This window comes from Lutjanus erythropterus, chromosome 15, assembly GCF_056507025.1.
Source record: "Lutjanus erythropterus isolate fLutEry1 chromosome 15, fLutEry1.hap2, whole genome shotgun sequence".
Taxonomy (NCBI): Eukaryota; Metazoa; Chordata; class Actinopteri; order Lutjaniformes; family Lutjanidae; genus Lutjanus; species Lutjanus erythropterus.
The window spans coordinates 11,850,573-11,994,751 of NC_139331.1; the positions used below are offsets into that span (position 1 = coordinate 11,850,573).

The 144,179-nt window shown below is 39.5% G+C and overlaps 1 long non-coding RNA gene across 1 annotated transcript; it reads right to left on the reverse strand.

Moving 5' to 3' along the window:
- Nucleotides 1-10,309: 10,309 nt before the first annotated feature.
- Nucleotides 10,310-117,170, reverse strand: LOC146314105 (uncharacterized). The gene is made up of 3 exons (XR_014771936.1): nt 117,082-117,170; nt 16,157-16,248; nt 10,310-10,773 (listed from the first exon to the last, which is right to left on the reverse strand). It is a non-coding gene; the product is annotated as an uncharacterized LOC146314105 (long non-coding RNA).
- Between the last annotated feature and the right edge of the window lie 27,009 nt (nt 117,171-144,179).

The window sequence follows — 144,179 nt, forward strand, 5'->3', positions numbered from 1 at the left end:
CACATCAATGTGTTGTCCTGTCAAGACCTCAATACCTCAATACCCCCTTTTTTTTGTTGTTTTGCCAGAGTTTTAAGAGCATGGTGGAGCAAAGTAAAAACAAACTGTCAAGCAATATTGAGATTACATGCTGCCTAAAGGCATACTATACAGAATTTTCCTAATTCTCCCAGTGATCACTTAAAACCAGGCCCACATCTCTGCAGACTTTCTGCAGACTGTAAACAAATAGCAATGCTGCTTGAATTCAGATTTTCAATCTGGATCACTGCTGAAAACTAAAAAAGAATATACAGTTTCTGTTTGGGCCTGCTAATGACCTACTGGAAGACACACATACACACTAACTGCTGTGAAACAATCAGAAAATAACGTTATATTTCTCAGATTCACTTCGTTTTTGCCAAAACTGCTCCCTTTCTTCATTCACTCACTAGCTCACTCGATCACTGCTGCTCTCTTGAGCGAGGAAGGAGGGGCCAACTTTAAACCGAACAGCAAGCAACAAATGCTGCATATTTACTCATCTAAGTAATTGGCACCTTTAATCAGTTTAGAAAAGCCTTTACAGTGTCAATGGTGGCCGTTATTGTTTTTATTGCTCCTTTTTTGGTTCCAGTGCACAGCTTGACAACAACTTGACACCAGCGCTAGTCCCCTCGCAGCGCTCATTGGATCAATTGCTTCTCAAAAGAGAAACTGCTGTTTCATGTCACGATGCCAGACGAATCAGTCGGCTCAGTGGAGTGGGCGGACTCAAAGGTCTGCACCCAGGCAAATTGTTTTCATCATAAAAGCAGAATTGACCCTGAACTTAAGAATTCACTCCAGCTTGCACGCTCGCAGGAAATCACTGTGTTCAGACTGGAGTCAGACCTACAGTACGGACTGCTGATATTTCATCATCTCCACCACAGATTTCAGTAGCGTTGATAAAATGAAAGATGGATGTGGATATCCTGGTGACTCAGTCCATATGCTGCAAAGATCTTGCATTGTGCAAAGGTATCAGCTGTCTTGAATTCTTTCCACAACAATTGTTACTGTACTCCTTTTGTCTGCTCTCTCCTGTGCTGTCTCCAGTAATAGAGCTGAAGTGCCAGGAAAACAAACTTCAAAAAAACACAGAACAAAAACATAACCAAAATCAGAAATAAGGCTTATTATAGGAATGGAAGGCTGTGCTTATTTATTTACCTGATGACAGTAAATATTTGGTGCTCAGACCTCATCATAAACATGGTGTTATTATCCTATAGTGGGATCTTATGTTGAGCTGAGTATAGAATTTTTATAAAAGTGTTTTGAAAAGGTTACATGTGAACAAACATTCACATCTTGCTAAGGCCAAAGGTCGACTGTTCATTGAGTCATGTCAGGATGAGTGTACCCAAATTAAAACCCTTGATATCAAAGTGAAATATTGCTTTAAAGTGTAGTCGTCTGATGCCAGACGGGGAAAAGGTCTTGGCGAGACACCCCAGCCACCTGGGCGCCCGGACACCCTGACACCTGGCAGGGCTGACTGTGTGATACTTAAGTGTTTCAGACTCTGGCCAGATGGTTGCGTGGAGAGAGAACACACCGCGTACTCGCAGACACATACAGTTTGGCATACAGTTGCCTCGCACAAATAATTCATGTGGGCCAGATGCACTGCAGAACTACAGTCTTAAGCACATGCATACACATGGACAGTGCTCACGTTCCCTGCATGTGCTCCATTTATGGGAAGGTGAAAGGCATTTACACACGATTTCAGACATTATGTTGCATATTAATCTTTACATAACCTTGAAATTTAAAGGGATAGTCGGACTATTTTAGGTAGTGTTGTATGAGGTCGATAGTGTATTGTCTACAGTAGATGTCAATTGGCAAGGCCTCACTTAGGAGAAGCAAAGAGGAGTACCAGCATGGAAGCTAAGCAATGTCCTGCCACGGACAGGGTCAGCATCACAAGGTTATTTAGCCACTTAAAGGATCAGTATGTAACAACTGCGCCTCCTAAAAATGAGTACTACAGTCCAAATAGCAAGGTGGAGCCAAAGACAACATATTGCTCATGTCATAAACTACTACTTCTAAAAGCTTCTTAATGACTTCTTATGACTCATAAACAGATCCTAACTCATTCTATTAACATTTGGCATTTATTTAACCTATAAATTATAGTGAAATGCGCAAACAACAACAACAGACTTTGCTCACTGGAATAGAAATTTCAAAGAACACTGCAGCTGTAATGTTATTATCAGAAGAGCAAGTATTTCAACTTAGCTTTAATGCCTGATAACATGATACAGCCACAGTCATGATTTATTACAGTAAATATTTTACAGATTTCTCCTTTAAAAAGGTCCACTTAAAAAAGTCAGCGTATTTAGGGATGCACCGATACCAGCATCGGGTATCAGTCACATACTGTCCTCATGTACTCGTACTCATAAAACTACTCCAATACCCAACATCCGACACCAAGTCACAAGAAGAAGCCGCTCCATACAAGTAAACATCAAAAGAACCGCCATGATGTTTGCTGATGCTTACCTTCTTCCTATGGACGCGTCGTCATCACGAGCGAGAGACTCGTTGTCCTCAACATCATCCATTAATGACTGCAGAGACTCTGGAAACTGTCCGTAAACTTCCATGCAAGTCCATGTAAAACTGAAACAAATGCACAGCCGCTGTCCAGTAAGTCCTGGCAGAATTGATCCGAAGACGAATTAAAAAAAACACCGCCGCCACCAATCTGTAACCGTCTTTTCTTCATAATAAGCTGCTACAACTTCTCTTTGTGTACTTGTTCTTCACCAAAACGGCATGACAGCACAGGACACGCAACTTCACTCTTTAGAGTTCACAGCAGGGTCAACAAAACTGTTGCACACATGGCCCCACACTTATATCTGTCCCCCCTAAACAATGACAGGTAGGAACCAATTAGCTCTTAGACAAGAGGGACATGAAGAAGAAACTTAAATACTACGCATGTAAACGTGTCATTAAAATACTAGTTAAAATGCTGTAAATGATAGTGAAATAATTATCATATACAACACCATTTATAATAGTAAACTTAATTCTACAAGTCCATAATAATGTGAAATTATTATACTGAAATATATCACATACACAGTAAACTGCACAGGAACACAAAATCAGTAAAGTAACTTACTACAAATTACCTAAAAATGTAATGTGTATAGTTAACTATGGTTACACTTGTTGCACAAAACAGCAACAATGATTTGTTACATTTAGAAAGTGACCATCCACTGAAAGTAATTGTAAGAATTTTACCGGTACTTGGTATCAGCAAGTACCCAAATGTAAGTACTTGTACTCAGTCTGAAAAAAAGTGGTATCGGCGCATCCCTAGTCATTGTAAGTGTTTACTATATTTAAAATATTTTCACTTCTTTACTTTATTGTCAGACAGCCTTTTCTGACAGGAAACAGCTGTTATGTTACTCCCTCAAAACCAAACTGCAGAAGACGGGAGTTGCTGGTCTACCACTGCCTTCATATGTTAGTTTGTTTGTGTCATTGTGTAACTTTGGTGTTTTAAAAGGTAAGTCCTGATTCACTATAATCACACAATAATACAAACAAACCAACAGATCAGGTTAGTGGTAGACCAGCAGCTCCAGCGTTCTGAAAGATAAAATTTCTGATTTCACCTATGGAGTTTGGTTATTTTGGAGAGAGTACTGTTTGGCGCATATAGCAAGGGTTTCCAATTGGAAAAGACTTGCTGAGGGCAATGTTACATATTCTAGATATGGCTAAAATATGCTTTTCTGCTGTCCCCATCCACAGCAGTGCATTGCTTAGCCTCCTACACCAGTGTGCTGCTTCTTCAAACTGGGGGCGTGCCGATTGCCATCTTCTGCAGGCAATACACCGACTATGGATAAATACCTCATACAACCCCATATCCAAACTATCCCTTTGATGTATGAGGAAAGAACTATAAAGGTTTCATAGGAAATAGATTTTTCATATTACCTAGCTTTATGTCATTGTCAACAAAATATACTGGGCCTCTTAAATGACTGTACTATTTATATGATATATGTACCAGGCTGAGGTTCAAGCTCAGAAAAGGTTACAGCATATATGACCCATCCTGATATGACTCCCCCTCCCTCCACCCACCACCTCACACAGACATGAAGGAAGAAAGATGGTTCATCTTGGTTATTCAAACTTTTTGTGTGGGAACAGAGACAAAGGTCAGCCTCCAGATTTTGAATAAGGATAATGACAAAGAGAGAGAAAAAGCAGACACAGAAAGATACAATGAAGCCCTCTGCCCCTCAGAAACTACTTCAGAGGCAGTGGGTGAAACAAAAGCTGGCGCAAAGGGACAAACAAAGTAATGAAAGCTCGGAGAATTTTCGAGAAAGATGACACATTTCTTTCATTTGCGGAGAGAACGCCTGCTTTTCAAAGCGACGTACAACACAATGCTGAAGCACGAGTCATTTTTTCCCTTTTGTTCTTCCCTGCAATTGTACTGGAAATCATATGGCACATAAATCATGTGGACATTTCTTTATTTCTACCACGCACACACCAGTGCCATATGCTTTCAAGAGGGAGACCATTTGTTTTTCAAGGGGCCCTTGGAAAAGAGCTTTGATGCCATCCAAGAGATGGAGAAAAAAAGAGAACAGGCACATTTCATTGAAGTTGCCCCCCTTTGGAAGATAAAGCCAATGTGTATTAGAGAAGAGGGGACGCTGTCTTATATCAAAGCCCTGGAATGACTCTCAGGTTCGTTGGAGGTGTAGTGCATCATCGATGGGAGAAATCCCAGTGCTCCCAGTGCTTAAGCAAAGGTGTAGCTACCAGTAAAACCAGCACCATCCCCTCTCTGTCTCGCTAAGATCAGTTCATTCATATTCCCTGCCTTCCATCTTCAAGGCAATCGCTCATGTCTCAGTCGTAATAGAAGGTACAGCAGTCACTTCGACCTAGCGAGAAGGAGCTCCTATTATTCCCTCATTGCGTTGACGGATGATTCCTGGACGCGATAGCAAGAGAGGGAGACGTAATGCACAGAGAGAAAGAGATAGAATATAAGGGAGAAGGGTAATGCTCAGGCCGCTAATGTTTGCTTTCAGATTTGAAATAAAGCTGCTGCAGGGAGATAGGAGACAGATCAATCAATGCACAGAGAACGGGGTTAGCATTCTGGGTCTAAGCAGGTGATTTGTCTATGGGCTGAAATGGAATTGGACATTCATACAGGAATGGTTATGAATATGGAACCAGGCAGTGACTTTGAAAATGGAACAGTTCAGGATGAGGTGCTCCAGTAAGCCACAGAGACTGCGGTGGGAACAGGTGATGTAGTCTACCAGGCAGCCATTTTTCATCGCCCGTGTATAAATTCCCCAACGAGGGCTTGGGTTCACATCCTTTGGTATTTTATGTGCTGTGATCCTTCTTCCTCCGTAACACTCGCTGACTTCTCAGCATTTAAATGAAGAGGACACAAAGGAAGAAAGACACTAGAAAGGTGTTATTCATCCCATACCCTGGGAGAAAGAATGTGTTCATGTGGGTGTGTCTGCAGGCTTTCAGCTATCTCATTCTCGCTTATACTCAGATGCCCTATCTGTATTGAAAGAGTTATTGGTCACTGTTCATATTTACAGACCTTGCAGCAGGCCCTCCCCAAAAGTACAATTTGTCTTCTATGCAAAAATGCATAAAGTTCAGCTAAAGCTAACGTGAACTAGCCAAATTACACACGTATCCTTCATAGTTGCTGCCTGCCTCTTGTCATTATTATGATTTTGGGTTTCTGTCCAGTTATGTCCTGTTTCATCTTGTAAGCGCTTTTTCTCATGTAACTGTTAACTTCCTGTCTTAGTTTTTCCCCGCCTTTTTGATTACTTATTTGTTTCACCTGTCTGCACCCTGTGTATTTAGTTTTGAGTTTAGCATTTCAAGCCCTTGCCCAGTGTTTTATGCATTTTTTTTTGTGGATTCTGCTTGTTTTTCAGATTCTGCTTGTTTTGTTTTGGGACTTTGGATTATCTGCCTTTATTTCGTAACAGTCTTGTTTACTTTCTGTCTGCCTTTTTGATTGCTAAATTCATGTCACCTTTCCCAGATTTGTGCCCTATGTATTTAGTCTTTGTGGTTTTCCCCCTTTTGTTGCCAGGTCATCTTCATCTTCAGAGTCAAGCCTCTCCAGCCTTTACCCAGTACTTTCTTTATTTTTTGGATTCTGCTTGTCTTTGTTTTTGGACTTTGGATTACCTGCCAGCCTGTTTTTGTTTGCCTCTGGACTATTTTTTTTTTTTTTACCTCCATAAGCTTTCAGTATTTTGACTTTGCATTTTGATTAAATCATTTAAACGGCATCTGCTCTGCCTCCTCTCTGCATTTTAAGTCTAACCTCTTGTTTTTGCTACCCTGCTTGACAAATATGATAGTGGCTGCCCACATGCATAAGAACCAAAAGATTATCACGCCTGTGATGATGGTTCTAGGACTAAAAAGTCCATTGCAACCACTTCTATCGGCCTACAGGCCAACAAACTCCACAGCACCTGAATGACCTTTGGTTGGGGTGTTTAAGTAAGTCTTGGAAAAAACTTCAACATACTTAAACATTCCAGGCCAATAACAACAATTTTGAGCAGAGTCAGAATCTCTCTCTTCAATACAGCAGACAACAAAAGTTGCTTGGCTCTTCCTTCTGGTATTTTCCATAGTTGCTTTTGGAGCAAAATTCCCTCATGTTATGTCTCTGGACATTGTTGTTGAGTTGCAACAAAGGGATATTTCTCGCATGTAGGTTTGTTGCTTGGACACAGTACTGGCAATAAACCTACACACAATCACCACGGCAGGATGAACCCACTCAGTTTGGCCAAGTCAGATTGTGATCTTTAGAGTTTATGCACAGAATGAAAACTATAGACTTTCTTTTTATGGAGTCACTTTGTTATTTCACTGAGGAGCAATGATTGTAACTCTTTCAGTGTCAGTACAGTTCACATTAAATTACACCAGAATTACAAATACATATCTCCCCCTTCCCTGTAGTGCTATTTATCCATCTAGATTGTTTTGGTGTGAGTTGCAGAGTTTTGGTGAAGCAGAGATGTGTACAGCTGATATCTGTAAAACTTACAATGCACACCAAAACAATCAAGATGGTTAAATAGCACTACAGGCTGGAGCTAAAATATGTATTTTTAATTATGGGGTGAACTGTCCCTTTAAGATATACTCAAAAGGATCTGTATATCTCTCTCTGGAAAGTTCCATTATAGAGAGCCCGGGGGAGGTGAGATGGAGGGATGGTGCAGGTGTCACCTTGACGAGTGCACTAAATTAAGCAAGGAAGTGTTTTATTTCCTGTGAAGTCAGTGTTTTATTTAACAAAAGAGGATGTGTTACTGTTGTATTTCAAAAGTTACATTGTATTGCTGTAAATTTATTTGTAATGACTTGTGTTTAGAACGTACTCCCGGACTTATTTTTTACAATCCAAACATTTATGGCCTTAAACCTTCCCAGCATCCCATCTCCTCAAGTACAACATCATCCTATGTGAACTTGCGTGGTTGTCAGTGTGCACACGTGTGGGCCCATGTGCCATAAAATGTGTAAATGTAAATAACACTGAAGTTTGTAGCCATTAGTAAATGTCAAAAGTCATTCATGCCTCAGTATAAAACTAAGGTACAATTTAGTGCAGCCAGTTTGTGTTGAATCACACCTATCCAGCCCTAAATCAAGCCGTGCCCTATGAATCAGCTGTGCCCTTGTGATTCATTGCAGCTGATTTGGATCTGAAATGTCCTTCCCTCCCACTTACGCTATCTGATTGGCTTCCTGATGTAGCTTCCTCCCATCTCCTTCCATTTGTCTAATGAAGAGACTATTGATTACTCATGCAGACAGATGGACAGACAGATGGACAGAGAAATAGTGACAAAGAGAGGAATAAACATACAAACAAATACAGACGCGTTGCGCGACAAGGGGACAGGCTGGTGTGCCAACGACAGCCGTGAGTCAGTGTTTATGTATGAGAGATCACATTGAGATGGGATAATCAAAGGCGAATCAGTTTTACATATTTGACTCACACCATATTTCATGAGAAATACGGGGCCATTGAAAAACATGCATTTGAGGCAATGAGATTCCTTTTCAAGTACATAGTACAAAGCCACAGTGTTTTCACTGTGTTCGGGCTCACTGGGTATGTTTGCACTGCCATGATCAACATTTGGTGCTGAAGATGTAGCTGACAAATGGTGCAACTTCAAAGAAAATCTTCAAATAGGCAGAGCTCCTTTCTGTTTTATCTGATGGTACAATGAACATTTTTCAGCCACACTACTGGCATGGCTCTAGGGATGGTGTTAGTCTGTCAGTCGGTCCAGCACTTTGGGCCAGACTTAAATCTCAGCAAGTATTGGATGGATTGCCATGAAATCTACAACAGATATCCGTGGCACCCAGAGGGTGAATTGTAATGACTTTTGTGATCCCCTGAAGTTTTCTCTAAAGGCCAAAATGAAGTTAGTTTTAAGTAAAAACTCAAAATCTCAACAGCTATTAGGTTGATTCTCGTGGCATTTGATACATATACACATGTACATATACACTCCTCAGCTAATAACAAGGTAATCTCCTATTACGACTTTTCATCTAGCACCATAATCTGTCTAAACCTGCATGATAAATTACATTCCCATCAATCTCAGGTGTTTTCTATGTTTGGTGCTAGTTGACAAATGTTAGTGCCATGTCATGATCCAATATTCCAAATTTCCAGTAGTAGAAAAAAAATGTCCCATTATACCAGAAGCCCATTTATCTAACAGCCCATTATCCTGAACACATGCTCTGAACATGTGTAGTAACTTAACTGACATAACTAACATTATTTCTACCCAAACTGACATCTTTTCATGAAGCAAACCAAGTATTTTTGGTGACTAAGCCTAACTAAACTGCAACAATTTCACAATGTTAACCACATGTTATGTCTTATTGTCACCATGACAACAAAGGTCACCTGACTGTTGTTATCATGATGATGAAGGTCACCTGAATATAGAGGATATTTCAGAAGATATTTCAGTCCAAAGAGTAAGAGTGTGTATTTTCTGAGTGACGGGCCTTTGGAGCAAAGGGCAGTTCTTTCTGGGACTAAAAGTTGTCAGACAAATGGGCTTTTAGTCCAGCGGGACATTTTTTGGACTATTGGAGTTTCAGAATAATCTGAAGAACTGGTAGTACTGTTATTATCATGCTAACGCGCTAAACTCTGAGGTTGAACTTGGTAAACATTATACCTATTATTACTATAGGCCTACATAATGCTATGATATGTAACATTTCCACATGAAACTTCTAGACATACAGTATGTTACATATTTTGTTGACTTGTGTACTTACATTATCGCAAAAGTTTCCAGACATATGAGACATATGGAATATGTCAGATACACCAGAAAGTGAGGAACAAAGTTGACCAACATGACTAAATGCATGAATAAACGTGAATAAAACTTCAGTATTACCTCATCCATAAACATGATTTCTGCCTGACTCATGTCAGATCGATTTTCATCAGCTATGTTGTTGTTGTATGAAGTGAACAAAACAATCCCCATGACTATACACCAGACTATATCTTATGTTACTGTTTTAATGTGAGAGACCCCAAACAGAAGAATTTGCATATGTCGCTGTGAGCATGTTAGTATGCCACTGTTAGCATTTAGCTCAAGTACAGCCTCACAGAGCTTCCAGTGTGACTGTAGACTGTAGACATTCAGTGGTGCATATGATTACCAGAATGAGTAAGGTAAGTAACTTCAATAGATATAAGAGCCGCTCTGATATTTTAAACCTGCCCCACTGTCAATACAGCCTTGACTGTGAAGCCAAACTTTGCTTGCAGAGCTTTATTTTAAATTCTGGTGGAGACCTCAAAGTTTCAAAGATACCAAATATGTCAACCCGAATTTAGGAAAAACCTAGAGATCTAGAGTATTTCCATTTGATGGAACTGTAAAGAACAGAGAGTCTTGGGTTTGAATATTTCAGTCAGTAAACATCATATAGCTTCAGTGAAGAGGTGGAACAAGCGGATACAGAATATATACAGTATGTGATACAGTCAGGCAGTGTGGGATAATGAGATTTTTTCTACCTTAAAGCAACTTAAGCAAAGTGTTTGTTGATGGGTTTGAATCATTTCAGTCAAGATGAGGCTATTATATTTTATTTCAAAGAACTGCTTAGACATCCTGGCAGGCAGTGTACAACCAACATACACAATACAACCTCCTCCAGATTGGTTTTCTAATATAGAAATACAATCAGTCTTCAAACTAAATGTATTTTCATTACATTCATGTGATGTTCTCTGTGTTGCCCTCTGAGTTACTTCTATCAGATCAGTATCCCCCCCTCCTCCACTTCCTCAGTCTCCTTCCTCTGTAGTCAAACCCCTCTAAGACAGGGCTGTAAGGGAGCTGATCTCCTTTGATTCTCTTGGACTAGGAGGAGACAGACAGGGGGAGAGAGAAACTGTGAGAGAGGGAAACGGAGGATTCACTCAGAAACAGCCCCGGTCCTCTCATCCTGCCGCCGGAGCACACTTGTTTCCCTCAGAACTTCTGTATTCTTCCCAGGGCCAGAGTGATGCGGGGGAACGAGGGGGTGGAAAAGGAGGGAGGGAGAAAGGTGTAAGAAGAGGCAAGAACAGAACAGGCTCTGCATACAGACAAAGATTTAGTCGAGAAAGAGAAGGACTCACAGAGGAAATCGGGGAGAAAGAGAAAGGGTAGAAAAGTCAGGGATTAGACACAAAAAGAGATTTGAACAGTCTCTGCCATACTGTCTAAGTAGTAGTTGAATATGTTGCTTTTAATAGAATTAAACCTTTAGCTGTGAGTCACATGCGCACCATTTGAAAAGAGTTTCAGGAAAGAGGTTCCAATTATCCAGCTGTAATTATTCATAATTACAAGCCAATGACCATTCCTACTCTATATAATGCACTTAAGCACCTTTTGTTTTTGGCTGCACACACAGAGAAGGGGAAGTGAGAGGGAGGAAGAGATAGTGGGAGACTTGTGCTTCTTAGCCGCAGCTCCTAATTGATTTGGTTGCTTAATCCCTCTTGGATTGAGTTAAGGAGAGAGTGCGGCGTGATTGAGGCATCTGAATTCCCTCCGTGGGACGCGGCGGCAGCGCGGAGGTCATCTAAATTGAATGTGGATCAGTCACCGCTCATGTTTACTCTGAGGATTTGGCTCCCGCTGTCAGCCAGGACTCCCGGTCTGTTAGGACAGATCATGAGCGAGGGCCATCGACTCCAGTCTGTTTGTTTGTGCACGCTCTCTCCCTCGTCATCTGGGCTTTTTGTAGTGTGTGCTTGAGTAGACTGGACTGTGTGACCGTGGGAGCATTTCTTGAGCAGTCCAAGCCATAGACAATGTGTTAGTGGATGAGCCACAGTGACGTCACCTATTGGTTTGTGAGCTATTGTTCTGATGTCTGGCGGCCAGTCGTGTCACAACCTTTCGCATATTACAACTAAATAGTACACCAAAATATGGCTCTGAACACATTTTAAGCAAGAAATAGGAAATGTCGTAACAGAGTATTGATCCATATTTAATCAGCAGTGCCTAATATTACGGTTTGATCTCAGGTTTGAGAGACTTGGAAACAGGAAACATTTTAAACCAAACCATGATCCTTCCCTAACAGTAACCAAGTGTGTTTTGTCCCTAAACCTACCTATATTTTGACCACAGCATTGTTACACTATGAAATATAATTAGTTTGTATAACATGCACAATAAATGTATACATACATACAAATCTTTTAAGAGTTTTTCAAATGTTGTATTGCCTTTTAGACCTGACCAGGTCACATAGTGGCAGTCTTTCTTGTATTACAACTAAATAGTACACTGAAATTTCTTGCTTATAAAAAAAACATTTTAAGGAAGGATTAGGCAATGTAGTAACAGATTATTGATCCATATTTTATCACTCCTTTCTCGGTTTGATCCAAGTTCTTGAAGGCTGCACTGGAAACTGGAAACATAATGAACCCAAACCATGATCTTTCCCTGATTGTAACCAGGTATTTTTTTAATCCCTAAGCCTATTCATATCTTAACCAGATTGTTTTCACATTACAAATAATAGTACCTTTGTAAAATGTGCATAATTAAAAACACATCACATACAAATCTTGCAAGAGTTTCACAAATCTTGTGATCCCTTCAAGACATGACCCAGCTGCCCAGTTGTGATCTTTCTAAAAAATATATTTTAGCGAGAAATAGGCATGTAGTACTGGAATGTTGATCCATAATTGATCAATATCGTCGAGTTGGACACTTTGATCTGAGTTTTGTGTGCCGTGTGTTGCACTGCACAGGCTCACTGAGAATGACTTGCCTGACTGAATGACTTGATCTCACTGTAGCGCAGCCCAAAAGTGTACCCTGTTTCATAATCTATTTTATTCTAACTGGGATCATCATTTACAAGCTGAACATCATGCTGAATTGAAGAAGACTTGAAACTAGCATCTGAGCAAACTAGCAAACTATTTACTGAGGTCATACATCAAGTGAGAAATAAGCTAATTTTCCCATAAGACTCCATACAACTGGACCTTTTTCTGCAACCAGCAGAGTCGCTCCCTGCTGGTCATTAGAAAGAATGCAGGTTTGAGGCACTTCCGCATTGGCCTCACTTTTCAGACCCAGAGGCTACATTCACTTCTTCTTCTGCTCTCTATGGTCATAGCTCAAAATATCCATCAAATGTCCATTTTAACACTCACGTCCCCACTCGCCACATGCTACTCCCCTAACCCCGACTTTTCCACACAGCTTTAGATGAGTGGAGACGCTAACTTCTCTGGCAGTGGAAGAGAATATTCATGCCAGAAGTGACTATGGGTCTCTTGACATTATGAGGTTAAGCACAAAAGAAACACATATTAAGGCTTAGCTCTGGACTAATATTGGAATGTGACCATGAAAGACATTTCTAATCTGCTCAGCCAAAATCACATTAACTCCCCTCATGTATTTTCTCCACACTAACAGAGCTGGTTCTGGGAACATTTTTAATAGGAAACTTTCCCCTTTACACTGGGGCTGCTGAAGGAGGAGGGGGGCGGGGGGCAAAAGTACAAGAAAATTCTTCTTCTGTAACTAATCTATGCTGATTCTGGAAGCGGGGTGGAAATTTTTGTACACTTGAGCATGCATACATGGCTGGAAACAAAGCTCTGCAGTTTTTCTCCTAATAAACACAGCGCAGATCTATCAGAGTCACTTTCCGCAGCATGTCAGGGCAAAGAAAAACCACCAGTCCATTCCAAACATGAAACATCTCTCCGGGCAGGAATATAAGAAATGGCACCCCGCTGAAATGTGAAGCCAAGCAGGACGCCACTAGAAGACAGATGATTGGCTGTCAGGATCTCTCTAAGACTCGCTGATCACCACACGGAGCACGCAGACTCTCTATACCCTGGGTCCCCTGGGGGAACTGTGAGAGCTCGGTCTACAAAGCAAAGGGAAGGAGAGAGGAGCCGGAGTGAAGAGGAGGTCATTAGGAGCTGCTTCATTGAGGAGAGGAGTATGAAATTGAGGGCAGCACATATGACCAACCACGACACCCTGCTACAAGCCTATTCATAGCTTTCTTAATTACAATGCATGCACTTTCTACCCATATGTCACATTTCCATAAGTGGTGATCATTAGCTTTCACTGGGGTTTGATCAACATGCCCTTTTCTGTGTCTGAAACATGTGTTTATGCTGCCACGGTCACACAGTGGAGCACAATGATGAGATATTTCCAGCTCTACAGACCCACACTCGCTGCTGGAGAGAAGAAAGCTAACACCAGGGTACACATGCTTTTACTGTAGATTTTGCCCTTTACCTTGCTTCAGTCTGTGCTAAGGATGTAAACCAACACCAGGCTGTTCTAACTCAGCTTTTGTTTCAAACTATGACTCGTCATTTCAGGAGGCGCCCCTCTGTGCTGGTAAAAGGTTTTTTTGAGCAGAGTTTTTCCTTACTTTTTTGTGGGTCTTTAGGACAGGGGATGCCACATGTTGTAGAGATTGTGAAGCCCAGAGGCTAATTGTGATTTGTGATATTGGGCTTTTCAAATAAAATTTGACTTGACTTGACTTGCCTTGAAAGTTGGCGTAGGAGGTGGGCTGGATGGATGCAAGCACCAGATTTTCCCCCAAGAGACCAGGATGCGTGTCCCGTGTGAACCCAGGGGCACGTTCAATCAAACATGGGGCACTTAAGTCAAACATGTCCCTGAAACACATGAGGACCGTTTTGCTGCAGTTTTCGGGTTGAATGACATGTTTCCTCAAAATGCTATGCTACAGTCTGCAACCATGGATGCAATAAATACTGGATACAGTGTTTGAGGTGGGCCTATGAAAGCCTATGAAAGCTGCTCAGTGGTGGATGAAACCAACTTTCGGGTATAAAATTACCCACATCTTCTGCATCGTGCACTGGTGACTTCTGCCAGCAGAATCAACTAAATTCCAGTTTCACCCACTGATATATGACAAAAGATTTAGTTGTTTGGGTCAATGTGCATCATATGACATTTTCATTTAAACGTTTTGGCCACTATGTCAAATTAGCTTCAAAGGTCAGCGCACTTCCTGGGTATGTAAGGTATGTAAGTAACATAACTTGTAGGTGATGTGATGTAAAATAACTTACATAACGTGAAGTTACTTATTTTAACCCAAACCATGATCTTTTCCTAAACGTAGCCAAGTAGGTTAGTTTTGTTGCTTAAACCTAACCAAGTAGTTTTTGTGCCTTTAGTCCAAATGTGTGTTGCTTATTTGTCCTTGCAAACTTGAATGGACAGCCCTGCACGTGTGAAAGTGACCCTAGAGAGGCAACTATAGTGTCATAGTCATAGATTGAAAGAAAGGTGCTGTTGCTTGGCATTGCTTCCAATTTTTTTTTTTTACCAGTGGCCACTCTCAATATTACACTAAATAATTCTCCTGAGGCCCAAGAAGGATTTTCCCCATAAGCCACCATTATAACAGGACACCTTGAACTGCAAACAAGGTCAATTATGACTCCTTTGATTAAGAATTTTGGATTAATGGATTCATTTATATTTAAGACTTTTCTAGGGCAGAGAAAAGCAATTCAAAAAGCATCCAGATTTTTTGTCATAGACACTTGCTACTCAGTCACACTGCAGTTTTTAAAGAAAAAAAACATGCACTATGGAGCCATGAAATTCTAACTTTTATTTTTACACTGTGATGACCTTCTGTTCTATTTCCACTCCTCATTTCCACCTGGACTATCAACACTAACACAGCTTGCCTTTTCCTTTGCTTCTTTTTTGTTTTGGATGTGGGTGTGAAATACAACTCATTTCTGTTTGGAGCTTAAGTTATATGTAATGTATGAGGATCATACAGAAAACTGTAGCATGAGACAGTTTAACACAGACAATTAGACAATCTGTAGGTTAAAATTTCATCAATCAGAAGCCCAACCAACTTCTGATGTAAAGCCAGACACAGATATTTGTGTGACAGAAACAGATACAGATAGTACCTCTGTGTATGTGCCCTACTCTGGTCACCCCATTCAAAAGGGCTTACACACACCACTGGTGATAGGATTCTTGTAATATGATGACATCCATACCACAATATATTGTCATAATTACCTCAGTAACAATTAAAATGAAGCATCAGTTCATTCATCCATTTTCTATACTCTTATTCTGGTCAGGATTAAATGATTAAGTTCATAAAAAGCATGTAAAACTTCAGTAAAGGAGAACCATATTCAGTATATAAACAGATAACTAATATAAGATATGTCTTTATATAAGGTAGACATACTGTATGATGAAAACAAAAATAAATAAAATGATACTAAAACAAGCACAATTAAAATATGTCAGACAATATGGTTAAAATAAACACTATAAAATAGTTGAATTACATCAGAGAGAGTTATTTTGACCAATCAATCCGAATGACTGACTTCTCTTAAAGAGCATGTCTGCGTGGGTACGAACAGGATTCACCTCCTTACCAAAGTTTATTTCTGTCCCAGTATCCCACGTGTATGATGACAGTTGCGTGTCACTTCTTTTGTGTACGTACAGTTTGTCTTTTCTCACCAGCCTGCAGAGAAAGAAACAAGCGGTGAGTCATCTTTGCATCATGATGTAAAACACTGCTGCTGTGGGACCTACAGTCAATATTCTCCTGGTGGTGGCTTTAAATTAAAAAGAATATATATGCACTGGGCTGCACTGGAGGAATGTATTCACCAAAGATACTGATGTGGAAAATTGGATCGGTGAGGGATTTGTAGAATTGGTTTCAGCCTTAGTGTAGATTCACACTACTTGCTAAAATGCAATTCGGGTCACTTCTCCACCCATGAAAAGTGACAAATTGAAATGCAGACACCCTAAACAGCACAAGAGAAAGGGCTTTCTGTTAAGAGAGGAGCTGCAATGCACTTTTTAAAGACCTAACTTGAGTAAACTCAGCGTTTTGCGAAGTTACAGTGTGTAGTTTTAATTAACACGCCATGAAGCTGTTATCAAGCTCCCATTCTGGCACCACAAACCAGTTTTCAGGCAAAGTGCTGGAACATTGTGCAGCTCTAAAAGTTTAACAGTAGTTTTATACTGTAGGTAGTGATATCAGAGGTAGATATTGTGGCTGTGATAAAAGCCGGTGGAGCAGTGGCAGCGGGCCTCCAGATAGTCTGCATGAGCTATTCCAAAATAGAACAAAAGCAGATAAGACTCTAATCTCAGTAATGGCAGAAATGGCTTTTCTGTCCCCATGGAAACAGATGAGGGTCAGTAAGCCATGGTTGTCCTAGTGTGATCCCAAACAACAAAATGGCTGAGAGGCAGGAAATATGGCACTCCCCAGAGATTTTTTTTTTTCTCGGCGGTGGAAGAATTTGAAAGTATCTCCCAGTTTTTACCAGGGGGCTTGAATTGTGCAGCTGACAAGAGTGTTTTTCCATCTTTAAATCTGTTCTCTCACATCTATAGCTGGATTACACACACTCATTTTTCACCGTACGAGCCAAGACAAATGGAATTACCCAGGACAATGGGATAGATTGTGCCAAAGACGGTGTGTGCCGGACAGGTGTTTGTGCTGTTTTATCATGTACACAGAGGCAGCCTTCAGATAATTACAGATTACCTTGAATGTTAAAGGGATAGTTTGGATCATTTGATGAGGGGTTGATGAGTAATTTATCGATTACCTACAGCAGATCCCCAGTTTGGAGAAGCAGAGAGAGGCACCAAAATGAAAGCAGCTGGAACAGCTGTGAACAGGATCAGCACCAAAAGGTATTTTTACCACTTCAAAAAGGTCTACCTAAAAAATCAATATCAGTTTAAGTGTTATATTTAGAATACTTTCACCACTTTACTTTGCTGTTGGACACAACTGTTAACAGGCCAAATGTTGCTCTGTCCAAACCAAACTCCATAGGTGAAATTAATATTTTACGTTGCAAAAAACAGGAGTTGCTGGTCTGTCTGTTTGCGTTATTCTGTGACTTCAGTGAATCCAAACTATACGTTTAAAAAACTGAGGTTACACAATAAATCACAGAAACTAGCAGACTCAGGCAGTGGTAGACCAGCAACTCCTGTATACTGCGAGGTAAAATGACTGATTTTGCTGATGGAGTTTGGTTGGTTTGGAGAGAACTATTAGGCTGAGAACTGTAAGTGTATGTTGTATTTGGAATTTTTTCAATTTTTATTCATTTTAATTTGGCTTTTATAATGGCAGTTTCCTGTCAGAAAAGGCTGTCTGGTGGCAAAGTAAAGAGGTGAAAATATTCTTAATATAGCGTACACTTAAAATGATATTGATTTTAGGTGGACCTTTTTTAAGTGGTTAAAATACGTTTTGTTGCTGATTCCATTTATTGCAGTTCATTGCGTCTGTTGTGGTACTCCTCTCTGCTTCTCCTAACTTTGGGGATTAACTGTATCAAATACATTGACTATTGATAAGTACCTTATATAACCCCATTTCAAATAATCCAAACTATCTCTTTAAAATGTACTGCAAATGCATACAGGTAATGAAACTCCTTCGTATGCCAACAGCTGTGATATGATTTGAACATTGTAGGAATCAAAAAGTGCAGATATAAAAGCTTTTAGAGTCCAATGGAGGTAATGGGGAAATGCTGTGAGTCAGATGGGAGTGTTGTTACCATAAAGAATTCAAGGATCCAATTATGTCTTTCAGCCTCGGCTACCTCTACACTTCACTCATTCAGAGAACAGGGAGAGACTGGGAGAGAGGAGGAAGAAATAGAAAGACGAAGTTACAAGGACAGTATGTGAAAGAGACATGAAAAGAGATACAGAATGAAAGCACATTTTTTTGTGGCAAGCAGAGAGCATTGCTCATATTATTCTTTGACCTGGAATTAATCAACAAGAGATGCTATTAATCTGGATGGGCTGTAGTTCATTGTGTTGTTTCCATTGTTAGCCTGGGCCCACCACCACCTCAATTACTGCCTGCTTAATTCGGCAGTGCCCACTCCATCAGTCCCGAGCTTTATTATTCACAGGAACATTTGATTTAGCGCAGCATTCAATTTTAATAGGGTAAACACTGGGAGTCACAATTACAAACATACTGCCATTGTGAATCCTCTTTCGTTAAATTTGTTATAGCTTGCAGGGGTCAATCTCATTTTGCCACTCAAAGGACACAATATCTACATGCAGGACATAAATTGAGCAAAGATTCTCCTCTCTGGAAATTACCTTGATACATTGTATGCATGCACAAACGGATTTCAACAAATATGGAGTACAGTGTGCTCACTGCTGTCAGAGAGTGAGAGATGAAGACTATCTAATCTTCACAGTGAATGCAGATCAGAGTGGATGTTGTTGTGACCAAAAGGACTCTTTTGGTAGCTGTTTTTCCATTGAAAGGAGCACTGAAAAATGCACTGAATTAAAAAAGATTATTTTTTTTCCCATTGAAGTTTTAATTTGAAAAATGTTGTAACTTTATTTTATGTTTTTGTTAATTCCAGATAACTTTCAAGAAGTTTGCTGTAACAAGCTAAAATTTGGGACTGTTTGTAGTGAAAATAGAGGCACAGTTCAATTGATACACTTGTTAGTTATTTCCAACTACGTGTTAGCGTTATTAATGTAAATAAGAGAGTCTTTTTGTGTTTGGCAGGTCATGTAAACATTATGAATGATAGCTGCAAGGATTAATCGATTAATGGATTTTTAATCGCTTATTAAATTAATTGCTAACTATTTTGACAATTGATTAATTGAAATTATGAACAAGTTGAAGGGCCAGCTTTAGGAGCATCTGGTGGTGAGCTTGCAGACTGCAAACACCTCGTCTCACCCTCCCATTCTAGGTGTGAAGGAGAATCTACAAAGGCAGCGAAACACAGCAGTGTACATATAAAAGAGTCATTCTCAGGTAAGGTAAAGCACAACAACTCTTATTTTCAGGTGATTATACACTAATAAAACACGCATCTGTATATTTTACTGCATTTCTGCCATATTCTCCAAATTGACCCCCATGAATCGTCCACACCGGACCTTTAAGAAAAAAGCACATTGGGTAATCATCAAGTGACTAAGGAGGTCCATGTCTGCTAGGTGTAAATGCAAGATTGAGTCAGTCAATCACATCAATATCTAATTATTTACAATATTGATCATTTAAATAGTGGTGTAGCTAGTTAAATATTTATAATAAAAGGCATCTTAACTTGCCAATTGTATTTACATAAAATTGTCTTTTTCAGAGCATCTATTCGGTGTCTGTTGACACCTTATCTTCCTTAAATTGTTTTTGTCTACACACCTGATATCATGTTAGAATGAGCATATAGACTACACATACAGATTTTGAACACATAAAATATATTTTTTAAAATGTTTTATAATTTTTACTATCCTCAGTGTTCCTCAATAACAAAACACTAGAATCTCCTAGATGATCTACTGATGTTACAGGTTAATATGATGACCACCAGTTCAATCGCTTTTGAGAAATACTGTTTTTTGTCAGTTTGGTGTGGCAGACGGTTCTAAAACTACCATCAAAATGCTTCTTTGAAGCAATTGGGAACATTCATCGAAACTGAATGAGAAAGTGAACTGACTCAAATACATTTTCAGGTTCTATGAACCACAATCTTTAGCTCCTGTCTGCTGTTAGTGAGCTTTTATTACGACTTTTAAGTCATAATTGACTTCTCTCTTTTATGTCCACAGGCGTGTACCTCTGACTTTTTTATCAAAGAACCAGATATTCTCTAACACAGTTGCTCATCTTTTGTTCTGATGATTCAACCTGGAGAGTTTCATGCACATCCAAACCTTGGACGCGTTCCAACCTCCAGTCATCTGACTTTGTCAGTACAGAAAATGAATCAGTTGATACTGTACATGAACACCTTCTTCAAGGTTTCTGAAGGTTTCAACATGTTACTTAAAACAGTTTTTAGGACCATTATGGATGCAATTTAAGACGTATTTCAAGAAAGAAAAGAAAACTACCGTCAACAGAAGGAATTTTAACTTAAAGCTGCGACGTGGGACTTTCATAATTTGTTGATTACGGAGGCCCCTGAAGACAAAAGCAGTTCTGCTTCCACTGTAATAACCACAAAATATTATGTCAAGAACAAGATTATGGAAATAAAAATCTTCTCTCTGGCTAGAATCCTACTCACTGTAACTTTGCCTGGGAAAATGTAAACACAGGCTTGTTTCATCTCATTTCAAAGAGAATCCGACCCGATGGCAGCCATTAAGAATAACTATATAGCTGATTTTCTCACAGATGCTGTCGTTTGCTTGTAGGTCATATAGAGACATCAATAATATACTGAGAATTTTTCATAACCAGTTAAAAACTAGTAGCTTTAATACCTCTGGAAGAAGCTACTTTTTTGATAAAGAGATGAAACATTAGCCCACACATCACAATGCAACATGCTAGGTGGGTATGCTGGGATACATTATGGCCAGGCTGAAATAAATGTAACTCTATTAAAGTATCAATAATTTCATAATGCAATCAGACCCTATCAAAATTGTATAAAAGGCATTTTAAGACATTTTAAAGGTGAAAGGTTTTGTGTTTATTGTTTTGTCATTGTCTGTTGATTTATGTCATTTTTTTGTTAAATTAAAAAAGAGAGGTAAATATAAAAGGTAAAGGTGGAGAGCGTGGTCTCTGCGGGCACAGAGGTGGCCCCGTCACACACACAAGATTATCACTACATGAGTTTTTGTGTTGTGTAATAGGGAAAGTCCTGCATAGTTTGTCTTTAAGATGTGATGCTTCTACAGATCTCCCAGCAGCATCTTTTGACCATCTTCATCTTGAAACCATCTTCTTTTCATAGACATAGACATAGATGAGCCTCACACATATCATTAACAGGAAACAGGAGAATGTTGACCACGGTTAGACCAGATACCAAGCTTGCTCAACAGCACAGAGCAAAAAGGGGCGGGGCTTGGATAGGGTCAGTTGTAAAGTGCTTTTCCTGTTAAGGTAGAAAAACGCTTTATAAGTGCAGTAAATTTACCATTTTTGTCACTTGTGCCATTGTGCATCCCCCAAAATGAATGACTCCATATGCTCAAGCTGGGTGGAACATCTGAGGCAAAATGACTGCAGATGGGTGAAAGCAGAGGACAGTGGAGCCACAAAGGAGACATGAGTAATCAGAGTGGAGAAATGTCACTTTGGCTCCTGCCGCCTTTTGCATTGATTGGATGGAGACATAATTAAAAGCGACAGCTGTACAATCAATAACCATCCCCCTGCTCACCCATGGGCAGGACTGCAGACCACCCTCTCAGCACCGTCTGTGTCTGTCTGTCTGTCTGTCTCGCACACACACACCTCTCGGTGGTGGTGGACTGAGGAGTAGTGATTCGGAGCGTGACCAAACGTGTCATGCAGCAGCAGCAGACGTTATGTAAGAGAGTCATCCTCGCCTGGCTTCTCTTACTCTCTCCCTCTCCCTCTCAGTCATTGGCTCTCACCTCCAAACAGTGGGAGTGAAGACTCAGCAAAAACAGCCAGAAAACACCCATGAACGGCTAATGTTGGATCTAAAAGCCTCCCACGTGCTCTCATCTCCTCATGCTTTCATATGTCATCAAGGCTCATATCAACACCTTGGCCCATTGGTTGAATCATAGTGTGAAAACTGCGGGGTAGAGGCTGAGGGTGCCAGTAAGAAGGCACGACAACAGACGTGCTGTGCACATCTCATAATGATGAAACCATAAGGATGCCAAGCTATTGCTCTGAGTTTTTTTCGTCAGCGTGAGTCCTGTTTTTAGATTTGTATTTTTCTTATTTTGGACAGAAAGTGGTTCAGGAACCGAGTGAGACAGGAATGGATCAATGCTTCAAAATGTGACACATAAACAAAATTCTTCACAAATCTAAATCAAGTTGCAGTGAATACAGTGAATGCCCACATTCACAGTATAGCATCTGTGGGTGGATAATGCCCAGGGTGTAGAACTGAGAAGGGATGTAGGAACATGTCCCAACCAATATCCAGGGAACACTTAATTGTCCCTAGCAATTATTGAAAACAAAAACTTAAAATATAACCACTGTTGACCGACTGTCTTAGTTAAAGAGATTCAGCATTGTGACAATACAATAGCACACAATATTTTTTGAAAGACCCTCAAAAGCCTTGAAGTGGTTTGGTCCACCACCACTTTTTACTGCCAAAGTATTTAATATATGAATAAAGCAGCAATTATCCAGACCATCAGTGGAGAATTATATACTTATCCAGGGATAGCATGGTAACATTGAAATTTTAAAATGAATAATTACCTGCTTAAAAAGGTAGTCAGCAACCTAATCTAAGTATCACAATATTAAATGTAATGTAACTTGATTACTTTCTGTTACTTTTGAACTACTGCTGGTCTGTGTAGCAAACATTAGTGATTTTTCTTTCAATTAGATGTTGAGACAAGATAATGGAAAATTTTCTACCTGGTGAAAGTATTTTTTAAGATGTAATTAATTGCCAACTGCCAGATTAGCTGTTTTCACTTCGACTACATGGTAGTATGTTGTTCTTCATTTTAAAACATTTTAAAATTGTAATCCTGCAAAAAATCCCCATTTTTGCTAAATATAACTGCAATCTCATTACATTGTACTGGATTACAGTTACTTTTTCTGTGTCGTAATTATGTAATCCTGTTACATATAGTCAGTTGCTCTCTAATCCTGCACTTTTCTATTATTTTGTCATTTATTTCCACGCATGCTGTAATCTCAGTCAGTGCTCGTCTGGCAGCAGTGCCCAGTGTCTCTCCGTCTCCCCTTCTAACACACACCCCAGGCAGGAGACTGACAGCTTCTACTATGCCTTTGGGGACACTCTGTGTCTCTGTCACTCTGAAACTCTGCACAGAGGAACAGACAGACAACACAGGAGGAGATGAACAAGGTAGGGTGGTAGAGAACATAGCTGCAACAGACTTTGTAGTGTTGAGTAGTAACCTGCGTCATTTAATTCACTTGTCACAAATCACCTGACTCATGAACATAATGTTGTTTCCTATGAACGCCACTATAGGCCTAGTGGATAAAATTCGACTTGGTTGCTAAGGACAGTTTCAGTAATTAACATAATGAGCTGATTAATTGTCTTGCATTGGAAACAGCTTGATTATTCTTATTGTTAACATAGAAGGTTGATCTAAGAGTCTAGGGAACATGAATATTTGAACCAAATTCTATGGAAACTCATTTAATGCTCGATGAGGGACTGTAAGTCTGGATCAAAGTGGTTGACCCCATGATCAGTTTTTCCATCACTAGAGCCCCCTGACCAGACATCAGATGGTGTGATGGCTCACTGGTTAGCACATGCCTCCCAACTTGAAGGTTATAGTATTTAGTTTTGCTAAAATAACACCTCTAAGCTCTATTTGCATGGGACTAGTATTACCAAGGGACATAGTTGTTTGTCGTGTGTCACCCCCACGTCTGTGGTTTGTGTGGCACATTTGCAAGGGATAAGCAAAGTCTGTATTTTACTCATATTTGCTGACATTATCTACTGGATATGATGTCAAGGCTCTGCATATCATCAACGCTTCACAAGTGGAGCGTTTGTTCTTCAGCAGCCACATTTGTAATATAGTTTAGAGCCGTTTTAGCCACTTTCTGCATGTGTTACAAGCAAAAATACGCATTTACAGCTCACTTAGATTAAACAACAGCTGTTTTGTGGCTGAACTTGAATATGACAGCTTTTGTTGCTCCTGTCATTGTTGCTCATTTTAAATGTCAGTATAGTCGATGGCACAGTACAGCTGTTGACTGCTGTTCAAAATTATAAATTATCAAATATTATACTTGTTCAGCTGACAACAGAAAACAGATGCTAAAAAAATCCTAGAAATCTCAATTTGCACGGGACTGAAAATAGATCACAGCACCTCGTTGTTTGTAATTTTTATTTTACAATTTATTGACATGGCAGATTCACACAGGATTAAGATCACAGATGACCTCCACAATAATTTCAAATTACTAGAGGTCCTCTGATAATACTAGTCCCATGTGAGCCAGGTTTAAGTAATTTAGTCTCCTAGTATGGAGTCTTAATTGGTTATATGGTACTTGATTGGTTTGTGATTGAATTAACCACATTAAGCAAGATTTCTTTGATATGAACTGTTTTGATCTCATTTTCAGACATTTGACAGCTGGACATCCTGACTTATTCTTAGAAATCTTATCAAAATAAAATAAAATCAGTTATTGTAGTTAGGGCCTATTTGTAGTGTAGTTGTAAATTAGAATAATAGTAAAAGAAATTCATGCAAAACCACACATTTCAACCTCATGGTGGTACGAGAAGTTTGAAGATCACCAAAGTCATTAGCATTCATCCTTTTGGCACCATATATCTGCCAAATGTCATGACAGTCCATCTGATAGTTGCTGAGACATTTTCAGCCCGTTTTCATCAGAAATATTGCTGTGTAGGAAGCAGCAATCTGTTTAAATGGTTAAAACAAATACCTCATTGTACCAGAGGCAGTGTGATACAGCAGAACAACCTTGTGGGTGAAAAAGAAGATCCAGTAATCCATTATACTGAGAAACCCTATTGAAAAATGAGTAAGAATATCAAAATAATGATTTTATATCTCAATATAATGAGAAACTTTCTCAGGAATGACTTACATACTAAGTCATTACTTTGATAGGGGAGACTGGGGACAATTGTAACATTTTTATATTTTCGTTCAACAGTCATCTTTTAAAACAATATATGTGCACTAATTAAGAATACAATTTTTATATTTTCACCAATAAGGACATTATATTTTTTTTCCCAGTCCACCCCTGCGTCTAGGCATGAGGACGTGTTGGATATGTGAGTCTTTACCAAAGTGCTGGACTTACCAGCCAACCAACATACGCTGCTGTATTTCCTTGCACAAAGAGTGCTGTTTGATGGTGAAAGAGAATGACAAAATCCCTCTCTTTAGATTTAAACATTCATTGTGATCTTTTAGCCTCAGCCGGTCACCCTGTTAACATACTGGACGAGCAGAATTGGGATCAGTACTCCGTTGGTGCGCCCTGTGCTTACACAGGCTTATTGCATTACCACCATCCCAGCATGCAAAGTGGGACAGAATATTTATTTAGGGATCATCTGTCTACAAGTCCACAATGTATTAAATATCCAACACTGGGGAAAAGGCTGGATGTTAGAGGCACAGGGATTGTAACAGTTGGAATAACTTTACAACATCTCCATGAGATAATGCATTTACAGAGGATAAGCGGAACTTGTGTAGATTTCCCTTGGTACCCCTCGCTTGCCGTGTGCTGTTCTTGTCAGGGATGGGAAATAAGATCTTGATTTTTCTTTCCTACAAGTACTCTTATGCTCTTTGCTGCTTTTCTATATAGTAGATTTTTTCCTACGCATTGGGTATTTTTATTGTCAACTTGGAGATATCACAACGTAAAATTTCAAGAACAAATGACATCAGAGTGTGTGTGTGTCTGTGTGTGTGGAGTTTAATGTACATCTGGGGTAACCCCCTGGGGTAGACAGTGGCTTTGTAAGCTCCTTTAGCAGGAGATAACTCTGTGAGTAGATTAGTTGGAGGGGGGGTTGTGGCCGGTTACACCCTCTGTCCTGTCTGTGTGCCCAGTGGTCACTCACACTGTGGATCAAAACCACTAAATCCCTGCTAGAGCCAGGCTGCACTGTCAAAGAGTGACACTCAGACCCCTCACCCCACAAAAACACACACAAAAACACAACGAAATATACAGACACACCCTGATACTGTGTACAGCGTATACACACAACCACTTGATTATTAATTCAATTAGTTAGATATTCTGATTGAGAATGTGTCATTAATTACTGCAACAAGCAAGTAAAGATTTCTTTCAAACCAAATATTTAATGCAAACTACTTCACTCTGCACTTTCATAAAATAATTCTTTAATTTTATGAGCTATGAATATGCAGGGATTGTTAGTTTTTGTCAGTGCTGCATGTTTCCACAGCATTAAAACCCAGATTTAAAGAGAAAAGAAATTAAATTGGGCACACAGCCCTCCTGTACTCTCACTGGCTTTGGTGTTCTGTCAAGCCCAGGTCTAAATATAGAATGTATTGTAGTAGGATGTATTGGAATAATGTTTAATCTCTTCATCTGATGTATTTCTTTTGTGACTATCCTGTATGTTCAAATGGTTTCATAGTTAAAAGTGTTAAGTCTTTAATAGTGAAACCAATATTGAAGTTAGTGTTCATATTCAAAATACAATGATGAGTAACTGAAGGTTTGTTGTAGAGTAAAGAGGTTGGTGGGAGATGAAATTAGTCCAAGCAAAGAATTGCAGAAGTTTCAATTTGTTATACTCAAATTGAATGTTGAGTTAAAAAAAAATGGATTTTCTCTATAAAAGAAAAATGAGTCACAACTTGGAGGATACAAAGACTTGAAATTGAACAGCCTTATTATTCAATTGCCTATTAACCTCTGGATAACTTTTGAATTTCCCTTTTCAAATGACTATTAGCTAAATCCCCGAACACAGATTGTCCAATCATAACTTAGCGACTGTAACTAGGCATGACCACCATTCTCTCAAACTCTGGAGTTGTCCAAATAATGAAGTGGTGTCCATGGGGCTTACTCAACGTTTAAAAAGTGAGGAGGGTGGTGTCTGTCTGAAGCCCCTTCCAGAACCAAGAACACAAGAGCAGAGAGTGTAAGGAATGGATAAAACTGCACGTTTATCTGCTCTAAAGCGAGCTACTAATGTCAGCATTATGGATGTCAGTGGTTAACCATTAACCAGGTAAACACAAGGAGCTTTTGGACTGGTTACACATGTGTGTCTTTAGACTAAAACAACAATGTGTAACATTTCTGCATTAAAATGTCTAAAAACATATTTATTGTTGAGTTGTGTACATCACTGCATCCTGGTCTTTGTGCTGCCCAAGATGACTGTGATTATTTAAAAAAAAATACAAACCAGCCACAGGGGTTTTTCCCCTATAGCAGAATAATACTGTGTGAAGTCAGACCTCTCTGCAGTGCTGATATAGCATTGTGGAGATGGGTCTGGCTATGAGAGACTACTACTGCTGGACAGCTCTCAAAAATGAAGCAACATCACAGCTACCTTTCACTTCTGATCAAGAGATGCAATCTTATGTGTTCCTCTCTCAGAGCCTCTCTGTTCACTTGAGGCTGTCTGACATGTCTGGCACACGGCCGCCAATCTGTCCAAGAGGACAATTTGTGCTTTTTGTAGTATTTTTAATTAACTGGTTAGTTACAAGTCAATGGGTGTTGGTTAATTAAAAGCAAAATTAACCAAAAATGTCATGCAGACATGTGACTGGTTATGTTTTTCACTGAAACACCTTGAAATTACGTAGTATTTTATAATTCATTATTATCATCGTAACTCATGTAGCTCCGCTGGCTGAGGAGCAGGGGAGAGGAGAGAGGAGTGGGGGAGACAGATGGTGCGGTAGACAGAAGAGGAGAGGAAGCTCAGTCCGGCTGGGAACCCACCTGACCCGTATTGAAGTGCATCTTCAGAGCTTCTTCTCCTTCTTCTCCTCCTCCTATTCTCGTTCCTCCATAACACGACCGTGGGTGGAGGATACAGAATCAGGAAGTGTTTCTGAGGTTTGATAACCCTTGCATAAAATTACGCACAGGGGATACAGCCAGCATCAGGCTCTGAAAGAAGCACACACACCTTTTTCTCCCTGTGTCAGGCCGGTCTCATGGTCAGATATAATGTCTTGTTCATTTTGTATGTTATAGATCATAATTGTTTAATCCTTGTTTTTCTGGATCCCAATAAAAACACAGACACACACACTATAGCTGCTCCAGCTGTCATGTGACTTAATTTTTAGACCTCCTCACCAACACTCATGGCTGCACAGACCAGGTGTGATTTCATTTGCTTGTAGATTCACTTGCAGATGTGGCAAAAATGGCAACTGCGCCAGTGTAAGATAGCAAAGCCACCTGCGCCCCCAGCGCAACAACTTTGCGCCAGTGTCAGTTAGGCCTCATAGTGTTATTTCCAAGTCCAACAGTTCATTGCTACATTATTTTGTAGGGCTACATTTGTGTTACACTTCCCTTCAGGAGAGCTCATATTCTGTGTAGAAGCTCTTCTTGGATGCTATTATATCAGAGCATTAGCAGAGCATCTCTGTCCTGCTCTTGATTTGATTTGGGGAAGTGTATCTGAGGTTTCTTATCTTGCAAGCTTTTGCTTCTCTACCATCACAAATGGAACATAAATTTCACCTCTGTCTTGCTTGGGCTGTGCAAAATATTATTTAAGTTCTCTCCTATACACCACAAGTCAAAAACTTCTGTTTTCAAACCAGAAAGCTGGGGTCGAATGAAAGACTTTTTTGCTACACCCTACAACAACCATATTCCCCCCGGGCTTAAGAGTACAAATCACAAAAACCTCAGCATCATCTTGGACATAACCAGCTCCTCAGTCAGACTCCTTGCTCCTTTTCACCCCCATTTGCATTTTGCATTCACAAAGAAAATCCAGGGATTGAAGAACAGTAATGTGTGGCGTCCTGTCAGCTCAGAGCACGATCCGCCCCTCAGGTGCAACAGCCCGATCCAGGATGCTGTGGACCAGATCTCTCTGTGTGGACACAACAGTCTCTGATGTCTCGTAGTTTGGCCAGCTTGAGTCCTGTTACATCCGTTTCATTTTCCTGACTGGACATCATCCAGGAGCAGCTTTGAGTCACAGCTGTGGCATGACTCTTATCTGCTCTCCTCCTCGCCTCCTGAGGCGGTCACCCGTGGCGGTGCAACCAGCCGATCTGACCACAAGTTCAAATAAAACCAACTGCATTTGTTGATCATCCCAGAGTCCGCTGCTCTTTAATCCAAACCCCACATATTCATTTTCCAATGCATGCAAGTGTATTTCTATCGTAGGTGATGTGTGTTTTGGTGATAAAGACAAAAAATAGCAGATTAAAGGAGAAATGTAGCAAAGTTTGGAGGAGTTACCAGCCACTGGGGAGCCATTGCTCCAGCAAACAACCAATGAAAGGGATATTAAACACTGGTTTCAAACTCATACCTGAATCTCTTCCTTGTTCTGTTTAAAGCAGTCTTCGTTCCTCATTTATCCTAAAATCTTTCCCACCCATCTTTCCTCACACAAGTTTTCCACCACCCGTCCTTCAGTTACAGGATGTTCTAGCAGCCATGCTGGTATTTAATAAAGCAAATGATTTGGTGAAGCTCTCTGTTGTCAGTGAGGCTGCACTTCTAATAGTCTTAATAGCATACTGAGATGCAGTGTTGATTATCTATCATACAACACATTCCTGCATTGACAAAAGGAAGCATTAATTAAGTTTTCTCAACTCTTACTGCAAACTTACCATGTTTACCACCTTCCGCTCATCACTCATTAAAATCCAATAGTCTCATTATATGTCAAAGCTCTAGCTTTAAAGTCATTTTAATTTGTAATGTAAATTTTCCATTTGTAACTGAAACTTTGTTAAATCAAACAAGAGCAAAAGTTCTGACTTATGAGTCATCCTCACAAGTTAGAACTTCCGGAAAATGTTCGAGCTGATAAGAAAAGAGGTGGAATAGCAGCTTTATGTACTGTAATAGCATTTCTGAGAGCAAGCAAGTATCATTTAGAAATTTTCAGTCATATCCAATTGTTCTTCTCGAGTTGGACTATTAATTATCAACCACTAAAAAGAAATTCAGCTTACTTGAACTGGGAACATTTAATAAATGTAATTAATGTTTGCAGTGTGTATGTTCTTTACCCCAAATGTTAGTGGTGTCATGCCATTATTCTTATGGCCTATTGTTCTGAAGCCCTAATAGTTCTCAAAATGTCCCATTTGACCCTGAGCCTATTTGTCTGTTCTTTTGAAAACAAATTCCCACTGTTCTGAAAATACACACTCTCACTCACAATCTAATCTTAACCCTAACCCAAAGGCCAGAAAGATGGCCTATGAAGTGCAAAAAACCCCAACAAATTCAGTACCATGGACAGAGCATGGTGGTATCTTTCCCCTGGAATTTATGCTAATTCTATTATATTCTATATATATATATATATATGGCAACATTAACATGGCAACATTATGTCTTTTACTTTAGGATTCATCTCTTCACCACTGTAAGTACAGTGTCACAGAGTGAGCATAGCTGTAGACTCTTACTCTTGTTAAATTCAGGTTTAATGGAATTAGGTTCTGTGTAAAAGTCCACTTCTCATGTATACAGAGGCCAGATGCTTTGATGTGTTGGACCAATTCCATTGATAAACCTCAAAAACATGAGAAAAGGCTCTTAATCCTCTCTGCAAATGAAAAGATATATTTTTGGATTTCCTTAGTTTTATAATTTATATACAAATCCACAAAATTCTAAATTTAAAGTTAAAATCCACAAAAGAAAGATCTGGCACAGTATGCAAGCTTGATGGTTTACACAAGAAGTGAAGAAAATATCTGACTAGGAGCTATTTTCAATACACCACAACGCTCCCTTGCAACTTGTGTTAAGCACAGTGTCCTTTCCAGTAAATTGGAGCGCGGCGTGAGAGCAAGGGGAGAGTCGGTGGGCCGGGGCTGGTAGCCTGTCGTGATTGGGTAATGGGCCTAATGTCCCATGCAGTGCTTATCCTGCCTCCCAGATGGATGATGATGAGGTGATGGGGGGGCTGAGACGAGAACGTTCCCCTGGGGACTGGAGAGAGGAAGAAAACACTCTGATACTGACTTCGTCCTGAGGCAAGGAAAGAGGGATATTAGGAGATGGAGGGCAGAGATGGATGCAGATAGATATCATGTTTGGTGTACAAATGGAGAGGCACTGACCATATGTTTTACTGTAACTAAATCAAAAACTAGCACTTTATCTGAAGGGGTGCATGTAAGACATAAGTCATTATACATATTTTGGAACACGTTGCAGGCATCAAATTCAGAATGAGCGTATATGTACAAAAAACAATGATAATACAATCAGTTTGAACATTAAATAGCTTGTCTTTGTACTGTTTTTAAATGCATACAGGTTAAAAACTTTTTTGCAAATCATTGCATTCTATTTTTATTTATATTTTACACAAGGTCCCAACTTTTTTGGAATTGGAATTGCATATGACACTCTATTTGGCTCTCTAATTTTAGGCTTTTAGAAAGACTTACTCATATTTCCAAATATTGATTGGACTGACATACCACAATAATACTCAGAAAGTCCCATTTAACAGTGAGAATTATTCTCCAGTCAGGCCAACCATAAATAGATTCGTACTGAGCCCCTGAGAAAGTGGATTTGTATGATTGGCCGTGTACGCAGCCAAAACATTCAACAAGTCCTCACAGGCACAGAATTAACACCACTGGAGAATTGTCTTGAAATTTGTTCCAGAGAGTTAGGTGCCAAAAACTTGTGCCTCTCTCAGGCGTACTGTAAGTCCATCTTCTGCTGTCGATTTGCTCCCTCACCCAGAAGTGTACTACAAGAGCGGTGATGGGAGAATTGAGGTAAGGGAGAGAAAAACAAAGATGTGCCAACGCGTCTACTGTAAAAAGGGCTTGAAGAATCGTCTCGGACAAGTGTGTTAGCGCTTGGAGAATTCTGCAGACGCGAGAATGTTCAGTTAAAAGGAGGGAGGGTGAGTGAGCACAGGGAGAGACAGAGATTGAGTGAGAGTCAGAGGGAAGATGAAAGGGGTTTTCTTCTATCCCTCCATCGACCCTGGGGCTGGATTGATAGCTGTCACCTGCTGAGATAGGACTCCTCCTCAAGGGCTGCGGTTAAAGGTGTGACTGCTGAAAAGTGTGTGTGAATATAATCAAAGAAAAGTGGATGAGTCGACTGGTGAAATCAGGCTACTGTAACCTGGGGACATTTTTTGTCAGCGTCATCATCAGATTAATTGCACAGAATTATAATCATGTGATTATGCGTGGATACAGCCAAGCAAATGTTCCAGATACTAACATGGCACTGAACGCAAAGCTCCACTTTACTGGAGACACGACTGAGAGCCTCTCAGGAGCTCATACACTCTTAAAAATAACTAGAACCACATAAAGTTTTTTGGTTTGTCCACAGAGGAGAATCCTCTTTGGTTCCTGGTAGAACATGTATAAAGGTTCCATTTGGAACCCTTTCAGATCAACAAAAAGGGTTACACCTACAACAATCTGTGAAAGATTCCATCTAGAATCCCCTCCGACTATGATTTATGATTCCACCAGAAGCCTCTCTGGGGGTTCTATCCAGAACCTTTCCTCCTTCTAGAGGTGGTAGCGAGAACAAGGTTCTACTAAGAGCTATTTTACATTCCAAGGATTCCATCTAGAACCTACACAGGTTTTGATGTAGAACCAGCCCAGGGGTTTCCACCACGAACCCTTTTATATTCTAAGAGATTCTAAGTTTCATCAAGAACCCACCCTAGGGGTTCTGCCAAGAACCTCTTTATATTTCAAGGGTTTCATCTACAGCCCATGTGGGAGTTCTACCTAGAACCCTTCTATATTCAAAGGGTTCCATTGAGAGCTCACCCATGGGGCTTTACCAAGAACCCTTTAGTATTCAAAGGGTTTCATGTAGAACCCACCCAGGGGATTCTGCCAAGAGCCTCTTTACATTCCAAGGGTTTCATTTAGAACCTACTCAAGTGGCTCCTCTAAGAGCCCTTTTACATTCCATGAATTTCATGGAGAACCCACCCAGGGGATTCCACCAAAAACCCTTTTATATTCCAAGTACTTTGAAGAACCTGTACTCTGTATTCTCCAAATGAGGCAAAAAAATATATTGTGGTCATCCTTTTTTAAAACAATCTTCGTTATAATCACCAATATATAAATCGAGGAAACATTCAAACAAGTTTTAATGAGTATAAACTTTATTAAAAATCTTGGAACTCTGGAGGTTTTACAAGGAACACTTGACAAACCCCTTCTAAGAGTGTAATGATTGTACCTACTACCTTGAATGGAAAAACTGCACTTAAGCTTGTGTGTGTGCGTCTGCGTAAGTGTGTATGTGCAGAAAAGAGCATTAAGCCACAGAATTAACGGTGCATCGATGTACCTGCAGGCTGTAAGCTGCTACTTTCACAGCTGGGCAGAGGACAGCAGCGAGTCCTTATGTGTCTAATGAAAATAGAAAACCAGTGAACACATAACACCTCTTCACCACATACACACAAAGTCTGAGAGTGTCTGTTCTACTATCTGGAGTGTTTTGCCAGAAAAACATTCACATGGTGAAAGTTAATTAGGTTGCTTTATTCACTGAATTGTCTCTGCTTCTTTGCAGTTAATTGCTGATTTTGTTAGATAACTGCGTCCAAAGCCTTTGATGGAATAAGTTCTGCAAGTACCATCTTTCAGCCCACTCCGCCACTGAAATGTTGGGATTTAGTGTGAAAAACTTAAATGTGTTAAAATCTGAGTTCTTGTAGGCATTTTCTTTTCACTGTTTTCTATTTTTTGTGCAAATGTGTTAGAATCAAGCTAAATCTGGCTCTTCATCAGAGGTAAGAAATGCAGGCCCTCATCTTTCAGTTTTTTCTGAAACTTTCCATGGCTCAAGATGTGTTGGACTAATGTACTCTGGTCAATTTAGTTTTCTCAAAAAACACAATTTTTACTTCTACATCTTCTGTACTTGATTGACTTCGGAGTAGTTGCAAGTATCCTTATTTTTCCTTAGAGGTACACCAACAAATATTTTATGACTATGGATCAAAAGACTATGTGTAATGTGAATGACATGAATAGTGTTGATGAGCCCACAGAGGTGACTGACTCACTGGTCCAGCATCGGGACACATAACAGTAGCTTCTCGATTGAAAATTGACTAACCAATGAGTGCCATGGAGAGAATAATGATTAGCCAATCATCACCATGGGATAGCATTAAGGCAGCGGTCAAGCTGTTATCAAGGGCTGTCACACTGTGCGCCTGAACAAGGAGTAATAATGACAATGGTGACTACTAAAAAGATAGGCCATGCGATCAAGGCTATTTTAAGTTGACTAGAGAAGATAGAAAGGGCTCAGATTGCAGCATAATAGTCAGTGAAAGGCTGTGGTTGTGTTTGCTGCCACTGAAAGTTCCTGTTTATGTAACGTGTTTATGCAGAGTTAACTAATTAGCAGCTACAAGCTAACCTCATGGTGGCTTACAACCAGAAGAAATTGCGTTTTGGACTCTTTTAATGGTCTTTAGCATGGCCCATTGCTGCTCACTAGCTAACATGCTAACACAACTCTGCTGTGTAGAATTCATGAGATTTGGGTATTTCTTATTTCTTTTCAATTGCAACAAACAACACACAGCTTATCTGCGCACTTAATGGCTGATTAAAATAATGTAACCACCCTTCACACCCTCACTCTCTCACAAAACTATAATATACATTGGATACGCTGGTCTCTAGTGATTGGTGAGGGAAAATTGAATCCTTCCTCCCTCAGGGCTACTGCTTAAAGTAGAGGCGATGTGCGAGTGTAATGAGTTACTGATTTTTTTTTATGTCATGCAAATGCAGTTCCCCTCAGCTCTACGAAGTGTTTTAGCATCTTTTGGTTAAAAAGCTTTGTAGCATATCCTTAAGGCTTTTTCTTTCTTTTTTTTTTTTTGTTTGGCTTGCAGTTTTTACTGTTTTGGTTCACTCAGACTCAGAAAATCTTGCTTCCAGCCACAGCAGGCAGCTACATTTAGCAAGTAAGCTTAGATAAACAGACTGTACACCACCTGGCCAGCACCAACTGGCAGACAGACAAAGTTAGCAGCTAGCTAGTGGCGGAGCATTTAGCAGCTAACGAGCCAGATTCTCCTCAGTTAGTGGAGGCCAAACAGAGCCAAGAAGAAATGAATATTGGACTTAAATTATTTTCCTTGCCAGGAGGATATCGTGCCAGTGTTACTCCATGTCTGCTGGATGTGTAAATAAGCAACTGTCTGCTAATTTGTTAGCCAAATCAACTTTTTAACATCTTAGTATGGTCTTTTCACAGCAGGCATTTTGACATTAAGTTGTAGGGTCAACACAGGTGCTGCCAGTGATACTAATTAAGGTCTGGTTCTCAGGTCAAACCGATTCTGGGTGATGCTATTGTGCACGTTGATTCACTGGAAAGGCTCTGCTAAACTAATTAAAAAAACTCAGCAGTATTATGGCTAACACCTGTGTTTACCCTTCTATATCATGTCAAAATGGCTGCCATGTTAATGTTGCGGTTTCAGCTTTCACTGCACACAAGAGGCAACAAAACTGAAATAATGCTACTTGAATCTATTTGGTTAAATTAGGATAAAACAGAGTTAAACAGAGCAGTCAAAATAATGACTTAGAAAACTAAAGTGTAAACAGAGACTGATACTGTATATACAGTAACCAGTTAGCTGTATCAACATTGTCATGCAGTGTGGATCAAATACGACTGTGTGTCTCTGTGTCTGAGTCTTTGTGTGCCAGTCAAACAGAAAGAGAATGAGACGAATTTCCCGCTGTGCCGGAATTTCCCTCGCTGACACTCTCACGGGAAGTCGTCTTGCTCTAGACCTGGCAGGAAACGTGAAGCAAGAGCAAGACACGCTGATATTCCTATGTTCTGTTATATTGAATTCTGTTTTATTCAATTTTGATCTATTTTCTCTTTGTTTCCTTTATCCCCTCTCTCGTGGTCTCCCCCCATACAAGCCCCCCCCCCACCCTTTCCTCGCGGCTCCTCGTCTTCCTTTATGTGATGATGATGGCTCATGTCTGTTTCCTGATGCACAAACACTCCTCACAGTTCCCCTAAACAATTCAGCGCTAATGGAAATCTTCAATATTGCATGCTGAAGCCCTCTGGGTGCTGTTGATGGCCTGTTGTTGGAGATTGGTATATATGAAAGCTGGTCAGGTGAAGCAGAGGAAAGAGCTTGCTTTGGTGTAAATAAATGAAAAACCGAGTTGGTGGAGAGAAGGGAAAATCAGTGAATGTTCTAACTGTGCATATAGAGCCCTGTAAATAATTAAATCCAGCATGCTGGGAAGAACAGATGAGACAAGGCTGAGAATTTTCCTGAGTTACCAGCAGAGGTTAAGACAGTTACAGAGCAATTTCTTAAATGAATCAATTAATTGACAAAAAGGAAAAGAATAATAACTAGATGAGTGCACTCAGTAGAATGCAGATCCCTGCCAGGCAGCTGGTGAAGCACCTACTTCAATGCCACCACAACTGTCAGATACGACCAGTGGAGATTTAGAAAGATTGAAGAAATCCCTCCAAGCATTCCTGAGAGATTGACTTCACAAGAACAGGACGGGCATGAGATCACAGTGACTTTGACCTTTGATCACCAAAATCTAATCAACTCATCATTTGTGCCAAGTTTGAAGAAATTTCCTCATGGCGTTCTTGAGATGTCATGTTCACAAGAATGAGACTACCTGAAAAAGATGCCTGTGGAGACATAACAAAAAGGTTTTTCAAGAATTCTGAATCACAGAGGTCCATGAGCACACAGTCACGAATGAGGACGAAAAAGTTTAGCTTGAACGGTCCAGCAGTAGTCGAGATTAGCTGCGGCAAGCTGTAGGTCTTTGAAAAGACATGTCTAAATAATTCTATAATGATTAAAAAAATGAAACTTTCATAGTAAAATAAGAATACATGTTCATTAAGCTTCAGATGTCCAGTCATGCTGACGTTAACATTACAAAGAAATTTAGAAACAAAGTTGAATGAACTCTCTGCAGTGCCTTCATTCTACTGATCGTGTGAAGTCAAAAGATTTTAAGTTAACAAAATGGTTACTAAAAAAGTAAGTTTTCTTGTCTTTTAACATCATTACACATGAAAATAGTTGCAGAAAACGTGGCAGACTGAGAACTGTGTAGTGCTGAACTGTGGAATTAGATCCTTAAAGTGTTGTACATGTTTTCTGTGTTCAGGAAATCGTTGCTTGATGATGCACCAGAGCCACGGTCCCCTAACACCGCATAAGCCCCATAAACTGACGCACAAACCACATTTTTTTTTAAATCACTCAAATTTGGCTGGGTGGTTAATAACACATTTCTGTGGTGTGACAAACTCAGAACACACATTCATTATTGCTTTATGCAGATTTTAATGAGAAATGATGTACACTAAATTCCAGTATGGTGTTTTACAGCAAAGTCCAATTGATTTAAAGTTGTAAAAATGCACCAGTGTTTTGCAGCCTCTGCACAAACAGCTTAATGGTATTCATCAACACATTTAATTCATCGCCGTGTACGTTTTTCAGCTGAACACAGTCCTTTGTATGAAAAGCCTTTAGCTCTTTGAATGTGGCCTTGGTTTTTGCAGTCCACCTCCAGCAGGTGAAAGCAGCAGCCGGAGGGAATCCTGTTTACTCCCACTCTATCTCCCCACAGCTCGCTGCATACGGATGCGACTGGATTATGCAAAGTATCTTTTCACACACCTCTGAGCGTAGAAAGACGGGAATAGAGATATTTGGCATGAAAGAGCTTTATCTCTGTTTGTGGCTCTGGTAAGAAGTCTACTGTCCCCGTGCTGTCTTGTTTTGTGGCCTCACGTTTGAAGTGACACACACAGCTTTCACTCCCTCAGAGCACGGATGTCACAGGTGATGCAGGGCAAACCTTGCCCCACATGTCACATTCTGGATGGAAAAAGTAAATAGGATTCGGTGACCTCTGAGCTCTAAGTTTGTGCTAACACAATGGCTGCCGCCTTGGCCCGCCGTCAAGCTGTGACAGCAGACCTTGGGTGCGCAGCAAATCTCTTATTTTCTCTCCTCGCGCTGCTGTTGCTCTTTTGCCAACTCATCCGCCTCCCTTGCCTTTCACCCACCTCTTCCGGAATATCTCACATCTTTCCATTTATCCCCGCCGCGCTCTGCCCCTCCCTCCGACAACCTTTGGCCTCATTATAGGAAAGCTTTAGCGTGCACAATGGTGCGTGCTCACAAACTGTAGCGGAGTGTAAGCATCAAAAGCATCGTAATAGAGAGAGACAAAAGAGGAGGGGAAATGAGAGTGAGTGAATGAGCAACAATGAGAGGTCTGAGGCAGTGGGGCTGCCTCTGTGCAACAAGCCCCAGGGACAGACCTATTTCCTCCCATTAAAGACTATTTGCTGTGATCCAATATTTGAAAGGTACTGCAGGAAAAACACATCTACTGTAATACAGCTCAGCTTTCTGGTAAAATGTATTTCGCAGTGTTTTAGACCAAAACACAACAAGTTAAAGGCAATATTACTGGGGAGTTTCTGTTTGAAATAAAGGGTTATTGGAGGTTGGTTACACATACAGAATATATTTGGCTTCGAGAGGTAAAATTGCCTGTCCACAAACCGACGGTGAACAATGAGCCACGGGTACAGAGGTTACTTTCTCTATTTTAAACCTCCCAGAAGCAACATTCGAGGAAAATAAAAAGTCAGACACTGACATGGCGACATTTCGGGTCTGTGATTGGGTAGGGACTACAGAACAAAACACAATGTCGATAACGTAAAAATTAACCACGAAGAGACCATGCTTAATCAGCCAAAATAACTCAACTCGTCATTGTCAGGAAAGCAGGTGTCACCAGTAATATTCATGATGGCTCCTGTCTATTCAAGTGTCACAGTAAGCCACGACAGTGTGACAGTGAGCCAGTGTGCACAATACCTGAAACCAAAGCAGGTAATTGGAATTCAGTCATCATTAATTTTATTAATTACACCTGTGCTTTTCCTACTGTGACATGTCAAAATGTCTTGCATGAAAAATTCTATGACAGTCCAGCTGCACACTGTTTCACATATTATCTATTCCTTAAATAACAACAAGCTACATAGACGATAAAAGGAGGCAAAATAAGACTAATAATATCAGATTTTTACTACAGGATTATTGTGGCCAGAAGAATTCCTGATAACTGTATTATCACAATATCTATAGAAGATTTCAAAAAAAGATATTTTCATTCAAATTCAGCTTGAAAGTCACTGTCAAGGGAAAAGTGGGTTTTTCTTCTAACCACATTATAAAGTTATAACATAGTGAAAACATCAGAAAAGACTCAGAACTATATAGTACTGAATTGTGGAGTTCAGGACCATTCAACTGTTATTCACAATTTCAGAGTTCAGGATTTCTTTGGGTGGATCTGAAATGTGGCTTGATGATGAGCTGAAGCCAGGGTGCCCCGACACTATATAAGCCTCACAAGTTTACACATGAATGATACGTCATGTTTCTGCCTCAACAGACAACAATGTTTCTTTGAGTTGTAGTTCCGACTTCATGGGGATTTCGCGTGATTCAGTCTGGAACTAATTTTTTCTTACTATTCCAACACTACATGAATGCACAATTAGGAACAGTGGTGCCTAAATTTAAAGCTAAAATCAGGATGACAACATGCTCATGGTGCAAATGTTAACATGATAATGTTAAGCAGGCATAATGTTTTTCATGTCCATCATCTTAGCTTAGCATGCTAGTACGCTAACATTTGCCAATCAGCAGAAATTGGGCCATGTCTTTCCATTGTTATACGGACAACACAGAGATGTACCTGCCTCTGAGACCTTATTACCCAAGAAAACTAGTTGTCTCACAATATCCGATGTTGGACGGCTCAAAACTTTCTCGAACTCAACAACTCAAAATCAGAAGTCATACTGTTCAGTCCACCAAATCCCATTAATCCCATTAAAAAGTAGCCTCGATCCCCTGTCCACAAATGTCACTTCCACCATGACAAACCTAGGAGTAATATTCCACACAGATCTCAGCTTCCAAACACACATCAAAAAAGTTTTCCAGTCCTCCTCTCTTCATTTGCGCACCATTTCCAGAATCAATCCACTGCTCCCACACTCTGACCTGGAAAAACTAATTCTCACACACTATTCTCAAAACTAGATTACTGTTCCTCACTCCTCTCTGGAGTAACTATACATCACTCTCCCACCTGCAACTGGTTCAGAACGCGGCAGTTAGGCTTCTTACTGGATTTAACAGACGACATCACATCACCCATATCCTGGCTTCAGTCGGCTCCCTGTGTATTTTAGAACAGATTTTTATTTTGTTTTTTATTTTACTGATCACTTTTCTGGCTCCAGGTTACACAGCTGAAATGTTCACCCCTTATGAGCCAGTTTGCAGCCTTAGTTCCTCGAGCGGGGCCCTCGACTTTGGAGTGACCTTCATGAGGAAATAATGCTATTCTCTTTATTTCTATTAACATCATGATGTAATCGCTGCATTTTTTTCCTTCTATTTCTATTTATTCTTATTGACATGTTTTTGTTGTTTCTTGTTCTTATCATTGTTACTGTTTTGCCTTATTTTTTTTACAATGGTTTAGTGTCTTCAGCTTGTGTCTTGGTTTTACTTCAGTTTTAGCTTAATTAATTCATACTGCCTACTGGGTATCCTGCTTTCTTATCATTATTTATCATTTTTATTATTCATAAACCAAAGTCATAATAATTTATTGAATGTCTTGACAGTTGAGACATTTCCTCTGTACCAAAGTGGTGGACCAAGAGACCTGCATATAGTAAGAGAATATAACCAGACAAGCTTTAATAACCTGTCACTACACAGTGTTTTCCCCTGACCACACAGAGAATATAAGCGTGAATTATCTCCAAGAGATGCTGAACTAGGAATAATGAACTGACTAGTTATCCTGCATCAGCACTTTGGCCCTGCAGACACTCCAGCCAGGCAAACAAAGACATAAATATGGAAACAATACGGATCCATCTGCATTAAACAAGTGTTCATTAGATGATGTTTCAGCTGTCTTGAGAACAGCCCGGTTTTGGGTGTGTTTTACTTCTCTTTGTTGACAGATAGACTTTACATAACCAGCGGCCCAACGCGCTGTCTACGCCGCCATCAAAACAGCCACGGAGGCACAAAAGGCAAGCATCCAGATGAGCGGCCGGCCTGCCAGTCATCCACACAGCCAGACAGGCAGGCAGGCAGGCTTCCATTATGTTCTGGGCTGTGAGTGCTGATTGCTCGCCACTGCTGCCTGTGTCAGGATTAGCCATTGTGGCCGGAGCAGAGTGGACAGGCTCAGAGCCCGAGATGATGCTGAAAACCCCCTCTGTAAGCAGCGAGGGGCTGGAGTGTATTCACTGCGGACAGAATAAACATTTATGGTAGAAATGCAACATCCAGGCTAGCACATAACCACACGGGCGAGCACTTGAAATCTCACACATGCACGTAAAATGACAATCTGCGATGTACGCCAGCATGTGTGCACACACACACACAAGCAAGCGAATGAGAACCTACACAGGAAAACATACTGGCTGCTCTCTCTGCTTCTTTCTCTCTCTGTCCATCTCCTCCCTCATCCCTCCTTCCCCAGAAAAGTGGCAGGCGGTGGAGCTGGACTCACGCCCCGCCAGAGTGGTCAGCAGTAACAGGATTAGCTGGGAGAGAGAGCGTGACGACAAGCCAGTTTGCTGCCGCGCACTGTCATTATTGAAATACATTACACACTCAAAATGGAGCTGCTGGAGCCAAACTGCTGTCGACTTAATTACTCCAAGAGCACTTTGTGGCCGTGGCACATTTTAATAATTTCTTCCCCTTCTCACCCTGCTCCTTCCGCCCACTGGCTGGGGAGATGTTCAGAAAACATGGCGCCCTTGCTGGAGCACCCTGTCCACTCCTTTTTCATCGTTCGACCCCTCATTACCACATGGTGCACTTCTTTTTTCTGTTCATCTCATTTTCTTTCCCGTGTTCAGGGCCGTAACTACTGCAGAGGACACAGAGGTCATATCCACAGTGTTGTTTCTGAGAATTTGGGGGATTTTACTGACACAAATAGTTGTGCGTATTGTATGTGTGTAACTTGTATACAGTTTAAGGCTGATTCTCGTATTTATAAACTTAAAATTCAACATTTTTTACACATCACAATGTGGCTGCAGTAGACCAGCAACTAAAATTAAAAATCAAGTTTTTCTAAGAGGAAAAGATTATAGGTTGGCAAAACTTTTTAAAGTTTATTTCAAAACTCGAGAGTGTTAGTAAAGACAGTTGCCTTGAAATTCTGAGTTTTCTTAGCTTTTTTGAACAGGATACAAAGGGAAGACACAGAGTTGGTCTCTATTATTATTATTATTATTTTATTAAATAGATGTTTTTCATGACGTTCAGGGACACTCGCCCCCTCTGCCCTCCAGGATCTGTGCCCCAGAACATAATTAAAAAATACAAGTCAGGCAGTTACAGTATATGTGCATGACAGCCAAGTCTACCTCTGCTTACACAGACACACACCTGGGGGCCCACCAGAAATCCCTTAGAGCAGCCATTTTTAAAAAGGCACTTTTTATTTTAGGAACATCACGCTCAAACGCGGAGCGATCCTGCTGCTTTTTGGCGCACACCATGATGCACTTTTCCTCGACTCACATCAAGTTCAATTAGCTCCCAGATCAAATCTTACGACGAGCAAACTGTTGAGCTGGCAGCTGCACACAGACCTCCTCCTGGCTGGCTGCTTTCTACACTTAACTTTCTCAGCAGCATCGCTCAAGGCCATATGACTTGACTGTATGAATTATGTATAGGCTCATATTCTGCTACAGCGTATAGGCTAAAGCTGTCATGAGCATCTGTGGCCACCCCTGTGACCAATGAGGCTCTTGATTGGTTGTGTGCGATGTCCAAGTCCCCTGGGGTGAGAGGTCACGGAGGTTCAAATCCAGGTAGATAATATTTCCAAGAGATGTTAGCCGCAGGCATGATGCAAGTCCTCAGGGAGGAACAGGAAATAGGATATCTGGTTGAGGAGCGTTGACAGCCCTGCAGAGAAGGAAAAGGAAGGAATATAAACTGGAAAAAAAGATAAGAAAACAAAACAAGGCAAGTGTCTTCAGTAATTCTTTGAGTTTTTAATAAACTACATTTTACTGATGTATAAATTTTTTGTTCATATAATTTACTTTTCTACGCTATATAAACTTGAATCTTTGAGTTTTAGAAACCCCAAAAATTCTGCATTTCAAACATTGTTGTCATTTCAGTGTCGGCCCATCATGACCTTTATTTAGCCCAAAAATAGACGTTGAAAATTGGCCCGTATGTTGTCCCTCTGATTTAGTCCAAATTTAGTTAAAAAATAGACATCTTTTCACCTTCAGCTGCAACAAAAATGTAGATGAAAAACGTTGTTACTAAAACCCGCAAGATTCAAGTTTATCTGAAGAAGAAAAGTAAATTATCTCAAATATTAAATTATATGACAAAACCTTTTAAGTTTATTTCAAAACTTCAGAGTTTAAGTTTGGTTCAAAACTTTTTTACAGTGTAGAGAGGAGTTTTGGAATCGGAAGGGAAAAAAGAGGAGATGAAGATAGAAAAATAAGAAGAAAATAAATGATGTGAAGGAGTAGCAGACAGAGAGTCCTTAGCACAGTCACGCAAGCTTGAATTAAAATGCCAACTCCAGGGGGTGTGTGCACAGTGCAGGGCTGCTGGATCACATGCACATGCAAACATATTTGCACGAGCACACGTGCAAGGAAGTTGTCAAGTTAAGTTAGCAGGGCAGTGCTTCATTTGCATCGTGTAGATAGTCTGCATATATGGTTATTTCCCCCTCGAGAGCAGATATAGAGTGTAAAATATTAACATGATGTGATGTTCTTTCAAACACAATTCAGCACTGTTTCCTCTCTGCTTTTGCCTCAGCTCAGAGTAAAGTAGAAGCTGCTATATACGTGCATGCAACACTCTCCCACTGAAACTGATAAATGAAATTCATCTGGGCAAAATCTGGGCGTCTGGGTATTAAGCAGCCAAGGAAACACAAACATGGAATCCCCTCTCATTCCCATAAGGCAGCACAGCGGGGCACATATGGTAAGGTAGATTTATCTCGTTCTAAGAAGTGCATTTATCTACTTTAGAAGTCTCTCTGGATGAGATAAATGATATCACCTGCGGCCACTGGGGAAATTAAATTGATTATTTTCTTAGCGTGCTGCAGTGCAGATGGCACAGAAGCCTCAACTTCCAATTGTGTTTTCATGCAATCAGTGCTCACGTGGTGGATTACAAGACTGATTTCTCTTAACTTTGCCTTTTCCTGTAATGTTCTACCCAAGTCCAGCTATTGTAGGCCACAGTTCACACTGTACTGTGACACAGTGCAGGACTGCAAGCAGAACCCTACAGCTCTGCCTGTGATACACTCTTAAAAATAAAAGTGCTAACTAGACACACATAAAGGTCTTTGGCTTTTCCCCTAGGAGAACCTTTTTTGGTTCTTGGTAGAACCTGTTATAAAAGTCCAATTTAGACCCCTTTCAGAGGATTGTAGAACTATGGGCTCTTTTCCACCAAATTAACTCTAGTTCTTGACCCAGTTCTGTTTAATTTAATTCTTGGAACCTTGATGTTCTCTAGTGAACCAGTCCATATTTCCACCAGTTTTGAGTGGAACCATTTTAATCAACAATGTCATCAACAGAGAATGATGCACAGTGCAGAACAACCTGTTGAATATGACACGCCCACTTTGGTTCCTCAGGAAAACTGGTTTTTAGGTTCCTGCTGGGAACCAACTTTTTGCATTAGGGTCTGAACCGATTTATTTTCAGGTGAATATGCTCTGAACAGGACAGGGCTGGTTCCATGCTGGTGGAAAAGGCCTGTATGAGAAATTCTACAGAGAACCCTCCGATGATGTGAGGGTTCAAACACCCCCACCACCCCCCTCTGGGGGTTCTATCCAGAACATTTCCACCTTCTAAGGGTGCTAATTAGAACAATTTTCTACTTAGTTTCTAGCCTTTTATATTCTAGTGTTTTCATCCATATCCTACATAGAAAGTTTTACCAAGAACCCTTTTATATTCCAGGAATTTAATCTAGAGGCCATCTGGGAGGATCTATCAAGAACCCTTTTATATTTCAGGGGGTTCTACCAAGAACCCTGTTATATTCCAACGGTTTCATGTAAAACCCATCCACGGGGTTCGATCAAGAACACCTCGGTATCTGTATTGCAAGGGTTTGTTTTAGAGGCCATGCAGGCAGTTCTACCAAGAACCCTTTTATAATCCAAGTGTTTTTCTTGTGACCTTCTTTTCTTCAGAGGATCCTACGAAGAACCTGTATTCTGTATTCTACTGATGAGGCAAAACCCCCCCAAAAAAACATTTAACCTCATTTACCAATTTTTAAACTGAGGAAATGTTTAAACAAATTTTAATTAGTGAAATCTTTATTTAGTAATGAACAATGATGGTTTCATGCTTTCAACGAACCTTAAAGATTTCATTCTTCTGAAAAGGGCTTTCAAGAAGTCTTACAAAAAATCCTTGACAAACCCTTTATTCAGAAAAGGATTCTTCACAAGCAAATGGTTCTGGCTAGAGCCTCAGCCTCCACCAAGAATCTTTTTGTAACCCTTATTTTAAGAGCGTACTCCAGCGCTGCGTTGTGTTTATCCGAGCGTCAACCTGCCTTTTCCCCTCTGTTTCTTGGCTCTTTGGGCTGCAGATTACAGTAGAGTCATGCACGAGTGACATCAACAGACTTAACAGGTTCACAAGGCCAAACAAAATGTGTGAAAAGCAGGTGAGTGGCAAGAAGCCTTGTGAGTGTGAGGTGCAAACAAGGCTCAGGGGAGAGAGCACTGACTGTGAAATTACACAAACAGCCAAATGTGCAAAGTTGGGATGAAGAACGCACATGTAAGTTGTACTGCAAACAAGTGTATATAACATACGCAGGCATAAAGATGTGAGTACACATTCACACAAGAAGGAGAATCAGGGGAGAGGGAAGGGAGATAGGAACCAATAATAATGAAGGATAAAAACAGACGGAAACCCCCCAAGAAACGTGTTTTACCATCTCTATTTGCTTGAGACCAGTTTAAATGAGTTCGATTGCATTAGGGAGGCCTGTATGTGCATTGATTTCTTCGTTCAGGGGAAGATATAAACAGAAAAAAAACAGCTTGGAAACTCCAGACATCAGCAGGAAATAAGCAATGGATGATGAGATATGATTGCTACATATTCCACCAACAAAGGCTGCAGTGTTTCGTTTTAGAGGGTCAAGAGATGAAAGAGCAGCAGTCTGCTCAGAGGCAAGCACAAATAGCGGCTGTGATAGGAACAATATGATTGAAATAGTTCAGTCGATACAAATATCTACTCCTAAATATTTAAAGTACTAAGGCAAAGGATGGATTTCTCAAAGGAGATCAATTAAGTATCACTTAACCTATATCTGAAATCTGTGGGTTATTTCAATTATTAAACAATCAGAATTTAATTTCATCTCCACGTTGAACTGTTGTTACACATGAAGCTTTTGCCATGTTTGAACTTGCTCTAATTAGTGGCTCACTTATGGTTCACAATGTAGATTAACTCACTTAGTAAGTGATGCATTTTCCCATTTTTGGTAGTTGCTGGCATTATAATTAAAGTCCCACCTCTATATGATCAATTACACATGTTTTACACATTTTTTTCAGTGTTTGCTATGCATGTGTACACGTTTTGTTGCTGTGTCACATTAGGCAGTGAATCTCAAACTGTGGGACAGGCTGCCCTATGAGTCAGGAGTTTGTTGATGCTATCACACTGATCTTTTTAAGTAAATTTCAGCTTAGTTTTAATGAGTTGGTTCCCCAGTTGTTGTTGATGATTGGTGGTGGTGTGAACTTTTTTGCCAGCAGCAAAATCAACACGTAGATACAAGATTTTTAAATGCAAGTAATTCTGCTTAAAATAGGTGGTTTACCCGTTTCCATTGCCACTAGACCTGTTCTGTTTTGTTTTTTCTGACGTATGTCCGATATCCAAGACTCAACTCGTGTGTGTGCCAGCTAGCAGACAGGCAAGAAAGGCATTTTTAAAAATGTCTGTGTATTCAGCTCTCAGTACTTTTGTATCTTCTAACTGAATCTCTGTGGTTTGTGTCATGCTGTTTGTACTTTAAGGTTTTGCCTATTCAGCTGCTTTATCATAAAAGCATTTAGATATCCATATTCTTGGAAATAAAATGTTTTTCCACCGTTCAGATGCTTGACTGAAGAAGAGCAGGTTATTAGTTAAATTCACACTTTCAAGCGGGTCCAGACTTCAGTGTGCTGGCCACACGTGCTGAGTCAAGCATTTATGGAAAAGAGGTGACAAGCCTTCATTGCCTCTGCTGTAAAAAGGACATTTCCACCTAGGTGTCATGTTTCAATCACAGCTGATCGGAGTGGGGGCTAATAAATACCTCTGACTAGTGCAGAGTCATTTGGCCCAGGGCTGACTATTAATTGTACCGCTTCCCACTGCAGACATGAGACAGATTTTAGTGGGCATTAGTACATTTTTTTGTCCAGTGTAAAAGGGGCACAAGCTTGAGAACGACTGCATCACCAAAGCAGAGCTCCTGAGTGTGTGCTGTTTTCCAACTACAGGCGTAGTGTTGCTATGACAATCAGGTCCACCTATACAGAGGACGAATTACCTGGAGTACAGTTGAGTCATTTAAACAAGTTTTAAATAAATGTCATCATAATACCAAACACCCTAGTAAAATGTCAGAGAGGTATGAAATTATGAAGAAAATAGATACCAGTCAAGCCTACATGACTTGCTGACTTACATATTCCATCAATTAATGTTTACATATATAATCCTAGTTTTATGAAATAAAGCGCTGTCTCTTTCCCTCCCAGTCAGTCCAAAAAAAAAGGAGTGTGTGTGCAAAGGAGAGTGTGTGTGCTGAGGGTGACGTTGTACCCACAGGGCTGATTAATTCGGTGTAATGATCCTGACCTGAGGCTTAGAGCCAAATAGCTTAATGTTCACCAGAATAAAATAAAACAGCAATCTTCTTTTGCTTCATCACAGACTGTTCTGTGCTTTCATGGTTCAGCTTCATGGAACATGTTGTAATTCTTGTCAAAATGTGGAAGAAGGTAGACAAAATAATTCCAACATGTTGGTCTTTTAGCTGGGACACTGTGAGGCATTGCAAATGGCCGTGACAAGGACTAAATTGCGTCACCCAGCTCTCATTTTAATATGCCCCCAAATTATTTGGCTCGGGACATTTTTTGGCTTAAGATGCACTTGGTAATAATAAAAGTCTGTGACTAGCTGTTCAGATAAGTGACCATTATCCTCCAAAAAGCTAGTTGGCTGTGTTTGTGTGTGTGTAAATAATGTGTGGATAATGATGGTGTTCGGCATTGTTGTTAGCAGCTACATCAGTAGTAGTGTTGAAAAGTGTTGAAAAGTTTGGAATCGCCTGTCACAAAAGCTTTATCCAGTACAGTCAGATGAAAAGTTGTCTTTACAAATAGATATTATTTTGTATGATGATGGTTTCCAAAAACAAGAGTAATGTTTTGTACAAGGAAAACAAAATGCTGTACAGTGGTTCAACCAGACTAACAATTCAAAAGGCAGAAAGAGAAAAGATACCTCTGTGAAACTGTTAGATGAGACTGGAAGAAAACACCAGTAAAATAAATCTGAAGTTAAGCATCAGAATCTGTGCAGATTTAAATAAGAACAGTTTTCAATAATACCTATTGCAATTTACAGATGTGTTGCTTTTGCAAAGGTATTCTTAAAACTTTAAAATAGAAATAGAGTCAGTCTGGAGTTAGCACTGTTGGGTTTAAATCACAAAATATCAGTTGAACAAACTAAGGACTGACAGATCATAGTTTAAACCTTTTAATCTAACTACTGACTGCAGACTGAAATCTGATTGGCTACCCCAAGTGTCATCCTATTATCCTCAAGTATGATTGGCTTCTCGCTGTCCAGTGAGACGCGGGACCTTAGTTTGACCCAGCTGTTTGATTAGTATTTTTAAATGTGCAATTTTTATTTTGTATGTAGCCACTTTTAAATTTTTATAAGGTTAATTTACTTTATGGATCATTTTACAACTCGGGGTTGTGTAAAGAGATGTTGGTTGGAGTTTTCTTAATGCTGCTCACAACGACAAAACATACACAAAAACTATATACAGCAAATGAGTGAATAAATAATAAATCACAAAAATAAAACTATTTTTCACGGTGGAATGCTGAGGGTGAATTAAGGAGTTTCACAGCCTGAGGGAAGAAGTACAATGAAAGTGCAATTTTCTTTTAGAGGACTAAAGTACGGTGTGTGTCTGTGTGTGTGTGTGTGTGTGTGTGTGCGCGCGCCCCACTTCTCCAGTCAAAAAAGTCTGGACACACCCCTGTATGAATGTATTGTACCACCATCACTCCAAACTCCACTTGCTGATTGACACTGAATTGTTCAATTTTTGTCCACTCTGTCTTTCTTCCAGTCAGACTCTATCATCAAACTGACCAGCCAGCTGTAATGAAAATGGGCTTGCTGATACTTCTAGAAATGTTGGTACACTGTTTGGAATTAATTAAATCTTCTGCTCCTCCTAGACAGTTCTAAGCACAAATGTGAAGCTACCCAGGACACATTTGAGATCTGATTGTTCGGATCACATTCACAGGTGGTCTGGGCCGCATTCTTTTAGAACTGAGAGCACAAATGTGGCCTGAGTCGCATTCAAAGTGACTTCCTGTGAGTACATCATTTGTTTCATTGTAATGCAAATTATGCATGGGCTTTTTTGCCTGCAGCAGATGTTTGCAAACAAACTGTAACCCCAGACTCCCTTAAGAAATTGTGCCATTTTGAGAGTTTTTGAATGAGTAGAAATTTTATAAACTTAGTGAAACACTGCCTATGGCAATTTTTTTAATTATTTGGGCCGTCCTGTGAATTCGGTAAATGTTATACATGAATTCATGTTTTCTTCGTGGAAAAAAAAATATTGTGTCGTTCTGTCCCGGTGGGAACGTTTAAAAACAGCGCATTTTGCAAACACGTTATTTGCATGTGGAGTGTGGAAAAGAAACGGCTACGGTGAATTCTAATTCTGCATTAAATGCAACACATTAAATCGTTTGTTTCTTTGTAAAAACTCATTGTGTTTTCTGTGAAGAATGATAGGAGAGATGCTCTGTGGTGTGCCAAGACGCACACTTTTACTTTCTCTGATCCTGTCATTAACCCCTTTTTTTCGTCATGTTTGATGTGAAAATAGAAGATTAGGAAATAGAAGTCAAAAAAGGAAAGTGGCCATCATCATCCTCATCATAGTTAAGTTATTAAATCAAGCAGACCACAGAAAGTCTCTGCTGCCAGGCTGTTGACAGCACAAGTAAAACGTGAGGGTCATGCAGAGGAGTTCAGTGTGGAGCTGAACTAAAAAGAGGAACAAATAAATGACCAAATGGACAGTGATGGACATCCAACTGACAAAATAGCCCATGTGTTTATTTGCCTATGGAACGTGAGATCCGATCAGAAGTGGTCACTCAGGACGCATCTGGAGATGCATTGTAATGCCGGGTGTGAACTCACGTGCTTAAAGCTGTCCACGCATGTTAATACCAAGTACGAACGGACGGCAGATGGATAAGAGTTGAAGGACTCACGTGAATGAAGGCGTGAATCAGTGTGAAACCAATGATAAAGGGTTGCCAGTGTAGCAATTTAAGTAGAGGATTCACATTACCTGTTCAGACAGCACCAATGGTGAGATGTCCGTCAGCCAGTTTTCCCCTCTGTTACATATCCAGTGGCATTTCTCTCAACTTAATGTAGAAATTGGCCACTATGGAGGACTCCAGTGAGCAACAGCCTCTTTATTACTTGTAGAAAGAGCGTCTGTATTCAAAGTACAGTCTGTGGTGGTCAGACACATCTAGCAGAGACCAAATGTGTTTTAGGTTGAACTGTGTTCTCTAATTAGAGTGTGTTGTGAGCATTAGCAATGCCTATAAAAAGACTAACCAACAATACATTTATACTCCAAGCAGACAAGCATTGTCTGTGCATTATTATGTCTCATTAAAGGAGCAAAGCAGTGCAAATATTAAATCACTGCTGCTGTGACATCTACCCAAGATAAGAAATGTTTTCCACAGTTGTCTCAGAATAAACTCAACTCACTTTATTCATGTTTTCTGTGTTCTTCCATTCAATAATAACATTTGAGTTAGGCATACTTCAAAACACAGCATGATCAATGGATGATAAAATCAAACTTTAGCCAATGAATTTGAAACTCTAACATGTTTCAACAGCACATTGTTCAGTTTTTACAACAAGCATGTGTCTGAATATGGCCCCTCATAAGTTCTATTCCTGACCTGATATATGCATTTTGTGTTTTTGCATATTTTCTGTTTATGGGTATTGTACATTAATGCTCAGGCTAAATGCTCCATGCATGTTAGCATCAGTGTCTCGCTGCTTTTGCCCTGTTGGAGTGCTCCCCTCAACTCCAACACCTTTATCATTTAGCCCCTATCCCTTCTTTGAAGTTCAGCCTCAAAGACCAGCTTCAAAGCTTCATCTCTCACACGATAACATGTTGCTCCTTATGTGAGGAAAATATCAATAGGACTGTGCCTCTGCTATTATGATTTAATGGGTATGTTATTGAATGACTGGAGCTGGAGAATTTATAATTAGTTTTGCCTGGGAAAATCATTACCATTTGATTAGCTCAACCCCAGTGTTTCACTGCAGTACATACTTTGCATATTAATTAGATGTATTTGTGTGCTTGAGAATTTTCTGTGTGTATAAGAGGTGGACATTTGTGTAATGTTGTGTGCAGTTGCACGCAGGTCAGCCAACATTTGGTATTGGAAGAGTGTGTCATTTTTATACTTTAGCAAATGTGTGCATCTGTGCAGATAGTCTGTTTCTGTGTACATTCAGTATAATACACAAACACATAAAGCTGAAGTACATTTAGCATTAATTGTATTTTAGAGTGCCGCAAGACTTTTACAACAAATTAATGCCAAGTGCACTAGACCACCATTACAGCTGGTGAAGTTTATGTAAATGTAGTTCTAAAGTAAAATGTTCTGTAAATATCTCCTCTGCAGCCACTTTTGTGCTCAGAATCCACACACACACACACACACACACACACACACACACACACACACACACACACAAACACAAACACACACACAGCTCGACACTACTGGTCAGTTAAACATACTGGCAGCCCAGGGTGTTTCAGATCCACATGGCCCAGTAGGCCTGGGAAATATATTGAAATATTTATATTAATTAAATTGTTTGTTTTTGGACAATGCAAAATGTCAGCATTAAAATCATTACAACGTGCATAAAATGTCTTGATGAGTCACAACAGTCCTGTAGACTGAGACATGAATAGTTACACTGCTGTACTTGTGCACCTGTGGCAGTTCACAGGACTGTCGTGACTCCAGCCTGCTGTGATCAGTTATTCCAATTTATGCATTGTACCTATATGCCTGCATACACATGTAAATGCATTCACAGCCACTTGACATTCATGGCTAAAGTATAAGGAGTAGAACTAAGTCACAACATTGGAAAAAGGAATTCTTGACCAGTGGCACCTTCTTCAAGGCTCTGTGACAAATAGTTCATGAATCATGAAAGGGGGTGTGGTAATCCGTCACCAATGAAAAATAAACTGCTTCAATGATGATGAATCCCACAAGTACCTTGACCAAACAGTTAATGAGTTGTGAAAAGGGCGTGGCTTATTTATATGAGTTAGGGCTAACAGGCACCATTGAAATTGGAACTTTGCTGTGACCAGTGGTGCCTCCCACAAGAAGCTACGTCAAACGATTCATGAGTTATGCAACACGGCGTGGTTAAAATGTAGGGGGCGGGCCATAAGTCACTAATAACAAAGGAACTCTGCTGAGCACAATGATGCCTCCCACAACAGTCCAAGAAAAAGGAATACCAAATCCAACACAGGAAAGCATGATCAGGAGTATACAGGGTGACACACAAGGGAGACGAAAAACTGACACAGAAACGGAGAAACGCAAGGACTAAATAGACAAAGAACTAATCAGACACAGGTGGAACTAATCAGGAACAGGTGAAACGAATGCTAATCAAAGGGGTGGGAAAAGAACAAAGGCAGGAAGTAAAGACAAGACACATGAGGGAGGACCAGAACTATGAAATAAAATAGGAACTAACTAACAAAAACCCCAAATCATGATAATATCCATGTTCTTTCTCTCAATGTCAGGTATGCCTTGGAGGGTAGAGGTCTTCACAGGTCCAAAAAATTGTGCCCAAACCCAAAAATACCCAACCGCATACCACCCGAAACTAAACCAGACCCATTTAATTTTTGAAAGCTGCGACCCAGACCCATGCAGAGCTGACATGATCGGCACAGGCTTCACAGCTGACTGGTATTAACTCAGTTTAACTAACTTAAGTTAAACTTACAATAGAGATTCAAACTCATGCGGGCCCTGGATCAGAATTGGGTAATGGGTTATTGTAAGCTTGAAAAAATGAAGATTTAATTTTTTGGCCACATCACCCAGCCTTGTAGTCCAATATAAATGTAACATCATTAGGAAGTTGGACACTGTTCCTTGGAAAAAGCTATGACTGGATATAAATAGCTAGTTAAATAACACTGGAACTCACATGAAGTAAGGAAGAAGTCAAACAGAATTCTTAATACCAGCTGCAAACCCTGAGAAGTGTTGGTGATACAACCAGATGTAGTATAAATGACTTCCAATGTACAGAGAATAAAATGCTGAAACATTAGCTATCACATGAATCCACTCTAACCATGTAAAACCTCATGACTGCCGGTGTGTGTGGTTTGGCACTCCAGCCTCATACTGCAACTCATCATTACTCCCATTCTGTGAGAGAAGCTCACCTGTCAATTTGGCAGTGATGTGTTGAGACTGCTGGATGGTATAGACAGCCTCCATGGCGTACATCCACTTGTGTCACTTAGCATCCCCCCTACATTTGAATGAGGGCATGCTAATTGGCTGCCGTGGTGCAAAATAGCTCTGACATGTAGTGAGAGGAAAATGAGCGGTGCCACACATTTAAATAAACAGAAAAACATGAATACAAGAATGTTAAAGACGTTCGATATTGCTTGAATTCAACTCATTAATGGATGGAGAGTTAAATAGGAAACGTTTAGAAGTTTGTGACAACCTGGTGCTAGATGCAAATGTCATGGCAGATGAATTCTGGGATTGATAGGTGCTCCTTCCACACTGTCTCTCCTGTTGTACGAGGCTGAACCACCATGCTGCGAGAGCTGTCACTTCCCTGACTGTCTCTCACTGCCTGAAGAGATGAAAAACAAGCGGACAGGCAGATGGATGCCACTGCTAGCATTCTAGCGAGCGCTCCAGTAGACCAGTTGGTGATAATAAATTGCTGTGTGGTGATTAGGTACGCTGCTGGATACTAATTAATCACAAATCAGACTCAGATCACAGTCAGATATTGTCCCTGTACAGACAGCAGATCCTTTATTATCTCTGACACACTTTATACAAAGTGGCCTCATATAAATGTAGAATTTCTGCATAGGGAAGATTTTAATTCAGGTGCTGAAAACTTTTCTGTGTTGTTGACAATTTGCGCTATAGCTGTGTTTGTGACACACAAGTTTGTGCTGTTGATCATTACCAAGACATCTTGACAGTGCTGTCCTGTGAGGGTATGAAGGGTGAGAGAGGAACCTATCATAGAGGAATTGTCTGCAGACTAGACTGATACTTGAAACTGCCCATAATTAAAATTGTTTGCAACTCCACATGAACTCATTTGCTGTGAGACTTGATTTACTTGATATGACTTAATGTAAGACTTGAAGGCAAGAGGCTGAGGAGATTTGACTTGTATAATCTAATATAGTCTCCACAATCTAACTTTCAAACAACACATTTGACACAGTCATGATCCATTCCTGGTTTTAATGACTGAGCAGAGATGTTTAAAGGTCAAATCCAGGAGCAGTCATATAGAGAAACACAATTCTTATTACAGTTCCAAACAGAAAGTAATCAAGGGGCTTTTTGCACAGTTGCGCCTTTGTTTTGAATGTTGAACTATTAGGCATGCACAGATGGTTTGATTCATACTTGCAACTAGATGCAAAATGCCGTTTCACTTTAAAAATGATTTTTGATATTGTCTTATTGTAATTTTTAAACTAAATCTTGCCCTTTAAATACTTCAGACTAGATTTGGACTTGCTCTCTAAAGATGTGAGACTTGACTTGCATTTGTCCTGTAAAGCTTTATGACTTGACTTGGGTCCAAAATGTTACAGACTCGACATGGTCCAAAGGACTTGAGTCTTGACTCAGACTTACCCAAAGACTTGACGCTTGATTTGGACTTGTCCTCTAAAGACTTGAGTCTTGACTTGGTCCAAAATATTTGACATTTGACATTGACCTGGACCAAAAGATTTAAGACTTGACCTAGACTTGCCATCTGAAGACTTGAGGATTGACTAGGATTTGTCCTCTAAAGACCTGAGACTTCACTAGAACTTTGTCCAAAACCCTTGAGATTTGTTCAGGTTTCCCCTCTGAAGACTTGAGACTTGACTTGGACTTAGTCTAAAAGACCTGACTTGAATTTACCTACTAAAAACTTGAGGTTTGACTCTGACCTGGTCCAAAAGACATGGCACTTAACTTGAACTTAGTTCAGAAGATTTGGGACTTGACTTGGATTTGCCCTCTACAGCCATGAGACTTGAATTGGTCTTAGCTCAAAAAACTCAAGACTTAACTTGGACTTGGTCACACAGACTTAAGACTTGACTCAGACTTTGTCCAAAAGACTTCAAAACAGCTCTGATGCAAACAGTTGTGAAGAAGTAGTCAATGATATATTAATGTCATACATTGGTGGTTTTTCACTGTGGCATGTCAGCAGTTCTCGGTGGTTCTTCACTGTATAGTAGAGTGAGCTCTAGTGGTAAGAAAATACCCTCTATTTTAAGCTTGTGGGTGATCTAAGTTAGGGATAATGGAGATCGAAAGAGAGAGAGAGTATGGGTGAAATATACTCATTTTGTTTGCTCTAAGGAATATTCTGTCTTTGCTCAATCACTGCAGGGCTGACTCTTATCTGGTAGGTCAGCAAGGTTTCTCCCTAACCCCTGGGAATGAGACTAAGACATTACCAATAAAAAGGAGGAGAAAAAAAATCCCTGAGGTGTGGGTCGAGAGGTCATAGTCATGGTACTGGTGCGACATTACATTCATTGAAATGTCTATATAAGCTCCATAAAGTTGACACTTCCCTTCATACTGTTCTGTGTAAGTGTTTGGAGGCAATTCAGAGGGACAATATTGCCTTTGATAGAGATAGATATTGCCAGAGGGGAAATACTCAATGTGAATGCCATAGTAATAGACAATCTGTCGACCTCCTGGTTTCAGTCTTTGCAGTGCATCTGCCTCCATAGTTCACTCATTTAAAACAGTTTAATAATTCTGTATATAGTTGAAAATGTATTCGTAGGCTGACAGAATTTTCCAGTACATCTGCATGGACACATGTTTGCATATGCAAAAGAACAGGAAATGTGTAGAGGACACTTTCAAAATATGAAACAGAATCTGTCATGGACTGTCAGCTATAACTATAGTGTGTGGTAGAAGTTTTTGTTTCAGAACCCTGTCCATGGTATTCACTTTCATGACATTGCTATAATGAAAAGACTGTAATTGTTAGATCTCAAAAATCACAGTTTCAACAGACAAAAAAAGGTCAAATCAGTGCTAAAATCCAAGGGAACAAAGCGGAAAAACATAAAAGTAAAACATGAAAGTCAAAAATAATAATGTTGTTCAAGGACAAATCAAACCTACATTATTCAATATTCTCAGTAAACACAATTACTACATTTGTTTTCAAAAAACAGGGAGACTTTGCCCTTTTTGCAGACCGAATTCTTCTTCAAACAGGAAAACACGGCAGCCTGGTGACAAACCTTCACGTTCCTGCTAAACTAAAAATATTTGTGAAAACATCTGAGGCAAGAAATAAGCAATTGAATCAAAACAGGTGGGGTAAAGGACGCACAGAGTCCAAAAAGGCAGGCAGGGGTTAAAGACATGAACAGGCAGAATGAGAGCAAGGACTGAACCCTACATGGAAAAGAAGTCAGTTTAGGGAATTATACCACAATATGTACTCAGGTTCTACAGTATTTTTGATTTCAGTTGGCACAATCAGTGATAAAACCATATTTGGAGTTACCATTACTAGAAAAGTCACATGTCACTGAAGCAACTCACAACAGCAAAGCCACCTGACATATAAAATGCACGCGTCACTCCATGCTCGTAACTCAAAAGTCATGTGATGCTCGTAACATTATGTACCTTAGAACTGTTAATAATGCTTTTATTTCACAAGCAGACACTAATTCTGGTCTCCTAGATCAAAGTCCTGTGCTTGTTTGAGCCGTTCATCCACCCCACGTCCTCCATGTGTGGACTTTCTCCCTCTTTATATTATGTCAACAACCCAGGTTATCGATGCTTGAGTCATCGAGGAGTGAGACCGGGGTGGAAAATGACAAAAAGCGTCTACATCATATTCATTCAGTCATCAAGACAGCAATGAAGGGAAGGAGGGAAAGATTGTTATTTCTCAACCATCTTTTTTACTACTATATAGTCTGCACATAACTGTTCACAGAGTAAGAGAACAATGTAAATAAATAATTAGACCTCAATTCATACAGGGACCCAGGTGTAATATTTGCTGGGACTTTCTGTATACTCATGACTACTTGGAACAATTTGCTGCAACTAGAGAATTGAAAGGGTATAGCTTGTCCCTGACGCCAGCTCACTCTTCAAGTAATTTAAGGTCTACACTGCTACAAAGCTACAATGAGATCTACAAAGGGGACCCGCTGCTCATGAAAGGTCCTCGGTATGTCTAAGGAGAGTGGCTTTGTGTTGTCAAGTGCTCTGAGAGAGTTTGGGACTTCCCAACAATCATTTTTTTCACTTGTAAATCATGCATTAAGCCCTTTCAAAAACCTTGAATAAAATATCTGCTGGGAGATGGGCTTTTATTTTGCAGGAGACAAGCGAACAAGACGAGCTGGAGTGTTTTCAAGTGGCGGGGCTTTTGTTCTTCAAAGGAAGAGTACCATCAAGAGCAGTCAAAAGGGCAATTAAAATGATCAAAACTCTCCTCAGTATTGACCAGAAGCAGGAGAGTAGTGTTGGAAGTGCTTGTCAAAAAGGCCTCTGAGAATTTGCTAGAAGAGGCAGTTAAGTATGTGGGAGCAGAGAGGGGCACCAAGGCTGGGAAAGAGCAAGGAGTCAGTTCACAACAATGACTTCAGGACCACACACCCCTTCATATGAATATAACTTTACACATTACAAACAACAGTGCCTTTTCAATTGGAAAGATTTCAAATACACCGAATGCATTAACTGACTCAACAGAATTCATGAAGCCCACTCCCTAAAATAAAGACTTTAGTTTCAAAGATGATAGATGTGAAATGGCTTCTGTGGAAAAAGAGCTATGCTGTCAGTGCAACTAGATACCTTTGTTTAGTGGAACAGTAGAGGTTCAGAAAGACTGTTAAACGTAATTGAATTTACTCTAAACCCTCAAGACACACAAGCACATACATCACTGTCCATCTGTGTCAACCTGGATGTGTCGATCACCACGACAAACAGCTGTCAGCTACGATGTTAATGGGTTTGGCTGGCATTTCCACAAAGGAACCAAAACAGATCAGAGCTGTTCACTGCATACACTGGCCAGCAAGAAAATGTTGTTGTTATGAGCTAATATCAGGTTTGAGTCCCCTGGGGGACCTTATCATTTCTGACTAAATGTATTGAACATGCAAACAAAAACAGTTTGATGTCGATGTGTACGTGCTGCAGTCACTCCACACTCCTGTGCTGAGTTTCCTTCTGATTGACTGACGAGGTCAGAGCTTAGAAAATAAATATACATATATATGTATATCTAATACATATGTCGAATATGTCTTTTGTTGACTCTTGGGGGAAAAAGGACATTTTGTTTAACTGTTGAAGAATGTCCTTTGAATTGAAACATGAAGGACATTCATTACTTTTTTCTTAGAAAGAAAGAAACGGACTTGACCATCTTGAATATGTAACCAAGGATTTTTGAGTTTATGGCTTCACATAAAAATGAAAACATGCATGAAATGCCTTATAATAGTTAATTAAGTGTAGGAGTGTTGAAGCCATTTTGCAGATTTTCCTCTTTGATTCGTGATTAAGTTGACACATTGTGCATTTTCTGCTGTTAATTATGTTGTGCATGTGTCAGAATGTGTTTAGGTTTCTATCATTTGGTTTGTCGTTTTTATTGCGATAATTGAAATGATCTGAGGTCTGAAATTGTGACGTGATCTGTACAGGTAGATTTAGGACAGGTGAAGAGGCTGTAAGGGCACAAATCCTTTGTTTGAAGTTGAATTACATATTTATTGAGCCATAAAGGATTGTTCTTTTGGTAGTCTCACTCTCTCTCTCAGCGGGGTCTTGCTGCAGCCACTTCAGCCTCCCTCCCTTGTTTGGTTTGTTGCACCAGTCAACACACACTGCAAAACTGTTTCACTCAGCCACACACCTCTAACATGACTGATGACTCTCCTACTGACACACCCGCCAGTTAGTTAATTTGTTTATTTGTCTGAGTTAATTAATCACTTTTTGACTGATATATGTGTGTGTGGCCACCCTTTTTGTTGACGGCCTTGAACCAGGCACTAACAAATGGTGGCTCATCGAGGATAATTTAGCGCTGGGAATGTGCTATATGGGACATTTTGTTTGTCTGTATTCCAGGAAGTGTCTTCCTAGATTTTGTCTGTAAATGTTAGGTTCTCTCTCTCTCTCCCCCTCCCCATCCCCCCCCCCCCCCCCCCCTCTCTCTCTCTATCTGTGTGTGTGTGTGTGTGGTCACCGGACCTACAGCTTGTTCACAGCGAATCTTGAATACTACTGGGACTTGTGAATGCAATATCTCCAGAACACTGTGAGAGAATCTCTTCAAAGTAGATACAAATGTTCACTTGGACTCAAAGACGATCTGATTAAATTTTGGTCAAGGTCAATGTCATTGTGATCCCATGTCTGCCTTGTTCTTGTGAACGTGATATTTCAAGAACATCTTGAGGGAATTTCTACTTGCCACGAGCGTCCACTTGGACTCAGGAATGAACTGATTAGATTTTTGTGGTCAAAGGTCAAAGGCCAAAGGTCATGGTGAACTCACTAAACACAACAGGCCGCCACTGTAAATAAGACTTTGTTCACTTGCCTGATTAAATAAAGGTAAAATCAACACATTTTTGGCCATATCTCAAGAAATATATGCAAATTACGACAAGATTAAACAAAAATGTCTAATAGGATAAAATGATGAGTTTTTGAAATTTTACATCCAAAAGGGTAAAAGTCATCTTCACTGTGAAATCATAATGTTCAGCTCTCTATCAGTCCTCTGTACTCCTGTGTAAAAATAATCTTTAAGTGAAGACGGCATGTTTATCACTGGAATCACACCTGTATACTGTAACTACACATGTGTGATATGTATATGATATGTATATGTATAACTTCCATTTAGCCAATAATCACAACTAATACCATTTATTAAATTCCCTCTAAGTTACAGCTCAGTATAGTTGTAATTCCATCTTAAAATCCTTCAGTCTTCACTACAACATTATGTAAGTCTGGACAGACATGGATATAAACTGTAACTTGACTGGTTGGTGGAGACATACAACTGCAAGGCAGTTCTATTTTTTTGACTGCTCTGTTTCATACGACCATTGACAGCTGACCTCTCACTCTTCTTAATGAGCCACTGGGGCTCATAAGTGATCAACACCTGCTTCAGCTTGAAATCTTGTTTCAGCTTGGGATATCGTATGTGGAAGTTAATATTGGTGGAACTTTGCAAATCTCTGCTGGTTGCATCCGGCAAGTGTTTTGGCATTGCAGTAGGTGCTTCACCATATGTTACCTGGCAGGGAACTGCAATCTACTGAGGGCACTCTTCTAGTTTTAGTCATAAAATAGTGCATAAACCCCATTGTGAATCTCCAGAGTCTAAGATGACATCTTTAAATTGCTTGCTTTGTGCAGCCCACAGTCCAAAAGATAAATATTTTCACCTTAGAGTCACATAAAACAAAGGCAGGTTACATCACACCTGAGAGGCTAGAATCAGAGAATGTTTGGCATTTTAGCTTGATATATGACTATTAATTTTCTGCATGAGTGCACAGAAAACTAAATATTAACGAATGAAAGGAATCAAGGCACAAGGATTCACATTGTAGGTTATGTATTGTTAGATCTAGTCCTCAATATTCAAACCTCCCTACACATTTCTAAAAAATGTGTTTCTGTTTCTAAATGGTTACGATTCATATATATTTAAAGGCAATTTACTTAGAAATCCTTATCAGCAAGGGAATGGAGATAAAGGCTTCTCCCATAACCCCCCTCGCCCATGTTCTTTATCGTTCTGTGCACTGGTGGTGCCATTTACATCAGTGAATAGCAGCTGAATAGCAGTTGTTTACTTCATTGTCATTTGTGTCTATTGTATCTAAAAGGACCACCTGCTAGCTGGAGTAGCGGTGGAAAGCCTTCCAGGGTGCGCCTCATAATTGCCACTGGGGGGCTGGTAAATAACAGCATGCTATTTCACAGGCTCACAGCTCTGCCACCGTAATAAGTCACAGTGTTGTTTCCTCTTTTCATTAGAGAAGGTCAAAGCTAATTTAGGACGTTTTGGTGAGAGAATGAGGAGGTGAACGTGTGAGTGTGGTGGTGACAACATGGGAAGGGGTTAGTGTTTAGCTCAGTTGCTATGGTGGTGTGAGGTACTGGGTGGGGGTATAGAGCTGCTATGATGCTGAGAAGACAAAACGTCGCTGCAAACACACATGCATACACCCATCCAAGCAGGCGCACACTCGTACCCACTTTCACTTAAATGTACAAAAACATCTTCGCCCCAGGCAGCGGATGTAAGTCACCCATACCGCTGTAATTCATCCCTGATGACATGAACCACAAAGCAATTTACACTCATCAGTGACATGTGTGTGCAGCAGGCCATTAATATGATTAAGTGTGTGAGTGTGTGTATGTTAGAGCCTTAAGGTATCAATATACTTGAAACAAAATGGAACTGCTGTCAAACATGGCGCTAACAGCGAATGTCTGTGTGCTCACTGCAATGTGAGGAATTTTTAGTTAATGACACTGTACATCAGTTGAGGAATCTGTAAAATGATGGGTTTCCCTTGAGCTCCATCGTCCCTCCTTGTGTAGTCATATAAAGGAACTTTAGACATTCTCTCACCAAGGAAGATTCATATTAAAGAGTTACTGCACACTTAAACATATTTTGTGAGTTGTAAACTAAATTATTTTCTTCTGTACAGTGATGAAACATGTCAGTCCTGGTGTTAATATTAAACTGCATTTCATGGGTTGAAAATGGCTCAAAACTCCACCTGTTCTTTGTACTGTTATAAAACACCAGCTCTCTCTTTTCAAATATATGATGATCAAAACACATAATTCAAATGAGTTCAGCTATTTTTTGCATACTCTCTACTTAGTGTTTTTAGAGACTTTTGATGGCTGCAGAAGCTCCACTAGACTGCAACAACAGGGCTATGGCTTTGTAACTGACATTTTCCCCGAAGACACACGCTGGAGAGCCTCTCGGCCTCTCTGAGCAGCTAGCATTAGCTTAGCACGGTAAAACACAAGTACAACACAGACAATTTTTCAACATCACCACTTCTAGTGTTGTCAAAGCTCCAGCAGAGTCTGTGTTTCTGTGCTTCTGCAGACACGGAGAGTATATGACAGCAGCTAAAGCTGTGTTCAGTCTGTCTCTCTGGTCTGCTGTCTCATAGACGCCCATTCATCCACTCCACTGACATTTCCCAGAATCACTATATAAAGAGTTTTAAGTGTAAAACCAAGACACCAATTACTTTCGGAGCAAAAAGATTGGAAAACAGTCAAGAAGGCAAAGGTACAAGACCGTTTATATGATTATTTTAAGAGTGATTCCCTGTGTCATAAAGACATTATCAGTATGACTCATGTTAGCTTCTGCTAGCAGAACTACCCATTCTTGGGGGTGATAAGCATTTACGTGGAAACAGCGAGCTCCACCAATCAGAGATGTTGCTGTTAAAGTTTAGGATTCTGGGTAGGGTAGTACTTCTCCAGGATATTGCGTAACCAAAGTTTATATCATATGAACAGGACCATTTACCATTGTTTCACAGTCTTATAACTCGTGATAACTCTACCTTGGTTGGTTACAACATAATGACTGTTAATCTAAATCCTGCTTTCAGAATATGAAAGGGTTTTTCACTTCTGGAACCTCACTCTTGAGCTCTATTCCCTGCTACGTAGCCACGAGACCACACCCCCCATAGTTGTACTCCTGTGCACCCCCAGCCCAGCCCTCTCTCTCAACCCATTTTTTTAACATTTTTCAAAGTTATGCATTGGGCGGTGTTAGGCTCATGCATGCAGTGTGGTTACACTTTAATGGTTACAGTTGGGAAGCCTTGGTTAGCTTAGATAATTAATCACGGAATTGAAGAATTTGTCACTTCACTCTGTATTCATGTCAAGCAAGTAAATAATGCAGAAAATTCATGCATGTTTCATCTACACACTTGTTATGTCGTAATGTGCTTCATGGCTGTGGAATGCATCTCAGAAAATTGCTTTCGTATGTAAATCGCAATACTAGAACATCTTGCTCTGTGTTTTCCTGTGGTTGATCACTCAATGCACATTACTAAGCACTGGACAACTCAGTGGCGCAGAGAGGAGGCAATTACCTGTAAATTTGTTTCATTATGTGTAAAAAAAAAATATCAGGAAGACAGCTTGAGATTGCATTACATTGTGCTCTCAAGGAGCTCCGATAGGAGGTAATTTAAGCATGAGATTTGATGTGTCCGCTTAATGTGTTGGTGCATGATACCAAATCTGCTTTTATTTTAGATCATTTTTTCCATTTGCAATTGCCTGAGATAAAATCCCTCAGAGCTGTTCACTAAAAGACAGCTCCTCGTGGAGAGATATGCAGAAAGACCTCTCCAGCTGAGGTCGCAGATAAATGGGCACTTTGAGTGTAGTGTGACCTTGTCATTTCCAAGTACCAGCAGAATAATAGTCAAATTTTACTTTCTAGAGAAAAAGGATGTTTGCAGCTGTGGCTTTTAGGGTTGTTATAGCACATACTTGTAACAGCTGTGGCCCATAAGGGAATTAAAGACAATTTTACAGTACATTTGAGATAAACATGATAGTGTAGTGTGGAGTCTGGTGTATAAAATGCTGAAGGCATATTGGGTGGGGTGACCATATTTTCAAGCCCCCAAACTGGGACTCTTAAGTGTACCATATGTTCGTGCATGTGCACATATGCACTTACGCGTGCAATTACTTCACCGCTTAGCACACCTATCAGACGTACCTTCTACACTATCAACTTTCTCTTCAGCATGACAGCTAACCTGACAGGCTCTGTCAGAAAGAATTACAAGCATCATAGCCTATGACATTAGTCTATGACTCAGAGGCTAACAACAGCCATAACAACAACACATTGATTAACTGACAAGTCAGTGTTGAGATGCACGGCGCAGTGTTTAGCCTATGTTTTTATTTTGGGCTGGGTGATGATGAGTGGGACAATACATTATAAATGTCTATGTAAATATTTGACCTGACATTTTCGTGTTTTAATATTTTCTGGGAATAGGGACACCCAGCTTAAAATTGAGATCCAATCAAACTGTGACTTCTGGTTGACTGTAAAATTGGGAGCCTACCATTTTCAAAATTAGCAGACATTTTGTTGGTTGACTGTATACTCTGAGTAAAAACATTTGTTTAGGTCCCAGGTAAACTGTGAATTTAATGCTGTGAGACATGTAGCAGTGGCAATTTGCAGGCTAGTAGAAGAGGCAGTGCTTAGCATTAGTGATTAACATTCACAGACTAAAAGTGTTAACAGTTAGAATCAATGGCCATATGAGTCAGAAAATCTTATTGTAAAATGTTTGTTCTGTGTTATTTTATGTTTTTTTTTTTTTTTTTCTGTAGCCTTCAAGCAGTGTCTGCTATGTGTATTCAGAATGGATAAACATACAAAAATTTAGCAAACTACCAAAAAAAAAGACAGCTAGCTAGCAAAAAAGCTATGATCTGTATCATTTCTATCTATCTATCTTTCTATCATTTCTCATTTATTCAGTTGTGTACTTAGTATTGGTATCCCAAATGTTTCCACCAGTGTTCAAATGCCGAGAAATCTGTAATTTACTCAAGATAACAGTATGTTTCCTGCTAGCTGTAGCTAGCTAGTTGATATAACATACATTATATACTTTGGATACATCTGGCTGAGGAAGTTTCCTGCTAACCGTTGCTAGCTCGTAGCTATAGTAAGGGTTATATCAGATATGTGAGACAGTAAGTAAGGAAGTCACAAGAATAAAACTTTAATATTACCTCATTCAGATAGATTTTCATCAGCTATGGTTGTTGTTTAACAGTTTAGATAACAACTCCCATGATCCCACACTACTTTACAGCATCATACATCTTTTGTCATTGTTTCAATGTGAGAGAGTATTTGCACAATTAACATATTATGCATTTAAACCTCAGTCAGTAGAGAATTGGTCTGGTAGATTGGAAAGCTAGGGCTAATTGCATTAGCAGCCAGCAGAGACAGGCAACAGGGCTAGCTTACTAAAGTCAGCCAGGTAATATAGTTAGCTAAAAGTGTAATAAGAAGTTATCAACCAGTAAAACAGAAATGAGAAAACTGTCATTAAAAGCCACTAAAACTGCAGTGCTCCTTTTCAACTCAGAACTTTACATGTGGTAAAGGAAGAGAAATCAATTTTGAACTCAAAAATGAATCCATAAACCATCGAAAAAGACTCCTACACCTCCTCTTCCCTGAAGAAATTAGACTAAGCTCTTAAAAATATAAAACGAACAATAACAAGTTACTTATCTTACCAGCCTGTGGGAAGAAACTGTAAAGAATGATGAAAAGTGAGGGAATATAATTAAGCGAGCAAAGGGAATGAGATACACACATAAAGTACACACACACGTATAGAGGTTGGTACACTGAGTGAAAAGAGAGGAAGAAACACATCAGGGAATTGTCTAAAAATAAAAAAAGATGACGACTGGAGGAGATATAGAAGGATTGTAGAAAAATGAAAATAGTTGTGAGAGACGGAAAGGTGTTGGGAGAGGTAGTTGGAAAGCTCCCCAGCTAAATACAGTTTGATTTAGTGTGATAGTGTAGTTCAGCCAGCTTGGCAATCTGATCCAATGGGCTTTTGGCAAACAAACTGCTATAGAGAGAAGCTCTTTCCAACTGAGTTTTGGGATAATTATGTAGATATCCATTGGCTGACAGGGGGTTTAGTTACAAATGCTGACACATATGGTAAAGTATTCCCATGTGGAGTGAAAAAAATAAACTCAAAGATTTGTAGTTATTGTGGGTGGACAGTTGTGGGTACACAGGAAAACAGTTTGGGAATTAAGTCGAATGTTTTATCTCTTTTACCTGTTTTTTAAGAATTTATCTCAAAGTTTTGTGACTAGACCGAAATGTTCACACACATATTGCAAACATACAAACATACAGAAGAAGAAAAAAGAGAAAAAGATATTGACAGAAGCAGTCAAACAGAAATACACACTGAAAAAGGCAGAGACACACTCCTACACAACTGTTGTGGTTGTTTGAAGCCTCAGACTCTGTGGTCTCTGGCAGGAGAGGTGTTGAGTTCGAGTGATTAGCATTAATGATTTACTTTAGCAATTCACAGAATAAGCCCACATCCACACGACTACGTTTTTGTTTTGAAACGCATGGGCGCTGTGTTCACATTATCCCAACATTTTAGGTCACCTGAAATGAAAACGTTTGGCCCTGTTTTAGTTGTAAAACCTCAGGCCTGCGTTTTAGTCCGGATGCCCAGAAACAGAGACCTTTAGAAATGACGACGCAGACACCCAGGTCCTCCTCCTGATTGGGTCTATCAGTCACTTCCTGTCATTCCCTGATTCGTCACACCGCAAGCTTACAGACGCTGTGAGGCTGGCTGTAACTTGACTGCCTCAAATTTATGTCCATTAATTTTTGTTTTAAAAGTTATTGTCTCTGGATGTCTAGTTTGTAATTTATCTTCATCTGCCTTTTATTCTGAGCCTCGATTACCTGACACTGGACTTTGCTGTTAACTGAGTCAACAGCCACGGTGGCCAGTGACCATTAGGCTATATCTATTGTTACCATTGCTGGTGTTTTACTGAGAAAAGAGACGTTCATCCATTCTGTGGTGAGGGTTAGAAGCTGTCCAGTGACCATTCTGATATGCTGCAAGCCACAGTTTGGACACCGCGACACAGCTAATGGAGCTAATGGCTATTTACAAAGTTAGCATGCACACTGTATTGCCTGAATGACGAGGGAAGACTCGCTTATGTATCTGGACTATCCTGACAAGTCATAAATAGCCAGTATAATAGCTTTGGTTAGCCTGCAGTTAGTATGTTCGGCACCGTCTTCAGACACAAACATACATTGTAAATACAGTGATGGAAAAGAAACATGAAATACAATGCCATTGACAGTGTTTTAATAAAAACAGCAGTATATGTTCCTGTTATCCTGGTATCTGTTTACACCAGCACGTGCACACCCAGTGTAGGTGAATAGTAATGTTATATGTGTTTTCAGGCATATTAGTATGGAGGAAGTTTTTTTCTAAAATGGTGCCAAGACAGCGGTCTAGATGGAAATAATTGCTCAAAGACAGCTAGCTGGCAAAATTAAAGCTATAATATGAAACATTTCTGCATTAGTCCAGAATGCCAAACGTGTTCTATATTTTGCTGAGTTATGCACTTACATTATCCCAAATGTTTGCAACAATCTTCAAATGTAGAGAAATCCACATTTGATCAAAGTAATGGTACATTTTCTGTTAGATGCTATAACTTCAGAAGAAACACACAGATTTGTAGTTATTGTGGACAGAAAGTTGTGGGTGGATATGATAACAGTTTTGGAACCCAGTCGGATGTTTTATCTCTTTTACCCTTTTTTTTTTTTAAAGCATTTATCTAAAAGTTTGCGACTTGACATAAATTGTCTGCAAACACACGAATGCACACAAGTAGAAGACAGAAAAAAAAGATATTGACACAAGCAGTCAAACACACACAGAAATGCACACTGAAAAAAGGCAAAGAGAGACACACTCCCACACAAGTGTTTAGGTTGTAGTTTATGATGTTTGAAGCACCTCAGACTGAGTGTTCCCTGGCAGGAGAGGTGTTGAGCCCCCCTATTGTTCAGCTCAGTAGTCTAAGAACACACTCTACAGGACTCTGGGCCTACTTTCATAACCCACTTCAAAAGCCGCCGGGATACACACCTCTATCTATATCCCCGCTCAGAACTGCTTTGCACCCTGCCAGCTCCCTCCCTGCTTCTCACCCTTTGGCCCCCTGTCTCACCTTTTCGCTTCAGTCACGTTACATTCGTCGTGTCGTTCTTCGCCTCCCTTGCCGCAACCCTCCATTCCCCTCTTCTGCTTCACCTATTGTCTACTTCTCCTCCCCTTTCCCGGAGAAAGAGAGAGGCTTAGCCTGTGCTGTCAAGAGGGCTGACGCTGGCAAACAAACAGCGAGGGAGCTGCAGGCAAAGAACATTAAGAACTATTCCAGGTAGAGAACTACATTTCCCATCACCACACAGTGGCATGCTAGAAAGCGATAATGTCGATGCCATGGAGGCTTTTTGAGTAGTTGTAAATCGTAGCAAAAATAAAATGCTGTGTAAGTATTTCACACTGCTTTCATGAGAGCTCTCAGTCCTACTTGCACACACTTCTGCAGCTCAGCCAAAATCCATTAAACACTCTGCTTACTTGATTGCTTGAGAGGCAGACCCTGTGCCGCGATATTGCAGTTAATTGGACTCATTTGCATGGTGTTTGGTTGCAGTGTCTGTTTGTCCTCAGTCAAGTGGAACATTGAGTTCTTGAACTCTAATTGTGTCCTGAACCTCACTGCTGCAACTTCAGAGTTATCTGCACACAAAGTGCTACCCATTATTCTAAACGTAAACTGGAAACATTTAGGAGTGATGTATACTGAGAGGTTGGTGGAAGAGTTGTTTTTCTAAGTATGTACATAATTGACTGTTAGCTAAACCTTATCACTGTTAAATTCTGTTACAAAGCTTGTCTGTTTACAATGATAACGCTGGCAGATTCACCACTTAAAATTAATTAAATTTTTTTCACAATACTTCCAGAAGTATGCAAAAGCAGGCTTATGACAACTGAGCAAATCTTAAGCCGTAGCTAGCTAGCTAATTAAGTTAGCTCCATGAGTTGCTTGTCTCAGACTTAATGTTTCCAGCTAACTAAAATTATGTAAAAGACTCTAAATAAGGCACCTCATGGCTAGATAAATGTAGTTATACTAAAAGAGGCTATAACTTATTATTACTTATTCAAGGAATTTCAACAGTAGGCCTATGTTTTGCCTTTTAACGTAAGACTACAAGAAAAGGGGGTTTTAGGGCTAACTGCTGGGTATACTTCATGCTATCTAGGTTAAATTGTACAAATTCTTTAAAAATTTAAAAGAGCAAGAAATTAGGGTTATGCGATATGTTTATGTTATTTTCCGACCAGATACCATCAGCCCAGCAACCAACAACTGCCGATTCGCACTGGTGTGTGTGCCCCCTCTTGGAGTTTTAGCTGGGAGATGTGTGCAAGCAGCGAGTTTTCAAAATAAACCAAATAAACTAACAAAAAGATCTTTCTTACACCTATTTTCCTTATTAAACGGAAAATACAACCATTCATCTTCTGAATCCACGTTTCTCTCTTTTACTGAAGTAATACTAACTCAACAGCCTTGTTTAAGTGTGTTTGAGTGTTCATTCACACTCTTCATTTAAACTCAACAGAAAAAAAACCTCAGTAAAACCTTCTTAGTTTGACTTTCCACTGTACCGACAATGACCAACTCTGGTTTGGTTGAAATAAACCCTTAATTCACCACGTTAGATTTGTAAATATTCTGGCTCTACAGGCTGTTTTCCTCTCACTGGTCCTTCAGCTCAGTGGGTGTGTACCATGTTGCCAAATTAGAGTCAGTCCTTGAGCAGCTGCTCTCCAATATATTAGCAAAATAAATGACAAACAGTTTGCCAAAACATACAGCGATGGACTCCAGTCCAATCACAGATAGCTGATATACGGGTCCAATCGCCCAGAGCTGCCTAAATATTATCCTAAACTGATGGGATTCAGTTTCCACATAGTGAGAAAACACCGTGCTTTGGATGTGCCAGTCATGAATGTAAATTTTTTTAAGGTAATCTGTCACCCAGAAACTTTTGTAGTTAGTTAATGAAATACTCTGTAAACCAGTTATCTGGTCATGCTAACATTTCCAGCTTATGTGAAAGCAGATAAACACAGTTCAATCCATTTCATACTCTTGTGATTTTGGTTTTGGAGAGGCCAAAGGAAGATACATCCCACAAAACACTTGTCAAAAATCTTGGCAGAAAAAATGAACTTCTTACTGGAAGACACCAATCCAAACTGTGACAGTATATTTGTTAAAATGCTGAGAAGTACTGTAATACTTGACAAGTCTGAATGTGTGTGTCAGCAATATGTATTTGTGCCCTAAATAAATAAAGGTTTTACAAAACTCTGAATTTCAGGGAATTGAGTGCCACGAACACGAAGTCTGTGAGGCTAAATGTGACAGTGTCTCCACCTGGAAATAAATCTTTTTAAAGAATGAACGTTAGAAATGCCTTCACTCATGAGAGTGTGATCGCTAACCTGATCAGAGGCATCAGAGTGCCAGCGGGGACCTGGAGGCAGGGTGTTTTAGTGATGGATCATAGTGGGGAAGGGATAGAGAGAGACAGCCGTGGGGGGGCCAAATACCGTCAGGCCATCCTGATGGTCTGAAACAGCAGATCTGAGGGAGCGATGTGGGCAGAGCAGACTGTGTGTGTCCTAATAGGTTCCTAGATCTGCACTATCTTTGAGCCTTCATGTCCCTGCAGTGGTCCTGATAGCAAACACCGGCGGATCAATCGATGGTGATGCCTCGCCTCCCTTCCCTTTGCTTCCTTCCTCCGGGCTGTCACAAAGTGTTCAAATCACGGCCCTGGTTTGACAGTAACTGCTGGTAAAGTAGCTCAGCTCCAGTAAAAGGTGATGTCAGTGCAATTGTTTATCTGCGGAAATGTACTATATCTCAAATGATCTGTGGGTTTGACTGTGTAAATGGTTTTAGGATGATAAAAGGCTGATAGAGAACAGTATTCATCTTGATAAAATGAATTAACTAATGTTACTTCATGCATGAAACATTTTTACATTTTAGATTCAAACAGAAACTTTAATAATTATTTCTTTAAATTATAATAATTACAGTTTCTGATGGAACCAGATTTTCTTTGTTCACATATTGATGAATGCCAAAAATAAAGTAAACCAATACTGACTGTAATTGGAGTGGCATCTGGTAACACTGGAGCTAATATAAAACAGAATTTCTTAATATTCATTGAACAACAGTATCCTTTAAAGTAGTTTAATGGTAGCAAAACATTTGCATTAGACTCCATCTCATCCTAAGAACAAAGCACAATCTAATGAAATATTCACCGAATGTTAAATGAGAACTGATGGGATTTTTAAATATGCAAAAGTCAAAATTTGGGCTGCAGGCTATATTATCACAAAGCATAACCAATCAATTTCAGAGGTGATGCATTTTGAATGGAGGAGGACCTGTCAAAAGGCATCAGACAGAGAAAATTCATCCACTCTCTGCTGCAGAACTACACATTCATGAAAATGTCGCCCGAAAGAACACCTATTCAGAGATACGTAAGTTGAATGATCAGAATCGGCACGTGTGTCCATAAAGCTCGAACAGCTTAAACTGCGTCACTAGTTTTCCATTTGAATGGCAGTCAGTTTGTTCCCAACATGTAATAAACCATGAACAGGTTTTGACACTGCTCAGTCCATATCATCTGTGCATCTAGTTAGTGCAGCATCAATTGCTGCTGTAGTTTGTTACTGCAGACATGGAATGTTCACAGTAACAACAGCATTGACCCGGTGTATCCTCCGGGTTCAAAAATCAATTTCATGGAAGCCCATTTCTGCCTCGAAAAGAAAAAACTATGAAACTTTAAGTGAGAGTGCTCAAGGTAAGTCAAAATTGTGAGATACTAGGTCTAAATTTTGACCTCGACTCATCTCTACTTCATAATTTAGCCCTGTCTCATGCCAAAGTGTGTAATAGACCCACTGATCGACTAGAAGATAACATGTCAGTATCCCGTTTTGGTTCGCCAAGGCATGAAAAGTACATGCATGTATCAAGGTACAGTACCAGCAGAAGAAAAATATGACAAGACACAAATACAGTATAAAGTATAAGAATGGGTAAAACACAGGACTTCAGCGCAGGAGACCAGGGTTCAGTTCCTGTGTGAGACAAATAGTTGCTCATTTTAAGAAAGTTGTTTATTTTAACCCAAACCTTAACTTAAGTAAACTCAACCTAAACAAACTATGACCGTCACCTGCAGTTTTCTCGGCAAGCTTTATTTTGAAAGTCTAACTGGAAGTTGCATATATGTTATTGCTAACTTGACTTAGTATATGAAATTGCATGTACTTTGCGGGAGGCAAAATGTGACACTGCCACGGTGGACTGGCAAATCAAAATCTTCATAGACTCCTTAAACTATTTGTGCCTATCTGTGCGCCCATGGGCTTAGTGGTCTTAAAATGAGGTGTGGTCAGGCACATTGCTGATGCATTACTATCTTGAGGCAGCAGAAAGTGGTCGCACCATTGACCAACATAAACCTGGTCCAAAGTCAATGGCTCTGTATTTTTCAGCTATTTAAAAGACTTATAATTTGGATTTAAGATGCACTTAAATAGGCAGGTTCACAAAAGTCTTCTAGGTCACTGCAGTTAATTCGCAGACCAGTTAGTAATGGCCTGCGGATTGGCCCTGGAAGATTTGTAGATGGGCGACATAGGCTGAAGCGTCTGCCCATTAAGAAGGACAATGTGCGCATTTACGCATGAGGTACAACAACTGTAATTTCATTAATATGTAAATGCATTGAAATCAGTCAGGATCTGATGTTCTGTGTTCACATCTGACTGGTCTTGCACACGGTCAAAGTTCAAAAAGTGAAACTGTTTGGAGTAAAGCAGCTGTATAAATCCTGATGTCCATCAGACCTGTCCAAAAATGATTTCCTCTGTTTCCTCTGAAGACTTTCCTTTATTTAGCTGCTTAAATATCAACTATTTGCCGCAGTGACATTACTGCTTGTATGCATGACATGGTATGGGCTGAAAGCAGCCTCTGTAATCATTAAATAATCTTGAGCAGGGCAAACTTTGTGAATTCTTTATTGTGTGTTGTACTGATGTATGAGTGTTTTAACAACTCATTTTACAGATTAGAGAGCCTCCTTTCAGTCATTCTCAGTCCATTGTCCATTGCTCTGCAAAGATTTGGTACAATCTTCTGATTTTTTTTAAGGAAAACTGTGGACTTACTTGCTCCTTTTTGATCTTTGTGGAGCCTCTAATGAACCCCAGAACCTTTCTGTTTCTTTCTTTTTGAAACTCTCGCTGTCTTTCTCTTTCCCTTCCCTTCCTCCAAGACATAATGTCAGACGAGGAGATTGGATTTGGCAGAATGCATGTCTATCCACGCCAATGGGACCATATCTTCCCAGGTCATCCATCCATGAGGTGCTGCTTCAGATGGATTCCAACTCTTCCAGGGCCAATGTGTGTCCCAGCTCCCATTATGTGACCCCAAGTCCCTCATCAGAATATTCTATTCCTACAGTCTCAGAAGAACTTGCATCCCCAAACTGTAATGCAGGTGCCAAATCATTTTTTTTCTCTCTCTGGCAAAAAAAAAGTCTAGGCCTGGGAGAAGCTGGTAGATTTCCCTGCTGATGCATATACATTTTTTACAATGCATCAACTTTGCTAGGTCCTGGAGTCATAAAAGAACATTTTTTTTGCACTGGGAACTGTGCAAATAAAATTGAAAGAAAAAAAGTAAATGAAAAAGTAAATTGAAAGAAAAACTCAAATGAAGATATTTTATTTGTTGCAAAATTCCAAAAACACAACTAAAGTTTTAAATATAAAAGGTACAAACTGCCTGCAATATAAAGAGTACATACAGTATTCTGGACACTACTAGCTTGTATTCTATCTAGCAACCTGTCAATTGAACACCAGAAACTGTCAGAACTGAAGAAAGTATATGAGTAAGTGCTAAAAAAAACATTCAACACTGTGTTCTGCTCACATACTCACTGCTTGTACTGTTTGTTCAGGGCCTGAATCAGAGGAACTGCATTTTCTTTTGACCCTGCCAGGTTTTGTTTGGTACATCTTCCTGCCTGTGAGGGCCCAGGCACTGGGGAGTTAAATTTGTGGGAGTCAGACGATGGTCTTCTCTCCACCAGAGGAGCTGGTGCCACAGGAGTGTGTAAAGACAAGGCACTGTGAGAGTAAAGGCCTTTACACACCAGCAGCGATGTGAATAAATGGCATGAAATTGCAAATAATTCTGGGGCAAAATTTCTGGGTGCCTGACTGTTCCCATCAAGTGCAATGCAATCTTGCAAATAAATTATTAAATCTCTAAAAAGAAATTGCGCTGCGGCAAAAAGATATAATCTACATCAGTGTTGATAATGCGGTGCTTCTTTTACTTCATAAAAAGAAGAAAAAAATGACATATCTGGCTAAACCTAATATTAAGAAAGAGAGAACTGTGACTTTCACTGGTTGGTTCAGGAGCTGAAACTCTGCCGCAGCCACTTCAGGATGTATGTCAGTGTTGCTGCAATAGAAGAAACTGAGGAGTCATTTCAGAGAACCAGTTCAACTACAGCAGTGGCTAGTCGTAGGTAAAATATCTTATATGATTTGTAAACAGTTCCAGCTGTGCATTTGGTTCATTCATACGCATGAGGATGTATGAATGAGAATGTACATATCATCATCACACTGATGCTCATTTGCTATTCCTCTCCACAGAGTGGGCCTTATTCACAAACATATTCACAACTTTGTGCTTAAACCATTCATATGAACAATTTATGCACAAATCTGGGATTCAGTATTATCTAACTTGAATTTGTTTGTCTTAGGAAGCTGTCTTAGGAAATGTTGAGTTCACCACTTCCTCCATCATATTTTTCTATGCAAACATATTTCCTTATATAGAGAAAAGGGGGTGTGACAGTATGCAGATTGCAGACAGCGAGCACAAGGCTGTCAGTTTAGAAAGATTCTGATTCACTAAAATATGCACAGTGGTTAGAACAAACTTGGGCGGTGCACACGTTTCATGAATCAGATGGTAATTTTGCTTGTGCACTTTTGTGCACACAGAAAAAACAATTATATTCATATGTAACTTAATGAGGCTTAATGGCTCTGAAATTGTTGTGTCTGTAGTAATTTTCATTTTATCATATAAAACAGAGTTCTGAAACAAGAAATCCACCATATTGAATATTTTGAACATGATGTTGTCAAAGACATGCAGTTTGATTGGTCAGATTTGTAAATGTCAGAAGAGAAATCTCGGAAAAGTCGCAATCTTACTCAGCAAAATTTTGTTGCACACAGGTTCAGAATACATTATTAAATTGCAAATTAATCGCACAAAAACATGGCCTTTGTTGTTGTGCAAAGGCCTTCAGGGATGCGTGTTGAGCCTAAACTGCAACCTGTGTGCATTAATCATCAGTCACGAGGGCACAAGCAGTACAGACATGCTAATGCATGTGAACACACATAGACGTTCTTAGTGAGACAGCTCAGTAGCTGCACCCTCACACACACACACACTAGCAGAGTCTGGGACTTCTCTATAAAGTATAGGAAAACATCTGCATGTACAAGATGGGGTGAGACAATATGATCAGTACTGTGGCAAGCGAGGGCAGCTTAAAGCTAATGGCATGTGATGCCCAGCTGCTGGCTCAAATCTGTTTCAGCCATCTGTTTTGCCTCGCTAGTTTAAAATGTTCTCACTTGGACAGGAACAAACACCTTAAAAGAAGCCGTGTGCACTGTGAATCGCTTACATCAAGGTTTGCAGAGCCTGGAGGTAAGTCTCGGGGGATCCTACAGTTCACTGGGGCACGCAGCCTTCAGTAGCACTCGCCGTGACTGAAGAGATCTGCAGGGCTAAGTGCAGTTAAAATGTTGTGACACGCCAGTCGCAGCTGGATCGATGATTCAGTAAGGCCTAATCTAGGTTTGATAAATGCTGTTTTGCATTTGGAAAAGGTCATGTGTCAGTGCTGCAAAATCAATCTGTTATGTGCAAAGGGCCTTTTTCCACTCAAGTGACATTAGCCTGCTTGATATGATGAATGGAGTCTCACATGTGGGTAATTTTACACCTGTTTAAAACATAAATTAAAATCTCAGAACTGCTCAAATACTTGTTTATATGCATGTAATCTTTACATGCATTTTTACACTTTAAACTAAGTGTGCTATTAAAAAAAACAGCATAAAGTAAAAAATGTTCTGTCTTCCCAAGAGAAAAAAAGAACAATCCTCACGTCGCCTCAAAGGTTTTTTTTTTCCAACTATGCAGGTTTTCTAGGGAGTATTTGAGATCAATGTAATAACACATTTTTACTTTGCAATGAAATGAGTCCCTTGTTGTTACTTAACTGGCACATAATGACTTCACTGTTCTCAATATCCTTTTACACAGGAGGTATATAACGCTATACGGCTAAAAGTGCATTTAACCCTCATTCATATGAGACAGGGCTTTTTCCTGCCTATTTATAATCCTTTTTATTTAATTTTAATAGTAGATACAACTTGTTCTGGGCCATTTCCCCTGAGGAGTTATAGCTGCAGTCCAGTGAACCAGCCCCTTCTCGTCACCGGTTATAATGAATGAGACTGACCAGGTACTGAGCTCTGAGCTCAATCGGCTCGGCAGTCAGCGTTCGGAGTAAAAGCTTTTGTGAAGATTCACATCTGTTCAATTATAAGCTCAATATATAGGCTCTTATTTACAACAGACTTATCACATTATGATCTTTTAATAGCCATGTTTTTAATGAGGAAGTCATCTACTGTGTATCACGACTGGCAGTGTCTGTGAATGAGGAGAAGGCTGCAAAAGAGATCGATAGCCTGGGGCAGAGGCAGAGGGCTCTGCTCAAGAAAGCTGAAAACAAGTCTGTATAAACACCTCCAATGTTCACTTTAAAAATCTTTAACAGACGCTCCAGACTATACACTACATTGACAAATAAGTTATTACATTATTACAGTTTCACATGCCTCTCCCTAGTGTTCTCTATCAGTTAAAGGTGCTGTACGCGATTCTGGAGAAAGTTTTTTAACCTTGTTAACATGGGCCTGTGGTGTTTTTCATGTGTTAGAAGATATATTAGTGGCAAAAAAGCAGTAAACGCCATGTCTGTGCATTTCTTGCTTTGAGACTGCAGTGAGCAAGGGTAGTCAACTGGATATATGACATCATAAAGCTAAGGAACCAATCCTGTTAAGCACCAATGCCCAGCCCACAAGTGAATCCAGATGCAGATAGTTACTGTGGTTAGTTAGCAAAACAGAGGAGATGCTTAGCGCAGCTAGAGGTGAGGGTGGGGGGGTGTGGAGACGGTGGGGACTATTTGCATATTCATGAATCCATGAATACTAAATGAAGGCAAGGTGTAGAGCTATATGTAAGCCATTTCAACAAGGTATTTGAACTTTTCTTACACACTCATGTTTAAAGGTTATTATGGAGTTTTCGCAAAATGACGAATTTCATAAGTCAATATCATTCATTCATTCATTCATCGTTTATTTACTTCCTCTTTATGGTTATATCATACATAACCTCACATTACAACCAATCATTTCCCTGGATGTCGACCCACACCGAGTAACCCACTCATGCAAAAGGTAACCTGTGTGTAACTGAGGTTAAGAGGTGAGTTGTTAAGGGCTACCGATGCTTGCTGACCCATTCAAATGCATGTTACGGTCTCTGCAGGTCAAACCACATCTCTACCTCAGACTGCTGTTTGGTCAGTCTAAATGGGATGGAACAGGCTAAATGAACGATGCTCAACCTTTGGTCTCCCGTACTATTCCTCAGTCCGCCAACTTTTATGGTAATGCATGTTTGTCCTTGAATACACCCCTTTTCTTCCGCCTTTTAAGTCCTCAAAGGACCTTTGAGTCTTTGGTCATATTAAGATGAAAGCCCCCTTCCAGCCTCTGTATATGGCAAAAACAAGGGTTGTGTATTATGGGATGCATAACAAGCAGATGTATATGCCTCTTCCAGTTTGGGCCTCCTGAATTGCCACTTACAGAGGCGTTGACGCATATATAATTTCCACTAATAACTTCAGAGCTGTTGACATTCACTACTTTCATCCAACTTTTCTTGTAAGTCACTGCATGGTGTAAGAAATAATTCCCTGAGGCAGAAATTTTTTTTAAACAGGGACTCAGTTACAAGGCCCAGGGTTTTTAAAGATGCTTCTTGAACATCTGTGCAGCGCACAGGCAATTTGAGATAAGACTCGCACAGGGGAAGTTAATTAGCAATATGGATCAGGCCTAATGAATACATGGAGTGTATCTCGAGATGTAAAAGCACTGGATGCGTCTATTAAATACAACTTTTATTTGAACCCCCATCTTAAAACTTACACGTATGCAGTTTTACTTTATAATTACACACATTTCCCGGATCCCATTTGTATAGTACAAATCATCCCAGGCTGTGAGCCGCCATGCTGCGGCCTCACAGACTGCACTACCATGGTTCGCTGAAAATGCACACTGATTTCTTTTATTTATTATTTCTTTTTTTCTACGTGATGGGAAGTAATTTGCTGTAATGCGTGATCAGGGTGTTTTGAAAGAGCCATTTCATCTCGCTGTGCTGGTCCCGTTCTCTGTGGGGGAGCCTGGCTGTTCCTGTTCCTCTATCAACACCAACTAGTGAAGCTGAAAGATTCTGCTGCTGCTGCTGAAGCTAAATGAGACTTCACACCCCTCTGCTTTCTCTGCCTCCTCTTTCTCACTGTAGCTTTTTTCCTACACGGTTCCTCTCTGCATCTTTTCTGTCTCGCACTCGCCCTCTCCCAGTTTCGTCAACCTGGAAAAGCACAAATAAAGCCTACAGACTGGAGAGGCTAAAGCACAGATGTCACGTAATGAAAGAGAAAATGGTGAAAAACAAACAAATAGTGAGAAAGAGTGTGGTGCAAATGAACTCCACACTTTGTTTCTAATTGCTCATCATGAACATAATTCATTCCAGCAGGTGTTGCAGCCTCAAAGCCAAATTTAAAAGGAGAACAATGGTGTCAGCTATTGTTATAATTACAGTTTCAGTGGGTGAATAAGCGATCAGTGTAGCCACCCACCCTCTGCCCACATTTGTTTTAATAAGAGGGTTGATGCGGCACCATTTCAGGCATTTAGCCCATTTTGCCGGAAACAGCTGTGTCCTTAACATGATGATTCTAGTTCCCATTGTGTCGCTGTGAAGGAAGAATATTAAGTATTATGGTTTGCCAGATGGACATACAGTAGGTGTTGGTCTGTTGATATAAATAAATAAAAGATGTACGGCAGATATTTTGGCTTAGTTTTGTAAGAGCTACAGGGGAAAAGTTAAATATTCACTGTAACATGTCTTAACTTTAATGGTGTGTTACGATTTCTGCCCAAAAAACAACAACAAAAAAAAACAGATTTTTACCAGATACAAAACTAAACAAATGCCAAGTTGAGTAATATCCTTTCGTGGCAAGTTATTTCTTTGTTTTGTGTTATTTTTTGTTGTTGTTGTTTAAATCCTCTGAATTGAGTACAAGGCAGGAATGTTTGGGAAAAGTTCACATAAGGTTGGGACTGTTTTGTCCAACTACTACTTTTACGGTTAATTACCTTTCATACGTACGACAAAACGGATGGGAGGGTCTAACCAATGTCATGGATGAAATCATAACAGCTTGAATGTCAGCAGATTCATCTCCATGACAACTGAACAAACTTCCTCAACTAATAAGGGCCCATGTGATGTGGCTGAAAGCTAAAAAAAATAGTAAGTGGTTTTTGCAAATCAGCCAATCTGGTGTCTCTGCATGTGGTATCCAACTCCAATCTTGACTTGGCTTACCTACAGAAAACACAAACTATACATATTGACTGTCTAGCATACATTTACCTATAGATAGACATGTAGCAGACACAGAACAGGCATTTGGAGTTGCGTTTCTGGCTACCTGATAACTGTATATTTAATATTCACTGCTCTTTTAGCTCTGTTTTGGTCTCCACCAACTCCTTAGCAGCTATGTACTCACACATAACGTGTCTGTCTAAAATGATGTTGGGCAGGTTGCAAAAACTATGTGTGTGTGATCAGAGGGAACCACAGCAGTAAAATTTGAGCTGGAAAATCACAACGAGGGCCGCTATGTTTCAAAGTGCGCAGGTACACGTCTAGTCTCACTTCTGGAGGTGCCGCTCTAGCATTATGAGATCAGATGACATTGTAAAAAGAGTGAGAAAGTCTGTGTATGGAGGACGTGGGGTACATGGTTGGACAGATGAGTCAAACAAACACAGGACTTTTACCCAGGAAACCAGGGTTTGTGTCACATGTGGATCCAAGAGTCAACATTGACTTCTTTTTAACTTATGTAATGTACTTAAGTTACATCATGTACATAAGTTGCATTTCATATGTTAACTTAGGCAAGTTACATGCATACTTATTGTAATCCAAACCATGATCTATTCCTAAACCTAATCAAGTATGTTTGTTGCCCTTTATTTTGAAGGTTTATGTGGACATTGCATATTTATTATAGCTAATTTGTTCACGTAGCCTCGTCTGTGCAGGTACTTACAGCATCATTTAGTTTAAAGCCTCAGGCAGTAACCTAGCTGCCATATGTGATGAGCTGGGAGTGAAAACATGTTGCAAAGATGCTACAAAGCTTCAGTCAAACTGAGGGGACCTGCAGGATGGGGTTAGAATTCTCGGTGAGTTCATCATCACTTCGAGTGACACCTTTCAGGTTACGGATCCATTATTACAGAAATAATGATAAAGTTAACATAAAGTTGAGTATACGTAACTTTTAGGCTATGTCCAAAACCATCAGTATGGTCCTTTTATTTCTGCAGTGTCCTTCTCTCTAATGTACCTGCACTACACGTCTTAAGGTCATATAAAATGCTGCTGTCACAGTTGTGAAAAAAGGTACTTATCCTGTCTGCTTTACACAAGCTCCCAATGAATGCCAAATGTGACTTGAAGGTGCTTCTCTATACATATAAAGTAGTACGTGTGTTTGCGCTGGTTTGTTCTGATCAGGCAGTATCACAATCCTTTCTGTCTTTGAGTCTTCCTTCCTCCTGTCCACTATGACAGAGACATCTTTTTTTGCCTCTGATGACCTTGATGAACAATACTTGATGCTGTCTTGTGAATAGCGTCTGCTCTACACCTGACTTCACTTTGATAAGGGATTACTTTTGGTGAGGCCCATGTTAAAGTTCCCAGCATCCTTTTTTTCCCTACAAGGCTTTTATAGTTCTTTATTCTAGAGGAGGATTTTAAGGTGGAAGGTTTTCATTTTCATTTGTTTCATAATGCAAGCACTACTGAACTTCTAATAAAAACTAAAATTAGATGAAGGACTATGCCAACCATTTGATGTGAAGAGCAAAAAGTAAAGAAAGAAACTTAAAGGATGGCACTGACACTACATAAGAGGTGAAGAAGCATAATGACACCATGTCAGAGATAACCTTCATCAGACAAGGATAGACTTTGAACTGAATTTTGTTCCTCTTAACACCTCATCCTGAGTGTTTTGTCATCTTTATGAAGACATTGGGTGATATGCACTTGACAAGCAGTGGTTTGGTTCAATGGTAAATCAAAAATGTAGCACAAAATAAATCTTCTTTTAAAGGATTTCACCTCTTTGCTTGTGCTGAGACATTGTGTAGAACAGATGTGATTGAGATGTGTCGTGCCTCGCAGCTTTGTTCACTCGAAGCTGAAGACCTTCCTTTTCAAAGAGATGGGGGAGAGAGAATGACATTCAGAATAGCTATAAAGTAGACATTTAATGCTTGACTGATTGTACCAATCTAGGCGAGGACATCAAATAATATGATGTGCCATACCATGGCTGGTTTCAATCATACAAAAGGTCAGAAGTGTGCCTACTCTGACAGGTAGGCTTTACTCCTCAAATGGTGGGTTTAAGCACAAAAAAGGGTACCTGTTTACCCTGCAGTAGGTAACGTCTCAGAATAAATAATGAATGTGCTTGCTCAGTCAGTGGGATTTCTCAGTATTGTAGCAGGAATCAAACAATTCTCCTCTTGTACAATGTAGCGTGACACATACCTGCTGTATGGAGCGCCTGCGACTTAGTTTCCTGTGATAAATCTGCAGTGTATGTCTATGGTGACCCGAGTGCTTTTTCATCCCCACGTTATTAAAATACTTCACTTTTTCCTGTTCAAGTTGTAGATATTGTTAATAGTTTACACTCATTTTGTATATATTGTGTATTTTCATGTTTAATTATATTTCAGATCACGCTGATATACAGATAACTATTTGCAAAGTTAGTTGTTTGCTGTGGCTCGTTTTTACACTCCAAAGTGAAAGTGACTGATGTACACTGTGTTGCACAAGCGAGCATTCATGTTCGCTGCTGTTTGCGTTAAATTAGGAACTTATTCCACAGATTTGTCAGCTGTTTTAAGCTGTGAGGTGGTAGGAGAGGGGCACACACTTTTTACAGTTCTGACAGTGTGTTTATTTTATTGAGGCTTTTATTGTTTTGTTTTTTTGTTTTTTTTACTTCCCATTACCACTTTTATGTAAGTTTCTCATTGGTGCTTTTTGTGTCTAGGAGCTTTTATGTTATTGTTTTACTCGGCTACATTGTTAATGAGGTCCCTACTTTAATGTCTTTCTGAGTTAAAATAAAGGTAGAATGAATGAATGAATGAATGAATGAATGAATGACTGTGCACTAAACAGAAAAAGACACCAGTGCTGCTTGGTCAGTGTAAAACTAGCTAACCTTTCTTTGTTCAAAAAAAGGTAACTAAATAGTGACCTCTAAAGGGCCGTCCACACCAAGGATGATAACTATAACAACAACTATAATTATGCTGTTTTAAAAAGTGGTCTAACTCAAGTGGATGGCGTCGACACCACAACTATAATGACAATGACAGTGGCGAATATATTGGGCAACATTTTCAGAGTGATTTGATAAACGGTAGCCACACTGAAAGCAAATCAAAATACACCTGTACATACAGAGTATAGCTTACACTTAAAGTCTTATATAATATTAGGCTGCAAATTAGACATAAAACAAACTTAATTTTTACTGAAGACATACTGCCAAACAGTCTTCGCTGCTGATGGGGTCGTTACTGATGTACTGAAGTGATGTTGACTCATATGAAAGAATGAATAAAATGTGTCTTCAAAAGAAGACAAGTCTATGGATCAAGGACATATTATATCAGATAAAGCTAGAGAAGAGAAGAATTTCCCTTATAGGTTTCAGAAACTTTGCAACTGTGTTGACTGTTTCCTGTCTTTATGCTAAGCTAAGCTAACCAGCTGCATGTTTAATGGACAAATAACAATGGTATCGATCTTCTTTAATTAATTCATTTCTTTTTATTTTAACTTTATCATTGCTTTATAGGAATTGGTAAAGATTAGATAAAACCTCATAAAGGCTTAATACAATGTTGCTTATAAAGTGTACTGAGGATCACCTGTCTTGTTTTAAATAAAATACGTTCAAATGTGTTGCGGAAATTTGACTGGTCTTGAAGTTATTTTTCAGTGCTATCCTGACCACTAACACACATACACACACTGTTGGGAGCTGCCCACTACAATCACCAATCTTCTACCATTAGATGCTGAGCAGTTCCACTGGAGCAATTTAGGGTTTCTTCCCAGCTCAAGGACAACTCAGCAGCAGTTGCTGAGGGAGCACCGAGCCCTTTTCATTTATTTTCTCAACCCAAACTGGCAACCTTTCAGTCACCGGCCCATTTCCCAACCTCGAGGCTTCCCAGATCTGACTTAATCTTTTTCACCAGCACTTCACTTTACACTTCAAGAGGCGCAGCTCAGTGCAGCCACAACCTACTGTGACCGCTGAGCAGCTCCACTCAAGCAGGCAGGGGTTAATAGTCATTTTCAAGGACGCCTTGACCGGATTTGCTCTTTTAGGCTGCAGCACTGCCAGACTGTGCCTTTGACATAACTACTGATGATAATGTAGAAAACTACCAAGAAGATATTGTTTTTTATGAACTGTAAAAATAATCTGTGTGTGTGTGTTTAGGCTGCCTTAAAATTTTAAGTTTGAAAAGACAAATTTAAATATTTTTTAATAATTTACAAAATGTTGAACTAACAACTGTGATAAATGTGATTTCTTTCTTAATTTTCTCGGTTTGAAAAGCCGGTTCATAATTTCACACAAAGAACTTAAGCTTAAGCTGCTCCTGTTAAAATAGTTTCCATCAAATATGTTTTCTTCAAACTACAAAAAGAGGGTTTTAAGGAGAGTTTTAACTCTTAAACAATGCATGCTGGGAAGTCTAATAAGCTAATTTTATGACTTGACTGAACTCTGTACATTACATTCATTCAAGTCATCATTTCAAATCTAAAGAAGAACCTGTTTGTAAGTTTTGAAGTGTTCTGAAAACAAATACTAGTTTAATTAAAACTTGTATATTTACAAGTTTTATTAATTCAAGAGAGAAAGGATTTGTTGATTCTACTAAATTCCTGTACATTTTTAACAGAAGAAAGAAAGAAAGAACACAAGAAAGAAGGAAGAAAGGTAAGAAAGACATTTTCTCAAATAAAAGACTGTCACTTCAACAATCTTACTTTCTGTTTTATTTCTAAAATCCATGACGAGGTCTCTCTGGGGTCACCCTGCTATTCTCTCATTTTTCTTCTCTATAGATAATAGTGGAAAAAGGAATAATAGCTGTCTAAATAACTGTGCTGAGCAATGTGACGAGTTCACAGTCAGTATTTGAGAACAAAAGCCTGCCTAGGCACAGAAACCTCAGAGGCCAGACTCCATCCTTCTTTTTATCCCTCCATCTCCGTATGTGCACATATACATACAGACACATGCACTGATCTCAATGATGAGTAATGGCCCATTCAGCACATTGATATGAAGCTGCAACATGGCTGAAAATGACAAAGACTACCATCGTAATGCTCCATCATTCATATCCTCGTCTCATTTGGGGCTGCAGAAATCCCATTATGTCCAGCCGTTTCTTTCATTTACACAGAAAGATCTATGACAGATCCTGTAGATCATTATGCATGGAGCATAAGCAGGGTATATGCAGAGATATGGCGCTACTAACCAGACACTGACATTACAATGACCTTAACTAATAAACCTTGTAGAAGAGCTGGATGAAATCTTCATACAACTGTGACACACGTTTCTCATTATAACAAGAACATTTTTTCTCATATTTAGAGCTTTCTCCTTTTAATAAGCTACTTTCATGATTTAATGATTTTTTTTCACTGTATAATGAAACACCAACAAACTTGTTTTTTTGTTTAAACATAGGACCGTTCCCATTTTAACAGCATATCAGCTTTTTATAGCACCAAAGTTGTTATAACATGGAACTTTTACATGCTTTTATTGAGCACAGGTGTCAAAATAATCAGGCACGGATCCTCTGTGTAAGATATAGAACTGACTCTGTTCAGCTGATTATGAATTTGAAAAAGTGTAGCTGTTTATTTCCAGTTATGCTAATGGGAAAATGCTGAATAGTTATCATATGTTGCATTCTAATGAGCCTCCTGCCAAGGCCCTGAAAAACCATTCACTGCTCAGTGAAGCCCATTAACAAATAATATTGTACAAAACCATCAATAGGAACAAATTAGTGAGTGCCTCCTGACACACACATGCACATACTGTCTCCACCGACTGTACACACCAAGGCTTTCCCTGTCTTGTTATAATGGGATAAGTTAGTATGTTGCTATAACAAGAAAAGTTTCTTGTTTGAACTATAAAAGTAAGTATGTCTTATAATGAAAAAATATCTGTAATCATACCATGACAGTGTCTCATTATAGCCTAATTATAAACTGAATCCACTCTGTGTTGTCACAGTGGCTGCAGTCTTCCTCTGTTAAAAGCTAAATGACCAACAAAATGCTTGCAAATCTCAGTTGTAGCTGGTTTGTTACATTACATTACATTACATGAGCAAATGGCAACAGGTTTGTCCTCCTTTGTTCATCTTACCCTTCAGTCTGTATCAGGAAATCAGGAAAAGCATTCTTGATTCTGTTCAAGTGGTCTTTGAAGATCATACACAAAGTGATGTGAACAAGTAAGGAGCTACCAAGGTCATGGTTAGCCTAGCTTAGCATAGACATTGGAAGCAAGAGGAAACAGCTCAGCTTTCTCCAAACTTCAAGAAGTTTAATAGTGATGTCAGATTTGGTTAGGTCAGACCTGTGGAATATTAAATCATCCATCTTCATTAACTACCGCTTAGTTTCTCTTACTCTCTGGTGGGCAGAAACAGATGGTAATATGAACTTCTTTTTCAAACCCAGAAATCTGAAATTATCAGTCATCTTATTGGTATTGGCCAGCAAAATAATTGTTGGCAGATGTAGTTCAGTAAAAAAAAAAAATAGTTCCCACATGAAACTGGTCACAACGAGGTCTGTGAATTATCTTGAGCATCCATGTCATGATATCTGTAAAGAATGTACTTTGATTTTGGGCTGAACTGCCCCTTTAACTCACACACATGAAACTGATATTAAAGTTCTACTCTCACCCTCAAAAAGAAAATTAATAAGTGTGTAATTCTACAACTCCTTTAATCATTTAAAAGCTTGACAGCAAGAAACTTAGGTGAACATGAGATTGCATTGTGTACAGTCACTCTCATTGGGCACACACACACACACACACACACACACACACACACACACACACACACCTACACACACCGAGCTTTGATCCTGAGAATGACAACTTCAGCAAACAAGAAAAGCTGACATTTTTGTTTCTCACGAATGACCTCTGGTGCACAGCACAGTTTAAAACTTGCCTCCCTCAGATTTTTCTTTGTTTCCCCCTAACTTTCATTCTGCCAGTGAAAAAATAAACTCGGGATGAACGGTGGTCTGGGAAGGGGGAGGATTTGCTAAAAGATGCTATTGATCTCTTTATTCCTGAAATAATTTGTATGGCTTGGCAACTGCAGCATCATCCCTTATCAACGTCTGCCAAAAGCCAGGCAGCGGCCTCCCGGGTGTAAAAGCTCTGAGAAATAATGCTTCTCATCACCAGTGAGAATGGCAGAAGGGGAGAAATGAAAAGGAAGAGGAGAGGTGGGGCGGAGGAGAAGGAGGCGGCATGAGAGTCGGATGATAGGGGCAAGAGGAGGCGAAGAAAACAGAAAGACTGAGTCAAACTTTTAAGATCCACAGAGGAGACGGATCACATGGTAACAGACAACAGAGGTGAAGACTGGGCAGAGTGAACATGTGAGGCTGACGGTGTACATCACTCGGGAAGGTGTATCCAGGTCTGCAAGAGTAAATATGAAAAGCTGTGTTCAAAGTCTAGAGATTGTTTACCTGAACCTGAGGTCTGAGTAATCGACTCTTATCCTGCCAGTGTATTGTAGAAAACCTTCTTCTTCTTCTTCTTTGACCCTTAAGGCTTTAGATGATTGAATAATTTCAGGTTCTGATATATTTTGTTCTCCTGTAATGCATTTTTGATGCAGATGCCTGTGGAGTGATAGCATATTTTATTAAATGCCCTGTTATTTGCTTTTACCAGTAGAACTGGCTATATTCAACACGATTTCTTCAAGAGTGTGTCCTTAGAGTAAGACAAAAACATTTTGTTGAAGTATCATTTTATTGTGATGGAATTTCTATGCTTTTATTTTGGAAATACCCTAAAAAAACATACAGGAATCTAGTGGAATCAGCTCATCTTTTTCATTAACTTAATTAAATTACACAAGTTTTATTTATTCAAGTTAAAGCTAAACTTAAAAACTTAAAATTTCTATTATTTACTTTCAGAAATTAATATCCAAGTTCTTCTAATTTGAAGATTTGAGATGAAATGATGTGTTGAATGAATGTACCATTAAGAATTAAATTTACTCATTAAATCAAAGCTACTACAGTGATTTTATAACTAGTTTTAAAATGGCCTGAATTTATTACCATTAACTCTATATGACCTATATAAGTTAACAAGACCATCCTCAAAAAGATCAGTATTTCTGTGTAGTTATTCTTGGGGTTGATTGAAGATTTTCCTAGTTAACTAGGAGTGGTCAGTTCAAGTTAGTTGACGAGGCCTTACACGTTTGTGATATATGTGATATCAAACATTTAAGTATATATTTTTGGGGCATGAAGTGAGTCACCTGTTAAATACTAACTACAAAAAGGATCATGTTTCTGAATGTGTTGGAACAACCTCCAAAGAGACTTAACATTTAGTGAAGATATTTCGACACAGAGTAACATCCCACAGATCTCATTGTTTTAAACACAGTAATAAATCCCTTTCAGCTTCACAAAAACAAATACTCACAGACTTAACAACCTTAGGAACGATGTGTACTTACAAATTAAGTATCTGAAGTACAAACCTTGCTCCTCCACTGCTTCACACCTCCTGAACCTGACATGTCTTCATTGTCCCCGGAGTCAGAGTCCATTTGGAGCTGATGTAATGTTAATTCCTTTCAGGCGCTGTAATCCCATTCAACTGAATAAATGAAAATGTGGTCCACTTACCGACTAACAGTTAAGTCGACTATTAGGGGGGCACCCTAATCATTCTTAATGGCTGCCACTGGGTCGGATCCCCCGTGAAATCAGATGAAACAAGCCCATGTTCACATTTTCCCAGGCAAGTTACAGTGAGTAGTACGTCAGCCAATTAAAAAGAAGCAGGGGAAGTGTATTTTAGACATAATATTTTGTAGTTACTGTGGAAACAATACTGCTTTTGTTGAAAAGGGCCTCCAAGATCAACAAAATATGAAAGTTATGAAAGCAGCATCAAAAAGGTGAATGTCCAGGCTACCTTAAAATTTTAAGTTGACTGAATTTGAAAAGAAGAGTTTAATTTGTTATGTATCAAAAGAAAAAAAAAACTTAAACTCAAACAATGCATGCTGGGAAGTTTGCTAATATGCTGTTCATGTTTCTTAAGAAACTTAATTTATTGAGTTGATTGAACTCTGTAGAGTACATTCATTCAATTCATCATTTAGTCTTCAAGTCAGAAGAATCTTAACTTGAATAAATAAAACTTGTATATTTACATTAAGTTAACGAGAAAAGATGAGTTGACTCCACTAAATTCCTGTGATTTTTTTTTAGAGTGCAACTGATGAAACCGGTACTTCTGAGACACTGAACGCTGACAAACATTTATAATAACCTACATTTTGATTCAATAATCCCCTGATAAATGAATATGCCACATGTTCTTTCATCAGTGAAATTGTTCAGAGTGTGTGAATGTAAAACAATGTTAATTAAAACCACTTTCCAAAGCTGAATTACTGCACAGATTAAATGTTTCCATTCACTTTGGTTCTTTTGAGTAATTCCACTAATGTGAATCATGTTTATAAGTATTGTATCAGTTAAAGTGAATAGAACAACCCCTCCTGTGAAAACAACATGAGAGAGCAGAGAAGATGGAGCCGTCAGAGACAGATGAAATAATACACGGGCCCCTCTGTGCAGTACATCACAGGCAGGCAGCCGGGCCGGCTTCAACATCCCTGTCTCACCAAATGCTAACATCCCCATATCAGCATTCCTGAGGTGAAAAGTTGTGTATAAATCAGCTTATCTTTGAAGTCTATTCTCTTGATTCACAGTGGTTTAACTGCCTTGAGTCCGCCTGTCTCTCCTCAGGTAGAAGCCGGTGATGGAGGAGAAGGGGAGTTTCTTTTTCACTGCAGATGTTGAAAATGCAACACCGTCCTTGTAAGAAGTGCATAATGCGCTAGAATTTAGACCAGGGACCTCATTATAGAAACTTTCCAAGTCTGAAATCCTATCTTATCTCAGTTTAGGATGACATTAAGGATTTTTTGGTACTTGGGAAACATATTTTCCAACTGCATTCAGGCAAAAACTCCTAAGTTAGGATGGCAAGACTAAATTCGAAGTTCTAAATTCAAAATAGCTGCCAAAAATGGCTGCACTGCTGTTGTTAGGTCTGTATGGCAATAAAAATCGACATGGGCAACAACATGAACACTGAAATATTATAACTGAAAGGCTATTCAAACCATATGATGATGCTTTTCCAGATATTTTCCATGTATTGATGGGTATTGACTGACAAAATGATTCATTTTGAATTTCATCACTATGCTACATCCAGCTCTGGAGAGGTCTACAGGGTGGTAAGGGCCTTTGCCAGTGGTTGGTTGGTTGGTTGGTTGGTTGGTTGGTCAATATGCTCTTGTCTGAAAAAAATCTCATTGTCAGACATCGGCTGGTCTTACTTTGATAAAGAGAGAAGCCCTTCTTCATCCACTATTTTTGGGGGACGTATGCCGATCTGATGTATTTTATTTTTTAGAGAAAGGCTAAGGTTATTTACTGAACATTTACTCTGCTCCAAACTAATTCAGCCTCAGCCTCAGAGAACAGAAGAGCTGAGAGGACAAAAAGTTTACTTTTAAAGATGTTTGTGGATTTTACCTCGCCAGACTGCCAGACTGCTTTATCAACGAATGTCAGTCAAAAACTGTAGTTGTTCACTGTTTCATGTTGTTTTAGTGTTTATTTTGCAGGTAATCCCGTTGAACTTGGCGCTAGCATGTTGCATGGCTAATCTAGTCATTCCCACAGGCTGGGGCAATGTTGTGCTTATGTTGTAATATTGAGGGACAGTCAAAAGAAACTGTGAACGTCAAGCCTCACTGACGCTAACTAAATAATAAAGCAGCAGAGGATGGCAGTAACCGTTTGCTCATGTTGATTTTTTGTGAGAGTTTATACTGCAGTGTGAGCTGCTGTCACCAGCGTGTGTGCCTGTGTGATGCTGCTGTATGTAATACTATATTTACTTTATAGACATAACCAGCTACTGTATGTGGGAGAAATAAGTGGTCAAACTGCATTATTCATTAGCTTAGCAACACTGTGAAATTTAAATTAGAACCTGTTTAGGCTAGCAGGTAGAGTGAACTGAGTGCACTCTTGCTGATTTATTTAATCCAGAGATAATGTGCATTTTTCCCCTGTGGACCAACTGATTGATTGAAAAGTTTTCTTTCGATTACAGCCCTATAATGCAGATATGTCTTTAACATCATTGACCTAAAATGTCTTATCCATTATAGCAAGCTATGTTATAACAAGTAAAGTGAGATCATCAACAAGGATACGAGCAGTCTTGTGTATTCTGCACACAGTCACAGTAAAGGATTTCTGGAGTTAAGATAAGAGGTGTGAGATAGGATAGGAAACAATCATAAATTTAGGAATTGTTTCCGTAATAGGAAGATAGGACAAATCCTATCTTTAAAATTTAAGTTGACAAACTGTTGGGAAATCTTCTGTAATGAGGCTACAGTTCAGATCCACACATTAAGACATGCAACTGAGTATGTAGCACTAATCATCGCCGACAATTTATGCAAGATAATGATCTGTTACAGAAGTATCCATACAGCAGGAAACCCCACAATGGCAACATTATGAAATTCAAGACTTTCCGGCACCTTGACTCCAAGATAGTGAGTCATGACAGTAGCCTCAGAGCCGCCGTTCCAACATGACGATCCATCACCACCAAGATGTCACAAACCACAATGAGACTGCCGGGTTATAATTTGGGCACACATCCTTAAAACAGCCAGTTTAAGTTGAAATAGGTTTTTGATGGCATCTTGCTTCTGAAATTTGTATCATTTCTCTTTGAAAAAGAATGTTTTCCTTCAGCATAATGTAAGGAGGGACTGAAAAGAAGCCATAACAAAGAAGGAAAAGAAATAAAGTGCAGCATTCTGTTGCGAAATGATTTACACATTCTCACAACTTTTTTCAAAATAAAATCAATTCTTCAAAGTATCAGGCTTGTGAAATACATCAAAAACATTCTTGCATTTATTGTTCAAGCGTTTTAAATATTTTCCCTTTTCATTATGACATGAAAGGACATTTATTTCACTGTTGCAGGTAAAAAACATCAGTCAGGACGTCTGCTGTAAGTGAAAGGTGTGAGAGAGCAAATGATTTACAACTAGAGCTTGTTGGTGATGTCAGTGTGTCACCAACGTGCCGCCGTTTATAGCTCATCATGAGGGCTGGCCTAAACACACTGACCTTTGTGTGTTCATGTTAAATTGACTTTCGTTAAAGGGCAGTGCTCCTCAGCTAAATGTCACCACTGGATTGTGCCTCTTGTCTGTCCCTTGTTGAGCATGAGCAGTCCTTCCATCTGCTAACTCTTCCATGTGGTTTGACAGAAACATCCCTCTAGATGAATGCACGCTATCTCCAAGTTCTCAGAGTCTGGTGCTACATAGTTTCAAGATATGAAAGAGCCAAAATACATTTGCTGCCATACATAACAAATAAAGTCATGAATACAGAGTGATTGTGTGCATATCTGTATATGAATGTACTTTGGATCCTCGCTGCTTGCGCCTCAGACATGACAAACCAGGGTTGACGTTATTATTGAAACAATAATTTAAATTTTTTGGAAATACCCATACTGCTCTGCATGGTTGTGATTTAATTCATAATAAATCTTTAATAGCTTTCCCTCCGTGGTGATATGTGAAACAGACTGATGCAAATAGAGTGAGACATTGATTGAAAAAGAACTAGAATGAAAGATTGAAAAAAGAGCAAAAATGGGTGTATGGTTACATGAGGTAGAAAGAAACAGGGAGAGAAACAGTAAAAAGGCACCAACTGTATGTCCTAACAAGACAGGGGAGTTTTCATCAGCCATACTCATTTCACTACCCAGCAAAAATGCCCACTCGCTGAGCTGTGGGTCTTGCACTAATATTCCAAACCACAATGGCCAAGCATATATTACGTCCAGATATGTGTGCCTTGCATTTTCACATTTGTCACTAGGCTAACACTCACTGTCCTCATCATAACTCCTGTCATCAATTCAATTCATCAGCAACCTTCACAGCAGACAATGGCAGCAGGCGCCGCTGAGCTCCCACTGCTGTTAACGATCTTACCCGCTTTGGGTACGTGTGTGCAGGACCACCTGAGCCCACGGTTTGTTCAAGGGTGGCACTGGAAACCATGTGATGTATTTGACAAGGAGACCTTATTTTTTGAGTCCTTTATATGCAACTGCAGGACTGAATTAATGAAAGAATGTGCCTGCTGGAAAAAAAAGTCTCCAGAATAAAGGTCTCTTTTTTGATCTTTTTTAAATATGGAAGATGAGTACGATGTACTAAATTCCTGAAGTGGGGTTGCAAGTGTGACAGATGGGAGTACGATCCCTATGAAGGATGCACATGAAAAACAAACACCCTTTTCAATAGTTTAGGAACAAATGTACTACCAAATGTGCTGCTGACAAATTATCACCTTGTAGTTACTGTGACAAACACATTAACACACTATTTAGTCCAATATTCACTCTCCTTTTAGCTGTGTTTTGGTTTCCACCACCTCCTCAATAAAAGATCTGGCTCTTTGGCTGCTAAATGCTCCGCATTAGAATGTGTTTATTACAGCTTTGTTGCTTAAAGTTTCCATGAACTCAATATCAGTAAGTGTTCAATTTTTTTTTTATCACATTATCGTTTTATCACATTATCACAATCATACTGCTCTATACATCATCCAGATGCTATTATCTGGCCCAACAATGACAAAAAAGTCATTTTGTAAAGAGTTTGTCTTTTCTTGGAGAATGATGATGACTCATCCTTCCCTCGTGGCCTACACTAAATTTGCATCTAATCTGCATCTAATGAAACTGGATCATATTTTATGCAGAAAATATTTTCTGTTTCCCCCTCTGATTTCCTCTGGCTGCTCAGCTTCAACTCTTGGTTATTTAATTACTGGGTTTCCTGATGGAGAGCTTACTCGTTGCTAAAGTAGCTAACAGTGACTGCCGCCATTAGCAGACTCAGCAGCCTCCCAGTGAACAATCACAGCCTCTCAAACAGACAGGGATTACAGTACTAAGGTTGTTCACAGCATTTCCTGGTTAACTTTACTTGTTGCCAAAGTAACTAAGCAAGCCACGTACCGCTGTTAACTTGGTTAGTCATGAATCAGCCCCAGGGTGCCAGAAGCCAATGAGAACCACCTTGGTACTGTATTCCCTGTTGTGACCAATGGTCTTGGAGGCTATTTTGGTCCCAGGCTGGCACTAAAAACAATAAGCACTTCAATATTTGTTTCATGGGAACTCTTCTTCCTGCAGATACCAGTTAATGCAAGCAGTTAAACTGAACTAAAACAGTAAAGTTGTGGGCTGAAGAAAACAATGAGCTGGAAGTTACTAAAACTTCAGAGAGATGCTTGGAACTGCAGAGGTGGGTGATGATTTTCAGGAGGTTTGTCGCTATGAGTGACACCTTTCATATAACACAAAGTCACTTGTCCCACCGCTTACATGAAAGCATTGAATAGTGCAGCTTTAAACATATAGCGGGCCACTCTGTCGAGTGAAAAAAAATGGACTTTAAAGCAGCCCATCTAGTGAGAAATCGCTTTTGTCTGGTTTGTTCTTCGCAGAACAGTGCAGAATATAGGCATAGACACAACATACCGTTGGGCATACAGATAACTGAGTCCAAACTGAAATTCATATTCAATCATACCTCCCTAAAACCTCCGGGAATTCATTCAGTAAACCCTCCAAGTGATGCCTCAGTGCAGGCAGTGAATCTTAAGAAAGACCTGAGTAGAAAGACAGATGGCTGAGGAGCTGAGACAGCCTACACGCAGAGGCAAGACGGAGATAATTCAGGGGTAAGCCACCCTCGCTGAAATACTGAGAGCGCTGTGTTTCCCTCCGTCGAGAAGCTGAGAAGCAGCCCCTGCCATAGAGTGCCTCGTCTCACAACTAACACACACACATGCACACACACACACACACACACTCGCACAGTGCCATTAGCAGTAGCTGGTCTATCAGACAGAGCAAACACTCCCACTTTTAATATTTAATAATGGCAAACATAGTCTCCCTGCGAATGCCTGTAAATACATACACACAAAAGGGTGTGGGAAAACATGCACTGAGCCAACAACTCTGGGTTATGTGAACAGCAAGGCATATGTTTCAAGGTGCTGTGAAGTGGAAGAAAAACAATGTTTGGGAAAAAAAAGTCTTTAGTGTACAAGTACAAAAGGAGAAAACAACTTGACAACTTCTTTCATTTCAGTACTGTTCACATTTTGTAGTGTTTAACCAATTGGAATAACATGCAAACAAACAAACATACAAACTCATCATTCTCATGACTTTTCCATTATACACATATAAGAAAAACAGGAACACTTCATTTGAAGGAATGTGCATATGTCATAACCATGTCATGACACCTATCATGAACATGAACGAGTCTTTATGAATGTTTATGACTGTTATTAAGTGTCATTCATGCAAAGTTGACTTTGCTTGACATTTCTTTGTTATGACAACTTAACACAATCAAACTTAAAGAAAGTGTTTAGCTTTATGTTGTAACATTACATTACACTGTCATATGTGGTTGGTTTTAACATCAGCCATGTCAAGTTGCCATGACAAAGATGTTTGTTTGGTTAATGATAAGCTGTCAAAACAAAGACAAACAATGTAGATTTTGCATTAAAACTGACATAAATGATGGTCATAAATATTCATAAATGCTCCTTCATGATCATGACAAGTGCCGTGACCTGGTTATGACAGTGTAATGACAGTCTTATGCACATCCCTTCAAATAAAGTGTTACCAGAACAGCATTTATCCTTTTAATGCTGTATAAATATTGTCACTGTCTGAGCGTCATGCATTGCTGTGTGTACTGTATGTGCATGAGCCCCATGTGAATGAAGTCTGGGGCAGATCCATTAGTGTCCGGGTCAGAGGCTATATTGTTCTGTGTGCCTCATCCATCTCTCCTCATACAGTGCATGTACTGTATCAGAGGGCTAACCACAAAAGTGCTCTCCCATAAATATCAGATACACACACACACACAACAGTGTAGTCCTGAGCTATCTGGTGTGACAGTCAAACTCCAGAGGTACCATCTCTATTCCTCTTTCACCTCTGCTCGGATGCAGCAGAGCCTCGGCTTCCCTGTCCAATCGATAATATGACAAATTGACAAAAACGGCTGTGATAAGGATGAATAGCCATGGATCCTCTTTTCTGTCCTCCTTACAAGTGAAATGAAAGTGGATATTAAGGCCATATAGTGCTGCAGTAGTCTGTAACTCTTGCACTACATTGAATTGAAATGAAAATGTATAGAAAGTCATTTAGTTTACTAGTGTCAATCTGCCATAGTAGTAAAACCTAGTGAAAAACTGAGCTATAAGGGTGTCATGATTGCTGTCGACTCAGGACAAAATGAGATATGTGAAGATTCTCTCTCTTTCTTGGTTGGTTTGAGTGTGTTCCCAGCTTCTGAGATAAAAAAATGAGCACCACCACTTCTGTACCAGGCAGCCACAAACGCTCAGGTTCTCACAAACATTTCCAGTAAGGGATCAGAATCCGGTTAGAGTGCTAGCTGTGGTTTTTCCCACACACATCTATCCGGCTGTCTGTCTTCCCCATTATGATTGCAGGCATCTCCGCCGCTGCAAACCAATTTGTCCCATCCGCCGTCTTCTCTGCTCCTCCGCTCTCTCCCCTTGTCTCTTGCTCTAATTTCTTTATATCTGTCCATCATTCTTTTATTGCACAATATTTGCCTGTCTCGACATACAAGCCATCAAAGAAGTGATTGTTTTAGAAATGTTTGCAATGAAGCACTAAAATCGATTCAAGGCCAAAGGAAAATGTTTAGAAAATGTCCTTAAGTAACAGTGTTTGATAGATGGAGTAAGAGGGAGGGTGTGTAAGTGTGTCTTCAACATAAACATTTCAGATTTATGGTTGGCAGACATCCTGTTATGGCCATTAAATGTGTCAACATTCATTAGTTGCATGATTTTTTATAGTGGTTTGTATTGTCAGTGTCAGTGTATGCCATTCATCAGAACAGCCAGTGCATGCACACATTGTAGGCAATTTGTGCACACTTTGGAGAGGAAAGTTAGTTAACATGTCCTTTCATATGTACTCTGGGACTTTTGTTATTAAAGGACCACTGCTGGATTTGATCCAGACTGAAAACACCTTGTGTCTCCCCCCCTTGCAAACATGAAGAACAATGCACGGTGGCCACGAAAACGCCGCTAAATGCAAAAGGCCGTATATTTCGCCCATGTTTAGTTTGTCCGCTGTGGGCTTCTGTAGAAACATGGTGGTACAACATGGCAGCCTCCAAGGTAGAGGAGCTGCACCCTCTGTAAATACATTAAACTTAGTCTAGGGTGCTGAATATACAATAATTCTTATTTTCTTGTGATTATACACTGATGAAGACATGTTTATGAAAATTATACTCCAGTTCTGCCACATTCTGCCAATAAAACCTTGTAAATCTTACACACCAGACTTTTAAAACATTCTTAGCGTTATCACTAGTAACCACAGGTGTTTCTAAATTAACCAGAACTGAAATCTTGGAGGATTATAACTATAATGTGACACAATCTCATAATCTAATATTTTGAACCAAACATGAACTGAGAGAAGTGACCACTAAGGTTAGTGCACCCAGATGATGGGAATGCATGAATGGAGGCAAATATCACTACATCTGGCAAAAAACAGCCTTTAATTAAGTTCATTTGAGGGACAATATCCTAAAATGTGCAGCTGCTTTATGGTATCATAGAAAAGAGAAAGTTTTACATACAGTATACACAAAAACAGCATTTCACAAATGTAGAATAGATTTTGTACAGAGTTGTCATAGTCATCCAAGGCTTCTAAGACCTGAAAACTTACTGGCCAGCAGCTAAGGAATGAAACCTTGGTCAAGACTCAGGTAATTTTCAAAATTGTCCAAATACAATACCTACATACCAACACTGAATTAGGAATAGCAGCAACCATGTTGAATTACTCAATTGGTTAAGAACTTTTTGACACATTTCCTCTACTGGCAGCTAGATGCTGTGTCTAAGAAAACTCTGAAGTCAAGTGGAAAAGCCACAACTTTAAATCCAAATTTAAATGGTAGCATTTTAAATTTTCTGGATTTGTAAGGCAGTAATGCAAAGCACTATCCTCTAACCAACGTGGATCCAACCTGAGGACCCAACTGAGTGGAGTTGTCTGATTTTTCTTCATCTCTTACTCATTAAACGACAGTTCAACTGCTTTTGGCTTTTACATTCCGACTTGCACATTTCAAAAGACTCTTCAAACACTTTCAGTGCTTCAGCTTTAACTCATTCACCATTCAACATCTCAGATGAAAACAATTAACATTTTACCATGCTAACCAGTTAATGATGTTTGAGCCTGCAATTGTGAGCTGGGCCAATTTAAATTGTAGTTTGCAAGCTGCTTTCATCATATGAAAATTCTACACATTGTGACCTTAATGAGGATTATGACAATTACTGGCAAATGGAACATTAACGAAATGTTTTAGGCATGTTTGCCCTCAGGCTGTCACAGTTCGATGCAGCAGGAGCACTTGCTTGTTCCACGTCAGCTATTTCCAGACCCCACTCTGACATTTGCCGTGTGTAAACCCAAATTCTGTGCTAAAGCATCCCTGCAGAGAGCTATGGATCCTTGTTCTTCTATGGATCAGTGTTAATGTTAAAACTATTAAAGCCACTGATTGTCAGCTGGAGTTCAGGACACCATAACACCGACCTGAGGCCACTGCTGACTTGGCAAAACCAGCGCATGCACAACAGCTACCCCTGCAGATCATCCATCAGAGCACGAGCTTCCCCCGAAAGCCAATTATTATACTCCCATTTCCATCTCCTCCGCCCACACGGAGAGGGGGAGATTTTGTGTTGGAGGGTTGAAGGAAAAAGTTAGGCAGTGATTTGAGACCAAATGAGTCCGCAGGATGGATGGCTGAAGATGTAAGAGAGGGCAGGAGGAGGAGGAGGAGGAGAAAGTTTGGGGAGAGAGCAGCCCACAGAGAAGGTGAGGGCAGAATCAGACAGGGGGAATGCTGCTGCTGCTGCTGCTGCTGCTGCTGCGGTGGTGGAGGGAGACAGAGGCAGCTATGGTGTGACAGTGCCCACTTAAGGCAGCCTGACAGGAGGAATCATCCACACTGTCAGTCTGGGGGAGTCAGCTCAGGGTAGGGGCAATGAAGGAAATGGAAAAGGTGTGTGTGTGTGGTTAGGGTTGAAGTGTGACGCCTGTGAGGGGAGTGCCTGCAAATGTAGACAGAGGTTGTTCATGTTATGATTTAATAAATTTCTTAGTATTTTTCCTCAAACATCTGTCGTCTGCATCAAGCCATTTTTCAATGGCTGACTTATTTGGGCCATGATGCAGCTCCTTTTTCGGGCTGCATAAATCTGCCGCAATGGCCAATATTTTGTTATTACCTAACACAGCTTGGATAAAATGCTTTAGTTTCTACTATTCTTAGTCCATCTATAACAATGTTCCTTCAGGTTTCAACAAATTGAAGTTTTTTAAGACCTTGTTAAGACCTATTTCATTCTGGCAAAAAAAAGTGTGAAGGCCATGAAAGAAAAACACTGTAGTGTCACGTCAGTCTCACAAATAAAGATTCCAAATGGGTTCTTCCTGAATGGCTACTCAGCATGACTTTTTTGAAAAAAGAGTTCATCAAGAATTGTTGAAAGCATGGATGTTTGGAGATGTTTTCTCAATTTAAACAATGCAGACTGTAACACAGGTTGTTAATGATGTAGAATTCAATTTGATTCTTCAAAAAGAGGGTTACAGGTAAAACCCTTGTAAATATATATATTTAAACCCCCCTGGGTGGGTTCTACACGAAACCCTAGGAATATAAAAGGGCTTTTGGTTGTGCCCCCTGGGTGGGTTCAATGAAACTCTTGGAAGATGGAAAGGTTCTGGATAGAACCTCCAGAGACGGTTCTGGGTGGAACCATTACACCATAGAAGGATTCTCTGTACAACCTCTCAGATACCTCTTAGAACTTAATTTAAATAATCTTAATTTACAGATTTTTGAAGCATGGTTTGACATGACTCTCCACCCTACTGAGCTAAAGTTAACTTAGCTCATTATGCTAAGACAACAGGGACAGAAATAGTGATTTAGCTAAAAAAAAAAGAACAACAGTGAATCAAAAAAAAAAAAAAATCTTACATCTGACAACTTTTTTATCAGAACTGACGACTCCACCAAGTCAAGTCCGGGGACTGCCGCTGCAGAAATTCTATATTTATGGATAGAAGGATTTCTTCCTGAAGAGTTTAATTTGTTGTGTGGTGTGCTGCAATACATTCTGAGCAGGATGCACAGTTTGCACTAGTGATTCCATGTTGGTTTCATTTTGTGGCTGAAAAATGAGAAGTGAATACCTAAATAAATTAAAAAAACCAAAACCAAAACAATGCTAAGGTCATAATCCAATCAAGACCTGTGAAAGTCATATTGTAAGACACTTTAAGACCTACAATTCAGATTATTGGACTGGAGTTTTTGAGAGTGTTTAAGTACTCGTGGAAACCTTGTATAAAGATGTTTGATAGTTTACATGGCTGTGCTGTAACTTAGGTATTTTGCTGATGGTTTTAAATGTATATTCTAATTATACTGTGGTCAAATAACTTAATAACGAATAACTTAAGTAAGATCACGCTAGTAAAACAAATCTGACAATAAATTTTAGAGACAGACTGTTTTGTCTGTATGCAAAGTGTTGATGCCCATCAGTGGTGCCCTCTCTAACTCCTTCAATCCTCAGTTTTATTTTTACACCATCTATTTTGGTTCTTCACACTTGTTCTTTTGTTTGACAGATGCGTGGCAGTCTGTTTACTTACAAAGAGAGACGACTGAGGCCAATTGAGAATTCTGGTAGTGCTCTCTAACCTTCTGTCTCACTTCAATTCAGTTTATTGGAGCTTTATTGGCATGACGTTTTATTCAAGAACAGGGTGTCAAAGCACAGATACATAAACATAGTTAAGTACATAATGAAAACACATGGGACGAGACAACTAGCGGCTTTTACTGCATGTAAATAAAATTTGAAATACACAAAATCAAGAAAAGAAAGGACAAGTTGTATGGACACCCAGCAGTGCCAATATAAAATGGAAATGCATTTCTTCTTCTCTGTGGTCATGATATATGTCAGTAATAAAATTTTAATGTAAAACCCTAATTTCCATGTTTTACACTTGCAAGAAGTCCACTGACAAATAATGCTCAATGCACCACAAGGCCTATCATTGCCATAATAATGATGCAATTAAATGTGAACTGTGAAACATTTTTCAAACTGGCATATATTGTGCAGCCTAAACTTGAAAGTGACAATTCAGTCTGCAACATTTAAATTATGCCGAGATTTTACAAGCATCTTATTAGCATGCATGTTTATGTTTATTGTAAGGCACAGTGTTTAGTGTCCATAGTGATTATGACTGGAGAAGTATAAAGACCAACTCTACATAATAAAGTGCTTGAGGCAGATGGATGACTCTAACAGAGGATTTGGAGACTGGGCTTTGTGAGTCAAGTCAAGTTTTAAAGGGACAGTTCACCCAGAAATTAAAATTCAGTCATTATCTTCTCATCCTCATGCTGACTTGGGTTTAGTTTTTTAGTCCACAAAAGACTGTTGGAGTTTTGCAGGAAAACAGCGTTGCAGAATCTCCATACTGCTAATCTGGTGTAACCCAAGTCTTCTAAAGCCCTGACATGCTAAGTTGACTTCACCATAGATCCTTAGCTTGGAGCCATGGGCATGCACACCGTCTGAACTGGGTATGTGTGGTATGACAGTGTTTGTGCACAAGTGAACGGCATGTCGGGGCGTTAGGACACTTGGATTGCACCAGACAAGCAGTATGGGTGCATTTCATGGGGTTTCTTTTGGTTGTGGCGTGACATGCTTAAGGTTCATTGCACCTATCATAGCGAGTAGGTCTATCTCTGGACTCACAGTAGTTATAGGCCACACCTACTATATGATACAACCTTTGAAACTGGTGGGTTTAGGCACCAAAACTACTTCAGGAAAAAGATCTCAGGGGATATATGTCATGAAATGAAGTGGGTCCATAAGACTCCAGCTGGTACTTTCCAGCCGTCACATGTCTTTTGAGAGTCAGTGACATGTTCTGTTGGTTTGAGGATGTGCTGGATTTAACCTCATTTCTAATAAAGAGAAATGGAGATGGATTTTATGCTAATTTTAATGATGGCTGAATTCTCCGAGCCCTCTTTTGTGAAATTTGTCAAAGTCGATCATGAGACGCACTAGGTGGGGAAAACGACCATTGGGGATTTTCCATTGGTTACAGCCAGTCAAACTGTGCCGCGCTGATTTGCATGCCCATTACCACTTATAACATGCTGAGCTGTGCCGAGTCGTGGACCATCACCATCATCTTGCCCACCCTGGAACAAGCATGTGTTGCAAGACCGAACTCCTGTGTGCCGGAGAACACAGAGTAAAGCATTTTTAAAAGTGCCTTTGTAGCTTCTAACTGAATCTCTCTGAATCTCTGTAGTTTCAGGTTTAGCTTCTCTCTGCCTTAATTTACTGTTTTCTTGTTTGTTTTCCCTAAAGTTAACTGTCATATATCACACACGCACACACAATTGTCATTAAATGATTTCATTTCAGTGTTGAATTCCCATAATCCAGTGCATTATGGTGATCAAAAAGAAAAGAAAGGAGCACAATCTTACTCCACTCACACCTAGAGTTTTTTTTTTCTTTTTGCCTGGGAGAAGCCGAGTTGAAGGCTGTTCACTCCAGATGAATGACATGAGACATTATACAAGCTAACTGTGAACATGGAGAGGCATTCTAAAAAGACAGCTCTAATTCAATATTAAACTAATCCATCTGGGCCACGTCACTGAATGCAGATGGCTATCAGGACCAGCAACAACCTTGAGCCCAAAGACAGACGAACACTGACTCTCATTACTCAGTCTCAATCTCCCTCTCGCCGTGTCTCTTTGGCTTAACTCCGACATGCTGAGTGTGCGTCTGATGATTGGCCCAATTTGTTTCCCCTCCCTTTATTGGTTGATTCTCATTCTCGATGCTCATTCTTTGTGCTTATCAGCGGCTGTAATAATCTATAATATGAAAAATAATTAGCATTTCCAATTTCATAGCTAGGTATCAAAGAAGACTGATTAACGCTGGTGCAGAAAGCAAGGGTAATTTCCTGCTTTTTTTTGACAGTGTTCCTGCCCGTGCCGCATAATTAGGTGTCACTGCTCAAATGAAAATGATATCAAACGTTTCTCCTCCGCCATTCAAAACGCTCATGTTGCAAAGGCTACATGATCAATAGCACAGAGGGGAGCACGCAGGCCGGCGTTGACGCGATGCAAATGGAATTGAGTTCAGTGTAGCTGCAGTATTGACTCTAGGCAAATCCATGTCTTGACTTTCTGATTGAGTTATACACTGCAGCACAAGGTTTGTTGACTGGATGTTTTCCTATAGAAGTGAAAATCTGTGGGAAAAAACCCAAACAATCCTGGCTAAACGAGACTGAGAAAAGGTTTTGATTTTTCATTCTCTCACGCCGTTTGTTTTTTTCCCACCACGTCTAGTTTGTTAGTCCGTTTCTTCCTCCATCTCGATCATTTTCCTTCCACTTAGCCACTCTGTACTCTTAGAAATAAAGGTTCCAAAAGGGTTCTTCATGAACAGTGTGTAATATTATTATTACCATTTCCAAAACAGTAATCATACTGAGTTACTGAGTTACTTTTTGAGCTAGGTAGGCTACCCTATGACTTGTACATGCAGCAGGTCAGGGCAGGAAGGAGAGGAAGAAAAGCAGACTTTCTACAGGTTGAAGTATTATTGTTGTTTTGACTTTGTTCGGCTCCTCCAGAGAGAATCTGTGGTGATGGAATCTAATTTGAAGGCCACACTCAGAGAGGTCGACTTTGTTTCCACCACAGCCGACATCTGAACAGCTGACAACAAAAGCTTTCTGGGTGTTAACAGTTCAACGGATCATCAGTTCAACTTTAGGATGCGAAAAGGCTGCTAACAGGGGACAAAAGTAATAAAGTAATATAACAAGTGATGTACCAAATTACTTTTGATTTAAAGTAATAAGTAATATCATTACATTTTAAAGGAGCAATTAGCAAAAAGTAACTTATTACACTTCCTGAGTATCTTGCAAAGAGCGTCTCTAAAGAACTGTTTTGTCAAGGGTTCTCTGGACCATAAAAGAGTTCTCAGTAGAACCTCCTGGGTGGATTTGTGCTAAAACCCTATTGAACCCTATAATATAATATACAAAAGGTTCTCAGTACACCACCCTGAGTGTGTTCTAGATAAAACCTTTGGAATACCAAAAAGGATCTTGGTAGAACCTCCTGGGTGGCTCTTAGATAAAACCCTTGTAATTCAAATGGGTTCTTGATAGAACCCACTGGGTGTGTTGAGGATAAGGTCTTCAGATCTAAAATGTTATCAGCAGAACCCCTTTGATGGGTTCCAGATTAAACATCTGAAATACAAAATGGGCCTTGGTAGAACACCCTGGGTGGGCTCTAGTTATCACCCTTAGAAGGTGGAACAGCTCTGGATAGAACCCCCAAAGAGGGTCCCTCCTCCTGTATCCCTGGGTGGAACCATTACACCATAATAGGATTCTCTGCAGAACCTCTCACGGATGGTTCTAGATACAACCCTTTCTGTTGAATTCTAGATAGAACTTCCTGAAACAAAATGGGTTCTCCTGGGGACAAGATGAAGAACCCTATATGCATTTATGGTTCTAGTTAGCACTTTCATTTGGAAGAGTGTCCCCTCCCTCTTCTCCTTTCCATGTCCTTTCCTGTCCTTTTCTTTCCATCCCTCCATCTCCCTTGTTGTCACACCCTCCTCCTCCTCCTCCTCCTCCTCCTCCTCCTCCTCCTCCCAGTGTTTCCATCCCTCCTCCTGTATCCCTCCTCCTCCTCCCTCCCTCTGTAATCAGAGCTGTGACTGAGCAGTGTTTACAGGGTCCTCCCAGGGGCTTGCCAGTGTGACACATTCGCTTTACAACTACTCACCTCGCCTCACCCTCCTCACTCTCTTTGCTTTGGTCAGATTACATAGGAAGCAACAGAAAACATTCCTCCCCCTCAGACATACACACACACACACACACACACACACACACTCCTCCCCTCCTCCTCTATCCATCCCCTACACCTCCACTCTTCAACCTCTCCGACCCCTGCTGCGCTCCCCCAGCGATGGCACACCAGTAGGAGGCCGTCTTATCTCTTTGCTCAAATGGAGCCTAGTCACTCCGGGCATCTTGGTTGCACTGCAGAGCTTGGTTAGACCATCAGACTGAAACATGATCATTTAATTCTGACAAGGAGCGCCTGCCAGCTGCACACAGTGACACTGTAAAAAAAATCCTGCAGGAAAATAGTGGAATCAAGCAACATTTTTTTCTTAATACTTAATGTAAGTATACACATTTTATTAATTCAAGTTAATTAAACTTTAAAATTTCTAGCATTTATTTTGAGAACACTTAAAAACTTTTAAACATGAGTTTGTCTAACTTTAAATCTTTTAACTTGAAATAATGAGTTGAATGAATGTACTGTACAGCGTTCAATCAGCTCGTTAAATTAAATATCTAAAGAAACATAATCAGCATACTAGAAGGTTGAGGGTTAATACTTTCCTGAGATTCACCCTTTTTTTGTTTGAAGAAACTGTGAACCATGATGGAAGGTAGACTAAATTCTTAAAATTTTATAAATTCAAATGAGAGCAACAACTCAATTTAAAAAAAAAGTAAATTATGTCAACATAAGATCATGAGCTGGCAAAACTTTGTTTAGTTTATTTAGTGTATTTGTTTTGAATCATTACAAAAATATCTCAACTTGCTCACACACCAACGTTCTGTAATTAGAACAGAAAGTTGTTTTTTTTTGTTTTTTTTTTACAGTGAAGACAAACTGTCGACCATGTGGCTGCAATTGTTTTAGTTATTCACCAAATCATATGGATACAAATTGGAGAAGTTAATGATGATGCCGAGGAGTGTGTGCACTGTTTTTGAGAATCAAATATGTATTTAGATAAGACCAGCACAGATGTTTTGCTGAAGGACTGGGTGTCTCGTGGGTGCAAATCTTCCTCCGTTTTTTCCCCAGAGCTCTAAACACCAAAAACTGTTGTGTTCCATCAGAGTAGAGTTTTTTTTGTGTGTGTGTGTGTGTGTGTGTGACTTGTCTATTTGTGTGAGCGTCAGATGAGCTGATTGGCGCTGGAACTGACTGATTGCTCTTGAGGGAAGGTGGTAATTTCTCTGTCATATTGTGACTGATTATAGCTCTGAAATATGTCACTGTTCCAACTCCATCAGAAGTTTTTGACAGGAGGCTTTGATGTGTGTTCACACAGGCAGGAAGGCAGACAGACAGCTATCTAGCACCCACTCCATGGGAAGTAACACAAGCGCTTTTGACTGTTTGCAGCAGACGCCTGTATGTTGTAAATTGTCAAAAAATACTGTGCTGTTGACGATGAATAAAGTGTTTGAGAAATGACAGTAGTTCTCCTGTTATCACAGCTTGTCTGCCTGAAGCTGTCAGAGTATTTTATACAACATGTGTTGTGGTGGTAATTGAAGACTGGACACGCTGTTCAGGAGAATATTTCACTTGCAAATGCAATACAGACAAAAACCAGTAAAACAAAGACAGAAACAACTGGTTATGTAGTTATGAAGACCATGGAGCCTGTGATGATCACACACCGGTGCTCTTTGGATACTTCAGGTGTACTGAGCTTATTCCATTTTGTGAAGGACTCATTTAATCGGTGGAATATGGTTTCAAATCAAAAATGTAAAAAGCAAGTCTTCCTCAAAAATGATCCAAGACACGCTGTTGGGTTTGTGCAAAGTGAAAATGTCGTTGTTTTATATGGTAAGATGTATTTTCTGACGTATTCTAATTTTTGAAGAAAAAAAGAAAAACCTTAGAACTTAAAAGAATAATTTTGATGCCCCCCCCACTCCCAGTAGTCGCTCTGAGGATCCCCCAAGGGTTGCAGACTCATGATGTACATTGTTTGTGTTTATACGCCTCATTCAAACGTCATATTTGCAGAAAAGTTTTCCTGTCTTACATTGAAAAAAACTGAATGTCTGAGGAGATCAAACTACCTGCCTCTACAGTTTTTGCCTGGAGGCTGCCAGAGCAGCAGAACAGCAGACATTTTATGGCGGAGCACTTTATAAGCCAATGTTCCACTGGGGACGTGTAACATGAAAACCGAGTCACATCCTTTGCTTGTGGGCACAATATTTAGCAAGTCATTTTTTTCTGACGCCATGCTAATAAATTCAGTTTATATGAAGTGAAGCCCACATCGCAGGTGTATTAAATATAGATTTGGATTCACCAGTTAGAACAAGAAAATGTGTGTTTTTTCTCAAAGACTTCTGCAGTTTGTCAGTGATGGTGTCCTGTGGATTAAATATTTTGATTTTATAGCATAATAATTTGATACTGGAGTGCTTTTGAAGTTATTACTTTTGACTCAAATAGGTCATTTTTCTTCTGGGTCTCCACTGGATGAGGCTGTGTTAATGACCATGGGTATTCACTCATTTGCAGGGGCCAGGCTGGAAGAAATTCAATCCCATCATCATACTGAATTTGAATAAGGAGCTAAGGGTCAGAGTGTAGCATGGCCATTATTATACTCCTCATTATCACTAACTTGGTTCACTCGGTTCAGGTTTCGTGGCCTTGTCCCTGAGCAGAGAGAGAGAGAGCAGTGGAGTACTGAGAAAGCACAGTGTTTTAGACTGGGTTGCACCAACAAAAAGATTAGTTTAATCTCTATTTAGACCTGGTTTTGCTTTGTTGCACAATTAAAAACTAATCTCAGTTTAGTAAATCCAGGTTTAGTGATGTCAACCAAATTAAATACAGTTTAATTAATATGAAGATGTTTGCTTACCATAATGCAAATAAAGAAATAAATAAAAATCAGATTTGTATGTTGGTGGGACTTGGTAAGAATAAAATAGGGGGAAAACTGTTAACTTTCAGTTGCTCTGTATTTCTTAGCAAAACTCTGTATTGATAGCTAACTAGAAAAAAAACCCAATAATGTTGGATTGTTTGCTAGCTAGCTATTTTTTTTTTTTTTTACAAACACTAAGCTATATTGTTTGCTAGCTAGCAAAAAAGTCCTATTGTTTGCTACCTAGCCAAAAAACTTTTTAAAAAGTGTTATATTGTTTGCTAGTTAGCTAACACATTAATAAAAACAATGTATTTTTTGCTAGCTAGCTAAAAAGGTTAACAAAACATCACACTGTTTGCTAACTAGCTAATGGAAAAAGCTTACAAAACATTACATTACAAAACATTACATTGTTTGCCAACTAGCTTAAGATTTAACAAAACATTATATTGATTGATTGCTGGCTAAAAAGCTGGTGAACCTTGTTGCCCTGCTCATGATGGCTGGCCTGAGAACTCTTTTTGCTCCGTCCATCCATTTTAAAAGTTAAACCTCCTCAAGTTTAAAGTTACTGGATCACTGAGCTTAAAGTTTTGGTGCAACAGAATTGTAATCTAGGTTTACAATAAAAAAACAAAACTGATGAGTATGGTTAGGGTTAAAGGCAGGTTTAAAATGAATCTTAATTTAAGGTAAAAGTTAAGAACAACATGAAGTCATTAATAAATTAAAGTGAAACCATGATACAATCAGGTTTAAAAATGAATCTTTGTTGGTGGAACCCAGCCTTAGTGGTGGGAATGAAAGCGGGGGGGGGCAAAAGTGTCATGAACATAAGATGTTGTGGTCTACTGTGCATGGAGAGAGTTTCACCCTTGTTGGAAAAAAATATTAACAAATTTACTGTAACATCTTCCTCTTGTTAACTGTGGACTTCGGGGAAGAACCGAGTGATGACCTGTCCAGGGCACTCAAAGTGTACCATGAAGTTTGACACAAGAGAGATCAACGCTCTCCAATGGAGGAAAAAGTCTGTCAGGGGGGTCACCAGGGTCAGATTCCTCCGCGGTGTGCGATTCCTCTCCGTCTGAGCGTCTAACACCAATCCTTGTGGGGTATGGCATCAATACTCTCTTTTATGTCGGGAGACAGCGATCAATGGATCTCCCTTTCCCCGAACGGAAGCACTCCATATTCAGCGGTTGATTTCACGGCTGGATATCCGACACACCACTTAATGGATGTGTGTGTATATATGTCTGTGTGAGTGTGTGGTTCAGTGTACAGTTGTAGCATTGTAATTTAAGGTGATTAATCAACATACAGTAGGTTTATTGAACTTGACAAGGGCAGCCAGGTTTTTTCCACACTCAGATTAGTGTTCTCATGAACGCCCAGGTAATGAGAACACTACAACATTTAGCACATACACAGTGCAGTTCATTGTTACTATTCATTAAGCTCAATACACAGTGTATCTGGCTCTTAAGTCAACAATGCTGTTTGTTTGGGTTTATTTATATACAGCAAAATTTAGTAAAAGGGAAGCCAAGAATATATCTGAATGTCAATAAATAATACTGTTACTTCAATATAATGTTAGAGCAGAGTGTCAAATACCTATAAACCTTTATGCTTACTCAAACCTTCAATCGGCTGGTGAAAAAAAAGGTAATTACTTTTCTCACCGGCCCTACCCCAACACCACTCAGTTGGTAAAATAAATTAAAAAGTAATTCATTTCACTCTTCTGTTTTTCTGCGTGAAAGATTGCCTTTTCCAAACCACATGTTCAGTATAATGTGCGAGTCATATCTGTGTACATGCAGAGCAGTGATTGTCTTTTTTTGGTTTGAGTGACTTGTATGTGTGTGTGCATGTTGTGTGGAGCGATGTAGAACTGCTCCCTGGTTGAACTGAAACACTGATAAGTGGCCCTCAGTGCAGAAATAAGCACTATGCTTTTCAGCTAGCTGCCAAACTGGTGGACTCAGGGGACAATTGCCCACTCTACACTGATAATGTTCGAAAGCACGCCTCAGAAGCACCCTCTTGGATGCCCCTATGGTAGATAAAACATGATTAGGGGTGGCCGAACATCCAAGGCAATGCAATAAAGTACCGTGCAGGGTGCTCTGTGAGCTGCCCCCTAGGGTGCCTTTCCAATGGACAAAGCATGATAATGTACCTCCTGAGGTGTCCTTTCAGTGGAGAAAATATGAACTGCCTCCTAAGGTGCCCTTCTAATGGACAAAATGTGATAAAAGTGTCCTCTAGGGTGCCCTTTCAGTGGACAAAATGTGTCGTCTAGCTGGTAATGCTACCTAGACTAGCTACCTAATGCTACTCAGACGTTCACAGAAGCCACGCTTCTATCTTCATGACATTATCTTAATCTTCAAGTGCATGTCTCTTATCTTGATCACACTGACCACAATGGAAATGCACTGGACATGACCGTCTAATTATAAAATATGCATGAGGAAACCTGGAAATGTGGTGAGAAAAATGCTTTATATTAAGCTTTTTTCTGCTCTACTAACAACTGACAGAGAGAATTGAGTTTCTGAAAACAGAAGAAAACAAGTTAATCCCAGGCTGCTGAGGCATAATAAAAGTGAATGCATGATTTGTGTGAATTGATTATTGTGTTCCTGTGCTTAACTGTAGGTGTAAATAATAAAAAAAATCTGTTTCTCTTGGACACCCACTGGTCTTTTTGTCATGTTGAAAGAGCAGCCAGCATCAGAGAGAATGAGAGTTAGCTTCTGAGCTTTTTTTTTTTTTTTCTCACATGCAATTTACCCTGTAAATGTTCAGGCTGCCTTTCCATGAATTTCCATGCAAGATATTCTTACTAACTCAGGTCCTGGTGAAATATCTGTAAATCTTCCATCATGCCTCAGGGGGGAAGAAAATCCCCAAGTCAAGCAGGAAAAAGATTGCATCATTCTCATGTATGACGGCAAACCATATATGACCTATGTATATGTTTGAACCTTCCCAAGATAATTTAGTCTGGTGATGCTGTAGGTTGCATGTTACTGGGTTTTATTTGCAAAAGTGTAGGTTGGCTCTAGGGGGAAACATTGAAAAATAAAATTTCTTGCAGAGGTAAGCTGATTTTGTTCAATAGATTCAATAGAGGTGACTCTCTTTTTAGATTATTATAGAGAAACTTCTGCTTACAGTGCAAGGTCTTGAGATATAGCATCCTACCGAACTATAGGAAGTCATCTGTTATTTTAAATTCCTGTAGCACTATATCATAGTGTGAATATAGTTAGCTTTCATATTTTTCACAATAAAAGTAATGGATCTACAACGGAGCTGAATACCAGAGGTTCAGGTGATGAGAGAAAATGATGAAGCTTTGTGTGAAGAAAACATAAACCTCTGTGCTGAAAGCCATCTCACCACCACACACAAACAAAGCTTCTAGGTCATGCACATAACCCGTCTCTCTCTGACACATCAACATGCACGCACACACATGCACACACACACACGCTCTGCATCTGAGCAGGGCAATGGTTTGTGCATGTAAATCACGCCCTTAATGGCCCGTGGAACAGGCTGGGGCGAGGAGACTCGGTCTCAACTCTATGAATAGCAAAGCAGATCCAGCTGGGACTGCCAGTCATCAACATAAATAACAGATTAACACTTTTCTTTTACAGATTAAACATTATCTTCCCCGGTACGCTAAATGAATCGCTGCAATTCAGACACAGCTCGTTTAGGACGAGGCCTGGGTGGAGCGCGGTGGCTGCAACAGTCGCGTGTGCTGTTGAGAGCTCGTAAAGGTGCAATTGCTAAGCTAATAAACATTCCTGGATTAGCTTTCCTCCATATGCCTCGCAGTTATACTTCTGATCTGGGTTGCTTTGTGAAATTGAATCACAAAGTAAGAGGCTTGAAGGCGTTATAGACCTTAAATGCTAGTTACCTCAAATTAAGTTATATGAGACAATGAGCTTCAGGCAGGAAGCCATTTTCTCTTGTTTTTGTTCGTAGCCACAATTCGTTCTTACTGATTTCTGGAATTTACCAGTGTTTTGCTCTCCTCCTAGGTGAGAGAAAATTTTAGGAAAGATCGAGAGCATTCTTACCAAGGTAGGAAAAGAAGTCCGCAAATTGTTTGTCCATTGCAAGGAAACATAGACTTAAAATATTTATTATAATTATTTCTAATATCCATTATTTATTATTATGATTATAATAAAATATTTCTGTTAAAATAATTGGCCAAGTAGGTTTACACACCAAGGGAATTTTAAAGGCATTATATTTTGCAAGTCTTCCCACACTATTTCCTGCTTCACAAATGTGCTGCTTTTTGTCAGTTTGTCAATTTAATATTTTAGGGGTTTAGATTTGATCAAATCAAATATATTATCAGGGATCATGCAGTTGCTTGCATGTGCGTGTGTGTGATCAACAGACCTGGAGCTTTTGTGCAGCTAATCTTGAGTACAACTAGACCAGTCAGCCAATTGTTTGTGCACATTTATGCTGAAGGAACTCTGTAATTAAAGCTTTTTGAAAAAATCTTGAGAAAGCTTTCATTAAGCCTCCACGGCCATCGAGAGCTGTGGCCACAGGCATTTTGTTTTCATCCCATTCTTGTGAACATGATATCTTCTGAATGCCTTGAAGTAATTTCTTCAGACTTCTCACAAATGAGAACTTGGACTTAAGATAGAACTGCTAAAATTTTGGCAGGCAAAAAAACAACAACAAATTTTTGGTCTTAACTCAAGATTTCATACACAACACAAATATCTAATAGATGATGAGATAATAACATTTTATATCCAAAAGGTCAACTTCACTGTGACATCATAATGTTCAGCTCTCTATCAGTTCTCTGTACTCTTATGTAAAAATAGTCTCTAAGTAAAGACGGCATGTTTCTCACTGGAAATTATTCACTGGAATATTATCCATATTAAATTCCTTCAAAGTCTTCACTACATACATTATATGATTCTGGCCAGACACGGATGTAAACTGTACCTGGACTGGTTGGTGGAGACATACAACTGCAAGGCACTAATTCTATTTTTTGACTCCTCTGTTTTACGATCATTGACAGCCGACTTCTCTCTTCTTAACTGGCCGCTAGAGGCCGTAAATGATCAACAGTTATTTCAGTTTGAGACCTTGTTTCAGCTCAGGGCAGCATATGTGAGATCATGTTAATGCAGTTGTGGTGCCATTGCAGTAGGTGCTTCATCTACTGCTGGGCAGGGATCTGCACTCTACTGAGTTCACTCTGTTAGTTTTATTTTTAACTCTGCAAACTTCCTGGCATCCCTCAGCTGACAGTATTTACAGCATCAAAAATGTTTTGCCATTTTTAAAATATTTTTATCAACAGAAAATTAAGAGAAAATGTGGAAGAAGTTTAAGAGAATGTTGCTACATGGGGCCCATTACTTACATTACCTTAATGTAATAGTGAGTTTGCTTGTTTTGTTTAGATATAGCCAAGAGGCTCTGTGAAGGCAATTTAAAGTACAACACTCAGCCACAGCAGCTTCCATGTCTGCTGTCAGGTTTTAGATTTAAACCTAGAAAAACAAATCTTGCTGTGTTATGTGAAAGAGTTTCACAGATGTGTACCATTGGGTCAGTCGACTCAATAATGCGCTACCTTTGGTGTTACAAATGCTAGAAAATAAATTGCTCCTCGACCTTTGAAGTGAAACTGGTTTCTACGAGGTAGCGTTTGTGAGCAAAGCCTACAGTGGCTGATGGCACACAGATCAGTATTACTCACTACAGCAGACCTCCACAGCTGAGGGAGCCATTCGGCCCCAGCGCTGTCTGTCAGCCCTGTGATATACGCTCGGAGAGAGAGGTTGCGGGGATGGGAGGGGAGGTAGGATTTGATGGGTACATGCTGCTTAAACAACGAATGGCCGCTGGGCTTGTGTGTGCGTGCGAGGGACTGTTCACAGAGAGCAAGAGCGAAAAAGCGTGTAGCCTTTGAGGGATTGACTTTTATTTGTGGCACGATGTCACATTTCCAAGCGTCACACCGGCAGTTCTTTGTGTGCGCCCGGGGTTTTCTAGCCCACGTTTCTCTAAAATGCAAATGGACCTTTCTGCTTTTTTTGTCCAATAAAGAGAGGAATCAAGATAGGGTAGAGGCATTGTTTGTTTGTCATCACACAATGACATTTCTGTTCATCTCTGGGCCTGCAGCGAGGTAGCAATTTAAATGTTAACATGGAACTGGTAGCACTGGCAGGATACAAAAGTAGACATGGCATCTCTTAGACAGAAAGACCCATTCTTCCCTGTGGGCTTCATACACTACTTCTACTGTCCATCAAGCAGGAGTTACTGCCACTGCTCGCTAATAGAGATCTGACAAGGTGTCTGGGAAAAACATTTGGGTGATCATCATAAAAAAATTACAGGACAGTGATGGAAAAAAAAAAAACTGGTGATTCGACCGGGGAAAGAAGTGTGAGCCTCTAGTGACTACTAATATACCAATGACTACATACATTCACAAAAATAAAACAAAACATGGCCTTTTGTTTTCAGAAATCTATTATCTTACAGCCAGATAAAAACTTCTGATTGGTTTGGCACCAACACAGTTCTCATTAATTGGTAACACTTTGTTAAGGTGCTTGTAATAAGCATCAGTTAATAGTAATAAGGCCCTTATAAGATGCTTATTAAATTAATATGTGTTAATAAGACTATGTAAGTGTTAATAATGGCATAATAAATTTTAACCTTAATAAGCACTATTCACATTGACCACATCACAGATCTAACCCAAAATAGCATTTGCAGTTAATATTTAATGTTAATGCCAAATTCAAAGAGATGACCTCCATGGTGCCCTGAGCAAAACTGACCGGAGAGCCACGCTAAGAATTTGCCACACAATCACAGCCCAGTGCTTCCACTACGGTCCCTCCTCCTTTAAAACAGTTTAATAAGTAGATCTAAATAGATAGTAATATTGAATATAATATTTTTGTGTAGAAACTTAAGATAAGTGAATACTGGCATTTAAAAAAATAAGACATTTTAAAATATATAAATGTAGAAATTACTAAAACATAACATTGAGCTTTGGGTCTGCTGCCTGGTAATTATTCAGTAAACTGATTTTAAATTCCATATTTAATCAATCATCAGCGAATGTCAATCCACTAATTTCCTTTAACCAAGCACATTTACATTAAGTACTGTACTTATTTTATATTTTACTTGAGTTCCATTTTATCCTACTTTATGCTTCTTCACTACATCCTAGAGGCAAATACTGAACTTTTTAATCAACAAAGCAGAAAAAAGGCAGTTTTCTGACTTTTTAGAGATACACGTTTCTCAGAGGACAGTGACACTACAGACTTTTGACGACCTTATAGGCCATGATGCATTGCCGTAGATTTAACTTAATCAAGGAGGTGGCACTATACACATCATTAGCGGTGACGCCCAGCCCACACGTGCCGTCATGGCAGTGCCATTTGATGATATGTCAAGATCTTCGCAATATTGCATTACAATGGTCTTAAGGCTGTTCTGACCAGATCGAAATGCAAATAGAACAAAACAACCTAAATTAAGAAATAAGGATCGACTATACACAGAATGCAACTAAGGGTTTGAAAATAATGGCAACCACAATAATAGTAATTATCATCAGAGATGTCTCATGACCCTGTGTTTCATAGCATTAAAAATAACCTACCTGTGACTGTTGGTGAAAAACAGAAGAGGCCCAAAAGATTCTGGAGTGATGAACTGAGCCGGATGACAGTCTGCAGCACAGATCATCTGAAAGAACAGAAAGTGTCGGTCAGGACTGGAATAATAGTAGAAAACACGTCTGAAAAGATGGATGTGGGTAACTGCATTTCAAACTGTGGGAAAAACTCTGTTGATTGAGGCCTAATCTATCAAAAGAAGTTTAGATCATGGTAGTTTGAGTAGCTGTCATTCATTACTTCCACCCCTGCTCAACATTTTGCAAAATCACTATGATGAACTGATCAGCAGAATATTTCATCATTGTTTTTAATGGTGCCAGCCAGAGTTCATCTGATAGTTAATCAGCTGCTTGAGATTTTAAAGGTCATTCCCCACATGGATGCTGTTAGTCTGGTGGTTCATTTTTTATGAAAACTGGGTTTATGACAAATAATCACAGCAAATATTCAGGGTGACAATGCAGCACAAGTCAGTTAAGTATAATTCAGTGTATAGATGGGGCAAAAAAACACATTTAACCAGAGAGAAAGTCATTTTCAGGTCCAAGTCCAAAATAAATATTCTCTGAAACCTTCAGAGTTCAACAGAAAAACTCTTTTCAGGGCTTCAGCATTAAACAGTAAAAAGAACTCAGCATCTCAAACTCTGACCTGAGTAAACCCTCTTTACTGAAACAAATCAAATTAGGATGTGTGGGAAAGTTTTAGTGGTTCAGTTTAGTTTTTAACCTCAAAGAGTAAATCACCACCCCAGCAAATTTAATCAGAGATCTCTGGCCAGGTTTCAGTCACTGGGTTCAGTTTTTTTCCACACAGAGTAAAACCTAAAATATCTCAAATAAATTTTTTAAAAGCAAAATCTCAGACACTGTCACAGTGAACTCTAGATGCCAGTTTGACTTCAAGTTCATGGGACCAAAGGGCCTATTTCATAAATCATTTACCCTATTTAAACAAACCACACAGTCATATTTAGGAACACAAAACTAGATCAGTCCAGTTTCATGTAATTCATAAGGTAACACAAAAACGCCACTTCGGGATTTCCTGCTAATGCAAACCAAAGTCAAAACATGAAAGTTTACCCAATAAGAGAACCCCAGATCCACGAAAGGTCTCGCGACAGTGATCATTTTTAACGATTTTTCCAGAACCCTAACTGACTGTTTTTTGTTTTTTTTTACTTAAAGCCACCATATTTATTTAAATATTGCGTTCTCACATTTAAAACTAAATTGCCTCGTACAAAGTGCACAATGGAGAAACAAACGCACAAATCTTGCACGATTTTCACAAATCAAGGGTTGCCTTACGGTAGGAAATAGTGGTTCTTATCAAATCACTCTGAAACAGAAAATCAAACCTCAAAAGTCTGTGAAAGAAGACAACAAATGGCATAAATGGGAAAATGAAGACCTGCCTTTCGCCAACTCACTGTGGAAGGAGTTTATTGATCAGCTGGTTCTGGATATATTTTAACTTTTCGGAAGACTGCCTTTGCTTTTTCTTCACCAGCCGGCGTTGAGACACCATTTCTTGACTTTTACCTCTCATTATAAAGGAAGAGGCGTCTTAATATTCTGTAAACCAGGGACACTCAACTTGTTTTGCCTGAGGGCCACTTTTGCAAAGTGACAGGAGGCCAGGGGCCAGTTAATCAACAAGCAATAATAATAACATCATTTATTATAAAATGAATAAACATTAAAAGGTCCATAACTCATCCCAAACTAAAACACCTTTTTAAACTGTCTTAATTCAAAGTGACTTGCACAGTTTTATCTTACAATAGTCATATTTACCCTGTATTGACTGATATTAACCTATCACAGTATTATAGTCTATATCAGTATTGGTAAATATTAGCTGATAAACACTGGCTCTAATAATGTCTGATTTGACAGATGTCTGATCAAAGAATTTCATTTAAATTCTTCAGCAAAATGTTCTATAAAAGTATGTTTATTAAGTTTTTTGTTTGTTTGTTTTTGTTGTAATAGTAATGTCAGTCACATTTGGTTTGATCAGACCTGTGGAGTATTAAATTTTAGTTTTTAAATCAAAGTAAAAACTACAGGTTATATGAACTTGTGCATCCCTACATACAGTATAACCTGTAGTTTACAGACAGCTGAGAGAAATAAGGGCCAAGATGTAGAGAAGAAAGATCAATTATTTGATATTCTAAAGTTCTGACTGAACCAAATCAAACTGACAGCACTATATGACAACAAAACAAATAGCAGTTCTGACTCTTTAAATGTTTATTAAATTAAATCAAATGCTTTCACTAATATATTTTGATACCAATATAGACACTAGAAGTTTAATCTGTGTGTTAATCATCAAGCCTTTGGAGAAATGAACTATTAGTTCAAAATATTAAAACATTTACAAGATCAAACTATTTATTTTTCTACATTTCTTCTCTTATTGTTTTACAGAATTATATTTTTATGGCCTCCTATGACTCCGTGTATGAACACACTGAGCCAGAGATCAGTAGAGAGAGGAGCTCAAACTGTTCACATATTTTTTTCTTTTAGGAACGCCTCGATCCAGAGATCCAGACAGAAAGAGTGAGAGAAGCTGACTCACACTTTGAGAAGATCCAACCTGTTTTCCTGTGAAACTCCAGCAGTGTTTTGTGGACAAAAAAGACAACACCCAACCTGCAACTGGCATGAGGGTGTCTAGATAATGACTGATTTTTTCATTTTTGGGTGAAATATCCCTTTAAGGTGTGAGACTGTTTGTGAGTCTGAGGTTCCCCTCTAGACATCACCGTAAAAATCGACTTTCATCTGAAAAATGAAAGCCGTGATATCGCTCAGCGAAAGTCCGACACTGAAGTGAGAGCTTTATTGTCTTACCTTTTGGGGATCTGTGGCGACCTGACCTGCTTCAGCACTTGGTCCTCAGGCCTCACGGTTCCTAGTAAGAGAAAAAAAAACAAGTCACACACACAGATATATTGTCACACACCCCCTAAATGGAGCAAGCTAGTGCTCCAACACACACATATACAGACAAGCACACACATGATTCTGACTCAACTTTTATCCCAGTTTGCTCCATCTGTCGGTCAAAGAATAAAATCTAAGAATAAGATCTATATAAAATAGAATGAGGTACAAAAAAACAATATTTACTGAATAGAATATTTTGTGTAGAATCTTCAGAGAAGTGAATATTGACATTAACATGAATAAGAAATCTTAGACTGCATAAAATATAGAAAATACTAAAACATTATTCTGAGCTTTGGGTCTGATGCCTGATAAATATTCAGTTAATTGATTTTAAATTCAATATTTAATTAATCATCAGTGAATGTCAGTCCATTAATTTCCATCTTGCATTAGTTCAGAGTTGTAATCAGTGGTGGACTGTAATTAAGTACATTTACATCAAGTACTGTACTTATTTTGTACTTTACTTCACTTCCATTTTATCCAACTTTATGCTTCTGCACTACATCCCAAAGGCAAATACTGCACTTTTTAATCAACAAAGCCGAAAAAAGACTGTTTTCTGACTTCTTAGAGGTTCTCACAGGACAGACATTTGATGATCTTATAGACCATGATGCATTGCTGTAGATTAAACCGGCCAACAGTGGCCTATAAAGAAGTTAAAATGAGCTTAAACTTAAACATCTACAGCAGTTAACAGCAGTGACATTAAAGCAATAATATTAGTCCAAAAACACTGACAGGGAACATTTTACTGCAACATGAATAGTTTTACTTGAAGTATATTTATCTAATATATTCCAATACTTTTACTTGAGAAATGTTTTGTGAATGCAGGTCTTTTAATTGTAGTGAAGTATTTTTACAGCGTGATGTTAGTACTTTCTCATCAGTAAAGGATCTGAATACTTCCACCTCGGAGGAGTAACTTCATGTCCATATATTGTCTGGACAGACAGACTGGTCTCCACAGAGGCTGTGGGAAAATGTACTTGCGCATATGAACGCATATGAACGCATGTTCACGTGCAACGCAGCTATCTTCTCTGAGTTTGCGTATAGGCCTCTGTGCTTACGTTAACTCTAGTTTGTGTGGCAAAGGACTTAATTTTGAGAAGCATTTCTGGGTCAGTGTTAAAAAAAAGCAAATGATTATTTTAGTCACACTTTTATTATTGAAGTCAAAATGTGAAACCCTAATCACAGCTGAATCAAATCATATCAAATTAGCTTTGAGACGAGGCAAATTTCAACAGAGTGAATGTATGCAAATAGTTTTTTGTACTGGATAGTTAAGTGTTTATTAACATACATGTTAAAATGAAATTCATTAAAATAGAAATAGGTGCATTATAAGACTCACAAAGATGTTTTGTTGAAAAGATGAAAAGCCTCCACTGCATTCATTGTTGTGCATTGCTGTTCATGAAAAGTATGAAAATTTGATTATACTGAAAAGACGGACTTACACAATTCTCTCATCTCAGATTGATACTCATGACGGAAAAAATGTTTGCTCAAATAAGAATGAGCAGAATGGACTTTCAGCACACAATTTATTTAAAATCTTTTTTTAACATGAAGCTAACTCCAAATTTAATTTAATTTAATTTAGGACATCAAAGCAGAATCGTGTTGAATTTTGCTGAAACATAGAAATCTGAATAGTTTTCCTGACAAGGTTTTCAGGCTGTTTGAATAGGTTGTTTCTGTTAAGAAATAATGCCACATGAAGGACAGTATGTCCTCTCTCTCTACATGAGGAGATTTTCTTTCACTATCCTTCTTACTTCCATTTTCCAATGCTGCATGATAAAAGTGTTAAAGAGGCAAACAACAAGCTATGACAAGTTGCATCACAATCACACATTTTCTCAATGTCATAATTAAGTGAGATCTGAACACACGGTCTTGATGTGCATAATTTTAGATTCAGTGGGACTTACACTTCCCAAGAATATCATTGTGATCATTAATACTTGCTTGAAAATGATCACATATTCAAGTTTTCTTCAGTATAAGTTTTGCAGTGATAGTGTATATCCATCGCTAATTCAGCAAACTTTAATTGGTGCTAATTTAACAAAAAATGACAAAAATGAATGAATATAAAATCAAAAGTTAATGTTATATGGGGCGGCACGGTGGTGCAGTGGTTAGCACTGCCGCCTCACAGCAAGAAGGTCCTGAGTTCGAGGGCCTTTCTGGTTCTCTCCGGGTTCTCCGGCTTCTTCCCGCAGTCCAAAGACATGCATGTTAGGTTAATTGGTGACTCTAAATTGCCCGTAGGTGTGAATGTGAGTGTGAGTGGTTGTCTGTCTGTGTCAGCCCTGTGATGAACTGGCAACTTGTCCAGGGTGAACCCCGCCTCTCACCCAATGTCAGCTGGGATAGGCTCCAGCAGCCCGCAACCCTTACGGAATAAGCGGTTACAGAAAATGAATGAATGATGAATGAATGTTATATGTTAATATGTAACTTTATGCTGCATTTACTCAAGGTATGCAGAAACAGCCATTTTTGCTGAATCTTTCACCATGACAGAAATGATCAAGTAGTGCAATAGAAGTGAATGATATGATGCTCAATTTCGTTACTCATTTAAAGAAATCATTGACCATCAGCAGCTAGCTTAACATAACTAACTAGCTAGATTAACATAACTAACACGACTTGACAAAGCACAGAGTACTACTAATAAGGGCGTGTTCACATACAAAGCAGATAAACTTTTCGTGTGAGTTGATTACGTACAAAGTTAAATGTGAATAAATACGAAATTCACAGCAGGTGATGCGAATGACACAAAGGACACGACGCAAACCTGCAAAATTCGAGTTGAAACATCAGAAACGTTGGCAAAAAATGTGCGCATCGCAGGACTTTTGTGGAGCGTTATGTGGAGAGGGCTGGGTGGAACTGAGGCACACAGTTGCCAGAAAGCTGCTGCGAGCCAGCGAGATGTGGAGGAGAGAGCAAGGGACGGACCGGAGCTTCTGGAAGAAGTGGTGCTGGAGTTACACCAGATTTAGCTCAGATAGAGACTTGTTTGCTGGCAGGAGGAGAGTTCAGAGTTTATTTTACACACTTTTGGGATTAAAAACTGAATTAATTTTCACTCTCGCTTCTCAATCTGTCTGTAGCAGTGACCCAGGGACGAGCCGACCTCGCTCGACTGTTTGCTGTAAGCTAATTAGTCTCTCTGTCCACGTTGACTGCTGACTTGAGGAGACATGTACCCCCACATTGCTTCACGGACACAGAGAGGAGGAAGGAAAGAAGAGAGACAGGAGGGACACAACAGAAAGAACCGGCTTCTTTAGAGAGTGCAGTGAGAGGCTGATAAACACACACACACTGCCTGCTAGTTGCTCATTAGCTTACAACTGGCTTGCGTGGATAAACACACCTAAGAGACTAACAAGAATAACTAAATCTAAATTCACAACTGTTAACAAGCTAGTTAAGAAAAGAAATATCACTGGGTGTGTCATTTCTCCTGTTTTTTGGCTAACCAAACCTCCAGTTCCTGCACAAAGTTAGTGTGTAGCTTCTCCACAAGACACATGGAGACCAAACAGGCCTGTACTTTCCCTGATGAAGGCCTTGATTACTGAAACGCGTAGGCAAGTTTTTAACTGCAACTAAATAGCTATGAGTTAATGAAGGCTTTTTAAATTGTTACTCTCTTGAGTGCCCCAGATTCCTTAAGCAATTTTAAACCAAACAGATATCAACCCTCCAACAGACTCCTGGTAAGACAGTGAACAAGCCAACTCCCAAAATGTCAAAGTAATGAAGCATTAGTGGGATTAGTATCTGAGATGTAAGTACTTTCAAATTATAATTGCTTACACTACTCATCACTAAAGAAGCATGTTACTAAGTCATGCTTTACTGCTTAACACTGTTCAGTACGTTCTCCTTTTTATTAAAAGTGTCTACTGTTAGGCAGAGCCGCCCGGCCCTATGGGTGTCGATGTTTACAACTTTGATGAGAGGATGAAGCAGAACTAAAGAGAAAATAACATATCGAGAGTGAACGTGGTGAACAGTAATCAGGTAAACACGTGTTTCCTCCTCTACAAGTTTGTTATCATTCATTCACAGTAACGTTAAGTTGCTGCTCCTCCCTCTATTCATGTTGCAGTAAAATGTTCCCTGACAGTGTTTTTCTGTCTGATGTTTTTGGACTAATATTATTGCTTTAATGTCACTGCTGTTAACTGCTGTAGATGTTTAAGTTTGAGCTTATTTTAACTACTTTATAGGCCACTGTTGGCCGGTTTAATCTACAGCAATGCATCATGGTCTGTAAGATCATCAAATGTCTGTCCTGTGAGAACCTCTAAGAAGTCAGAAAACAGTCTTTTTTCAGCTTTGTTGATTAAAAAGTGCAGTATTTGCCTTTGGGATGTAGTGCAGAAGCATAAAGTTGGATAAAATGGAAGTGAAGCAAAGTACAAAATAAGTACAGTACTTGATGTAAATGTACTTAATTACAGTTCACCACTGATTACAACTCTGAACTAATGCAAGATGGAAATTAATGGACTGACATTCACTGATGATTAATTAAATATTGAATTTAAAATCAATTAACTGAATATTTACCAGGCATCAGACCCAAAGCTCAGAGTTATGTTTTGGTATTTTCTATATTTTATACAGTCTAAGATTTCTTATTCATGTTAATGTCAATATTCACTTATTTTGAGATTCTTCACAAAAATATTCTATTCAGTAAATATTGGAGGTTTCTTTGTACCTCATTCTGTTCTGTATAGATCTACCTATTCTTTGACTGACAGATGGAGCACTGGGGTGTGACTGTGTGGTAAATGGTTGACGTGGCTCTTCGATCAGTTTGGAGGGGCCCTAGGCAAAATTTTGCTTGGGGCCCCATAAAGGTCAGGATCGGCTCCACTGTTAAGTCTCAATATCTGTCACTTGTTGTCAGTGGCTTTTGTTCCTCAATAAATGCTTTACTATATGAAACATCACTCTCTCCAATAATGTTTTGATTATGGTTGACTTCTATAAATTAGAGCACAGGTAGACATGAAGGAACTGAACAATGTAATCAGTCAGTTTGTTGACTAATGCTGGGTCTTATTCCCTGGTTGTCAAACATATTTGTCAACCTTAATATTTAAAAAAAAAAAAAAGGGAGAATTTTGAAAATGCAGCAAAGGTCTGGGGCAGAAAAAATATTGTTTCATAGACGTTGTTTCCTGCAATCTGTTGACCTTTAAATAATGAAAATAACAAAATAATAAGTACACATTTTTTGGCAGACAGATGCCTGCAGATGACCTACAACTGACACTTAATTAGCTGGAAAACACACTGGGACCACAGTATTTAGTCTACTTGAATTTCAAATTTGAGCACGGTAACACCGACAAAGAATTTTACAAATGTGCTCCTTTTCTAGGAAACAGCGATTCTTGTTTCCAAGATGTCTGAAATTTGAAGTTTTTTTTATCTTCGTCTCTCATTTACTGAGGAAGATGAGGTGTAAGTATGGATGAATTGACAAAAACTGGATACGGCCTTCATAACTAGCTCTCTTCCACTTAAACTTTCAAAGACGTATGGCTTAAACACACGGCTGTGTAGTGCCAGAAACAGGTTGACATAATGAAAAGAGGGAAAAAAAGATGAGAAAATTTGCGAGCAATATGGGAGAAATGAGATCCCAGGAGGAAACCAGGAGAGAGCAAAGAAAAAAAGGTGTCCTCTGGGAAATCCGAGAGTCGGCAAGTACGTTTGACATTTTGGGAATGAGACTGAACAATCAATTAGTTAGTGGTAGTAGCTAGTCCCAGCTGTGGTTGACTGAAGTGTCCCATCACAGGCTAGATTTTCTAAAGCCTGAAAGGTTATTCTGGAACTTTTGCCAAAAATAAACTGTCTGCCCCAGCTTTAAAATCTAACTTAGCCAGTTGGAAGCCAATTACAAACTATGCATTTTGCCATCTAATTTGGAGGATTTGTTGACAAAGCTTTGTGCATCGATTCTCTTAAAAATTCAGTATCATTATTATTGTATAAGAAAGCCAGGGGCAATTTTGCAACTAATTTAATTCTATCACTGTCATTTCCAAGTGCATTTTTTTCTGGTTTCAGACATCTAAAGATGTTCTAGTTTGCTTGCTGTTCTCATGTTTCCATCTATAAATCTCCAGGGTGAAAAATGTTCTTGCTTTTCTATTTAAATTGCAAAGTAATTTAAATTGTCTCAGATCTGTGCATCTGTATTAATCCATGTTTCACCTTCTCACCTGTTAAGGAAAAAAAAAAAGAGTGAAAAAAGAAATGATCCTCTCCACTCAGAGCTGTTGATAGGCATAAAGAGTGTCACTGCTATAACCATACAAATTTCTGCACATACCATGCAGTCCAGATGGCAAATCAGAGACCCCATAATAAAACATTAACTCTAACAACATCACCGCGAGCAGCTAAGAGCGGCTGCACTACAACAGTTGGTACATTAACAGCCGTGAATCAAGTGAAGCAGTGTTGGTCTCAGAGTGGTCTTCAAACAGAGCGTCGTTTTAATGGGATCCTAGGGGCCCTACATATCAAGGCTGGGGGTCGTACAGGGAAACGCCTGTTTCTCCAGGAAATAATGAGGTCATTCGGTGTATAATGAGGCAACTGATGTGGGGAGGGAGGAGGGAGCGGGGGGCAGCGAGGCACGAGGGATTTCAGGCTCTGCTCGACATCAATTTGTCGAAACAGGTTTTGGATTGCAATTTCTTTTCCCTGTGTTTTCTCCTGCCTTCCTCCTCCTACTGTCTTTAACACGCTGTAATTTTGTCGTGTCATCAGTACCAGCAGGGTGTGACAACCCGCTGCTTTTAATCATTCTCAATCAGGAGGGACTGTCTCCGTCTCTCCATCTCTTTTTCGCCCGTCTCTCCTCTCTGCAGGAGACAGACAAAATGGAGAAGAATGAAACATGTGCGTAACCTTTTCAAGGACAGCAGTGAGGATGGGCTGTCCGGCTAGAAAGCACTTTAGGAAAAGAAAACCACTGGTGCGGTTAATACAGAAAAGAAGAAGAGAGGGAAAATAGATGAGGGGGCCTGAAAGCCGACTATGATGACTTCTATATATAGCTGCCGCTGCAGCGCGTGGTGAAGGCCTGCACCGCTAAGACGGCATGCTCTTCCAGCTAAAGGGATTTCACACAGAATATGTGTGTGAGTGTGTGTGCACGCATGTATCTGCATGTGTGCATGTGTTTATTAGGACCAGAGATTACACTGAGCACTGCTGCCGACAAGAGGAGAGGAGAAGAGGAGGAGGAGGAGGAGGAGAGCGCTGAGTAGCTGCAGGAGCTGTGGCGTCCTTAATTACAAAGCAAACAACCACAGGCCTTCTCCCTTACAGGATAAATGCTTATGTATTCCTCTGAAGGGCTATTATTACAAAACTTTTGTACTCAGCAATTTCTAATAATTAAATGTTACAAGGACCCATTTTTCTTGCCAGGATCGTATGGATTTTTTGGGAGTTGTGTATTATTCAGCAAAGGAGACATGTTTTATTCTTCCAGGACTGGTTTGTTAAAGGAAACTAGGTTGCAAATTATGCCGATGATAAATGTGAAGTATAACAAACTCTGAGTACGCTGAATGAGTAATGTGAGGGAGTTATATTTGCTGTTATGAATTTGCATAAAAGAGGAAAGTGTGTCTGAAATCAACACTGTAAATATCTTTAACATGTAAGGAGGCTCATATTCAGTGAAAGTCAGCAATATGTTTATTTTATCAAGTGATGCAATAATCTTCAGCCAGAGATGATATGAACATTAAAAGCTAGATTTGAAGTAGCTGATCCAAATTCAAGTGAACATTTGGTTATTTTTCTTGGATGTTTCTTTAATTTAATGTTTACGATTTCATTCTGGCTGCTTCAGCATACGCCATAACATTAGATATTTTTCGTTAAGTTTTGCCAGATGTCTCAGGCACTTTAGCCTACTTTGAAACAGTGTACAAATCATTTCCAAAGATGTCTAATTTAGACAGAAAATGGATAAAAATGCATGAGAAGTGTGTATTTTATTTCTGCTTGACTGATTTCTGCTTTCCTTTTCAAATAAAACATAAAACTCAACCAAACAGACACTCTCTGACGTTAATCACCTCCCCTGGTGAAAAGTAACTGAGAATGCAACATAAAGTCTGCACCAGTTTTTCTAAAAAACAAAAATGTATGCTCGTACCCGCCAGACTAATTAGAAATAATCACATAACAAGTCTTCATGTAGTGACTTTAAGTAAAGGAATAATCACAACTAAGCCAACAGCTAAAATGAAGCAAGATGCTTCTGCCAGATATAAACTGTAAAATGAGATGGAAATGAGAAATTAATTTGACACAATTACAGCTTAAAACTGGCAGCCTCACCAGTACTGTGAATAGGCTAAAATGATATTTATATATTACTGAATTAAAATGATTTACCAGTCTCTATTCCAAAATAAGTTGGGACACTGTTTAAAACACAAATAAAAGCAGAATGAAATTATTTGCAAATTGCACATACGGTACAGCAACAAGATATTTAATGTTCAAACTGATCCACTTTATTGTTTTTTGTAAATATACGCTCATTCTGGATTTGATGCCTGCAAACCGTTCCCAAAAACTTTGGAGCAATCAAAAGGCAAACAAGTGGTAACAGGTGACAGTATCAAAAGGCTCAGTCTTTCACAAGCAAGGATGTGTCGAGGTTCATCACTTTATGGGAAATGCGTGGGCAGTTAATCCAACAATCTCTCCACACAAAACTGCAAGAAATTCAGGGATTTCGCCATCTACGATCCATAATAGCATCAAAAGCTTCAGAGAAACTGAAGAAATATCTGCATATAAGGGGCAAGGCAGAAAAAACAACACTGACTGCTCGTGACCTTCAGTTGCTCAGGTGGCACTTCATTAAAAACTGCATTAAAAACCAACATGACTGTATAAGGTATATAACAACACGGGCCCAGGAGCACTTAGGAAAACTGTCATCTGTCAGCATTTGCCACTGATGGAAAGCGGGAAAGTGTGCTGTCGTCCGAAGAGTCCAAATTTCAGGTTGCTTTTTGAAATCATGGACGTCATGACCTCTGGGCAGAAGAGAAGGGCCATCCAGATTGTTACCAGCGCTAATTTCAAAAGCCAGCATCTGTGATGCTATTTGAACATCACATATCTTGTCGTTGTACTGTATTCAATCAAACAAAATTTCTGTATTTATTTACACAGTGTACTAATTATTTTGGAATCAGGGTTGTATAATATCACTGTTATAATGAAATGAGTTCCTGTCACCGTTTTACACATTTGAGCCTGTGATGAGACTTGAGGGACATTTTATTTCTGCTTCACTGATTTCTGATTTCGGATCGTTAAGACCAAAATATGTTTTTGAAATCCTATGTAACATCTTGTTTGTTGTGCACTCTAGTAGGTACATATTTTACACACAAAGCTAGATATAGCCTGGTCCAGGCTAATTCCTGGGCTTCACCAGGAATCACTGAGTCATGTCACTGTCAGCATCACGTCCATGAAAGTTCACCTGGCTACACTAAAGTGTTCACTTGTCTTGGTGCATTATTTTGCAGTGACAGATGAAAGTTGACAATTCAGTCAGATGTTGAGAAATGAAATTGTTTGAAAGTATATATCCAGTAGTTGCAGTTTAAAATATTAGTTTAACCATGAGCAATTTTAAATGGAAAATGCTGCAGATAAAGGTATTCTTATTTCTGATTGTAATAATTCAATTTTAGGCAACCAAAAGGCTTCAGACCAGAGAGTGATGAGAGTTATGAGCAACAGCTCCTCAAAATGTCTGTGCATGTGACTGGCCTGATGTTGTTTACAGTGCAACCACTGCAGGATATGTATGTATATATGTATGTATATATATATGATGCGTATAGCCAATGGGCACAAAATTTTGTGAGCTCAGACTGGGCAGCTCGTGCTCCCCTTGTCTCATTTTAATAAGAAAAACATCTCCATTAGCTCCCATGGAGACTATGAGTGGCGATGGAGGTAAATAAAAGACTCCTGATTGTGAAATAATGAGTACGCCAGTCGCTGCTTGGCAGCCGGCTGCTGCTGTCAGCAGGTTTTGAATCCCTGTGAAAAGAAGTGGAACGGGGGAATAATGGGAGCTATTAAAATTACTATAAAGATTACCAACATGCCCACCTACCAAACACTTTCTCTTGATGAAGGGAGATTGGCAGATAGGAGAGACATCCACTTGACGCATTAGTTCATTATGTTCGGAGATGATATCATTAGAGTATTAACAAGGTTATATTCTCTGAGCTCTCACACCCACCGAAGTGAATGACATGGAATTTGCCACAGTATTAAAATGAAGAATTGGACTTGCCCTTATTAAGAATACAAAATTATTTGTGTCATTTCACCTCCTGTTGGAAGAGTGCACTCAGTACAGTGCAGAACCCTGCCATGCAAAAGTTGGTGAAGCACCTACTGCAATGTCACCACAACTGTCACAATAAAATTAACCTAATTTTCAAAAATTTGTCAGCGTTCAGTGTTGATTTGCAAACAAAAATAGTCAGTGAAGCTTAAGTTAACTGCCAGTTCTACGGTGTGAAGATAACCTAACCTAACCTGTTTACTTGTGTTACAACATTACAACCAGATATTGTATTTAACACTCAGTGTTCTTGGTGGTATTTTGAGGTTATTCTCATGGGTTCAGCAACGACTGTCATTAATGATTTGATACAGTTCCCTTGATGATTTGAGACAGACAGTTCCCTTCAAATGCCTTATGAATTGTTTAATAGAAGTTTTCAGCTGTACAACTGATTGAGGACTTAATAATAAAATACAGCTATATTTTATTGAAATGTGTATTCTCTTGTGTTTTATGCTTCTTTTACTTGTGATGATTTACAGAAATAAAATAGATTTTATTCCCTCTATAAATAAACAATAACATGTTGGCCTATACTGTAAATTTACAGTATAAACAACAGTTATCCTACTGTATTATACTGTAAGCCAAAGTACAGTAATATACTGTTGAAATAAATTACAGTTGATGCACCTTAAATTAACAGTAAAATGCTTTTCTCTTTATTGCCAGTATTTTACTGTTGTTTTACGTTGAAATTCATGTCCAAGTGGAATTTGTAGCTATTCGGATGATTAATGTTTTGGCATAGATTAGTGACTGATCAGTAACTGAATTTAATTCCAACAAGTAATGACTATCACATTCAATTTCTCGTGTTTATAACAAAACAAATATCATGAAAATTAGTTGAGAATTAAGCAAGTCACAGTCAATTTTGTAGTGAAGAATACATCTCTCATTCTTTTACTAGCAGACCTTGAATGCTCCAATATGGCGACTGTGCAGATGCATAGTGGTGATTATAGCAATCTTACAGACTTTGTCTGTATGTCAGGTATGGAATTCATCTTCAGTTTGGGATAAAACAAATTGTAGATGTTTTTGAGCCACAACAAAGGCCAAAAGGTGACCTGCAACAGACTAGCAGGTAAGCCTTGTTTTTAGCAGTTGTTGATTATCCGATGGCATCTACCAACTGATTAAGATGAATGAGGAGTCAGCAGTCGGGATAAACCAAAGCAATCAATAAAATAAGCTCCTCAGGGTTTTTCAAAAATTGTGAATGGACACACAGCATAGATAAAATCAACATAGTGTACCCAAGTTTCTCTGAGTTTACTTGGTTGCTATCAGTGAAACTCATTTGCACTTTAACAGCTGAGGCAGCTTTTTACACAACCTCCTGTATAATTCATTAAAATATTGACAGGCCACTTGATACCATCACCAGAACTACCAGAATGCCTTAAAACTTGAACATTTCTATGTATCCTTCATGGTGAAATGATTCAGTGTAAAATGCATGATAAATCAATGATATGTATCCAGTCTACATGAAAGCCAGCACTGGCTGCAAAGAGCTGGGGGGATTTGGAGCCTTACTCAAGAACACTTCAGCCACTCATATGATTACCAATACAAGGTCTCAAATCCAGAATCTACAGTGAAAGGTTAGTCTTCTGACTCTTTATGCCATGTACAGGTCCTCTGTGCAAATATGTATATATAATTGGAAAGAAGTTGCAATGTACCAGCCTTTAATTTATGCTGGCTCACGCGAGTGCCTGCAACAATTTTTGGATACTTGCTAAAGTCCATACGTAAGCAGTGAGGGGTAAAGGATATACACAAATTCAGAGAAAGTGCTTCTATCTGTACCCTTGACTGAAAGACGTGTTGGGAAATGAAAGAATATTAAGGGCCTTGAAAATGTTTCGACTCAGCTTCTTATTTTACATAATGGCTTCTGACGAGAACACATTCCTGTTAAAGTCAGAGCACTTTTGTTTATTTCACATGAGAGATTTATGTGTGTCTGTGTTTGTACTTGTTTTTCGTCACTGATTTGAAGTGAGCAGGGCTCAGAAGGGAAAAGGTGATTTCATGTTTTTCTATTCAACAATCAGTTAAGCAACATTTGTGCCAAAATGCAGTGACAGTTTTGGGGCTGCATGTGCTGCTAATCAAATCTGCTGAAACCACACCTACACTGTCCAGATGAAGTCCTCCACTGCTAGAGACTGTTCCTGGAAGGAAGAGGAAAGAAAATCCCTCCACCATAAAAGAAACTGTGTTTTATTATATTCACACCAAAGGCAGGCATTATGGGAAAAAGTAAATAATAATAATAATAATAATAGTAGACTTGCACCGATTAATCGGCAATGCTCGGAATCGGGCCGGTTTTCACGTGACTGGCCTTGACCGGTGACCAGCCGGTCAGCGTCACAAATCCGGTTCTGTGCCCATCATTGTCACACACATGTTCTGCACGATGGTCACGTCATGCGCGCAGCAGACAAACTGACCGTGACGTCAACACAGCGCTAATAACAGCTACACACTCTGACACATGTCTGCTTGAAAATGGTGTCAGGGACAGATTCCAAGGAGACAGACAGTCTACAACGAGACAGAGCAGCTGACAATGTCGCAAAACAGCCGTAAACTCTTTCGCACTTCAGGCTAATGCTAGCAAGCTAGCAGCAGACTGCTGTTCACAGAGGGACAGTTAAAATCTCACCTCCTGTTCTGGCTGAAGAATAAACAACCTGTGGTGATGTGTTTCCTCAAACATTTTCTCATCCAGACTCCTTTAACTTCTGTCTTTGTTTTTCTCACGGCAAAGTTTTACTTCAAACTGTTGCACCGCGTTAGTCTCCGGTTTGTTTACATCCGCTTCCACAAAAGATCACGTGAAATCGCGTCCCACGAAATCCCGCGAGATGATCTCGCGAGATCACGTTCACCCAATTCATAATCTTAATATAAAATTATAATAAGGCCTGGCTGTAATCTGGATGATTTTGGAGAAAGTATTAAATGAATATTTAATAGTCAGTGTCTTATTATGAACATATTTACAAGAAAAGTTGCAAAAATGTTGAATGCTGTCAATTACAGTTCTTAGAAAGACTGAAAATCGGAACCGGCCAAAATCGGAATCGGTAGGTTCAGACCCCTCAAAAATCGGAAAATCGGAATCGGCTAAGAAAGTTGAAATCGGTGCAAGTCTAAATAATAGTAGTAGATTAGGTTATATACATTACTTATGTTATGTTCCATACGTTACACACAACATGTTACATATGTCATGTGTTCTCACAGAAGTGACTCACAAGATGCACAAGTCTTATGACAAAAGTCACATGACGCATGTGACATTTGTGTGTATCTTACAATTTTAAAGACATTTTGGTTTTCACATGGAACATGAACCCTCGTCTCCTGGGTGAAAGTCCTGCCTTTGTTTGAGCCATCATCCATAAAACCTCTTCCGTGTGTGAAGTACTTCCTCTTTATATTTACAGTTGTTAAAAGCCTGATGTGTCTTATACAACAACAGATGGGTTTACATTCAAGTGAGTTGTGTGTGTGTGTGTGTGTGTGTGTGTGTGTGTGTCAGGTCTGTGGTGTGTGTGGAGTTCACAGGCGCCAGACCAGAGTTACTGAGAGCGGTTAATGAGAGAGTTGGCAGAGTTATTAGCTGATCGCTGTAAGTCAGTGATCTGTGTGAGAGAGGATTAGGTTCCACACGTCTCGCACAACCTCACTGGAGCCAGGAGCTCAGTCTCAGGGAAGCTCATTAGATTTAAATATGGCTGTCTAGAGCAAATACTAGACAAGACGGATGTAAACTGCTATCACGATGATGGTGCAATTCAAACGGTCAAGCGTGAGTGTGTTTGAGCGGTATGTGTGCGTCCTTGCGTGTGCCTGTGTGCATTAAAATGAAAAATGTAGACGTATTTTGCCTAATCACCGCTTCACATTCAAATTTGATTATCTACTGTAACAAGATGTTATTCACTGAAAGAGATAAACATCAGGTGTCAGGAGACTCATTTTGGCAAAGCCCGCTGACAGTTTATTCTCATTCATCTTAGTTGGGAAAAAAACCCTTCACTCATCCCACATGGGTGTTAAAGTAGACTGTCATTAAAACAAAACAACACATGCCATGTGTAAATAGGATGCCTCTGGACGCCTTCTGCGGTGCTGTGTTGACAGATCACTGATTGCAAAATATCTTTAGTCGAGAAATAATTCATTTGGATCTGTGAAATATTATTGCATCTCACTGGAGCTGTGGTTAAGATGACTAGGTGTTAAAATGTGACATAAATTGTTATAAGTAACACAAAAATAACACATTTCAGCTTTTAAAGTTATATATAACACCCTAGCATTCCTAAATGAGTCCAAATAGCAAGTTACAGCCATGTACTGTGTATTCAATTGGTTGCATCTCCATTTAACATAGGATTTATGGTTGAAGGAAGTTGTTTCACCCCACCCTCTCCTCCTCAGATGCGAAACTCAGGTAGGTTGCCAGCTGATGACTCCCTAAAAACTTGGAATTTCAGAGCAGAGTGTTGCCAGATGCATATCCTTGTTGGCTCGCATTCACTTTTTTGGATAAATAAGCAAAACTGCAACCAAAGAAGTTGTTTATTAATGTCATTGAATTTTCTAATTTTAGGTATCATACAAAGGCTTGGAGTCATTGAGAGGCCTGCACTAATTCTTAACAGACAAACTCTTCTAGATCTACTCTTCTAGACAGTAGTTGGAACTGTCTCCTCCTTTCAGATAAACAAGGGAACAATTTGATAGTGTTGCTATCTAAGGCTAAGTCGGAGAGGCGTTTGTCTTGTCTGAACAAAGCAGACGTAACGGTTATCATATCACTGACCCTGCGACGGTCTAATTCTATATGCTGTAGACGTGTTGGGTCTGACCTTATTTGGACATGGGTTTATCATGGCCTTATCTGTGAATGTTTAAAGAATATCCCGGAGGACCAAAACTCCAGCATGGAAGGGAACATCAGGACATAGCTTGTGCTGATTATTCTTTGATTCTCCTTGGCAAAGTATTATTAAACCAGTTTCGGTGTAAGACATATTGGACTTCTATGGACTTTCTCCCTTTGATGTATGGGCAAAAAGGTAAAAAGTACAACAATTAAGACACCCATTGCCTTAATCCCAAGATTAAACCTACAGGAGACCTCATCACTAAATGTAACTTTAATCAGAAGATCTTTTAAAAAAAATTTCTGATGATCAGACCATGTAGATGTAGATACGTTTTTGCCACAACAACTGGACCTCCCTGCAGGTTTTCAAACAGCTTTTACCTGAGTGCTGATAAATTCTCAAACTGATCATCATAGCATTATACTGGACATATGTACAACTACATAGTGCTAAAATATACTGACATGTAGATGGACTAAATTATGTCCATTAGCAACAATCTATCCAGATGGGGTGTCTGTAATCTGATATAAAGTTAGTATTGCACTAGGCAAATTATCAGTGTCCATGTAAATAGTTGTGAGACCAAATATATAAATGAAACCAAAACATGAATAGTAGATTCTGCTTGCATTCATACTTGACATGCAGTAAATAAACTGATCTCATATTGAATGCATGTACATACAGCACAGACTGAGATGGACACAGAGCTTGCTAAAGCGTGCACTGCTACATCCTGCAAAACCACGCTCATCCGGGTGGAATACCAATTACTGTGCCTGCAGGCTGCTGGGACACTGAACCTACACAAGCGCAAGATGAGCGCAATATTATACTTTGACAATAACAAGAGACAATGAGTCCTACACTGTAAGCTGATCAGCTGTTTATAACTCTGTCAACTGTCTGTCGATGTAAAGATAAGCTCATTATCCCAAAAACAAAAGCCCACTGCTTCAAAAATACACACTCTGGAGTTGAAGCTCAGCGACTGCCTGTCTCACTGCCTGCCAGACCCCATTAACATATTGCTCAATTTAACCGTTATAAACATCTACTTCCTCTAAAACATTATTAACAATCATTCAAGTCATAAACAGACACTCATTCAGAAACCTTCAGCATTCATTTTAACTTGAATAAATGTGAAATGAGCAAACAAAAAAAGACTTTCCATGCTATAAATGGGGTTTCCGTAATCTTTGATGACATATCATGGTCATTTTATTATTAAGTGCAAAATTTTTTTACAAAAGTATGTAATAAGAATCTACAACCATTAGCATAGGAAGGGAGAAACTCTAAACTGCAGTGACTTATAGCTGGATGAAGTTATGCTGCCGCTACATTGTCTACACACAGCACCATTAGCATGCTGACATTAGTATTTAGCTCAAAACGCTGCTGTGCAGAGAGTACAGAGCGTACTGACAGAGCCACTAGAATGGCTACAGATTCTTTAGTCTTGCTATTGTATTCTTCTGACATTATATGAGAAAACAGAATCATACGAAGGTTCACCTTGTCCTTTTACTTAATAGAAGACTATGGCTGTGCATTTACTGTATTCACATTCTTTTATTCACTGTGACAAAGAGATGAATGCGGTGAACAGAGGGTTTCAGCGGAGATAACTTTGCTAAATGTTTGTACTGAAAAAGAGCAGATAACTGATAATTTTTTTCAACTTCCTTAATGTTGTCTGCATTAACAACAATTGAATGTCATTAACTTGTAGGAGAACACAGACAGCCATATGCTTGAAATCTCTATGTGGTATCTTTGTAGGCACAATAGCCCAGTGTGTAGTTATCTTTTTACAAGGAAGACGTAGTCTATAGCTGTAACTGCTATGTGTGCAGACTACATAGCTACCTGTTTAATGCACTACATCAAATCCAGCTTTAAAGAAGCGATGTGTAAAATATGGCAACCTGACAAAGGTAACTCCAAACAAATACAGGGTAGATGTATGGCTGTAACAGCTGTTAGCAGTTACCTGTGAGGCTTGTGACCCTTGAGTTTAGCCAGACCTGCAGGTCAGAGCACTAGTGGAGTGTTTGTTTACACCGGACACCAGATCCGGGTTCAGGAGACTCTCGGTGGACACGGCCGGAGTGGGACTGAACACAGCCTCTGTGGGAGAGGGGAACCATAATATTTTCGCATTTTACGCGATGGATGAAGGATTTACTTTCATCCAAACCAGAGTCTGTGATTACATTTTGGTTAGTTCTGTTTTGCTTCTGTCGAATTTGATGAACTGTGTTTTACCAGAGTTAACAAGCTAGTTTTAGTTTTGGGAAAGCGAGAAACTTGTGAAAGTATATGTTTTTTTTTTTATTTTATTTACTATAAAGCCTTATTTACTATATATATTTACTATAAACACTAAGAGAGACATCTCAAGAGACAAATTATTTTTTGATTCCGTTTTAACAACACCACAAATTACACATATGAAGTTTGTCAATTTAAAACATAAATGTACAAGTCGAGAAAGTCACAGTTTGTAGTAAAACTGTTTAAATATAAGACCATTAAGATACGTACTGAGAAAGAGTACATACCTGACATAGATGTCTTTGGCATTATGTCAGAGCTGTTATTCTTTCACATTCTGTTGCTAATGTTGCTAACATTTTTTGAATGCCATATCTTACACAAGAGTCATTGTGGTTTTTCCACTCATAGACTAGTGCTTGCAGTTTCTGCTTACATAGCCCTTGCATTAATGCAGGCCTACCGGACATAAACCAAATAAACACCTTTATCACTCAGTTACCAACCAACCAAGCAGATCAGTGCTTGGTCAGTAACTGAGTTTGATGATTGAAAATGGATCCTACAATATAACTTTCCTCAAAGGACAGGACTTTCATTTCTGGGGTCAGAGGTCAAGGTAGATGGCTTTCTTGTGTAGAATTGCTGGGTGCTGCGAAGAAGGCTGTTTTACTGGAGTAATGTTCTAAGCTGGCTCAAATCAAAGTCAGAATACAAGACTCAATTGCACACTGAGATGGACATGTCCTGCAGTGAATACTTATTATATAAAATCATGGCCTTCTGCTTGGTATTATGTAACACAGCGGTGAATCAGGGAGATGATGACAAACACACAATGCCGGGGACAGCGGTCCTGTTATAAGCTGCCTCCCTCTGCTACTCATTCTCCCACACAGTAATGTCTCCGCTTCTGATCCTTTCTTATTTTTCTGCCATGAATCTTCTTCTTCTTCTTTTTTCTCTGTCATTGCCCTTCACCGTTTCTGTCTCCCCCTCTCTTGTAGATGGCATCATACAGTGTCTACAGTGTATCATGACCTTGTCAATTTTGGTTAATTGACTCATTTCACACAACAAGACTTAAAATACCCAGAAGACAATCAAGCTTCTATTCTGGGTCTTGAAATTAAATGAATCTATTGTGCCATCATTTCCTCTCCCGTATGCAGGCATGGGGACACTGAAAGCTTCATGGTCAAAGAGGCGCCACGGGTGCTTTCCAAGTGTCTTGGAATAATGAAGAATATCCATAATTTGATTTCATTTATGTTTGCCGCAAGCATAATGAACAGTTTCATTGAACAATCTGTCACTGGCTACCAATAGAGGATTTGTGAATTTGCGCATTATGATGTCTGAGTGAAGAAATAGTTATTTATGTACTTATTCATCTATCCAACGTTCTCCTGGACTCTGCAGTCCCAGACACACAGATAATGATCCAAACACAGGTACACTCTCACAAATAAGGGTTCCAAAATGGTTCTTGTTGAGGGGCTGGGGTTCTACCCATTAGCTTTTGAAGAACCATTTTTGAAGAAAGCATTCCTGAAGGGGTCTTTGTAAGACAAGGGGTTCCATTCAGAACCTTTTACATCCAAAGAACCCTTTTTGGAAGAAAGAGTTCTTCAAGGATTGTTGAATGCATGGGGTGTTTTTAAATATAGATGTATCTGGAACCCACTTAGTTGATCCATGTGTTCTCATGGACATTAGAATATAATTTGGTTCTTTTGAGAAACCAGAGAAGACAGGAGGATTATAGTGGAAACCGTGATAAAGGGGGTAGTTTTTAAGATCCCCCCTTGGTAATTTCTAGATGAATCCCTTGGATCTAGATAAAAGCCTTGGAATATAAAAGAACCTCCTTCGAGCCCCCTTGGTGTGTTCTAGATGAAACCTTTGGAATATAAGGGTCTTTGGTAGAACTCCCTGGGTGGGTTGTTGTTAGCACTGTTAGATGGTTGAAAGCTTCTGGATTGGACCCCATTACATCATAGTAGAGTTCTTTGTAGAACCTCTCCTTGGGGGTTCTGGGTGGAACCTCTCACAAATTTGTCTAGATATAATCTTTTATATTAGGTTGTGTGTAGAACCCCATGAGTGGGTTCCAGGTGAAGAGTTTATTAAGGGTCCTACCAGCAACCAAAAAGCGTTCTCCATTTGGGACAAACTGAAGGACTCTATATGGTTCTAGTTAGGATCTCTGTGTCCAAAAGTGTAGACTAGACATACGTGTACGTGTCTTCTAGTGTTATGAATAGTGTGTGTATATTCATGTAAATGTGTTTGTGCATTTTGAGTAAATCTTTTCTGCTTTCACAACAGAGGAGGTTGTACATGACCTTTGAGAGATGAGTGTTAAGTGTTAAAGATGTGAAACAGAGGAGGAGGGGCCTGAGCAGAGTCTGATAGATGTAACCTCCTCCCATCTCTTTCTCTCTTTTTATATATATATTGGAACCAATGACCCCTATGAGAACGCAGTGCCAGCCACCACACTCCTTGGCCGTTCTTTTACTCTGTGTACCGTGTGTAAAGTGTCTTTTATTCCCCCTCCGCCCTGCCATGACTCTCTCCACCCCCCATCCACCCCATCCAAGTAAGCCAATCAAGACAGAGCGAGATGAATTACATAACAGCAAATTCTGTGTAATCGTCTCCCCGTCTGCCTCTATGCCCGTGGCTACAGGGGCAATTAGAGAAGACAGAGAAAGATGGGACAAGATGTGAGAGCGAAGGGTGGAGATGAGAATGTGTGAGAGTAAAAAAAGGAACAAACAGCAAAAGTGAGAGAAAATAAGAAAATGAGACATCTGACATTTAAAATGTCTTTATTGAGTCATTTAAAGTTCATCTGGCACACAGAACATCTCGACTATAAATATGTTCTTCAGAGCAGCACACACAGCAGACTGTTAAAGGGACAGTTCCCATTATTTGAAGCAGAGTTGTATGTAGTACTTATCAATAGTCAGTGTGTTACGGCACTTGACACGCCCTCAGTTTGGAGAAGCAAAGAGCTAAGAGCTAAGAGTTAAGCAATGAACTGCTATGGACAGGGTCAGCAACAAAATATGTTTTTGCCACTTAAAAAGGGTCCACCTAAAAAAAAATCAATACCAGTTCAAGTGTATGTTATATTTAGAATATTTTCAGTTTACTTTGCCATCAGACAGCCTTTTCTGCCATTATATAAGCCAAATAGCACTCTCTCAAAACCAACAAACTCCCCAGGTGAAAGCAGTAACTATATAGTAAAACAAAGAGATGCTGGTCTACTGCTGCCTTGATCTGGACTTTGGTGAGTTCAAACTGTCCTTTTAAAACGCCAAAGTTGCATAATAACCCAAATTAACTAACAGATCAAGACAGTAATAGACTAGTAACTCCTGTGTTCTGCAAGGTAAAATTACTGATTTGGCCTATGGAGTTTGGTTGGTTTGGTGAGAGCTGTATTTGGCTTGTATAACCATTTCCCCATCGGAAAAGGCTGCCTGAAGGCAAAATAAAGCAGTGAAAATATTCTAAATATATCATACACTTAAAGTTTAAGTTGATCAAATACAATTAATATATGACCCTGCCCACATCAGTACATTGCTTTGCTTCCAGGCTGGGAATACACCGACTATCAGTAAGTATTTTATACAATCTACCATCGAATAATCCTAACTATCCCTTTAAACAACATGGTATCTGTATCTTTATTTATATGCATAGTTAGAAGAACCTGTAGTTGTTACCAAGGTTAAAAGGTCACTGACAGCCAGGCTCACCATTGTAGCCAGTTTTGGTTGAGCAAGGAGGAAATTGTTCCCTCTGGAGTCAGGGAAAGAAAACATAGTGATTAAACAAAAAAACACAGCTCGCCCCAATAGTTAAGTAAAACAAACCTACAAAAGGTGGTAAAAATGAACAGTTTGGTGTACTTGTGAGTTTAAATGTAACTAAAAAGCACTGGTGTGGATGCCAGCTTCCATCCTATCCAAGTCAAGCTTGTGGGCATTTATATAAGACAGTTCATATAGCAGATCGCTCCCTTGGAGGCTTGAGGTGACTCCGCCACTTAATCTCACAGTCTTTGCTGGCTGGTTTAACATCGACAGACTTGACACAGAGGTCATACAGAGTCTTCCTCCCAATTTTGGCTATATTGTGTGGCTCAAGTCCTCAGGGGGAAGAAAAATAAATGCTCTCTCCCACTCTCTAAACTTCTATAGTCTTTTGAGACACTGGGGTCAGGTAACGTCAAATCCAATATCTTTTCAGTGTTGTGGAGAGGTCTTATACTGAAGACCCACTGGCAGCAAACAAATGGCCTCTGCCAATTCTCACAGGTCACAGTGACTGTGTCAACACTCACAAGCTAGAAGTAAGTAGCTTGTTAGTTAGCAAACACTGTGTTAATAAGCAACCTACGGCGTTCTTTTACACTTTATGTGACTATGTGCCAACCCAGCAGTGCTTTGTTTTCGTTTGTACCTGGAATCTTAGAGACATGGGACAATGCAAATCCCAGAAACTACACTAATGATCCTCTCCTCCACAGACATTCATCCACAGCAGGTAAAAACTAAACCAGGCCTATTCAATAAGCAGCCCACAGGCCTTTCACACAATCAGTCTGGTCATTTGATCATTTATAAATATGAAAAAATGATATTTTGATTTAATTTAAATAATCTTATATAACATTCTAAGATTATGAGTGTTTTCATGGTTTATTAGAAGATCATCATTTTATTAGGAGGCTAATTAGCCCATTCATTGGTTATGTTAAGCGAAAACACAGCTGCGTCACTTTTAATTCAGCAATTTTTTGGGTAAATCATTGCAAAGCCTCCAGATGGATTCCACCCTCATATTTATTACATTAAAGAAATTCTACTTTTGACCCCTGTGCAGTCTTGCATTATCTGGAATCCCACAATGCCTTGTGAAACAATTCATGCACATTCAGTATTCAGTATTGCTTGGGTCCAGACCTTTGAGTCCACCCAGCCGACAGACTCATATGGCATTATGACATAAAACATTGGTTTCTGGGTTGAAAAAACAATGGGTTCAATGTGAGCCATGGGGGGTCACTAACAATTAGCCAGTCAGTACCATGGGTGGGACTAATGCCTTTGTCAAGCTGTTTTAAGTGTTGTCAAACTGACATTAAATTCAGGTGGATACATTCGTCTCTAGTGATTGGTTCGAAAAAATCGAATCCCCCTCAACCACAGAAATCGGTTAGACTGGTGGCAACGTCAGACTGAAGATGGATACTGAGTGTAACAAGTTGAAAATTCTGTCTGATATCAGGAAACATCCCATAGAGGATGAACAGGGGCAACCATTGCATTGCTTCATGCCACTTCTTCACTATTATGAGCCTTAGGTAGAAACTGTCAAATATTTTCCAACAAGTCACCTACTGTTTTTCTTACTGAACTAGAAAGTGATGTAATTTAATGATGTAAACCCTTCAGCACATGTGACAAGCCATCCATTTAATTCCCTTTCAGTGACCAAAGACTGAAAAGATCAACATTCTTTCAGGTCAACACGCTAGTCGTGCACATATCTTGAAAAATAAACCGGTGCTGTCACTTAACTTTCCAGGGGAAACAGTGGAAACTGTCTCAAAGGAGAGTCAATGATGACTATCTTGTGGAGAAAAGGATCAGGAGGATGTGACCGTTGCTGTTTGCCAGAGTGAATGCTGGCAGGGTTTTAGTGATCTGCCCAGTGTTCGCTCCAGCTGTGGCTGTATCCAGGCCCAGTGCTGTAGGCATCAAAACCAGTAAGTGTTTAGACACAGGCCTGTGTGAAGATACTCGGTATTAGTGGCAGAATAAGCCTTTGGGTTTGGGTTTACTCCCTGATGTGTGCACTGCATTAATGATCAGAAAGCAAGTGTTAGTGCATCACTATGTGGCTCTAGTTGTTGCACCTTACTTTTCCTATTCCTAGTACTATTTATTCATCTGTACTTTTTTGATGAGAGTTGCAGAGTTTTGCAGATATCAGCTGTAGAAATGTCTGCCTTTTCTACAATATAATGGGGTTAAATGGCACTTAAGATTATTCACAGTCCTTGTTGTGAGCAGGCAGCAGCAGAAAAGAAAGTAGTTCCTGTAGATTCTACTGCAGAAAGAATGTAGATCCTACATGAAACTCCTCACAACAAGGTCTGTTGATTATTTTGAGCAACTTTCATGATTTTTGAAAGGTGACACTGGTTTTAATTTTTTCAAATGATGGATAATTTGCACTACAGACCAATGGGAAAATATGCATTTTTAATTTTGGGGTGAACTGTTCCTTTAACACAGAGCATATGCAGAGCAAGGGCACTATTTCCAATGCAGAGCATGGCTGTATGAGGTATAGAAGCACACGCTAAGTTGATTTTT